The sequence below is a fragment of the Aedes albopictus genome, chromosome 2 (assembly GCF_035046485.1).
Source record: "Aedes albopictus strain Foshan chromosome 2, AalbF5, whole genome shotgun sequence".
Taxonomy (NCBI): domain Eukaryota; kingdom Metazoa; phylum Arthropoda; class Insecta; order Diptera; family Culicidae; genus Aedes; species Aedes albopictus.
Genome location: NC_085137.1, coordinates 146,957,232 through 147,101,410, shown reverse-complemented (window position 1 = coordinate 147,101,410; position 144,179 = coordinate 146,957,232). Strand labels below are relative to the sequence as shown.

Here is a 144,179-nt window from a genome sequence, read left to right as displayed (position 1 = left end):
CCAACCGCGGACATGCAACCCGAAGAGTACGAAAACACTGGCTGGCTGTCGTATTTCAGCCGGCACAAAACGACCTATACGGCTGCTGACATCCATAAAATCAGTAACGAGTTGAATAATGTGCGTAAGAATTTAACGGCGACCCAGTACGCGTACGGTGAACTGAGCAGTGAGTTGAAGGCGTTGAAGAGCTTGCAGGAGCAGCAGCGGCTAAGTGAAGAGTATGAACGTGCCAACAACGGCGGTAAATCCGGCTCCGCCAAATCGGCTGAGAAACGGCTCGCCCAACAGGCGGATGAGATAAAATCCCTGAAAAGTGAATTAGCGGGTTGTAAAAATGATCTATTGAAGCAGATTAATGCGTTGAAAGTGAATGTTAGCGAAACGGTTAAAAAGAAGATCAAAGCCGGTCAGCTTCCGACTGGGGCATCGCTGAGTATCGAAAGTAGAATTATTGCAATCGAGGCCCAGTTGGATCAGCTGGCAGCGGAGAACAGAGATCGCCTCAACGGTCTCGAGTGTCGTCTGAATCAGGTGGAACAGGTGCACGAACGGGACTGTGGTCATGCATTGAAGAAACTAGAGTCGACCACCAGTCGAAAGCTTCAGGAGATGACAAATTTGATAATGGAGCTGCAGCGAAAAATGGATTCGAGCGAAACGAAGCTGGACGAGCAGATCAGGAATCAGAGCATGAGTCAGGATGCGATCTACGAGGAGCTGGATCAGCGGATGGACGTTTTTGCGTCCAAGATGAGGGAGCTGCATGCGAGGATTGCTCATTTGGGACAACGGGATGATATTGGTTCGACGTTTGTTTAGCGTACGCTTATGGAATCTTTGTTGTGCTTACGTGGTAAGTGATTTCTTCATTATGTATATACCATTTACTTTTCCATTCGAAATATATGAAACTAAATAAAGGGTGTCCCGACTCAAATTGCACCACGGAAAATAGTGTATATTTTTTGTTTACATGTATCAAAATGTCTATTTTTTTATTAGCAACAGTTTATTATGTGCAGATGATGCCATACAAATTACATCAAAATCGGTTTAGTATTGACGGAGATATCTCCGACGCGAGAATATTAGATTTTTGGAATCTTGTACACTCATTCTGAAAATGGTTCAGGATATAACTTTACTATTAGTATGTCAAAACGTCTGAAAATTTGTCTATAAGCTTTCAACATAATACATATTAAGTGGTAAAATTTTCATCAACATCAATTGAATACTTATTTTTATAAAATTCAAAACTCAAACCGCTCCAGCGTGAATTTTAGGCACTTCTTCACAATTTTAAAGTCCGTTTGCACTATTTCAACTATAAAACTGTCAATGCGCTGTCAACTGCTGCGATTCTCAATAAAATTTGACAGTGTTAACCTAATATAATAACATGATTTCAATCAAATTTTAAGCTTTTTGGCTTAACAGTTTCAAAGTTAGAAAACTTTGAATGTCACAATACAATAAAACAGTTTTGCATATTACGAATTTGGGCTACTTATACGACCACAGCTTTTTATCCGTTTGACCAAATCGATTGAAATTTTAATACAATATTTCTATATACATACGCCAACTACAGAAAAAATTTCATTGTAATCGGTTCAGTATTTCTGACTTAAGCGTTACATACATATACGTAAAATAATTATTATTTTTATTCTTTGTACAAGATTCACAAAATTTAAATTTCTCGCGTCAGAGATACAGGGGATAGACAAAATGATCGGGACAGGCAAAATTTTCCCATCTCAAAAAATATTCAAATAGCTGTAACTATTCGAAAAGTGCATCAAATATTCTCAAATTTTTACCGTAAGTGGATCAACTAGTTGTGTATCAGTGGACAAAATTTGGAAAAGATCGGGCCATTCTGCACGTAGTTATAAAGATTCTAGAAAAAGGTATATTTATCTGATAGCCAACTTTGAGCTGTTATATCTCCGGATTCAATGAACCGAATGCAATAAAATTTTGACCATTTACGACTTATATAATGAGCTCTGAAAAACGTTTGACTCAACTTGAAATTATTCACAAGAGAAAAAGTTATAGCGATTTAATTTATTTTATGATATTTTAGTAAATTGGTCTATTTTTAATAAGCATCCCATTACTTTTTCAATGAATTGCCGGCTATGTTGTTACTTTCTTTCAAAACATATTTATATTCAAGACAATTAGAGGGAATATAAATGAACTATAGTTAGCATCTTGAATTTTAAAACTATGTTGAAATTTAAGAAAATTTGGTGTTTTATTAGAAAAATAATCTAATCTTTATAATTTTCTTGCGTGTTAAGAATTTTAAGTTAAGTCAAAAGTTTTCCAAACCTCATTATATAAGTCATAAATGGTCAAAATTTCATTGCATTCAGTTCATTGAATCCGGAGATATAACAGCTCAAAGTTGGCTATCGGATAAATATACCTTTTTATAGAATCTTTATAACTTTGTGCAGGATAGTCCGATCCTTTCCAAATTTTGTCCACTGATACACAACTAGTTGATCCACTTACAGTAAAAATTTGAGAATATTTGATGCACTTTTCGAATAGTTACAGCTATTTGAATATTTTTTGAGAAGGGAAAATTTTGCCTGTCCCGATCATTTTGTCTATCCCCTGTATCTCCGTCAATACTAAACCGATTCTGATGAAATTTTGATGGCATCATCTACACATAATAAACTGTTGCTGGTTAAAAAATCAGCCATTTTGATGCATGCAATCAAAAGTTATACACTATTTTCCGTGGTGCAATTTGAGTCGGGACACCCTTTATTCATAGAGGCGAGACTCGATTTTCAGGAGTCGCGTTTCACAACTTCTCATAAAAATATAGGTATACACTCCCCATCAAAACTTTGGGGTCACCCCCTCAAAAACATGTCATTTTTTTAGGCCCATATCTCCGTCAATTTGCGCCCGATTTCAAAACCCTAGGTTTCATTCAAAAGATAATAAGTCAAAGAAACTTTGAACATGATTTAAAAGAAACTTTTTCAAAAAAAAAAAAATGTATGTAAACTAAACTCAAAGTTGCCCCAAATAAAAAAGTGATAATGTGATGATAAGTGATTAACTCTTCATGTCATTGACCAACAGTTTGGGGTCACCCCTCAATATGATGTATCGGCCAAAAGTTTGGGGTCACTATCGTTAAACATGGAAAAGTGATTTGGTGATATCTTCGTCATCTATAGTTCAATTTTAATTCTTTTTGGCTCATTTCAAAGATAATTAACTAAATTTACGTTTGATGTCTTTAACTTAACGTATTTAACGATTTTAGAGTATAAAAATGTTATGTAAAGTTAACACATTTCACCACATTAAAAAAAAAATGAGGCAACTTTACGTCAAGTTTTAGTATGTAAATTTAAACAAATATGTGTGGTTCAATGTCTATGCAGTACCATTCATTATGTTTCAAATAAGCCAAGAAGAATTAAAATTGAATGAAAGATGACAAAGATATCTACAAATCAATTTTCCATGTTTTACGATAGTGACCCCCAAAATTTTGGCCGATACATCTTTTTGAGGGGTGACCCCAAACTTTTGGTCGATGACATCAAGGGTTAATTTACTTAATAACTTTTTTTTTTCTAGATTTTTAAGCTAAGTTCTGTAAAAAGCAGTTGAAAGCTAATAGAAAATTGGTTATATTACCGCTCTCATCTTAAAATTTGGTTGACCCAATTTCCAGCGACACTGCCGTAAGTTTATATTCATTAAAAAAAATGGCAACTTTGGGCTTAGTTTACATACAAAATTTTTTGAAAAAGTTACTTTTAAATTATGTTCAAAGTTTCTTTGGCTTATTACCTTTTGAATGAAACCTAGGGTTTTGAAATCTAACGCAAATTGGCGGAGATTTGGGCTAAAAAAATGACATGTTTTTGAGGGGGTGACCCTAAACTTTTGATCGGGAGTGTATATTTGGCGAATAAGCTTTAGCTGAAATATTGTCAACTTTGATTAGTAATCAGCCAGAATTTCATTTTTGTAAAATGTTTGGGATAGGCAACTTTTTTTTCTTTCACTAAAAAGTTCAAAATGCTGTAACTTTTCATAGAGTGCATCATAAATTCTCAAATTTTGACTGTTTGTCAACCTATTATATGTGCATCATTGATACAAATTTGTTCTCGTAAAACACTATTTTTTAGACAACTAATTTTTGAGCTGTCATATCTCGGAGACCAGTGAACCGATTTAAATGAAATTTTGAACGTTTATCAACAATATATTAATGCTTGATATATCTTTAAAATGTAGGTACCTACTTTTCATACGTTTTAAAAAGGTTATGATGTATTTTAAACACATCTATGTCATTAAATTTTATTTTTTGATTTCCAAAGCTTTTCTACTTTTGTTCTTAAGATATCTACAGTGTAAATATTAAACAATTGTCCGTACAGCAATTATTTGGTCATCATATTGTTTCATTCAAATGTTTATATCTTTTTTATACGTCAATCAAAAAACGCTAAAATTTTGACCAATCATAAACCAAATTTTGAAGCTCCATTTATTGGTAAAATTTTGAGCGAGATCGAATAAGTTTTCTGAAAGTTATATAACTTTTAGTAAAACTTATAAGATTTTTGAACACATTTTTAAAACATTATATCTCAATATGTAATTGATGAAACTTTTTCAATTTTTTTGTGTTACAACTTATACCTAAGGCTTTCATATGCAGATTCATTTGAGGTTTTATATTCACTACAAAAAATATAAAAAATTGTGTATGTTCAGAGTATTTTTTTGGAAATTTATCATATTTTGATCAATAAAAGTGCCACGTGTTTTCAACTTTTTTAAACTCTCTTATTGTAATATGCATATATAGGACCTACTAAACTACATATGAAGAGTAGGTCCTATGCATTTTTCGTTCAGTTAATGCACTTTTTTGGTGGAAAATGTTTGGCAGGTTATATGTGCAAAATATGGTATTTTTTTTAAATATCGTCAACTACATAAGCACATTTTTCATATTTTTGTAGTCAATATAAAACCTCAAACATAGCTGCATATGAAAGCCTTAGGTTTAAGCTGCAACACAAAAAAAAATGAAAAAAAAAAAAACATCAAGTACATATTGAGATATAATGTTTTAATTTTTTTTCATAAATCTTATAAATTTTACTAAAAGTTGTATAACTTTCAGAAAACTTATTCGATCTCGCTCAAAATGCCACCAATGGAGCATTAACATATGATTCATGATTGGTGAAAGTTTATGCGTTTTTGATTGACGTATAAAAAAGTTATAAACATTTGAAAGAAAAATCATTTTGACCAAAAATTTCCTGTGCGGACAATTGTTTGATACACTGTATAATAAAATATATTAGACCCCACTTAGATTGAAGGAAGAACACATTTAGTATTTTTTTGTGCGGTATTGTAAATTTGACTCATTAGAGACTCATATAGAGAAATGGGTGAAAATGTCAAATCGCCATAACTTTTATCAAAGTGTAAAAAGTACTTATGTTTTGAAGAATTTTCAAGCATTAATATATTGTTGATAATCACTCAAAATTTTATTTAATTCGGTTCACTGGTCTCCGAGATATGACAGCTCAAAAATTAGTTTTCTAGAAAATAGTGTTTTACGAGAACGGTTCTAGCTTCGTGAAAGAATAACCAATCAAGCTTAAATTTGTACCAATGATACACATATAATATTTTAACAAACAGTCGAAATTTGAGAATTTTTGATGAACTCTATGAAAAGTTACAGTATGTTGAATTTTTTGAAAGAGAAAAAAAAAGAAAACATTTTGGCAACCCCCTGTATGATCTGAGACAACTATAGGAAACGAAATCGAAGTTGAGATATCATTTTGCTTGACATAGAATGCTGTTTACTTTTTATTATCAACAATAGTAATTCATCGAATCGGGTCTAATTACCCTTATTTTTATGATGTAGTTAGTTTCAAGATTTTTTTTTTTCAAAAATTCATAACGTTGGTCGAATTGACATTTCTTTCTTTTATTTGGAAGATATTGAATTGGAATTTTCAGGATAATTTTATGTACCACACTACCACTCTAATGACGAAATAATAAAAATACGGGTCTTATTATTTTCGATGAATTTTGAGCGCCTTGAAAAAAAAATGCGTAATTGATAATTCTTAAAGTTGCCGGGGCCCGTGGCGTAGTTGGTCACACGTTCGCTTCATATGCGGATGGTCATGGGTTTGATTCCCAGCCCCGGCACTTGCAATTTTTCGTTAGTTGCTTTTCCTCCGAGAGCAACTGACACTGACCCTCTTCTAAGCCCCATGGCTTAAACGGACCCGGATACTTGGACATCGGCGAACTGCTACTCATAATGGACCCCCAATCGGACTGGAAAAGAACAACGGCCATCCATCATCATCCTTGTGCTCATCATTCTACGCTATAAAATAGAAAAGTGAAAGCAGCAGAAAGGCAACCAGTTCGATAAAGTAGAATAGAATCTAGACGCTGTACAAAATATAAGTGCAGCTGTCAATTGAAATTGCTCACGTAGTGCCCCAGTGGACAATAGAGCTGTAAATTAGGTTAAGTGATTAAGAATAAAAAAAAAATCTTAAAGTTGTAAGAACAAAGTTTTTACGAGAAACGAATGAAATACAAGTTCATAATAACACTGAATTTCAATGGTCACCTCAACATAATTCTCTAAAAAGATCATAAGTTGGGAAGCATAAAATATAGAATTATGTTATCTTGAGCAAAGTTGCTCCAAATAATTTTATAAGCGTACATAGAATACCTAACCTTTCAGGACGCGCGCCATCAAACAACCGAAACTGCATCGCGCTCGCGCTGTATACGACAAGCGAGGTTTTTTGGTAGTGTTGTACTTTTTACAACAGTGCGCGTCCTGAAAGGTTGTTTGGCCGGAGATGAACCAGCCTCGGGCTGGAAGTCTCGATAATAAATATAAACTAAAGATGTTTAAAAAGACAGAGGGCCCATATAGCCGAGGCGGTAAACGCACGGGTATTCAGCATGACCATGCTGAGGGTGACGGATTCGATTCCCGGTCGGTCCAGGATCTTTTCGTAAAAGGAAATTTCCTTTACTTCCTTGGGCATAGAGTATCTTCGTGCCTGCCACACGATATACACATGCAAAATGGTCATTGGCAGAGGAAGCTCTTAGTTAAAAACTGTGGAAGTGATCATTGAACACTAAGCTGAGAAGCAGGCTTTGTCCCAGTGAGGACGTTACGCCAAGAAGAGGAGAGGAGGATGTTTAAAAAGACGTAAAAAGACTAAAAAAAATCATATACAGGGGATAGACAAAATGATCGAGATAGGCAAAATTTTCACCTTTCAAAAAATGTTCAACTAGCTGTAACTTTTCGAAAAGTGCATCAAATATTCTCAAATTTTTACTGTAAGTTCATCAACTAGTTGTGTATTAAATTTGGGAAAGATCGGGCCATTCTCTACGAAGTTATAAAGATTCTTGGAAAAGGTAAAATTATCCGATAGCCAACTTTGAGCTATTATATCTCAGGATTCAATGAACCGAATGCAATGAAATTTTGATCATTTATGACTTGTATAATGAGCTATGGAAAATCGTTGACGCAACTTAAAATTCTCAACATGGAAGAAAATTATAACGATTAGATTATTTTTCTAATAAAACACCAAATTATCCAAAACTTCAACATCGTTTCAAAATTCAAGCTACAAATTATAGTTCATTTATTTTTCATCTAATTGACTTATATTTAAATTTTTTTTAAAGGAAAGTAACAACATAGCTGCCAATAAATTGAAAAAGTTATGGAACACATATTAAAAACACATTAATTTGCTACAAAATCGTGAACAAAATAAAATCGCTATAACTTTTTCTCTTGTCAAAAAATTCAAGTTGAGTTAAATGTTTTTCAGAGTTCATTATATAAGTCATGAATGGTCAAAATTTCATTGCAATCGGTTTATTGAATCCGGAGATGTAGCAGCTCAAAGTTGGCTATCGGATAATTTTACCTTTTCCAAGAATCTTTATAACTTTGTGGAGAATGGCCAGATCTTTTCCAAATTTGATACACAACTAGTTGATGAACTTACAGTAAAAATGAGAATATTCGATGCACTTTTCGAAAAGTTACAGCTAGTCGAACATTTTTTGAAAAGTGAAAATTTTGCCTGTCCCGATCATTTTGTCTATCCCCTGTATCTATTGTTTCTGGATCGAATTTCAGTTTTTTAGAAATTTAAACGACCAGTAATGGTTCTAGTTTCTGTGCATAAACTGTCATTGGTCGTACGGTTCTGGATTTTTTTCCCGGGTATCGTAGGGTAGGTTTTTTTCCCGGGTGATAAATTCTGTCGAAAAATGCTCTTTTTAGCATATATCAAACTTCAAGAATTCACGATACCAGTTTGTTTGTGGCCATTTTGGGCATTTTTGGTTACATCCCAGAACCTTTCGGCCACCTGTTTCCCCCTGGGGAAATGACCAGTTTTTTTATCTGCTTTTAAACCTGCCTTGCAACATGTCAGACTTAGTAAATTTTCGAGACAAAATTATTGAAGGCTATTTCGAATATTGTTGACCACATTGATCAAATTTCCTAATCTTCCGGTCAGCTGTTTTCTCCGGAAGAGTAGCCAGCTTTAAATTCTGTTCCACAACTTGTCAATTTTTAAGGATTTACAAAACAGAGAAATGTTACATACATATACATTTAAAGACACGGACACGCTCAATGCTTCCAGTGAGTTTTTCGCTCTTTGAAGGAAGCACGACACTAGACAACGGACTAGCATGTGCACGTGTTGACCCGAGTGGTCAAGGCGAATTTGTCATCCGACTAAAAAGACGACTAAAACCTTCCCTGTTAAAACTACAACTCAACTCTTTATTCAAATTTTAAACCTTATATATAATTACAATTTTTTGGTTATTTTTCTCCCCCCACTTAACTTAACTTAAGCGCCTAGCGTCACATTCTCCGCTCTCGCTCTCTTTACTAAAGTACCAACATTCTAGTACTTCGAAACGCGAAATTAAAGCGCGAGAGAGAAAGCTCGCGTCTCTTACTTAGTATCTAATTGGAAGCGGCTAGAATGCTTCCTCATATGATTCATATGTTTTATTATTTTATACTCCGGTAGTTATGCATTCTTTTTGGCTTACCGTATGCCACCGAGAACAGGTAGAGACCTGTTGAAGCAAACTAGGTCACCCGCTGACCAACTACCGCGTATGATTTGTAAATTCGTTTTTCGCGCATGTCACATATGATGATGCAATAAATTAAATGTATGTATGTAGGTAGTCACCATCCTAACTTGAGTCTTGCTCATGATGATGCAAAATGATCAATTAATGAAAGCTAATGTCTAATGTAGAATAAATGATTAATTATTCCATTAGGCTATGGTTGGTTCACATGCAACGCCCAGTGGCACAGCCGAAAACTTTTCCTGACAGCTGCGGCGGGAATCGAACCCGCGCTCCTCAGCACGATGCGACTAAGAGCTTGGTGACCCTAACCGCACGACCACGGAGCCACAACTTATTTGTTCAACATCATTAAGACAAGACATAATCAACAATAGTACGCCACAATACTCGGTTTGTGGTTGCCGCTCTCCATCCTCGGTCGCGCCCAATGCTCGCCAAGTCACGCTTCACCTGGTCCGCCCATCGTGCTCTCTGCGCTCCACGAATTCTTGTGCCAACCGGATCAGTTGCAAACAGCAGCTTTGCAGGGTTGTTGTCCGGCATTCTTGCAACATGTCGTGCCCACCGTATCCTTCCGGCTTTGGCCACCTTCTGGATGCTGGATTCGCCGTAAAGTGCAGCGAGCTCGTGGTTCATTCTTCTCCGCCACACACCGTTCTCCTGCACACCGCCGAAGATCGTCCTTAGCACGCGTCGCTCGAAAACTCCGAGTGCTTGTAGGTCCTCCTCGAGCATGGTCCATGTCTCGTGCCCGTAGAGGATCACCGATCTTATTAGCGTTTTGTACATGGTGCATTTGGTGCGTGGGTGAATCTTTTTCGACCGTAGTTTCTTCTGGAACCCGTAGTAAAAGTCGGGCCTCCGCTGATGATGCGCCTTCGAATTTCATGACTCACGTTGTTGTCAGCCATCAGTAAGGATTCGAGGTAGATGAATTCCTCCACCACCTCGAAAGTATCCCCGTCTATCGTAACATTACTACCCAGACGGATCCGGTCGTGTTCGGTTCCGCCTACCAGCATGTACTTTGTTTTTGAGGCATTCACCACCAATCCGACCTTTGCTGCTTCGTGTTTTAGGCGGGTGCACAGCTCTGCCACCGTTCCAAATGTTCTAGCGATAATGTCCATGTCGTTCGCAAAGCACACAAATTGACCGGATTTTGTGAAAATCGTTCCCCGGCTGTTGAGCCCGGCTCGTCGCATCACACGTTCTAGAGCGATGTTGAAGAGTAGCCATGAGAGTCCGTCAACTTGTCGCAGTCCCCGGAGGGATTCGAATGAACTGGATAGTTCACCCGAAACCCTTACGCAGTTTTGCACACCGTCCATCGTTGCTTTAATCAGTCTAGTCAGCTTCCCAGGAAAGCTGTTTTCGTCCATGATTCTCCATAGCTCTGCGCGATCGATACTGTCGTATGCCGCTTTGAAGTCGATGAACAGGTGATGCGTTGGGACCTGGTATTCACGGCATTTCTGGAGGATTTGCCGTACGGTAAAGATCTGGTCCGTTATCGATCGGCCGTCGATGAAGCCGGCTTGATAACTTCCCATGAACTCATTTGTTTTAGGTGACAGACGACGGAAGAGGATCTGGGATAGCACTTTGCAGGCAGCATTCAAAATAGTGATCGCCCTGAAGTTCTCACATTCCAAATGGTCGCCTTTCTTGTGAATGGGGCAGATTACCCCTTCCTTCCACTCCTCCGGTAGCTGTTCGGTTTCCCAGATCCTGACTATCAGCCAATGCAGACAGGTGGTCAACTTTTCTAAGCCCATCTTGATGAGTTCAGCTGCGATACCATCCTTACCAGCTGCTTTGTTGGTTTTGAGCTGGTGAATGGCATCCTTAACTTCCCTCAGCGTAGGAGTTGGTTCATTTCCGTCCTCCGCTGCACTGGCGTCGTCGTTTCTTCCGTTGCCGTGGGCTCCCGTCCCTACGTTCTCCACGCCGTTCAGGTGCTGATCGAAGTGCTGCTTCCACCTTTCGATCATCACCTCACGTCCGTCCGTCAAGAGGCCTCCGTCTTTATCCCAGCATATTTCGGCTCGCGGCCCGAAGCCGTTGCGGGATGCGTTGAGCTTCTGATAGATCCGTGTTTCTTGGGAACGGCACAGCAGATCCATTTCTTCACACTCCGCTTCTTCCAGGCGGCGCTTTTTCTCCCGAAAGAGGCGGGTCTGCTGTTTCCGCTTCTGTTTGTAACGTTCCACGTTCTGTCGAGTCCCTTGCTGCAGCATTACCGCCCTCGCTGCGTTCTTCTCCTTCAAAACCGTTCTGCACTCTTCGTCGAACCATTCGTTCCGTCGATTCCGTTCCACGTACCCGATGGTGCTCTCTGCTCCGTCGTTGATGGCTGCTTTCACTGTACTCCAGCAGTCCTCTAGAGGGGCCTCATCGAGCTCGCCCTTGTCTGGCAACGCGGCTTCGAGATTCTGCGCGTATGCTGAGGCGACATCCGGTTGCTTCAGTCGCTCTAGGTTGTACCGTGGCGGTCGCCGGTACCGTACATGTTGATGACGGAGAGTTTTGGGCGCAGTTTGACCATCACCAGATAGTGATCGGAGTCGATATTGACGTCGCGATAGGTCCTGACGTCGATAATGTCGGAGAAGTGCCGTCCGTCAATCAGAACGTGGTCGATTTGAGATTCGGTCTGCTGTAACGATAAGGGAGGCCATACAGAGAAATGTTATTATATATTTTTCTTGTTAGCCATTGTTATTTACAGTCGAACCACCATGAGTCGATGTTCCTTGACTCGATATCGACTCATGGAGGTAATTTTTTCCATACTGAAAAATAATTTTTGGGTTACTATGATGGTCCCCCCAAAAGCTTTCCAAAGGATTTTTGTTCCACTACTCGATATTTCCTTGAGTCGATGGTCCCTTCATTATCGACTCATGGAGGTTTTACTGTATTTTGATTGGAACCTCTCTGGGACATTTGAAACTACATACATGATTTTTTTCCTCCTGAAGCAGTTCTGGAAATCTTTTAGTAGTTCCTTCTGGAATTTCTTTAGATATTTCTTTTAGTTTATGTACAAAAAATTCTTCTCATATTGCACGAAGATGTTCTTATAGGATTCATTAAGGAATTTCTTCACGGATTTCTCCCAGAGATCATGCTAGAATTTCTATACAGTACTGTTCTAGTTTTGCTGATGTTTCCCAACTTTAAAACCATTGTTTTTTTCTTGACTTGAAAAATTGTTATCATTTATAAATTACAAAAAATATATCTGAGATGATTCCACATGTTTCTTTTATTATTCCTACTGGAGTTCCCTCCGAGAATTTTTCAGAAATTTCAGAAAAAAATCTTTAGGATTTTTTCTCATACTTCTCAAAAAGTACTGCGATCCCACAAGAAGTTTCATCCAATAGTTGTACTGGAGTTCTTACTGGAATCCTGGAAGAACATTCTGAAGTGATCGCAGAGGATTTCAGGTGGAATTTCGATTTTTGAAAAAAAAACAGAAAAAATTCCTGTAGGAATACCAGAAGAACGTCGATCTTCATTCGAAAGCATCTTCTGGAGGAATTGCAGAAGAAACTATTCGCAGGATTTTTGAAAGAGTTCCTGAGAAAACCTCTTCAGTGATTTCTTTTGGGAATCCTTCTGAAGCTCCTAGTTATTAGTGGATTTTTTATTTAGGAATTACTTCTGGTTTTCCTAAGAAAATAATCTTGGGATTCTTCAAGAAGGTTGTTCTGAGATTTTCCAAAACTATGCTGTGCTTTTTCTTCTAGATTTTATTCCGGAATATTTTCAGGAATTCCTCCTATGAATCTGGGTTTCTTAAATTTTCTTTGGGATCCTAAACCCAGTCAACCAGTGATCGTATAAGATAATGCATAAGATGTTAAAGTGGAGGCGATATGAGTACATTTTACATGCACCTAAATGGAGGCATGCACGCATATGGCCTCCATTTTACCATCTTATGCAACATCTTATACGATTACTGGTTGTCTGGGAAGATGTTCCTCCTTATATTCTTCAAAGAAATGATTCTCTGAATCCTTATCAAGTTTCTTTCGGAGATTTCTACAGAAGATTCTTTTGATTTTTTCCAGTATTTCCTCCAAGTATCTCTCAAGAGATTACTTTTGGAATCTTAGAAGGATGTACTGGAGAAATAACTAAACTAAGTTAAGTTATTCCGGAAATTCCAAAAGAAGTTCCACTAAAAAGCTCAAAACGATCTCCTTGAAAAATAAATTTCTCCAAAGTGAAGAACTTTGCACACAAAATGCGTGGAGGAACTGTAGACAGTTTAAGAGATTTGATGTATCACTCATTAAGAAATATCAGAAAAAACTTTTGCAGAAATTTTTGGAGAAATATAGGGTAAAAGCACTAGACTTCGCCACTGCTCTAGTCTTCGCCCCCTCCATACAAATCACATTTTTTATGTATGAAGTGGCGAAGATTAGTGCAGAATTTTAGGGGGCGAAGTCTAGTGTTTTTACCCTACTTATGGAGAAATTCCAGATGGATCTCCAAGTGTAGAAGAAATATCTGGAGGTATTTGTGAAGGAATCCCTAAAAATAATCCCAGAAACAGTGTCAGGAAGATACCTGATAGAAGGTCCAGTTGATATCCCAGATAGAGCTTCTTGAGGAGTTTCAGACATATCGTCTGCACTGCCGTTCTACGTCCTATTGCCCCATGTTATATGGAAATCCCATATAATATGGGACAAATATGCGTAGAGCGGCAGTGCAGGACCCCAGCAAGAATTTCGGAAAAGTAATAGAATGAACTTCAGCAAGAACACTAGAAGAAAATCCAGCAGAAATGTAAGAATGAAATCCTTGCAGTAGATATATCTGGACAAACTTTAGAACAAATGTTAATTTAATATTTTGTTCCTAAATATTTCCAACTCAGTTAAATGAATATCGGAGCAAACTTTCAGTTTGTTTCTCTATTTTACCGCTAAGAAATAAATTGTATATACATAGATTGTTCAATTTTTTAATGCTACGTAAATTAACGTAACGTAAAGGTTGGATTTTCAACCTCTAAAATAACAAAATATCAAAATATTGAGAAAAATTATGAGAAATAAGGCTCGACTAAACGAATGTCTATAGTAGAAGTTGCTGGATAAGAGGGTAAGAATTTATTGAAATTCATAGAAATTTCGTTGAATTCTGTCAAATCGTGTAGTAATGGAAAATATTTCTCATTCCAAATTTGTTCTTTGTTTCTTTCTGGATCTGAACTGCTTTCCAAAATGTCTGAACGATATATCAGCTTGCTTCCCATGTGGATCAGCAATTAAACATCAGTGAAAGGATTAAATGGATAAAACCCATTCCACCTACTCACTCAATCACTTGCCAAGCAGATATTGCTAGACGTGGAGTTCTTTCGCTTCTCAAAGATAACCTCTAATGAACATTCGAGTGTTTTCCATTAGTTAATCCAGCTAAATATTATGCAGGCTTCATCATCCCTGTAGAACGAAACTGGTCCCAGACGAAATCCCGCAGACGGCACGCCGGACAGCAAACACAAAACATGCCACTGGTGTACAAATTGCCAGAATCAAAACAACAACTGCTGTGCAACCAGTTGCTTCCTTCTGAGAAAAAAAAATATGACACATATTTATAGAATCCTAGAGAAACAGTCCAACCAAAACTCGACGCTGTCTGCTCTGAATCGAAAATATGCTCACGCTAAATGGACCACCGGATGATGACTGGCAACAAAGGAGAGTAGTGAATGGTGTGGCGAGCCAATATAAATCTGAAATTTCGCACCATCGCACCGCGCTGTGACAAACGGCTATGCTGCCGATGGCCAGCCGCAATAATTCGGTAATATACAGGTTGTTTGGCTTTTGGATTCCTGCAATAGTTTTATGGGTGTAAACGAACGAGCGGTGATTTATGAGCTCATTTCGGTGGGGTGGTTTAGGACGACGTCCACACATATTTTGTTCGGTAATAGATTCTGAACAATGTGAAACATTGCCACGCAGTTGGGGACTAGAATTGAATGAAGTGCATGCAGCGGAACACTGGTCACGAGAGTATTTAAGCATTAATTAGGGTAGATTGAGGAGGCTTAACCCTTTAATACACAAATTTTTGATTTTGATCTAGATATCATTTTTCGTCATCTAAAATCGATTTAAACATGTTTTGGAAGATAATTCTTTTTAATTCTCGATTTTGTGAATTTTGGTTTTTGATTTTTCTAATCTTTATTTTTGAACATCCCTACACTTTTATATTTTACCTGGGAGCCTATTTGGCCTACCGATTTTTCAAGACGAAAACATTTTGAGATTTTATGATTATTGTTATATTATTATTTTTTCAATTTTTTTTCATGAAAAATTTAATTTTCCGTGCAACTTTTAGGAAAATAATTTTAGTGTGTATTCAACTCCAAGTAGAAGAGTTTAATTCTTCTATAATAGAATGATCGAGGAAAAATTTTAAATCCGTAAATTGTTGCGATTAAATACAAAATAAACAATGGCATTCAAAAGGTGACTAAAACATCAATTTTTCAATGATTTAAAAAAAAAATGTTAATACGCTTTAAAAGACACAGAAAAACCATTGTGAAATATACAGAACAGTCCTAAATATCAGATAAAAATATAAAAGTTTTGATTGCCCAGGCAAGAAAAAATACAAAAATGCTCAAACTATACTCCGTTTAAAGGCGAGGTTGGGTATTAGAGGGTTAATCCTTGGAACTTCCAAGTTGGAAGACATGATCCCTCGTGTTTTAGGTATTTGAATTTAATGATTTTCTTCTAGCATATTTTGACATTCCAGAGCAACATTTGAAAATGGCATACAAGCATTGGTAAACAATGACTTCACACGTCGCTCCTGAGCCCCCATCAGCTTATTCACACAAACTAAGATCATTTTCATAAGACAAATGTTGACAAATAAGACAAACATCGATCTTTCGGATAACGGTGTTCATTTGCGTGGGTGGGGTTAGGCTCTACGGAGCGTTTTTGAAAAAAAAAAACCAGGTTAATCCACCTAGTGGTGATAGTGCCTTTCTCGTCGAATATGAACTTTCATGAACTTTCCGTCGACGTTAGCCAAAATGTATCTGAATCCTGTGAACACTTTTTATATAGAAAAGCAACAATTTTAACAAAGCCATCATCGATATGGGAAACTAATTGATAGTACCGTAATCCGGGGTAACATTGATCAGAATTTTTGACCTTTCTTGAATAATTCTGTTGTTAAAGCAAACGTTACATGTTTTATATTTTTAAAATTAGTACTGGCCCTCTGAATATATGTTAAGCTACTCGAAAAAGTATTGTAAAACTTTCAAACATGTTTAAATAGGCTTTTTAATCTAATTTTTGAATTTGTTGATTTGGGGTAACATTGATCATGTCAGTGATCAATGTTCGTTAGTGTTGAAATTACCTTCCCTTACTAAATTCGGGATCGCTGATTTCGAATATGTCGTTCAAATTCTTACAAGTTATGTACTTTTAGAGTTATTTTAGGATTAAAGTCCTCCAAACCGCGAATAACGCCTAAAGGTAGGCAATGGCTTAAGGATTTGATAGCCTACTTTGAAAAAAAATCGTATATTTTACTAATAAAGAGCATTTTCATAAAAGTTTCGTTTATTAAATCCAACTCTAGGATATAATATTGAAGTAATACAGTGATTTCGAACCTCATATTGTATCTAGTATTCACGCCAAGCATGAATGTTAGACAATGTATCTCATAGCGTTTCGAAACAAAGCTATGGAAAAATCGATGTATTGCAATGTTTATGAAATTCAATTTTCATGAATTGCATGTCATTTAATAGCAAAATGATAGCAGGTTACGATATACCAATCGACAGCAGAAACTGATTCATTGTAAAATGCTTGTTTGAACATTTCGTGAGGTCGGTCAAGCCGATCAATGTTACCCCGCTGATCAATGATACCCCGTTTTACGGTACATATTTTGATGTTATGTTCAACAGCAAAACAGAGCTGAAAAATGTCAGACCTCTCAGTTGACTGCTTCACCACCTTAACCCTAGCCGTGGTCATTATGATCCCATTTCATGCACTACGGCAGCGGGGTGAGCGTCAGCTTATGTATGAGGAAGGTTAACTTTATTCACAATTTTAGGTGATTTTCGACCGGAATACTACAAGTATACAGATGTTGGTTTTCTCGGTCTAGGGTCAATCTAAACGGCTAGTTTTGGATTACCCGACGTTTCGGCCGGCTTTATTTGGCCTTTATCAAGGGAAAAATCAGTCAACCGTTTTTTGTCTTATGGTTTAATGCCGCCATAGGGGGTGTGGGTGTGGGTTCCAGAATACAACCGGTTCAGATAAGATCTGAGATTGTTTCATTGCTAACTGTTCATAAGGTTATCGAAAATGCCGCAATTTGATGTGTCACATGCATAGTTTTGAATCCCTTTTATATTTGGCCACTTCCGGCGGGACATCGGGAACCGGTTCCGGAACACAACCGGTTCAGATAAGGTCTGAAATTGTTTCATTGCTGATTGTTCATCAGGTTATCGAAAATGCCGCAGTTTGATGTGTCGCATGAATGTGTTTGCTACATTTTTATGTATGGCCCCTTCCAAGGGTACTGGTCCGGAACACCTAAATGGCCATAACTCCGGAACGGCTGGACCCATCCGAACCATTTTCAATAGGAAACAATGGGACCAGATTCCGCGTCGAATGAACCGTCGGTCATTAAAATCGGTTGAGGTTTACTGCCAAAAAGTGATGTGAGTTTTTTTGTACATACACATACACACACACACACACACACACACACACACACACACACACACACACACACACACACACACACACACACACACATACACACACAGACATCACCTCAATTCGTCGAGCTGAGTCGATTGGTATATGTGACTCGACCCTCCGGGCCTTCTATTAAAAAGTCATTTTTGGAGTGAACATATAGCCTTTCCAGTACACTTAGTGTACGAGAAAGGCAAAAAGACACAAGACCTCTTGGGCCCTTTTCAAATATTGCCCCAGATATTGATTATTTGAGAGATATTTAACTGATGTCGAATTCGTTTATGAACCTGGGTTAGAACTAGATCGATCAAAAATGCGTAAACAAACAAACTTCAAACGAGTTTCGGTGCAAGCTTTTACATGTTTTACTAAAGAGGATTTTTTTTTTAACATATTATGGTACAAATTGGGCCGAAGGGTCTCAGATTTTCCTGAAACTTTTTCCACAGGTAGGGCTCATGGATATATGAACAAAAAAAAATATTGTGGAAAGATCGGGGTCACCTATTTTCCCAGAAAACTGATGTGGATTTTTTGTTTTCCCTTGACACTTCTTACTTTGAAAAATCATAACTCAAGAACGGAGCATCGCAGAAACAATGTTTTTTTTTAGAAAATGAAAGCAAATTTTCTCAGAAATTGAATAAAATATATGAACGGAAAAAGTTTTCTACAAAATTTTCCACAGTTGTGAAAATTCGTGAAGAAAAGCCAGAAAAACTATGCCGTGAAAAATTTCCAGAATTTTTTTTTTTGAGAAGGTTATTTTATAAGCTTTAATCGCTAAAATTTTTGGAATGCACTTTTTTTGTTTTTTTTATGGCCAATTTTGTTGAATAATGCCCAAATGTGCCATATAAGCCTTTTCTTTGAAAAATCAAGAACGAAGCATCGTAGAAACAGAGTTTTTTTTTTTTAGAAAATGAAAGCAAATTTTCTCACAAATAAAAAAAAAAAGAAGTTAAGGAAATCCATAAAGAAAAGTCGGAAAAACTATGTCCGAACTTGCGGAAAATTTTCAAAAAAATAATTTTGAGAAGGTTATTTTTTATCGCTGAAATTTTTGGAATGCATTTGTTTTTCGTTCCTGCACACCAAAAATCGATTGAGGGTTTCAGCAAAATTTTTGCTGAAGCCTTCAGCTCGGCAAAATTCAGTAAAATTTTGCTGATTTGTTCAGTAAACTCTGCTGATCACCAGTAACGTTTTGCTGAAATTCAGCAAACTTTGCTGAAAGTTCAGCAAACAATTTTGCTGGAACTTTCAGCTCGGCAAAATTCAGCAAAATATTGCTGAAAGCGTTTAGTGTGTGAGTTATGGCAAATTTTGTGGAAAATGACCATATAATATATGCGCACAACATGTGGGATCTCCGAGATGAATTAGCCTAGTGCTAAAAGTCTCGATAATACAGATAAAAAAAAATGTTCGACGCAATTTTCAATGACTGCCGTAAGTTAAAGTTTTCATACTAATATTTTCGATAAAGTTTCACCTAAATCATGTTCAAAGTTTCTTTGACTTATTATCTTTTGGATAAGACTTAGGAAAATCAGACTTTAATTGGTAAGAATATGGGTCTAAAAACGACACGTTTTTGAAAGGGGACCCTAAACTTTTGATCGGGAGTGAAGATTCGAATGATACAACTTTTTTTATAAGTGACCATAGGTAGATTAAATCAGGTTTTTTAAATTTTCTATTGAAATAAGTTTAAAATTTTTCGTGAAATATTTCTTACATCAACCTCGTTTTAAGAATAGAGTTGGCAAACCGCTGCTGCTAGAAATCCATTCCATAAATATCGCACTGATTAAATCCCCATCGTCCATTCGCGACTGGCCGGCCAGCCAGTCAGTAGTGGATTAAGCCAAGAAGGTTGCGCCGCCTGCGCCTGCCTGTTCACAGCGCGAAAAATGGAAAATCTCGAGACGCATATTTTCTTTTGACGCGCTCGGGATGTTACTGTTGTTGTTGTTACTTCTTTCTCCGCCTGACCGATTCGGAAATAAATATGGCGTTATTTATAGGTCTGTTTGTTTTTGAAGGCAACGGATTAAGTCCGTTTAATTTTTTGGCACTTTGGAATAGTTAGGCGAAAAAATGGGGCTGAGGAGGCGGTAACGATTTGTTTAGCCAAACCGGCCCTCCAAGTAGATTAGATCCGTTGATCGCATTCGGTTGAGAATGTTCCGGATTGACTCTAATTGATTACTGGCAAAAGCATATGTTCGTAAATATTTGTATCTTGGAAGCGGTGAAAAATATGCCTCAACGGTTGTTTTCTCCGATCATATGTTCAAAAATAGACTCTCACTTTTTCTCTGGTTGAAAAGCGAAAATTTGACCCTTTCTTCATCAGTCATAATTGCCGAAATCCATTATCTTTTGAAAGCTAGCACCACAGTCTTGATGCGAAATGATCAATCACTTACAATACTAACCGAGATAATGCTAGGGTTCCACGTGAGGCGGGTGTGCTGTTTGGTTGTGGTTGCGTATCAGTTGCCAAAAGGAAGCCCCAATAAATTTGCGGCTTTTGTTTGAAGGGAAATAACCAATAATTGAATGATTCGTTAACGCTGTAAAATAACGTGTTTTGTAATGAAAGTGGGTGTAGTTATAGTATTTTTTTTCTAGTCAATTTATTTTGGAAAGATCCATTTACCTACACGCGGTAATTACGAGAAAATTCAGCAAGATCGTGTTAAGGGAGAGGGGCTTGATATCCGATCGGTCCAAGACCTTATCGTAATGAATACATTCTTTACTAAATTGGGGGAGTGCAGTATCATAACGTCTGAGGCCATAATGCCCCATGACTTTATGGCGCATTTTCCCGTGGCATAACGTCCGAACTCCTTCCAAAAAAAAAAAATGCGGCTCAACGTCCGGGACAGTATGGCCTCGGATGTTGTGATCCTGCCTCTAACTTGGGCATAAATAATCGTCTTATCTTCCACACTATATGTTAAATTGGCAAAGAAAGCTATCAGTTAATAACTGTGGAAGAGCTCATAAAACCTAAGGTGAAAGACAGATATTTTTCCAGTTCGGACATTACACTCAGCTGCAGAAGAAGATTATGGAAATTAATAGGAAAAGAAATTAAAGAGAAGAAGAAAAAAAGAAGCAGAAAATAATTGTTCTTTGTGAACTCCTTTGAGTATATATAGGTCAGTTAGGCAAAGTTAGGAGTGAGCATGAAAGATAACAAAAATAATGGAAACAATCGTCTGTTTATGAAACAGAATCACCAATCGGGTTCGATCCCCGTTCCGGTCGGAAACTCTTCTCAACTTCCCTGGGCATAGTGTAGCATTATACTTGCCTTACAATGTACAAATTCATACAATGGCCGGCTAAGAAAACTCTTCCATGAATAACTATGGAACAACTAAAAAGAAGAAGAAGAAGAAGGAGAAGAAGAAGAAGAAGAGGAAGGAGAAGTAGAGAAATAAAAAAAGCAAAAGAATTATAAAAAATCTAATGACGATACAGGATTTGTTATTCAAAACTCGATACATGGAACTGCTGATCACTCAACTTCATCGGGAGCACCCATATACTTGCTAATCTGCTGAAGCATCGAGAGTTCGGTATCGTAGCGCTGTAGAGGTGCAAACATTTAGTTGCAATAATACCATCTACCAGAGCTGCGTCAACAAACGCGAACTGGAAACAACTTTTATAGTGATGGGCGATGCAAAAGCATAGTGATCAGTTGGAGGCCGATCAACGGAAGAATGTTCAAGTTGAGAGTCGAGGGACGGTTCATCAACTTCAGAATAAGCAGCGTGTACAGCCTTCACTCCGGTCCGGAAGCACTGATAATGACAAGGACGCATTCTACGCGCAGCTCGAACGTCAGTACGAACGCGGGCCAAGACACGTCGTCAAGATCATCATAGGAGACCTAAACGCTCAGGTGGGCCAGAAGGAAGATTTCAGACCGACGACAGTCGAACAGTCTTCGGCTCATTGATTTCGCCACTGCCATACGTAGCACCTTTTTCCAACACAGCCTCCCCTATCGTTACCCCTGGAGATCACCACAGCAGACGGAATCCTGAATCGACCACGTTCTGATTGACGGACGGCACTTCTCCGATATTATCGACGTCAGGACCTATCGTGGCGCCAACATCGACTCCGACCACTGTCTGGTGATGGTCAAACTGCGCCCGAAACTCTCCGTCATCAACAATGTACGATACCGGCGACCGCCACGGTACAACCTAGAGCGACTGAAGCAACCGGATGTCGCCTCAGCATACGCGCAGAATCTCGAGGCCGCGTTGCCAGACGAGGGCGAGCTCGATGAGGCCCCTCTAGAGGACTGCTGGAGTACAGTGAAAGCAGCCATCAACGACGCAGCCGAGAGCACCATCGGGTACGTGGAACGGAATCGACGGAACGAATGGTTCGACGAAGAGTGCAGAACGGTTTTGGAGGAGAAGAACGCAGCGAGGGCGGTAATGCTGCAGCAAGGGACTCGACAGAACGTGGAACGTTACAAACAGAAGCGGAAACAGTAGACCCGCCTGTTTCGGGAGAAAAAGCGCCGCCTGGAAGAAGCGGAGTGTGAAGAAATGGAACTGCTGTGCCGTTCCCAAGAAACACGGAAGTTCTATCAGAAGCTCAACGCATCCCGCAACGGCTTCGTGCCGCGAGCCGAAATATGCTGGGATAAAGACGGAGGCCTCTTGACGGACGGACGTGAGGTGATCGAAAGGTGGAAGCAGCACTTCGATCAGCACCTGAACGGCGTGGAGAACGTAGGCACGGGAGCCCACGGCAACGGAAGGAACGACGACGCCAGTGCAGCGGAGGACGGAAATGAACCAACTCCCACGCTGAGGGAAGTTAAGGATGCCATTCACCAGCTCAAAACCAACAAAGCAGCTGGTAAGGATGGTATCGCAGCTGAACTCATCAAGATGGGCCCAGAAAAGTTGGCCACCTGTCTGCATCGGCTGATAGTCAGGATCTGGGAAACCGAACAGCTACCGGAGGAGTGGAAGGAAGGGGTAATCTGCCCCATTCACAAGAAAGGCGACCATTTGGAATGTGAGAACTTCAGGGCGATCACTATTTTGAATGCTGCCTACAAAGTGCTATCCCAGATCATCTTCCGTCGTCTGTCACCTAAAACAAATGAGTTCGTGGGAAGTTATCAGGCCGGCTTCATCGACGGCCGGTCGACAACGGACCAGATCTTTACCGTACGGCAAATCCTCCAGAAATGCCGTGAATACCAGGTCCCAACGCACCACCTGTTCATCGACTTCAAAGCGGCATACGATACCCGACTAGAAAATTAGATCAAGTTTGTATCAAATTGTGTTATGATGTTATAATATTTTTCTCTAACCTATTGTGTTATAAACTAGCTGCAGGATGATGTTAAAATAACTAAAATTGTAACAAAAAGTACACTGGTATAATCAAGATTATATCCTATTTTGTTATAATCATATCAAAATTATAAGAAAATGTGATATGAATTGCAGCCTCTGGATTACTGGTTTCTATCATAATTTGATATAATTTTGTTACATTGTTTCCCAAATGTCGAAGATTCAAAACTAAACTATAATACAATGAGTTATAAAACAACATTTATAACATAATGTGATATAATTGAGTTATAGTAGTTTGAAAACACCAAGGATGTTGAACATGATTATATCACAATGAGTTATAAATATCATGGTTTATTAGGATTATGTTATATTTTTGTTACAATTTTCTAGTCGGGTAGTATCGACCGCGCAGAGCTATGGAGAATCATGGACGAAAACGGCTTTCCTGGGAAGCTGACTAGACTGATTAAAGCAACGATGGACGGTGTGCAAAACTGCGTAAGGGTTTCGGGTGAACTATCCAGTTCATTCGTATCTCGCCGGGGACTGCGACAAGGTGACGGACTCTCATGTCTACTCTTCAACATCGCGCTGGAAGGTGTGATGCGACGAGCCGGGCTCAACAGCCGGGGAACGATTTTCACAAAATCCAGTCAATTTGTGTGCTTTGCGGACGACATGGACATTATCGCTAGAACATTTGGAACGGTGGCAGAACTGTACACCCGCCTGAAACGCGAAGCAGCAGAGGTCGTACTGGTGGTGAATGCCTCAAAAACAAAGTACATGCTGGTAGGCGGAACCGAACACGACCGGATCCGTCTGGGTAGTAATGTTACGATAGACGGGGATACTTTCGAGGTGGTGGAGGAATTCGTCTACCTCGGATCCTTACTGACGGCTGACAACAACGTGTGCCGTGAAATTCGGAGGCGCATCATCAGCGGAAGTCGGGCCTACTACGGGCTCCAGAAGAAACTGCAGTCGAAAAAGATTCACCCACGCACCAAATGCACCATGTACAAAACGCTAACAAGACCGGTGATCCTCTACGGGCACGAGACATGGACCATGCTCGAGGAGGACCTACAAGCACTCGGAGTTTTCGAGCGACGCGTGCTAAGAACGATCTTCGGCGGTGTGTGGCGGTGTGTGGCGGAGAAGGATGAACCACGAGCTCGCTGCACTTTACGGCGAACCCAGCATCCAGAAGGTGGCCAAAGCCGGAAGGATACGGTGGGCAGGGCATGTTGCAAGAATGCCGGACAACAACCCTGCAAAGCTGGTGTTTGCAACGGATCCGGTTGGCACAAGAAGGCGTGGAGCGCAGAGAGCACGATGGGTGGACCAGGTGGAGCGTGACTTGGCGCGCATTGGGCGCGACCGAGGATGGAGAGCGGCAGCCACCAACCGAGTATTGTGGCGTACTATTGTTGATTATGTCTTGTCTTAATGATGTTGAACAAATAAATGTATGTATGTATGTATGTATGTATGTATGTATGTATGTATGTATGTATGTTTATCTTTGATTGCCTTCTCTTTAGCTTGGTGAGACAGCCTAGAGGGGTTAGGTGTGAACTCTCACTCGGAAGATCTGAGTTCGATTCTCGTATGAAGATTTTTTTTAAGTTTCTCTGAAAAATCGGTGCTTAATTAACACTTTTCTCTCAGCAATCAGCAGTGTAATTTTAAGATCACACATGAATTTCTATCGAACACGATGGAGGTCAATTTGTTACATTGAGTTCGTCATAAATTTAAAGATTTTGTTCGTACTGTGTAAGCGTAACTATAGACTTAAGAAATTTTAGCAATGATTAATGAAAAGTTTAAGATTTTTTCACATTCTAGCTAGTGCAGAGGTTCCCAAAGTTTTGGCTACCGCAGCGCCTTTTAAAATTTTCAAAAATGTCGTGGCGCACCAACGACTTTTTACAAGGAACTTGTATCATTTTGACCATATCAAATCAAGTAAGTTGTTTTATCAAATATGTAACAACTATAATTCTTGTGGAATTCCTTCGCTAATCTTTGCCCATCAAAAAACTTGCCTAGTCTACTCTGATTCAACGCTAACGACATGCAGTTCAAAATTTCAAATACAAATAGTTTAAAAAATTCAATCGCAATTCAAAATCGCAGTGTGCTGCGCTGCTAGGAGGCGCACGAAAATCTTGTGGATGCGAGCTAGGCGCACAGGTCCAGAGGAGCTCATCTCATGCGCTGCGTGAGCTTTTGTTTTTTTATGGTGAAAAACAACTTCTTGGTATGGTAACGAAGTACACCAACAACTTTTTTCGTGCACAACCCAATTGCCTGGTTGGTATATATGATGCGACTAGGGACTCTCAATGCAAAGGTTAAGGTTTCAAGTATCGTTCCTTTAGGAAGCTTTTGTCATAAAATTTTCAACTTCAATCAACGCATGAATAATTTGGGTGAGCTACGTACCCGGAGAAAGCAGTGGATCACAGATGATACCTGGAGGAAGATAGAGGAGCGAAGGAACGCCAAAGCCGCAATAGAGCGAGCGAAAACAAGAGGAGCCAAAGCCGTAGCCCGTCAGCGCTATTCGGCTCTCGAGAAGGAAGTGAAACGCTCCCTAACCGACGAAGGTGAGAAAGCCGCAACACCGGCGTCTCCTCTACGATGTTTCTCGTCGCCTTAGTGGGACTAAGATGAATGCTACGATGCCCGTGGAAGACACGTCTGGACAGTTACTGACCAACGCTGGTTCGAGCAATTAGGAAACCTTTTACAAGTGTCGGCCACGCCACCAACACCTCAGCATAATCCACCCATGAGTGTTCGACGCATTACCGTGTAAACACCGAAGCACCATCAGTGCAGAAGATAGAAATAGCAGGGCCCTGGGGATCTATCACATATCCGCTGAGATGTTCAAAGCTGACCCCGCACTACCGCTGCATCAATTATTCTGCAACATATGGGAAGCCGCGACATTTCCGGCCGACTGGATGCAAGGCGTCTTAGTAAAGGTACTCAAAAATGGTGACCTGAATGTATGTGATAATTGGCGTGGCACCATGTTACTGTGTATCGTTCTCAAAGTCCTCTGCAAAGTGATCCTTTAACCGGATACATGAGAAGATTGACGCAACTCTCCGACGGCAGCAAGCAGGATTCCGTGCCGGACAATTCTGTGTGGACCATATTGCCACGCTCCGTATCATTCTGGAGCAAATCAATGAATTCCAAGAGTCCCTCTACCTGGTGTTCATTGATTAAGAAAAAGCTTTCGACCGTCTCAATCACGGAAACATGTGGGAAGCCCTCACGCGCAAGTGTCTCCCTGAGAAAATCATCGGCCTCATTGAAGTACAATACAGAGCATTTTCGTGCAGAGTACTGCACAACGGTGTTTTGTCCGATCCCAAGCAACACACATGTTATATAAAAGTTACGGCAGCGCAAGTTTTGGTTGTATAGAAGTTTATTTTACGTTATTTAAACATAATGTTAAAATTACGTCAAATAAACTTCTATACAACCAAAACTTGCGCTGTCGTAACTCTATTATAACATGTGTGTTGCTTGGGATCCCATCCGGGTCGTTGTTGCAGTGAGGCAACATGTATCTAATCGCCGCAACTGTTCCTCATCGTAATCGATGAGATCCTGGTAGGTGCGATTGACCGTGAACCAATTTGTGGATTGCTTTGGCAGCCCATTACCATGCAGCATCTAAATGACTTCGAGCTGGCTGATGACGTTGCTCTCCTGGCTCAATGGCGTTCTGATATGTAGAGCAAGCTCGATGATCTTGCCAATCGCTCCGCAGCGGCAGGTCTTGCCATCAACGTCAACAAGACCAAATCGTTAGATGTAAACACGGTCAACCCTTTCAGCTTTACGGTAGCTGGGCAGTCAATGGAGAATAATGAAAGCTTCCAATATCTTGGTAGCCAAATGGCGGTCGATGGCGGCACCAAGATCGACATAAGTGCACGGATCAAGTAGGCGAGGGCTGCTTTTGCGAGTTTAAGAAATGTATGGAAAAACAACCAGATCAGTCGACACACCAAAATCCGAACTTTCAACTCGAACATAAAATCTATGCTGCTATACGCCAGTGAAACCTGGTGGGTATCAGAGGAGCACACTCAACGGCTGCAGGTCTTCATCAATAGATGCCTGCGGTATATAATTCGTGCATGGTGGCCTCACAATTGGATCTTCAACGTGGAGCTCCATCGTCGATGTCATCAAAAGCCGATAGCGACAGAAATTCGGGAATGAAAGTGGAGGTGGGTCGGTCCACTCTAAGGAGGGGCGGAAAGACAATCTGCAAACAAGCGTTAAACAACAAACAAGCAAACAAGCGGATCAGTCGATAGGCTCAGGGTTGCTTTAAATGCTTGTGTCCGTTATGTATATAATCTTTCACGGTATGCTCACGTATCACATTTACAAAAAAACTTAATAGGTTGTTCCTTCGTAAATTTTTACAAATACAGATCGTGCGTGACTCTGTTTAGAATAATCAAAACTTCTTCGCCCGCTTATCTCTTGGAAAAGCTCGTGCCACTACGAGGAACACGGACGAAAAGCTTCAGAGTTCCGCAGCATAGTTCTTGTTACTATAGCCAATCGTTTTTTGTTAGGGGTGTTGTAAGCTTGAACAGTTTACCAACATATTTGAAAGAACTTAATTCAACATCTCAATTCAAGAAGGATCTTCTGCAGAATCTGCGGTAATTGGGTATGATTAGCAAAAGAGAACAAATTATAGTTTTAAGAAAATACGTGAATTCCAGATGAAGAACCACATTGTAACATTAAAAAAGATGTTTATCTTAAGTTACATGCATTTGAATACCAAATAAATAAAAATAAATAAAATAAACTGGAACCCAGCAGGACATCGCAGCAGCGGCAGACCCAGAGGCTCATGGCGGCGCAGCTTCAACAACGAAATCAAGCAAGTCGACAGAAATTTGACCTGACCACCGCACAATAATGGTCGGAAAAAGATGAAGTTCGGCCAAAACTCTTTTTATGTGTTTAATCGAAGTTATAGGTTGTCTAGATATGTTATATAGTATTTTTAGTGTTTAAAAAGGGGTATTCAAAAATTACGTAACTTCAATAATTTCAAAAACGGTAAAAATCAGTACACCCCGCATTTCTTGCGTTTTTCATTAGAAAATCAATTTGAATTTAATTAAATGATTATCTTTCGATCAAATCCAATCAAGTTTGTTCAAACCGTGTGAAAAACGTGGGAAGATAAATTTTATTTCAGTCAAAAATGGAAAAATAACGTAAAATATACGAAAAAACATGACTTTTTTAAATAGCTCTAATTTGAAAAACTGCAAATTTCTGCAAAAAGTTTAAACGTTTTTATGCAGCCCTAAGCATGATGTTTAAGATGTACTATTCGAAATTGCGGCGACACGTGACGACACGAACCGTTTTTTAACTTAAAAATTACCAAAATCCCAAAGGTACAATATATGAAAATTTGAAAAGTTTTGTGACATATTAATATTGCACCGTACGTGCATTCAAACAGTCTAATAACAAGCTTTCATATGCTGGATAACATAAAACATAAATTCCATTCTCAAAATATTATTATTTTACTTTTTCCGAATAATTCATTTTTCAATTTTATGACTTAGGCCACTTTGGCAGTGAAAATGTCATTGAAAAACAAAAGCTGGTATGCTTTTAATTAAGAATCATAAAACTTCAATACATTATCTTTGTTATAAGGTGAAACAAAGTTTAAAAATATCAATTCCGTTTTTTGAGAGTTTTGGCCGCCCCTTTGTATGGAGCCCGACCAATGTGCACCGGTCAAGACAATGGCTGGCAATCGTCCAGGATGAAGATCTTTCAGGACTGAGAGTAAGTTGTCTTTGGTTTTAGACTGCCTAAGCCGAAATCCGAAACTGAAAATTACTACAAACAGTCGATACACACAAACCTAAAACTTTTAAATAACCTTCAATAAAATTACACTGTTAGGGCTAATAGCTTCGCAGACAGCTACGTGTATCATCAAGGTCACCGAATCAACGAACTATCCAATTACGTCACATTCCAAGTGGGTTATACCCCGCCAATTTTGGGTCAATCGAGTAATTCATATCCAAAACTACAACTCAATCAATTTCGTACACACGTGAGTTGCCACGCATTATTGAGTTATTGCTCTCTATGCAATCGACACAGTCAGTGTCCCCAAAAACCCTACTTCCCTAGATTACGGAATGATCGACAATGCTATTAGTATGCTTCCACCATAAGGCCAGCAGCATATTGGCAGTCGACGCCGCCGCCGACAACTGACACCGATCCCGGTCACCGATCATTTCCCTTTCAACAACCGAGCCAAAGTTGTTTGATTTTCTTATCGTGTAGGAAATGACACGTACACGCGTCGCCACCGTCTTCGGTTTAACCGTCCGCTAAACCGCCACTTTTTCGCCGCTGATGATGGAGACGCCGGTCGCATTTCTAATCCACCTGATGAGACGCGCACTACAGACACAGTTATTCACGGTGGACTGGACATTGTTCGGGGTTTTGGGCAGTTACGCGTACTTACCTACCGACATGTCTCTCCGATCGCTGGCAAATCTTTTGGTCTAGATAACTGACACATATACTCGCATGGAGCCGCCCGTCGATCATGTTGTTTGACGTATCGGCTAACCAACCGAGGAACAGCACTTGCACCGACCGGCTGTAGAAGGAATGCTCAATGAAGTGTAGTCTCGCAGTTCAGCATAGATAGTGCGCGGGAGGATGATCGCTTTATCAGTGTTGGAGAGTGGAACAATGCGTTACGCGAATTTCTGGCAACTTTATGTGGGCTTGTTTTGATTTTGGTTTGCATTAGAGTTCGTCGTTGCTGAGGCAGGCCGTGCAACTGTCGGAGGAGGTAGAAATGGATGGTCGGCTGTGCGGCGATGGACTTCAGGAGGTGGTCCTTGTATAAAAGTGTTTTCATGGCGGAAAGAGGCTACCAGTTAATGGGAGTTTACCGAAAGTGATTGAGTGCAAACGAGGATTCAATGGTGGCAGACAAGATGAAGCCAAATGTGAGTGATTTTCATTAGTTTGTGAGACAATTCTACTATGATCTGTAAATTGTGATTGGAACTAAGATAACAAACGTTACCGCTATGTCAATGGAAAAAAGATTTAGTTCTGAGTGATGAGTGTTTTTTCGATCAGAAGAATAATGTAGTAATTTTTGCTATTTTTGTAAACCAGTTCCGATGGAAAATTAAACAACAATAGTGAAAATATAAAAAAAAATCAGTGTTGTGAAAAAAAAAAAAAATACATGTGGATAATGAATGCTGAAATGACGTTCATTTAAAAAATTCTTTCTGCCAAAAATATTCCGGTTTATTGAAACAGTTAAATTTTTGCAGAAGAAAGTTGAGACGCGCGAGCTATGCTTGTTATGCTTACGCAGTTTTCCACACGGTCCATAGTAGCTTTGATCCAGATGATCAGCTTCCCAGAAAACCAGTTTTGTCCATGATTTTCAATCGCACTGTGCGATTGATACTGTCGTACGCCGCCTTGAAGCCGATGAACAGGTGGTGCGTTTAGATAGACCTGGTATTCGTGGCGTTTTTGAAGTATTTGCCATACGATTAAGATGTAATCCGTTGACGAGCGGGAAGCTTGGATAACTTTACCACAATTTCATTTAGTTTGGATAAAAGATAAGGGCCCATATAGCCGAGGCGGTAAACGCACGGGTATTCAGCATGACCATGCTGAGGGTGACGGGTTCGATTCCCGGTCGGTCCAGGATCTTTTCGTAAAGGAAATTTCCTTGACTTCCTTGGGCATAGAGTATCTTCGTGCCTGCCACACGGTGTACACATGCAAAATGGTCATTGGCAGAGGAAGCTCTCAGTTAATAACTGTGGAAGTGCTCATAGAACACTAAGCTGAGAAGCAGGCTTTGTCTCAGTGAGGACGTTACGCCAAGAAGAGGAGAGGAGGAAAAGATGATCTGGGATAGCACTTTGTATGTGGCATTCAGAATGGTGATCGTTCTGAAGTTCTCACACACCAATTTGTCACCTTTCTTGCAGATGGGGCAAATGTCCCCTTCCTTCAGGCCCAGATACAGGCCCATCTTGATGAGTGCAGCTCCGATACCATCATTATTGTTCTTTTATTGTTCTTAAGCTGCTGGATAGCCTCCTTGACCTCCCTCAGTGTGGGAAAGAGTTACATTGTGTGTGTTGTCATTTCTTCCGTGTTCCGGGGCAGAACGCTGTTTTGGACAAACAAAACCTCTAATGCTCTGAATATCCATCCTAGAGGTTTGGTGTCTTCAGAGAAGTGTCTTGTAAGAGATTGCACCAAAATCTGGTTACATGAAATTTGATCTAGACAAGTTGCAACTGATCTAGATCAGTTTTAGCTTTTTATAGAAGCGTTATAGGAGTGGACCTGATGTGTTGGTTAGAATACTTGACTAGCACGCTGAGGACCTGGGATCGAATCTCACTCCCGACAAACTCACAAAATGTGAGTTCTTCCTTCGAAAGGGAAGTAATGCGTGGATCCCGAGATGAACTAGTCTAGGGCTAAAAATCTCGTAAATACAGATAAAATGAAAAAGAAAAAGAAAAAAAAGCGTTCTACAAGAAATTTTTTTACTGCAAAATTGATCATTCTGCTATTTTTGACATTTCTTTCGAAGACACTTTTACTGTAAAATGAACACAAAAGGTACAGTGGGCCGCTTTATTAAAAAAGTCGAAAAAATCGATTCTAATCAATATCCAATTCTGAAAAAAATTGGAACATTAGGTTAGCACAAATAAATAAGAAAAAGATTGTTCCATAATTAATATTTAAATAATCACCGAATCGGATGTTTTTCTTATTGAAATAACTAAAGAAGGTGATCTACAATTTATTTGATAACTCATGAAGCAGCAGGTGGAGATAGCTATTTTTTTGGCCAAGACATGACAATACCATTAGCATCGATATCATGGGGAAAGAAAAGTGCGATAACTCGGGGCTTTTGTTATACACTAGTGTGAAATCACCACAAAAATAAATGAACATTTACATCTTGTACCGACTTTTCAAACCCTCTAAGCAGAATACCCTCTTCGAATGAGTGTAATCAGTTTCGTACCTTTTAATTCCGCCCTATGTTGCTTATCCTTTGACAGATACGCGCATTTCGACTACCACTTGTAGTGGTAGTCGAAATACGCGTATCTGTCAAAGGATAAGCAACATAGGGCGGAATTAAAAGATGCGAAACTAAATACACTCATACACTCGTTTATCAGACACTTGTTCTTAGATAGTGGAACACTTCGTCGAACAAAAAAATAGTTTTCACCACCTTCCGCTATTGTATGAGTATTAGTATGGGACAAACATCCAATTGGGTTCTTTAGGGGTATCCGGATTATTTCATAATCGGATTCTCCGCCCAAAAATTATTCTAAATCCAAAATTTCATAATTTTTGGAGTCCGGGAACTATTTTTAAAATGCATTTAATGTTTGTATGGGGATTTTTTTTTTGTTCGGGTCGAACTGTCACTTTATCGATTGAACTGTCATTCTATCCACGAAAATCGAAATTGTTTTGTTAATTTAACCATCAAAACAAAGGTATTGGAATCCAATAAAATCACGTTATGCTCAGAAAAATGAGCTCTTTCGATTAGGCTATAGAAAATAGCAATATTTTATTCACTAAACAACCCAATTCTCGCTCCAGTCGACTTTTATGATTCCATTTAGGTCCCATATGAACTGTTCAAAATTTCAGCGCAATCGGTGAAACTATAATTTAGCGCAAGCGATTCAATGTTTTCATAGGATTTACTATAGGAAAAGTTACACTTTCAGATAAAAAAATCCCAGTGGTCGTCCCTTGTCTCCTTAATTCAAATCGATCAATGCTTCTTGTAGAAAAATCATTTATGAAACTTTCCTTCGAAGACCGCAAAACCATTGGATGCTTGTGGAAAGAGTTATTGATTTATTACCGATTAGTGATCCAACGAAGAGCTTTTTGTTTTGATATATCAGCAGCACTGCTGTTGCCGTTGGCGGATGGTGTGGCGGGAGGCATCACCACCCCCAGAAACAGCAGCAACCAATGCAGCAGCTACAGTGCTGCTGATAAAACAAAACAAAAAGCCGGTCGTTGGATCACTAATCGGTAAAATAAAAAGAATACCAAAAAATAAAGCAATGAGTAAAATCACGAGTAAACTCATGCATGATTTTGAGGGCGATGAGTTTGGCGAGACATGAATCGTGTGTGAAACAGTTCAACCATGAGTTTTGAGAATTTGAGCTTTTTCCAACACTGCTCTTTAGATGTACTAGAAGAAATAATTATTCATGTGATGTACAACGTGCACTATTGCGATTTTATGTAGCGTTTTATATGGCTTTAATATTATTCGCAAAAATATCTATGTCACCTTAGTGTTGAACTAATGACCGTTGGGTTCAAGAGCCACACTTCAAGCATAACACCAAGCACTACTTATAAAACAGGCTGACAATGAAACTTTCTTGGTGTAGCAATGGAAGCGAGTTACCCATAAAAACTGATCGCAATCAGTTAGTACAGGTTCCCGAGTTTATTGAACAGGGAATACGCAAAGTTTGCTAAGGAACATTCAAAAATGAAAAGAGTATCAAATGGAGACTCCTCATCTGACACATGCCAATCAGTCAACTCATGACAAATTCTGCTCATGCAGAGTTGAGTTAGGTGCAATTTTATGTTAAGTTATCCATGAACTGTACTACTTAAGTATTCAATCAGACTGAAGCATCTCAATTTAATGTTTGAGTTACTTTAGATGATACAATCATCGTAGCAATACTGCCAAATATCAGCGAAAAGATGTTAAAATCAAGCGCTTCCTTGAAGGCAATAGGTTAAGACATACTGTTAACTTATGAAATTCAAATAACTCAACGTACATATGTACAGATGGGTAAATTATTGGTTAAATTGGGAAAAAATCCACAGCTCAGGTGCGATTTGGACTCACGACCCTTATTATAATAAGGGTGAGTTATTTGAATTTCATAATTTGACCAAACGGATTGGTATTACCGAAAATTTGCACTTCAAGTGAGTCGATACTGTTAACTTTATTCTAAAATATTTTAAGATGCATAACTGGGCTCAGAAGGTAACCTATACAGACGTTACCCTACGAAAATGAACTTTTTGAAGTAGAGCCACTTGGGCTACACACGCTTTTTACGCTGAAAATTGGTCTGAGGTTTCCTAGCCGTAGCCACTACCCAAACTAGACAGGATTACACTCTTCACTGTGCTGTGATTACAAAAAGAAAACATCTATGACAAACCAAATCGATGTCAATTGAAAAATAAACGCCAATGGCGAAAACCCATCAAGAACCCATATAGGTAGTAATGTAAGCTAGTTTACAACTGATTATCTCGGAGAAATACGAGGTCCACTGCACCATTCCTCCGGTTAGCTCAGTAAGGGCGTGATACTGTGGAGGACGCCCTAATTCTCCACAGTCTCCGTTTGTGGTTAGATTTTTATTAGACCCCCCTAACCATTCATTCCTTGGCACGGTAAGCATGAAGCCGCATTACACCATGAATTAGGGATCACCTGTTTAGTGGACTCTAACCACTGGATCAGGCGGTCCATAGTATTATTCTTAGCCAATTGAGACAACCGCTATAGACACCACACAGCTATCTAGGCTGATCAGGAAAAGAAGTTAACATTGATGGCCAACTTCCAAACGAGCCCGAATAGTCTGGGACATCTTAAGTAGCTTTCAAGCTAAAAGTTTAAGGTCTCGCCAAGTTTCGTCATATCTTCGTAATTCTGTCATATGTATAAGCCTTTTCTCATTTTGAACTTATTGTCATTTTATGTTTCTTCTCTCTATCATTGCAGATGCTTTTACCAATACTAGTATTAGTTATATCAATTTTCGATACCGCCTTGTCGGGAGAAGCGGAAAGGTAAGTAAGGCTATAGGTTTTGTTCACTCGTTTATCATAATTTCGATTAATTTAGAGATATACCATGAGGTCGCCATCCACCGCTCATGCTCCATTCATAACTCGCTTCATATGTTTTGAATATTAATCATATGAAACGAGCGGTAAATGGAGCATGTGCGGTGATTGGCAACCTCACGGTATAACGTTTTTCCACTGTATTGAAATTTAAGTATTTCTCTACAACAAAAATGCTGTATAAGATGACGAGCTTGGTTATTGGTGATCTAGTGGCTACCGCTTCTGATTCATATGCAGAAGGTCCTGGGTTCAATCCCTGGCTCGTCCCTTTCCTCCTACTTTGTATCTTTATATCTACTTTCTCTCTCACTCTCCTACAAATACATCTCATGTATATTCGTATGTTCGTAGCGATCGCTAGAACCAGAAACGGACCAGAAACTGTTCCAGTTTAGCTCAGTTTTGTGTGAATTTTCTGACCGTGTGTGGGCAAGCGATTGCAATCATCACTTCCCTCCCCTTCCTCATCGACCTGCAACCTGACGCAGCAGGCGCCATTGTCGCCTAAAAATACAAGACCACCAACGCTCACACACTGAAGATGCCTGTTAGTCCCAAGCACTGCAGCTATCTCATTGGTTCCTTGTGTGAGTGTAGCTGATCTGGCGATACTGGACTAGCAACTGCGGGCGGTCAATCAATCTCAAGCTCAAGCTCAAAAATGCTGTATAAGACTGTAATACACCCCTTTTAAGGCGAAACATGAAGCATTCCAAATTCAATTTTGCATACAAATTTTAGATCAGTTTTGGATTCAACTGCTATTGAATTTAACTTTAAGGACAAACGTCTTGAAATCCCGCTTCAACAGTGCACCAAAACTTCAGACGCACAAATCTCAAGAAGCAAGCTTCAAACAACAGTGCATTTTATTAATATGTTCTTGCTCACTTGTAATAAGCTTAAAATAAAAAGATCGGGTGCGCAGGTTTTGTTTACGAAGATATTTGTGCACTCAAAATCGTGAGTAGATGCCAAAGTTGGTCATTGTGGCGTTTATTTTGGGATTTGAACAAGTGCGTCCTTTCCAGTCCAGACAAAATTCTAACATGATTCTAATATTCCAATTTAAGCGATTTAAAATTGCCCGATGTTTCGGTCACTTTTGGAACCTTCCTCAGGGACTCAATTATTTTCGATTCTTTGTCCCGTGTTGTTCTGTCGAACAATGATTACCGAACGGATTGATTTTTCCCATGCAGCAGTTAACGATCGGGATTCGGTAACTGTGGGAAAGCCCCTCCGAAATTCTACCGCTCTGGAACTTGATACCTCGCAATTGGTCGATTACCTACCATTGTTTTTCTCAGCACAGATTACATGCTAATGCTCGTCTAATGTTAGTACTGTTCAATAGGGGTTGTCCCTGCCCTGATTGAATACGTGGCAAATTGTCTTTAGGCTGTATTTTATTCCATTTTCTTGTTAGAATCCCATTTCTTCTTATGGCCCTGATTTATGACCAGTCCGCTGCACAATGGGAAAAAATAGGTATAAAACGCGAATAAATTTAATATCTCTGCTCGGAGTGAATGGATTTGAATGAATTTTTGACACAAACTGTACAATTCTCTATAGTTTCAGATAAGGAACGTGTCATTCGCCGCACGATGCTGGAAGTCAATGTATTTAGCTCGTTTTACTCCACTCTCTCTCTCTTTTTTTTTACCTTTTTCGAAAATTTCTGAAGTGCTAAATAAACGTTTTTTTTAAGTCGTGATTGTGTAAAAACTTCGTAGTATCGAATGGAGCTGATTTGGCTCACCGCACGGCTTTAAAAATTGAAATATCTTCAAATAACCCCGACATCCCCTATTTCTTTGAAATTTCACATGTATCTCCACCCGGAGTGGAACGCAATCGATAAGAGCGGGACCAATCCTATGTTAAATTGCCGATACTTTGGAAGTTTTTACACAAATACGAGTTAAATAAATCATTTATTTTGCGCGCCAGTCGGGAATAGATGTGGATTTTCTCAAAAAGATCTATGATTGGGGTAAAACGAGCCAAATTCACTGATTTCCAGCATCGTGCGGTGAATGACGCCCTCCTTATCTGAAACTGTAGAGATTTTTGCAGTTTGTGTCAAAAATTCATTCGAATCCATCCACTCCGAGCAGAGATATTGAATTTATTCGCGTTTTATACCTATTTTTTCCCACTGTGCGCTGGTTGTTAGCGTGTTTCAAAAAATCGTTTTTGCTCCACACCGCTCATTCGATTCGTAACCAGATTCTATGCCTTCTCCCAAAATTTGAGCTCTTTTGGTTGAATATTGAGACTGCAAAAGCCCTTCAAAGTTTGTATAGGAATTACTATGGGAATACGATGTTTTTCATTCAATCGACCGTAGCATTTCTCCAAGCGCCCTAAAGGGTTAGTTGACCATTGGTACTCCTAGGCTACTTTATCAGCCACAACTTTGCCGAAGACCCCATTCAAATCGCACGCATCATTAATTAGTTATCGATTTGTATCCAACTGGAGAAATTTTAACAGTGATCCTCCAGCTTCCCAGCAGGCAACATTCTTCATTACACCAACAAAGCCTGCCATGAAAATGTTTGACAATTCACAGGTCATTTTGACAGACCACACACATGCACGAAAAAGACGGATAACATATTCTACTTTATCGATCTTGTTGCCGTCCTTTTCATCCTCATGTTACATCTGTCAAAATGACCTGAGATTTGTCAGTCATTTTGAGGTTAGGTTCGTTGGTGTAATGAAGAATTGCTGCTCATGGCGGCAAAGATAGCACACTGAAATCATGGCTACTATGCTTCACTGCAAAACGCAGTGATGCCCAGTGATTCGGTGCACCGAATATTTTAACCATCATGAGTAAAGCCCAGTTTCGTATTCGAAAGGAATCGCTCACGAAACTTCTTGAGCGATTCCAGCCGGAAACTTTCTACACAGACTGCCATTTGAATTGTCATTTCTTCGCGACTGTGTACCGCGATCGAAGAAACAGCGGTTTTTGGAGCGATTAAGGCAAGGAATTTCCCATGCATCAAGATAGGCTGAGAAATTCCTTCTGAACTGCAAACAATCCTTAAAGGTTTCGATTCTAATTAATGAGGCATGCGATTTGAATGCAGTCTTCGGCAAAGTTGTAGCTGAGAGAGTAGTCTAGGAGTACCAAGGATCAACTAACCCACTAGGGCACTTGCGAAAATACTACGGTCGATTGAATGAAAATCATCGTATTCCCATACACGCAGAAAAATAACACATATTAGAACCAAATTCAAAAAGACTTCATTTCTAAGTCGCGGAGTTCATTGAATCAAAAAAATATTTCTTTGCTTTCAATATCGGAGAAAGCACATCGCCAATAATGAGCAAGATGATCCAGTTTTACCCTCAGATTTTCAAGAGTAGATCTGGCCGTGAACGATAGCTCGCTGTCAGTGGTGCATATTACAACAGTACCTGGGTTCGATTCTCGCATGCTTTTTTATTTCGTTACCACTTTTAACCCTAAAAGGGATACCTGGGGTCCATTGGAAACAAATACTCATCGACTTAGATTCAAAAACATTTTTTTGTTTAACCCTAAAAGGGACACCTTATGGCCTCAGTTTCGTCACCTCGCTGAGTGTGTTCCATCAAAGACGAGCTCTGAAAGGCGCCGTATCCCTTTTGGGGTTAAAAGTGGTAACGAAATAAAAAAGCATGCGAGAATCGAACCCAGGTACTGTTGTAATATGCACCACTGACAGCGAGCTATCGTTCACGGCCAGATCTACTCTTTTATTTATTTATTGTGATTACCTCCATCTGACAAAATGTCTTAATGAAGCTTAAAAATAAAAAAAAATGCCTCATATCGTACAATTAATTAAAAACATTGGTCATGAACAAAAACAACTAACTCATGGTACGGAAGTATGACGTAAATCGTTGCTGGAGTGTGGAAACAGATACATTAAAGTCGAAAATGTGAGCTACGGTGTTGAAAGTTTCCGACATAAAACGAACAGGGTCGTGCTGTCCATAAGCGGTGAAATCACTCTTGAAAATCTGAGGGTAAAACTGGATCATCTTGCTCATTATTGGCGATGTGCTTTCTCCGATATTGAAATCAAAGAAATATTTTTTTGATTCAATGAACTCCGCGACTTAGAAATGAAGTCTATTTGATTGTTTTTTCTAATATGTCTTATTTTTCTGCGTGTATTTGAAACTAACATCAAAGCCGCGAAGCTTGATTTTAGAAACAATGAAATGAATGCTTTGAAACTAATGCAAAAAGTATTAGATTCAAAGCAAAAATGGTATTAAGCAGTAGTTCAATGATATATTTTCTTTGAGATCAATATTTTTTTTTCTGCGTGTAGTAATTCCCATACAAACTTTGAAGGGCTTGTGCAGTCTCAATTTTCAACCAAATGAGCTCACTATTTGGGAGAAGGCATAGAATCTGGTTACGAATCGAATGAGCGGTGTGGAGCAAAAACGATTTTCGAACCACGCTATTATGTACCTGCATATGAGCATTAGCAAACATCAATTACTCAAAATTTGACCATTACTTTCCTTAGGAATTCCTGCGTCTTTTTTGCAACTGATCTAGATCAGTTTTAGCTTTTTCTGGAAGTGTCATTGAAGAAAACTTTCTTCTGCAAAGTTGTTCATTCTAATATTTTTGACATTTTTTCCGAAGACACTCATACTCTATAATGCACACGAAAGGCACAGTGGGCTACTTTACTGAAAAAGTCGAAAAAATCGATTTTGATCAATATGTTGAAGTAAAAAAAAATAAGAAAAAAACGAGCATTAGGTTAGCAAAATATATACGAAAAAGATTATTCCATAACAAAAATTTACATAATCACGAAAATTGGAGGTTTTTCTTATTAAAATAACAAAAAAAGGTGATTTACAATTTATTTGATAGCTCATGAAGCAGCAGGCAGAGGCAGCTAATTTTTTGGCTAAAACATGTCAATACCACTAGCATCGATACAGTGGGGAAAAAAGGTGGGGTAACTCGGGGCTTTTGCTATATACTTATATATTTTTGCTAACCTAACGTTAACGTTTTTTTTTTCTGATTTTTTCACTTCAAAATATTGATCAAAATCATTTTTTTTTTCGACTTTTTCAGTAAAGTAGCCCACTGTGCCTTTCGTGTGCATTATGGAGTATAAGTGTCTTCGGAAGAAATGCCAGAAATATCAAAATGAACAACTTTGCAGAAGAAAGTTTTCTTCTATGATGCTTATATAAAAAGCTAAAACTGATCTAGATCAGTTGCAACTTATCTAGATCAATTATTGAGTTACCAGATTTTAGTCAACATTCTTGCAAGACACTTCTCTAAAGACACCAAATCTCTAGGATGGATATCCAGAGCACTAGAGGTTTTGTCTGCCCCTAACTGCATTCTGCCCCAGTATGTGTCGTCGTCGTGCACCTCCTACATAGAATCGCCCCGAGTTCTCTACCGCTCGGAACCGCAAATCACGCAAACACACATCTGCCAAAACAACAAACCCCGCGCGACATAAACCGTTCAAAACAGATTCTTCGGATCGATATTTACTGTCTGGCTGCCCGAGCAAGTACAACGTCTACGAAGGGTGCCAGCCAGCCAGAAACCCTGGCCTTCCCAAGGGGCTGATCGAATCGTTCTGGTCAGTGGGCCCCTAGTAGACGTGAATATCAAATGAATTCCACTATAAATCTAACACAAAAAATAAATTCCTTTTTTGTGAGCTTGTTTATTGTTTTGGTATTTACGAATCCCTATGCAAAAGGTTCTCTCTGGGTTTTCTTTGGTAATTTTTCTCTTTGCTTCTTACAACTACACAGCAGAGTACCATCAAGCTATCATATTAGGACTACGAATTGGCAGTTCGGCATCTGTTCTGCATCAATCTTTTCATTTTTCACAGTTTGAGAATCTATACAATCATTGATATCTAAACTATCATTGAACAATCCACAACTGTCGACCACGTGAATGCCCCGACAGACCACCATGCATTAACTCGTTAACATCCAGTGGAATGTACTGTCTCCAGTGGGCGAGCGATTGCATCAGCATTTCTTCCCTATTTTTATCATTGACCCGCATTAGCAGGTATCATTTTTTCTTCAAAATATAAAATCATCAGCACTTATACACCTCTGACTTCTTAAGTAAGTGTAGCTGAACTGAAACTCCAAGCTGTCAATCGAGTTCAAGCTCATGCCAAATACTGTTTACTAGTTTATATGTATATGGTTGACAGGAAAATATGTGAATACTTATAAACATGATACCATTTACTCGTTATTTACAGCAAACTACATACTATTAAATTAGGCTATTATTCATTCCAAACTCGATCATCTTTTGTAGTTTTCTTCCATCCGGGATGCAAACCGCTTTTGATCTGCTTCTGAACAAACAGACGCACGCTAGTCAGCCCGAGGAAATTACCAGTGAAATATTGAAGAAACACATAAACACATCGCTGCTACTGGCTGGCCGGCTTGGCTTTGGCTTGTCCGGCCCGGATCGATTAGCCCACAATGTGATTAGCGTGGGCGGGAAAAATAAACTACCGTCCACACCACCATGTGATGTGAGTGAGGTGATTTTGATCGCTCCTGGCTGTTCGTTCGTGTGAAAATTTGACCGTTCGATCGATCACCGCGTGCGTAGATCGTGAATTGTTTGGATTGTATAACCGAGACGGGACGGGACGACTACGGCTGGCTGGGGGAAATTTTACGACTTTTTTCTCGAGGGGCCTATAATTTGGCTGCCGATAACGACAGCCATTTGTTCGGCCCCGCTTGGGGAGCACTCGTTTTATGAACTCTTTGGATTTCACGGAAACAAAGAGGGAGATGAAAAATGCGGAGATAAGTGAGAGGGTGGTGCGAAATATATGTTCCACAATGAGTGGTGCTGGAAATGGTGTTGCAGGCGGTTTGTTCGATATTGATTTACTGAGATAGGCAGATAAAAAATAGAATTTTAAGTGATTTAGTTATTTACCAAGTGTAATATATAACCAATGTTAAAATTGAAGACATTTCATTAATTCAGTTAAAAAACTGAGCTGGCGCAAATGAGTTGATGGTTTGTATGGGATGTTTAGTGGAAATATATGGAAAATTGGATGTCCTCCAGTCTCTCATTCTGCACGCCGGTTTGGCGAGTTCGATTTGGCTCAGAATTGAAAGAATGGTGGTTGAGACCCTAAGGAACAACTTTGTAGAATACCATACCATGATCAAACTTAATTTAGTTACGTTTTTAGCTAACGAAAGCAGAGTGAGGACATCTTCCCCCGTTTACTCTCGGTTGTTACATGCAGCACGTGTTTGCCGTTCGATACCTGCACACTACATCATAGGTGGCTATGTTGTCCTTCATCATTTCCATTGCTCACGCACGTGGCTGGGTATCGAGACAATGAAGAATAACATAGCTGCCTATGATGTAGCGCGCAAGCTTCGACCGACAAACACGTGCTGTATATAACAACCGAGAGTAAACGGGGGAAGATGTCCTCACTCTGCTTTCGTTAGCTAAAAACGTAACTAAATTAAGTTTTATCATGGTATGGTATTCTACAAAGTTGTTCCTTAGGGTCTCAACTACCATTCTTTCAATTCTAAGCCAAATCGAGCTCGCCAAACCGGCGTGCTGAATGAGAGACTGGAGGACATCCAATTTTCCATATATTTCCACTAAACATCCCATACAAACCATCAACTTTTTTGCGACAGCTCAGTTTTTAACCGATTGAGCTGAATTTTTCACAGATTGTTCTTCTCATCCGAAGGCACGATTCTAGAGGGTGCCCCGTGGAATTTTATTACATTTTTGTATTTGGGCCAGTCTAATGATTATACATTTCAAATATGGTTGTCCATTAGACTGGCCCAAATACAAAAAATGTCATAAAATTCCACGGGGCACCCACTAGAATCGTGCCTATGGAATAATGTTAATCATTTCCAATTCTCTTTTTAAAAACAATGTTAACACTTTCATTTTTATGTTAAAGTCCATTATTAGGTCGTGTTTTGGAATCCATATCTCCATCTGTACAGAAGATCGCACTAAGACCAAGCCCACTCGTGGGCTTCATACTACACACGCAACAGCACGTCGTTAACGATTTTTAATTTCTTTATCCACCCATTTTCGCACCGGTCGTTCGTTTCCATGTGAGTAAAATAATGATTGGTCGCCTTTGCGCACCGGTGGTCTCTATTCTATCCGTACCATCGGTTTTTTGCACTTCTGTAAATCATCGCAATATTTTGTGTATTTCTATGGTGTTATAGCAAATCTTATTCAGTATAATAATCAATGCTCATATTTTGAAAGAAGGGGTTTTGGATAAGACTGAAAACAGTTAGTAAAAATTGAACTCAAATAAATAATTCCCTTGGAGATTTGTACCAGTTTTGATGCGTTTAAAGATATCATTTTCTCAATAATGTATGATTGTATTTAATCCCGGAATTCAAGCAATCTTTTTTTAAATTATATGTTTGTTGCTTACTGTATGACTTGTAGGTTGAATTTTTATCTAAAATAATATCCATATCTTCGTTATCCATGTTGCCTTTCTCGCAAGAAATTTATCTGAATTTGAGATTTTAAGCATCTTTTTTAAAAATTAGTCTCCTTTATAACTTCGCGTAGGTCAAGATTCTTGAATCCTGGTCATAGTAGAAGCTGTCTTCTAACAGTCTGCGATAAGTTTGCGCGACCTTTTTCCATTCACGTGTATTTTAACATCAGCTAATTCTATACTCAGTCACAACCTTTTAGTTACAAAGCATCAATTGGAAATCTTAATATATATTCCGATCCTTTGGATGCTGGTATATGAATATGTTATTGGAAGCAGATTCTATGCGCTTGAAGTAGACTGCGTATTTGTCAAAGTATATAATGAGCCCACTCTCCTTTTTGGCACTTCATACAACAATTGTTGCATTTTAACATCCAACACCTTGCTTTTTCTATAACGAGGAACCTACAATATGGCAGTCCTGCCCACCGCCTATTTTAATTGATGAAACTTGGCAGCTCGACTACATTTTTTTAGATTTTTGCCGGTATGATTCACGTTTGTTTTTACAAAAATAAATAACTGTAGTGTTTCTATGATATCTAAATTGAGTTAGGTACAGTCAAAGCATCTTTGAAAAATCGTAACTACTCTTATCTAATCTTATACATACGCAGCCAGTACGGAATCACCCTGGAAAGCAATCGTGTTACTTTTCTTGTCAATATTGATGCTTGCAGCATATCAGAGATATCCCGACCAGAAGCTCCTAACAAGATTATAACAAAATTATTACAGCCGTTGTTAGAAATAACACAATTTTATATAATTTTGTTGTAAGGATCCGTATATGTGAATATCCATAACAAAATTGTAACAAGGTTCGTTATTATTTTCAAAACAAAACTATAACAAAACTTGTATTATTTATTCAAACAGATATATAACAACATTTGTTACATTATGCTTATTAAAATAATTGCCTATAACAAAATTTCGTAACACATTTTTTTGTAACAAAATAATTTCAAAATGTGTTAGGTTTTTTGTATTGACGCAAAATAGTTTGATCATTTCTGTAATATTGACCACTCGAGTCAAAAACCATAAAACAAAACTTATAGCAGCGCTAAAATCGTCATGTTTTAACAACCCCTCCCCTTCCGTTATGCTTGTGTGTATGAGCGACGCGTAATTTGGGGTAGGCATCATATTTGTTAAAAAAAAAAGGCATTAGAGTTATCATTTAGTTATAATCTGTCAAATTCTTCCCAAACCAGCAGTGCTTTGAAGCTACTATCGATATCATTCCCGCTGGTAGGTGTAGTAAAAAAAACTGTTAGCATATCACCATGGCTTTTGGGATGTGAACATTATTATCAATACAAACTGTAAGCTGGAATATAGCTGGAAATCAAATATTTCACAGCTATTATTTTTCTTTTTTTTAGTATCTTTTATTGCACTCTTATCCAAAACTGAAATAGTTCCCGAATGATGTGCCAATCGAATAAGAATCCTCACCAACAAAACAGCTGCTTTCGTTGCAGTGTTTTGTTGCGTTTTAAAGAACATTCTTTCTGCTGGAATCTGTGGCGAAGAACCTGTTGACGCAACAGTACAGTATTTTCTAGAATCTAGATGATGTTGTTTTGTGACACAATTGTAATGTCTTGTCTGGTGTGAAACAAAACAAGTAAACATTGATAAACTTCCCCTTCGTCAGGCCATTAGCTTTTCTTCCTTCTCTGTTAACCTTAGTTTTGTAATCTTACGCGATAGATAGTCGTGAAAAAAGGTTTGGAACTTTTAATCAGACCGTTTTCAAATTTTAGTAAGATGTCAAAGATACAGTAGACGTTCGATAACTGCAACATGTTAACGTTTCACTTAGCGAACAAAAATCCGATGACTGGAACGCCTGACAATATCAACAAACCATAAACTGACGTGAACTTCATCCGTCTGTTCATTTGGGCAAACATGGCGCGCCATTTTGACATTTGTCGATGCGAAAACTGTAAATTTGTTACACTTACCGTTAAAAAGCATTGCAGTTAAACCACTTGCACTGACCGAACGTCTACTGTAATAACCTTTCCGAAAGTAACCGTTTCCGATATATTCGGAATTTAACTTCATGAGTCTTCGATGCTCGATGCTCCATCAACAACATTATGTTATTTCCAACACATTTGTATATCCCAAAAACAATCACTCACTTGATTGGACGAACAGTTTGAGAGTTATAGGAAGATTGTGAACTTCATTTTGTAGAAACAAATGAAGTTTCTATCGTGAAATGATGAAGATGGGTTGTTTTTATCGATAAACTCTAAGTAAAAACAAAGAAATACAACTTTGGAAAAAGTAAATTCTCAGTTTGTTTATTGTTTTAAACTAGCGTTATATCTGCGTGAGCATCCGTATCAACCAGATTCGGATTTCCTTTATAGTGCTTTATCTGACGATAGCGATCGCCATCGATCCAATACAAATCGATATCGAAAATTTCTCACTGGTTGACCGGGATTTTTCAGGCAATTTGGCCGATAAAACCCTCAAGACGACGAGAACAAACCTGACGATAATACCCAAAAGTATTCTTAAATGACAGATATTGCCTGTGCTGCAATTTGCGACCGGACGAACAATGTTTACATTACATGGAACTACGTTGTCTATGCCTTACAATATTTTTGAGTTGGATTTTACACAAATGGCGTATCTTTACACGCGAAAATATTAGATCGATTACAATAAATACCAACACAGTACTGCTGTTCTATTTTCACCAAAACGTATACCAAGTAGTGAATGTTATTGAACATGAAGAATGCAAAAGTGGAACTAAATAATTATAACGTGGAATTTGTTCTTCTATTTTGTTTCGGCTTTAGGGAGCATCTATTAAGTACGTCACACTAAAATTGGAAATTTTTAACCCTCCCTGCCTCCTTTAAACTTGACGATAAACTTAATGGATGACCCCTTATTTGATAGATTCCATTTCATTGCATAAAATTAAAAAAAAAATGTGGAATATAACTAAATTATATCTACAGCTGTTATCATATCTGCATATGATATAATTGTGATAGATTAAAATAAAATCACTAACGACAAATCAAGTCTTTTATACGTCAACGAGTTCAATGTGACGTCATACTACCCCGCTCGTGTGCGTCTGACAAACAAGGACTTGAATGAGGAAACTGGAAATACGTAGAACCAGTAAAGCTTCTATCACCGCCCTCTTCACGTGTTGTGATGGCCTCATTGGCAGAGGCGTCAGATTGCTACCGATGGTAGGTGTCTTGGTTCAAATCCCGTTTGGATCCGAAAATTTTATAACGTACTGGTAACTTTTTTTCATGTCACCTACTTTTTCTAAAAATAGAATAACACACTTTAAAATATTTACCCAAAAAATGAGTATAAATATTTAGTTTTTACCCTAAAAGGTTGCCAAGGGATTATAACACAATTAGTTATAATTTTGTTAAATTCTACCACATTTCATGGAACAAGTTTTGTAATATTTTTGTTATGATCATAACAAAAGTTATTACATTTTTGTTCTTTTCATATGGCAACTTTGTTAGAATTTCTGTTATTTTAACTACTAACGGTACATGTTTTATAACAACCCTTGTTATAAAAATTTATTGTAACAAAATAACACAGCTTATTATAATTTTGTAATGTCCATCTAGTCGACACATGCATCAAAGTGGCCAGGTCTACTGCGTTGTATTTACGCGCAAAGATGATTCTTTGAAATACTTGGTGTACAGAATATATTCTTTCGGCAAGGTTCTTCTCGAAATTGCAGGGAATGAAGGATGCGTCGACATATTGTACCAAACGATCCAGATTACATGTTGATGAATATGTTTTAAATATATGAAAATGTGGATAATAGAGCTATGAATAAATGTGTAATATTGGAAAGATCTCCCCAATTGGGTTGTTTTTATAGATCTAATGTCGAACCTCCTATTCTGTATGATCGGTGTTATTCACATGGGGTCTTCGCAGATTGTTTTTCTGCTTTGCCCTATTGTTTCTACAAAGGTGAAGTTACCCATTTCGCACACTTTCTTCCTAATGTCTCGTTAATTTAATTTATATTTTAAAATTTATATTTAATAAACCACCCACTGACGAGCACCATTTTCAAAAACAGCAATCAAACCAAGACTCCTTTGCCTTTTTCGAAATATACACGACAAAACGAAAGGCGAGACACAGCTCTTTCAAAGCGGGAGATCTCAGCCCGGAAAGTGAAGAAAGAAAACCTTGTGGTCACTTATTACCGTCTACCGTAATGGTATCTTTTCGGGTTAGAAAACACGCACATCTTCTCACCGGAATCTGCGACGGATCACGATAATTTTGGAAGTTGTCGGAACGAACTTCGCGAGTTATTTATTTGGACATTTTTCTAAATGTGCGAAACCAAACTTTACTTGCTGCGTAGAAAGCCCCGCTCAAAAATGTACGTGTTAAGATAGCAAAACTCACTGAATCACTATACATATCTTCAAATATTAGTTTCGAAACGGTCGGCCGAATCAAAAACTTAAGGTGCGATTATGAACAATCGTAACTATTTTTAAGAGAAATCAATACATTTTCGTTATGGATGATCCTAAAATTGGGGAAGAAGGGAAAACTTTATTCAAAACATATTTAAGCAAAGCTTGTCAATTTAAACCTATTATTTTTCTACGTTTGTATTGTCACTCTATCACAATTGCATGTCAGACAATTTGTTGTGTTATTCGTGTAACGATCTATGATATTATTTGGTTGAAAATTTCAAAGCAAGTAAAAATAAAAATTTGAAATATTTGATGCAAATTAAAATAAATTCCTACCTATACAAAACAAGAAAATCATTCTCTAGAAACTATATACCTGGCAACAAATCCATACTCATGTTATTTCGTCTCCTCTTTACGCTACCCAGAGAGCTAAACGCGAGAGAGCGCACGAGCCTACGGATAGAGACCGTACTTTGCGTGTCTCTATATTCTAAGCCCTGCTACGAACCGTAGGTAAACTTTTCGCTTTCGAGCCCTACTTAGCAGCGACCGGTGCGGTTCGCTTCTTTGTTCGTGACTCTACTTTACGTTAAAACGCTTGATGGAGCCCATGAGTGGGCTTGGTCTAAGCGCACTAAATATAGTAACACCAAAATTCATGTCTTTCCCATTTGTACAAATCAAGAGTAATAATCTACTACTGACACTACTGACTTTCATGATATTACCAACCAGTAATAGTCTGCCGACACCAGAAAAAGGCAAAAATAACTACAGCGCATTAGATCAAATTTGAATTTGAACTTCAAAATCCATCATAGTAGGCACGTAGTACAGTGGCAACATAATTTATCACTTCAATTTTGCAAAACAGAACGCGTTTGTAAGCAATCGTTTCTCTTCAATTGCAACAGTTATAATTTTAAACTCTCTAAGTTCCTAGCAATGATATTTGAAATTCAACATGAATCAATACGACAACCATCCCATGTGAACTCTCCCAGTTCAAGCACTGCCAATAAGCACACATCAGTGGACCCTCCCGGTCCGTTTTTTTATCGAACCTTCAAGCAAGTGGGCACTCGCAACCCAGGCGATGTCTACACGCATCTTTTTTTTTCAACTTCAGTGGACCCTCCCGGTCCGGGTTTTACTGAACTCCTTCAGTAATTACACCGCATTTAAGCGAATTTTCACAGTGGACTCTCCCAGTTCTCCAGGCACATTTTTCATCACAGATTTTTTTTTAAATTTTCACTGCTAACTGATAAGTTTTTGCTTTGCATAGTTTTGTTAAGGTAGCTTACCTATGTTTATCCTCGTCGCCAGGTTGTAGGGTCAAGTTCGAAACGAAAAGGAGGAAACCCAATCGGACGATTTGCAGCATCAACAAACAATTCTTTATAGCTGACTTGTGCTTCCAAACTGGTGACCTTCTTGCACAACGACTGTCGAAATTCTCCCTTCTCAGAAGGTTCTCGACTACTATGATCATTTCTTCACGTTGTTCATAACGACCAGCACATGTATCGGGACACCGAAGTAAATCATCCACTCTTTATTTTATGACTACTTTATCAAATTCCTACAATTTCCACCTCCCAGAAATTCGCCTCTGTCTAAGCACAACTGTATAGCCATTCTGAACATGTCAAAGCTAGCCTCGATGGCCGTCTTGATGGTTACTGTCGGGATACTGTCCGGACCCAGAGTCCGGAAATCGCTATTGCGATGAGATCGTCATTGTCACTGGTTCATTTGTTCAGTGCCAGCTTAGCCGCCCTGTAGGCCTCACTTCGTTCCATTCCCTCATCGGTGCAAGGTCTTTGCATCGCCCTCCTAGCTCTTAGACAGGATGCGCGGAATTCTACGATTCTGGACATCACCATTATACCGGTTTCCGTCCATTTCTGGGTAAGAATCGCCTTGGCATTGCGGCGTCACATGCACGTCTTAGGGTTCCGACCAAGGTTCCGACTAGATCATCGCTGGATAGATCATCGGTGTGACCCTTCATAAGCAATCGCTCTACAAATGCCAATGACGGTCGATGATCTATCCTCCTCTATCCTCCGTGTTGCATCCTTAATCAGATCGCCAGATGGTCAGTTCGAGCTAGGGTTTAGATCAGGGCTCCAGAATGGACGCTGCACCGTCCAATGTAGGTTTTTTTTGTAGTCTACATTCGCGACATCCACGTTCAGTCCAGCCATAGCTTCGAGTAGCCTCTCGCGTTAGTCAAGCGGCTACCGCATTCAATCACCCAGGTGTTGAAGTCTCCACCGATGACTACGGGACTCACTCCTGCTAATGCGCTTGATAGTGAATCCAGCATAGACGAGAACTGGTCTCTTGGCATTTTGGTGTCAAATTGCACTCCCCGGCGGTGAGGACTTCCACTTCGCACTTCCAGCAGAGTTTGCTCCTGCTCCCCCTTTACACACCCTGTCTTTGCTCGAAGCAATTGAAACACGGCACTGGTGGCTTGTATATTCTGAGCAGATACACTGACCAGCCTACCTTGATCTTGCCTACTGCAGTCGCCTTGTTCACCACCACTCAGGGGAGCTTGGCCGTGGTGATCTGCGTGCCTGCCGGGCCCTTACGTATGTGGATCGATGCAGTTGGTGCATCTATCTCGCACTGCTGTTTAAGTGCGGCTGCGAGCTCTTCTGCGTCGGTGATCTCTTCAAGGTATATACACTAGCGAGTCGTCTTCGCCGTTAGGGCGCTTACATGCACTTTTTCACCCAGTACCACTTGCGCTAGTGCTAGAGCTTCTTGATCGCCTCCTTCTTCAACACTAGCATTATCTCTCCAGTCCTGGTGCGCCAGATGCCCTCGCATGGCCCTCAGCACCTCGGCGTACGTGTCTACCTCGCTTTTGAAGACCAGCGTTCCACTCTGTTCGCGCTTGTGCGACTTCACTTTTCTCACAACCCTTTCCGACCGTAATCCAAGGATTCTCTTTCCCTTAGTCCGATTGGTCACCGTTGCTCTTAGGGTTGGCCTCTTGGGGCTTAGTTTCCCTGCCCCTTGCGCGTTTCGCAACCGACTTGGTAGCCTTATTACTCGCGCTAGCCATCCCCTTCTTCCTCTTTGGTTTTCCACCCGTCTCTACCAGACGCTTCTTACATACTTAGTTTTATTTCTTGAGCTCGGCTGTGCAAATCTCGGTTTCTCAATTTTAACCGAAACTTAGCTAACAAATTGGCTGGTTGCTTTGTTACGAACCGTGGCATGCTGAGCCACGGCATTTATTAACTGAGATCTCATACGAACAGTTTGCTGACTTTTCGGCTGAGCAAGTCTCGGCATTATTAAACCGAACGTCGGCATTCCAAATTAAGTGTGTAGGTCGCGTCTCCTCTGTAGGTTTCGACCATGCAGCTCTAGCCGTAGGACAATTTGACCTTTCCGCTACAGCTCCTGTGAGCTGCATGATTTCGTGCTGCATATTCGCGGTGCCAGCAAAGAGGAAGCTGTCCGTTTAGGTGGACGGCTCATATTTGCTAGCATCGACCTCAGCTTTTCGACCAGGAGATCAAACTCCTACTTGTGATTTGCAGAGTTTCAGCAGGCCCTGTTTCAAGTCCTTGCTGGTGGTAGTCCGCCTGCTCGTGTAGCTGATCAGCTCGTTCATCTATTCGGCAACTACCAACATCTAACCGCTCCTGTTGCAGTTCAGCACCCGCGTGAGGTACACTTCTTCGCTGCCGTGATTCTGAAAAGTAACGTAAGCGACATTCTAAATTTCGTCATATATTGCTATACATCTGAAATTATAATCCTGTGGTGTGCCTGGTATATTAGGATGCAGGATCTAGTGGTAATCTAGCATCTATGAAAGAAAACTTGAAGAACGGTCAAGAGTTAGATACACAATGACCAAAAATGTTCCAACATTGTGAATGTCGCTTACGTCACTTTGCAGATTTACGGCAGTTCGGCTGTGCTGCGCCGCCTCGTGCACCTTCTGGTGACCCTTCTGCCATCTGCGCGCTCATGGTTACACCAGCCCCTCGTAGTGGCGATCTCGCCAGTCCTCCTCACGCGAACGGGTTCAACGCCAATCCCTCTGCGTCTGCACTCTCGATCATATGTTTGTTAATGGATTTAGTAGTATCCTTCTCCACTATCCCTCACTACAAATGAAGTAGTCGTTGATCCTGGTGGTTATCTATGAAAGCAGGGAAGCCACCCGAGGGTTGGCCCTTATCGGGACTGAGCTCAGGACCGGATCAGCGTTAATCACTAGTTTTCATCTGAACCTATTTTCACCCAGTTAGTTGCTAATACTGGGCACAGGTCAGGAACGTCCTTAAAGGCCACGCCACGGTTTTATGGGACGGAAGACAGCGTCGACACTAGCCCATCCGCCATTTCAAGTCAGTGTCACCCGACCTTACTAAAAAGTAAGAGTATAGCATTCCGTCGCTACCAGCTCACTTGTGCGTTGTTACTACCTAAGCGTATACCGTCTCACTTACCAATTACAAATCATGACGAGTATACCACATTCAGGAACTTACTGGCGTCGTTCCTGATGTGCCCGAGGCACTCCTAGCTGGGCTGAGAAATTTTAGAATCGGTGTCATGTCGTTTGTACAGAGTTGCTTCCGGATGTATGGAATTTCTGAATAGGCTTAGCAGAGTCCACTTGTAACCGTTCGCCGAATTGCTCGAGAGACTGTAAAACGCGATGGCTTTTGCGCCACTCTCGCGAGCGAGAGACCACCGGTTCATTTTAGGTTTGCCCGACTAATATGACGACTCCGTACTCAAGGGCTTCCTCGAACGGTCGCTGGCAGAAAATTAACCCTAAACGCACTAGAACTTATACACAAACATTCAAACTAAGTCAATAACGGAAATCTACTCAAAAAGATCATAAAACTTAATGAAAAACAAGAACAGATAGCGGTCGCTGAAGTGAATTTATTAAAACAGACTAAGGAAAACTTAAGGAACAACAAACAATAGAATTCGTTTGAAATGTATATTATTTTCACAAAAGCTCGTCAAGTGTGTGTGTGTTGTGTGTGTGTGTATGATCATGGCCATGAACTGAGAAACGTACCTGCGCAGGTTTTTGGTCGTTGACGGTGCTATCTTCGTGGCCAATCGTCGACGACGGTGGGCTCTCCTTGTCATTCGCCGAACTAAAGGTGCGGAGGGGTGTCGGCGGTCCGGTACTCTGCCCGATCATGCGTCAACCGCACGCAGGTAGGCCGGAAGTTTCCCCTTTATTCCGTTTGACTGCCATTGGTTGGCGGGCGAGGAGGAGCACCAGAAGAAATGGCTTGAAGCCCGAAATAAAAAGCGTCTTTGGACGCTGAGGTCCAAAGAGGGAACACAAATTAAAACGTCAAAACGTTACACACTGCTGGCCCCCTGCCACGCCTAGGCTTACTCTGCTTGAGCAATCCGTATGCCCTGGTTCTTGGTCACCTCCCGGTACCAAAAGGTGGTAAGTCCACATTGATGTGTGGATATGGTTGACGACCAGTCAGACTAGGCCTGAGTGTCCTCTGCTGTACATAGGAGTCGTCTCCAGTCTACTCGTTCCATGGCTGCGTGACTCCAGTTCCGCACTCTGCGAAGGGTTCGCAAATCGTCCTCCACTTGGTCGACCCACCTAGCTCGTTGCGCACCACGTCTTCTTGTACCGGTCGGATGACTCTCGATAACCATTTTAGTCGGGTTGCTATCCGACATCCTGATGACGTGACCCGCCCCCCGTAGCCTCCCGATTTTCGCGGTGTGGTGCTAGTGGTTCATTCGCCTCCTCCAAGTCCCGTCTTCCATCTGCATTCCGCCGTAGATAGTACGCAACAACTTCCGTACGAAAACTCCTAGGTTGGTTCTCTGCACGCCATCGTCTCAAATTTACGATCTATAATATCAATATCATCAGCGGAACCAAGCAGCTGAACGGACTTCGTAAAAATCGTTCCACTACTCGTGTTTATCCCCGTTCTCCTTATCACACCTTCCAAGGTGATGTTAAACAGCAGGCACGATAGACCATCACCTTGCCGTAAACCTCTGCAAGATTCCAAGGAACTCGAGAGTGTCCCTGATACTCGAACTACGCACATCACACGATCCATCGTCACAGTATTTTTGGCCGTTTGTTACCTCACTTATTGTATTTCTATTGATTAACGCCGTTTCCTAATTTTCTCCTTCCAGCCACACTACGGACACTGCCCGTCACGACCTGCATGTCCACGACCACCTGCATACTGCCGATCTTCACCACGATCATCTGCATGTAGCACCGGAGTTCCACCACGATCTTCACCACGATGTCCATCACGACCTGCATCATGACGTTCACCATGATCTGCACCACCACGATGTTCACCATTACGACGTGCACCACGCACATGCCACACCGGTAGTCGCAGACCACCTGCACACCGAGGTGCACCATCACGACGTAGTCCAAGGTCATGGAGACCACTTGCACCACTCGCACCACGATGTGGTTGTTGCGACTCCGCATGCTTCCGGCTTTTGGAAGAAGAGCTTCATCTGGAAGCCCCGTTGGGTCAAGTCATGGCACGAGAAGAAAATCTACGTCCCGGTGTGGAAGCACGTGTGGGGTCCGGTGCAGATGAGCGAATGGGTGCCGATTCCGAGGCCACCGCCAAATTGGCAGAAGCATTGAGTAGGTGCTGTGTGTGTGGCGGAGACGAATGGGCTTGCGTAGTGTAACGCTTTCCAGGAATGCGTAGTATTTGTATTTAGATGTATTTTCTTGAAATATAGATAAATGCTTTATAGTGGTAGCTAGTAGATGTGATGAATCTAGCATTATTTATACGTGTCGGATGTACAAAAATGAAATAGAATTTAAGCATGTTAAGCAGTGTGTCATATTTATTCTGGAAAGAAAGGACATTTCTTTAAAGATGCTGAGAGGGTGAGATGAACTGAACTAATTGATGGTTTCATTTTTTTTTTCGAAAATCTAAAAAGAGCTTCTAAGGACCATTAACCATTTTAAAAATCAGCCTGATTAGAGAGGCAAACAAATGTGTTACAGTGCAGTGGAATAAAGCAACCGTTGGTAGCCTTTCAATTATCTCACATTGGTCTATCAATATTATGAAATCTACATTATTAAAATGTCTACTGAAATAAAAGCGTTGTTAAATCGTTAAATGTAAGTAAATGTAGTAAATCTTTAATTATGGGAAAAATTCTTTCTCATGTTTTTATTCCGGTAATAACTCAGTTTTTTCACGCACCAATGGTGATTAAGCATTCGAGCTTACTTTGCATATCAGTGCGCCGTTAAGCTAAGAGAGCCAACGCCATCAGTAAGTTGGAAGTCATTTAGGGCTTCATAATAATGGGCTGCCACAGCAACCCACGTTTGGGTTCAACCTCCGATCAATCACACCTACCAAGATCTCGTGGATGACGATGAGGAATAGTACCTAGCGGTGATAGTATAAATACATCCTTGCCACACTCCAGCAACGATCCGGATGAGATCGAACAAGACACTGTTGCGCAGTTCTCTGCACAAAAATGCCTCGTACTATGCTTCAATGATGCACCTGAGGGCTCCCCAATTTTTGAGTCGACGCTCTCTAAGTTTGGACAATATTCAATTTTTTCCAGCTCCCAATGGAAGGCTACGATGATGTCCCTGGGGATTTCAACCGGACTATTTTTGTTAATGCTACTTGTGGAAAGCTTAGCTTAGCTTAGCTTAGCTTAGACTGACTGCACATATCTATGGTTGCTACACCGTGATTGACTCGAACCAATGACAGTAGCACAATGAATCAACTGAATAATTGACTGGGAATGGTCAACATTCTCACTGTGCACGCTTCAGAGGCTCTCTTTAATAGCACAATAACGGCGCCGGCCACGTCCTTGCAGTCAGGTTGGAAGAGTGAAGGAATGTTAATAGCAATCTTTGTTATGTGAAAGTTGGCGTTTACCGCACGTCTCCACCAAAGGCTGCAGGAAGGAGTGATTGTTAGTAGGAAAGGTATCGTTGGGTCAGGATTCACTTTGATAAGTAATATGATCTTTTGACGTTGAAGCACTGCAGTGATGTTGCTCGCTTCACGCGGAAAGCAAACAACCAACCACCCTCGTCAGGTGGTTGCTCAATATTTACTACAAATGAAGCAACAAAATATGCAGACGGAAGTGCTATTTTTCGCATCACGCGGAAAGCAAACAATCGGCCACCCACGTCAGGTGATCTTTTAATATTTACTACTAAAGACGCGACAACATATAAGCAACAACTTAAGCGCTGTTGCTCACTCCGCGCGGAAAGCACACAATCAGCCACACACGTCAGGTGGACACTCAAGATTTACAACAAAAGACGTGACAAAACATGCAATCTGATGCGCTATTGCTCGCTTCACGCGGAAAGCAAACAATCGACCACCCATGAAAGGTGATCGCTCAATATTTATTCATAAAAATACATACAACAAATATACATGGACAGATACATAGAAAAGCAGTATATCGTTAGGAGATTGCACAAAAAATAAAATTCAATAAAAGGAAGAGATAATTTGTAAGATGCCATCCCGAACAGTGACAAAATGGAACAAAAATCCAAGTCGACACTCATGGTGACGAACTATACAAAATCAATAAAAAATATTTGAAAAGAGGACATTATAAATATATGAATACAAACTATCACCAATGGTATAAAATTAAATTATTATAATAATTGATACAAAATCCATAGAAAGAGAATAACAAGGAACAAACTCACCGGATAATCGCCTGCCATCAATCGAACTAAAAATGCGAAAGGAAAAAATAAATCGGAGCACCGAAGGCAACGCGCGCGCAAAATCGGCCTCCAGCTGCCGAGCCGTCACTACACACACTGACACTTTTGGGGAATCAAATTTAATCTATATACAACTATATTTTTCGACGCGATCAAAAAATTCACAAGCTCGTTTTACTTCCGATGTTGTCCCTTCGAACGATGAACAGCGAATGATTTGTGCCTTTGTTTGTTGGCTAAATTTTGATGCCGTCCCTTTATGCGTTACACGCTTTTGACAACTTGGGGGTGATGAACCCCCAAAGAGTAAAATTTGATCATAAGTAAAATGTTTTTTTTTTTTTTTTGATTGTGAATTTTAACTTATTGCTAATTCTTCACACAGGATAAGTAAAATGTTTTATAATCATAAACATTATGATAACGTCAATTTTATTAGTAATTAAGAGACCCAGATGCAAAGGGGTGTAAATGACAATTTATCGATTTTTAGCTGAGAATATTAAAAAAATATTCAAATTTTCTGCATTCGGGAACATTATTAAGAATATTTTTACGATGATTAGAAAAATTACAATAAATCAGAAAAAATTGGATCAATTTCAACCATGCATTCAAAAGTAGATTTTTGTCACTTACACTTCTTTGTTTCTAAACCCCACTTTTGTAGTAGGAACAGGTAGAAAAAACATACATACATATTTTAAAGCAGCTTTCATTTGAACAAAAGCTTAGCGCACGATGTACAATCCTTTATTTAGCTCCTAAACATCTAATTTTGGTGATTTTATTCAACCTTTAGCTGATTTGATATGCATTGAAAGGCTGAACTAAGGCTTAATATAAGCGCATATTGGAAATCAATTAAATTATCAATTGTGGTTAAAAATTGACAACAAAAACACCTTTTAAGGTAGTTTTCATCATTTGCGGCTTTCTATTACCAGAATAGATGTTAGAGAATGTATAAATAAATCTATGTGAAAACTGGGAACGGGGGTTGAAGTCGGACCTCCTGATTTATAGTCACTCACCTTAGCAACTACATCATACACAATTGTATACATATCCTCGAAAACGAGAGCATTGCATGTTGTGTCTGAATAATCAAGAACATTGGTTGAACTAAGCCTGTATTGAGGCTGAAAATAAATTATTGCATTAAAGGTTGAACAACAGATGAGGATAACGTGCCGCTGGAGCCGGCCTTCTGATACCTGAATATTCAGCTGTCATTGTGTTCAGCCACTGACACCATTAACCAGCTAATGTTCAGCTAATACTCTTACTGTTCAGCATACATTGTTACTTGGGTTGTACAATGATTTTAATTGCACTTTGTTCCAAGTGGTACGACTGTTTTTCTGTGGTAAAACTATGTCTACCAATTCTCACCCTGGCAACACCTAAGGAAAATTAAATCTACTAGGAAATTATGTATTGACTATTATGACTATTTTTACTACAATATATTAAGAAATCTGTATTACTGTGAAGTTTGAAATATTTCGTTAATGTTACATATGGTCAACTTTTCCATTTTTGAGGCCCCTCCAGGCTACACCACAGGTCCATCACGGTTTGGGATTTAACCATATTTTCAGATGTACGCAACAACTTCCGTACGAAAACTCCTAGGTTGGTTCTCTGCACGCCATCGTCTCAAATTTACGATCTATAATATCAATATCATCAGCGGAACCAAGCAGCTGAACGGACTTCGTAAAAATCGTTCCACTACTCGTGTTTATCCCCGTTCTCCTTATCACACCTTCCAAGGTGATGTTAAACAGCAGGCACGATAGACCATCACCTTGCCGTAAACCTCTGCAAGATTCCAAGGAACTCGAGAGTGTCCCTGATACTCGAACTACGCACATCACACGATCCATCGTCACAGTATTTTTGGCCGTTTGTTACCTCACTTATTGTATTTCTATTGATTAACGCCGTTTCCTAATTTTCTCCTTCCAGCCACACTACGGACACTGCCCGTCACGACCTGCATGTCCACGACCACCTGCATACTGCCGATCTTCACCACGATCATCTGCATGTAGCACCGGAGTTCCACCACGATCTTCACCACGATGTCCATCACGACCTGCATCATGACGTTCACCATGATCTGCACCACCACGATGTTCACCATTACGACGTGCACCACGCACATGCCACACCGGTAGTCGCAGACCACCTGCACACCGAGGTGCACCATCACGACGTAGTCCAAGGTCATGGAGACCACTTGCACCACTCGCACCACGATGTGGTTGTTGCGACTCCGCATGCTTCCGGCTTTTGGAAGAAGAGCTTCATCTGGAAGCCCCGTTGGGTCAAGTCATGGCACGAGAAGAAAATCTACGTCCCGGTGTGGAAGCACGTGTGGGGTCCGGTGCAGATGAGCGAATGGGTGCCGATTCCGAGGCCACCGCCAAATTGGCAGAAGCATTGAGTAGGTGCTGTGTGTGTGGCGGAGACGAATGGGCTTGCGTAGTGTAACGCTTTCCAGGAATGCGTAGTATTTGTATTTAGATGTATTTTCTTGAAATATAGATAAATGCTTTATAGTGGTAGCTAGTAGATGTGATGAATCTAGCATTATTTATACGTGTCGGATGTACAAAAATGAAATAGAATTTAAGCATGTTAAGCAGTGTGTCATATTTATTCTGGAAAGAAAGGACATTTCTTTAAAGATGCTGAGAGGGTGAGATGAACTGAACTAATTGATGGTTTCATTTTTTTTTTCGAAAATCTAAAAAGAGCTTCTAAGGACCATTAACCATTTTAAAAATCAGCCTGATTAGAGAGGCAAACAAATGTGTTACAGTGCAGTGGAATAAAGCAACCGTTGGTAGCCTTTCAATTATCTCACATTGGTCTATCAATATTATGAAATCTACATTATTAAAATGTCTACTGAAATAAAAGCGTTGTTAAATCGTTAAATGTAAGTAAATGTAGTAAATCTTTAATTATGGGAAAAATTCTTTCTCATGTTTTTATTCCGGTAATAACTCAGTTTTTTCACGCACCAATGGTGATTAAGCATTCGAGCTTACTTTGCATATCAGTGCGCCGTTAAGCTAAGAGAGCCAACGCCATCAGTAAGTTGGAAGTCATTTAGGGCTTCATAATAATGGGCTGCCACAGCAACCCACGTTTGGGTTCAACCTCCGATCAATCACACCTACCAAGATCTCGTGGATGACGATGAGGAATAGTACCTAGCGGTGATAGTATAAATACATCCTTGCCACACTCCAGCAACGATCCGGATGAGATCGAACAAGACACTGTTGCGCAGTTCTCTGCACAAAAATGCCTCGTACTATGCTTCAATGATGCACCTGAGGGCTCCCCAATTTTTGAGTCGACGCTCTCTAAGTTTGGACAATATTCAATTTTTTCCAGCTCCCAATGGAAGGCATGCATTCAAAAGTAGATTTTTGTCACTTACACTTCTTTGTTTCTAAACCCCACTTTTGTAGTAGGAACAGGTAGAAAAAACATACATACATATTTTAAAGCAGCTTTCATTTGAACAAAAGCTTAGCGCACGATGTACAATCCTTTATTTAGCTCCTAAACATCTAATTTTGGTGATTTTATTCAACCTTTAGCTGATTTGATATGCATTGAAAGGCTGAACTAAGGCTTAATATAAGCGCATATTGGAAATCAATTAAATTATCAATTGTGGTTAAAAATTGACAACAAAAACACCTTTTAAGGTAGTTTTCATCATTTGCGGCTTTCTATTACCAGAATAGATGTTAGAGAATGTATAAATAAATCTATGTGAAAACTGGGAACGGGGGTTGAAGTCGGACCTCCTGATTTATAGTCACTCACCTTAGCAACTACATCATACACAATTGTATACATATCCTCGAAAACGAGAGCATTGCATGTTGTGTCTGAATAATCAAGAACATTGGTTGAACTAAGCCTGTATTGAGGCTGAAAATAAATTATTGCATTAAAGGTTGAACAACAGATGAGGATAACGTGCCGCTGGAGCCGGCCTTCTGATACCTGAATATTCAGCTGTCATTGTGTTCAGCCACTGACACCATTAACCAGCTAATGTTCAGCTAATACTCTTACTGTTCAGCATACATTGTTACTTGGGTTGTACAATGATTTTAATTGCACTTTGTTCCAAGTGGTACGACTGTTTTTCTGTGGTAAAACTATGTCTACCAATTCTCACCCTGGCAACACCTAAGGAAAATTAAATCTACTAGGAAATTATGTATTGACTATTATGACTATTTTTACTACAATATATTAAGAAATCTGTATTACTGTGAAGTTTGAAATATTTCGTTAATGTTACATATGGTCAACTTTTCCATTTTTGAGGCCCCTCCAGGCTACACCACAGGTCCATCACGGTTTGGGATTTAACCATATTTTCAGATGTGATATCTAACTAAACTAATTGGGTTGAAATCCCCGGGTGACACCATCGTAACCTTCCCATGTCAGATGAAAAACGTCGATATTTTCCGAATCTCGTTGATTTTGAGAGGCTTAGCCCCCCTCCCTTATTAAAACACACTACTTTTGAGCTTTTTTTCTCTAGAAAACTAAATTATTTAACTAATTGAATCATTATATGTAGAAAATTTAATAATCTTCGAATAAGGGTCAACAAACTGCGAAAAATTTGACCATTTTCAAGTTATAGGCAGTTTAAGGCAATAATAGTTAAAGACATAGAAAGTTTTATAAATACGTAAGGGTTGAGATTTGACTATATGCGTAAAACAATTTTTTCACCATTTATGGTCCTCTATCACCCCTTAAAAAATTTTCACTCACGAACCTAACACTCTGTATATGTTCAGGTGCAGGAAAATAGGAAAAAGTTTGAAATATTGTAAAAGTGTGCAACCATATTTTTTAAAATGTACGTTTTACGCCATACGTAGTAGAATGTGCAAAATAACCAATAACCAAAGTTGCAACAATTTCCGAAAAATGTGTTCTTATTAAAGTGGTTTACCGTGACTATGCTAACACTCCAAGTGAAAGCACAAACCCAAAACAAAACCTAGAGGACCTTGTGGTGTCTTTGAACGATAAGTATGTTCAAAAATCGTTTTAATTTGCAAACGGGAATGATTTTTTTCAAAAAAAAAACTCTTTTTTCAAATGTCGATCGTTCATGCACACGACACATAAATAGCGAACACTCAAAAAAAAAAAAAAAAAAATAGTTGAGAACTGTTTCCGCAATCGTAGTCACCGCATTGAAGTTTTCGAAAAAAACTTGGTTCCGAGATAATCGTGTTTAAAGTTCAATTATCTGCTTGAATCTGAATGAAAATTTGGCACAACATTTTGAGGAATCCATAGTTTAAGATAAACAAATGAAAAATCGATTTCTTGCCCGACCTCAACATATGTAACCCCTTTAGAAAAATCAATTACGAAACACAGGTTACGAAACACGGTTTGACTAATCTAATCTTATCTAACACGCAGACAGTACGAGAAAGCATCATTTAATTTTACAGATATTGTGCTTGTTTTGAAGGGATATAAATGGCACCGTTGAAAAATAGAACGATGACTTGTTTCTTCACACTGCTACATTCAAATTATAACATAAAATTCAACGGTTTCGACAAAAACAGGGGTATCCATTTCGCCCGGGTGTCCATTATGCCCCTAACCCCCCTAAGACTTCAATATAGAACAATGTAACCGGAACTAACTCACCGGTGTCTACGCAATCCAATAGCAGGAAAACTGTCTAGTGCATGAGGTCCAATTGATGGGTATCATTCTGTAATTGCACTCCTGGCGATGCTAACTGGCTTCAGCAAATGTTGTCAGGAAATTCTTGACAACTTGCCTTGAAAAACTTGTGAAGTCAGCAAACCTTGAGGCGGCTTTCCGAGCGCGTCAGAGATGAGCCAGCCTAGAGCTGCAAATCTCTTAAATAAAGATAATAATAATAATAATTTCCGAGCGTTGCGTTCTGACGTTTTTCAAATAATCCGCTACCACAGCAACTTAAAAAGTGTCTTAAAAACCAACGCCACCACAACCAATTCATTTTTTTTACAAAAAGCTGTTGTTCTGTATATCAGCCATTCAGCACTTTTACAAGGCTTTAGATAAATATTAGATTTTTCGCAGAAAATGACACAGCAACCGCAGATTACGAAACACGTTTTGTGAGCAGAAACAGAATAATTTAAAATCTCTTTTTTGAACATTTTATGCGGATGATATCAATCCGATCAATGTTATCCAGCTGATTAATGGTATCACTTTTACGGTATAAAGTATTACACTACCTTGGAATAAATGCCAAATGATTTTTTTACATGATAAAAGCCACAACATAAAAAAAACTACAGTAGCCAACAGTTGTGTTAATGATGACATGAAATGATGCATATTATTTGTTGTGTAATATTGATTGGGGTATGCCTACATTTAGGCGCATACATCATTGTACGTGGATGATTCAGTATATCATTCCTATAAGGTTGTTGACGCTAACACCCAACTATCTAAAAACACGAAGTACGAAGTGGTTTAAGCGGTTCAAGCTTGGATCCACCAATCGCGCTACTCATATTGCAGTGTATTGATTTGTGTTCTTTATGTGTCACTCCAGAGGCACTAAACCATTTTCATGTATGAGTAATAAGAACAATCCTTAACTTTAACAGCCTAACTTCTTAAGCACGTACATCAAATAAAGACTGCCCCAGAAAGTATGGACGCACCTAGTTTTCAGATGTCTGGGCCTGATTGATGGTTCATGTTATGTTTTGGGATTCGTTTTGTCTGTTTCTGCATACTACATATAGGATCGAAATTTAAACGTTCTTTGCCACGATGAACATTGGAATTCGAAATGGTAACTTTTTTGGTCAGAACCCGCTCTGTGTAAGTTACACGGAACTACAAATCAACCCAAATTTAAGTTCTTTTGACACAATCCCGCACCTCCGTGGAATTACTCAAATTTGCGTCAAACCGTGATAGTGGTCACTAAGTAGTTCTCATTTGATCGCGGCAAAAATTTTCACCCAGCAGAGGCTTTATTTGACGCAAATTTGGGTTTAGTCAAGATAACCCAAATTTGGCTTCTTCCATGGAGCAGCACGCATCATGTGTCGGTGCTTCTCTCTTCGTTTTTGACAACATTCGTGAGGGGCGAGGGGGAAAACAACCCAATGCTGAGTAAAAACTAAAAGCTGTTTAGCCAAATTTGAGTTTTTAAACTTATACCCTGGGTTAAAATATTTTTGAGTGTAGAATATTTTTCTTGTGGCTCAAATGCCTTCATAGACGTATAATCAAAACGAGGGTTAGCAGGACCTCTATTTTTGACCCATTTTTTTTTGCTTAGGCTCAAACGTGTTCTATTTTGCTCATTTCCTAAGTGACATTTTGCGCTCTGCACATCATTTGTGCACAATTTTTTGGCGATGTTTCACTGAAAGTTCAAGTATTTTGAAACAAACTGTTGGAAACGTACAAACCGCTGCACAAATGCTGAGACAATAGGTTGATCAACCTCATGCAGCCTTCAAAAAGTACTAGGCACCAATAATTTTCAAATGTCAGAATTTTCTCTGTGCGTCCATACTTTCTGGGGCGATCTTTAATCCACTAGATTCTTATAAAGATATGAGAGGATGGAAAATTACCTACCCGCTGGTTTGATGACCTCATATGCTCAGTTTACAATAAAAGGGCGCAGACTAGAATGTGCTAATGTCAGAGGGATTGTTCTTTGGTGAATTTGGTGAATAAGACACTGCCGCATATCTTGTTCAACGGTCTAATTGAGGAGTTCTTTGATGGCGAAACACAGGCTGGTTTTCGTGAGGGCCAATCAGCAATGGATCAGATGTCTACCCTTATCAACAAGTCGGCTCCAGAGGCACTTTATCCTTCTTATAGGTACAAGAAAGACAAAACAGACTACTTAAATCAGAGAATACAATTTGCAAACACACTATGTGTTTATTGATTTTAAAGCTGCGTACGATTTGATGGAAAAAATCAGCTTTTGCAGATTATGTCCGAACATGGTTTTCAGGCGAAACTATTCAGACGTGCACTGTTGAATGGGTCAAAATGCCATGTTAAGATCGCAGGTAAAATATCTACCGTATCAGTAGGTCGGCTTTAAAGGCATGTTTTCCTCCATTTGGGAAATTTGTGCCACTTGTCATATCTACCGTGATTACAGGTGAAATTGATCACCGTAAGATCAATTTTTTTTTTGTCAAAAAATAGTGCTTTAAGTTTATGAAAAGGTTGGAAAAATGACTTAATGGCCATTCCGAAACAATGTGCGAAACAAGCGATTGTGAAACACGGCCGAATTTCACCCCGAATGCAGAATTATCATTTTTATTCCTGATTTTATTTACTACATTGAAATAAATAGGGTGACATTGGGTATTATCGGCAGGTTTGTTCTCTTCGTCATGGGGGGTTTTTGTCAGCCAAATTGCCTGAAACTTGGCCATATAAGTCACATTGGTTGGGAAGGATTTGAGGCCAACTCCGAGTTCAATAGGTTTCTAAAAACCCCCCAAGACGAAGAGAACAAAATGGCCGAAAATAGGTAATTTCCCCTAGTTTAAAAAGTTTCGACCTGGTTATCTGATAAAATCCATGGTCGTACTTATTTCAAAGCCTTGAGCTTTATATCAGGCGTCAAAACCAGTGAAAAGTGATTGAATCCATCCGAAATCACGGTTACCTTATTTGTGATCTTGGATGGATTGAAGTAGAGTGATGAACGATGATTTTTTGAAATTTTTGTTCAACATTTCACTCTTGAGGTCTGGCTTTCAGATGAATGACATAATCATAACATAATCGCACATGCTCGTGTGCTTTTCGGACGATATTGATCGCTTCGGCATCGAACCACTGGAGGAAGTGAGGATAGGTTTGACCCATACGAAGAACATGGTTGGGGGTAGAGACAAAGGCAGCATCAGTGGTAGGGTGCTGTAGGGATGATTGATTGGGATAAAATTAATGCATTTTGTAAGTTCGAATAGCACTTGTAAGGATAGCGAAACCAGCTTTGCAAACGAAAATGTAAAACTTGCTGCAGCAAACGTGCTTTCCGATGATCCTTCAGAAGCTAAGTAAATAGCAGGCTCTGTCCAAGTTACGCTAAAGAGATTATGAAAAAAAGGTAGTTCTTTCAATATAAAACACCAGATGACTTCAAAAGGGACAACTATTCAACATTTAATCTCTTACACTTAGTTCCTATCTCACGTGAGCATAACGAAAAGACAACATTCTTACAGGCGAGATAAAGGATGAATGGATGGCGATCATGGAACCGCCGATCATTCTCTCCCGATCGGCGGCAATTCGATTAGCGTGGAATCACAATTATCACTGGGAAACAATGAAAACGAGTATTGTCGCTAAAACCGAAAGCTTAGAATTCACTTAGGTCTAGTTTCCTCCTTTTCTCTCTCTCTCTTTTGCAGTTTATGTACACGTTTTCAGCTAAAATTAAATTTAAATACTGGGGTAACTCTAGTTAACAACTAGATGACTTTGTGTTTGTGTGTACGTAAGGGTACTAGCGCTAGGGTAGCCTTAAGATCTCTAGGGGTTGTTGAGAATCGAGCTCATGGAAACCGGAAGTCCGACTTATTCTCGGTGGTATCGGTTTTCACGACCGCTGGTGTGATGTTTGCCGCCGCTTCTGGGGCTGCCTCGACGGCCTTTGGTTGAGCGGAAGCAGAATCACTTCGCTTGAAAACTACTTTGTTGCTGGCCACATCCTTGCGGTCCCAGCCGTGCTCGATTTCGTGGTGGTGTTCATGGGGATCCGGCGAAGGGAACCACTCGGAAATCCACACCGGTTTCCAGATTTGCTTCCAAGCTGGGACCCAGATTTCCTTCCAGGCCGGAACCCAAATCTGCTTCCAGGCTTCCTTCCATTCCAGTTTCTTGTCCGGGACCCAGATCAGTTTCTTGCTTGGCTTCCAAATCTGGACCCAGGCGGCCTTCCATTCGAGCTTCTTCTCTGGAACCCACACCTGGAAAGAGAAGGTGATTAGGATCTTAAACCTAGTCTAAATACGGACCGAATTCTATCCAAACCTGTTTTTTCTCAGTTCGCCACACTTGCTTCCAGGCTTCCTTCCACGCCAGCTTCTTATCTTCTACCCAGATTTGCTTCTTGCCTGGTTTCCAAATCTGCTTCCAGGCAGCCTTCCATTCCAACTTCTTGTCCGTTCGCCAGATTTGTTTCTGCTCAGTTTTCCAGATCTTCTTCCACGCGGACTTCCAGACCAGCTTTTTCTTCCACAGGTCGTGGCTGGTGTATTCCCAGCCGTCGTGATCCTTACCCAAAAACTTCTCGCCCGGAATGCCTACCTTGACCCACGCCGGGTACCAAACCTGTTTCCACGCGGGTACCTGCACTTCCTTCCAGTCGGGGACCTGAATCTCTTTCCAGACCGGTTTCCAGATTTGCTTCCACGCTGGCACCTGGATGTCCTTCCAGGCGGGCACCTTGATCGGGACCCAGATTGGCTTCCAGATCTTCTTCCAATCCGGCACTTGGATTTCTTTCCACGCGGGAACCTGAATTTCCTTCCAAACTGGTTTCCAGATTTGTTTCCAGGCTGGGACCTGTGGCGATTAGTGAAAGGGGTGTCAATATAGAGGGAATTTGGGGATTTTCTTTACTATCGGACGGGGTTGAGCTAGAGAATCTTCAAATTCAATAGAAATTTAGCAATTAAATCGATTTCCCGCAAATCCCCGGATTGGCCATCCAAAGCCTTATCCACTAGGCTAAATGGAGATCCTATCAGTCATATTATGAGAATAGTTTATCATCACGATTTTCTTCAAGACTTTCCAGAATTCCTTCAAGTGCTTCAAAAGTTTGTAGGTTTTTTAAGCGATTCCTCCGTAATTTTCTCTAGGAATTCTTCTAGCGATGTTATCCATAATTTATTGAGAAATTATTTTGAGAATTTCCGCTTGGAATTTTCTTCAGAATTGCTTCAAGGGTACCTTAAACTGTCCAATAACGAAGTTCGTTATTGTTAGTCAATAATTTTCTTCATGAACTGCCTCTCAAAATTTTACTTGAAAAGGTTTGTTAATCAGTTATTAAATTTTGATAGAAAAATTCAATTTTCAAAAACTGTCCCATCGTTTTCTTTTAAATATTGTCAGAATACTTGCAGAGAACAGTATTTCCAGAGACCTTTTTCAATTAAATCAATGAACAGAATATCAAGTGATCTTTCTAAATATTCCGGAAAGTTGCTGATTCTCAACCAATTTCGGTTGAGTTTTACCATATTTGTTGAAAAAATATCAATAAAAAAAAAATTCAACATAATCAATGAGTTTTGAAAACTTTTACCGCCCGCAAAATCAAAAGAATTGCTAGCTATTTGTTGGAAAATTTTCTTCAGGGAAATGACTACAAAATAATCTTAGGAAATTTCTCCAGAATTTGTTCAGAAATTCCTCCTGAAATTTCTTCAGAAATTCCTCCAGATTTTTTTTCAGAAATTCCTCCAAAAATTTCTTCAAAAATTCCTCTAGAAATTCCTCCTAAAATTGCTTCAGAAATTCCTCCAGGAATTTCTTCAGAAATTCCTCCAGAAATTTCTTCAAAAATTCCTCCAGAAATTTTTTCAGAAAATCCTCCGGAAATTTCTTTAGAAATTCCTTCAAAAATTTCTTCTCATATTCCTCCAGAAATTACATCAGAAATTCCTCCAGAAATTTCTTCAGAAATTCCTCCAGAAATTTCTTCAGAAATTCCTCCAGAAATTTCTTCCGAAATTCCTCCAAAAATTTCTTCCGAAATTCCTTCAGAAATTTCTTCAGAAAATCCTCCAGAAATTTCTTCCGAAATTCCTCCAGAAATTTCTTCAGAAATTCCTCCAGAAATTTCTTTAGAAAATCCTCCAGAAATTTCTTCAGATATTCCTTCAAAAATTTCTTCAGAAATTCCTCCAGAAATTTCTTCAGAAATTCCTCCAGAAATTTCTTCAGAAACTCCTCCAGATATTTCTTCAGAAACTCCTCCAGAAATTTCTCTAGAAATTTCTCCAGAAATTTCTTTAGAAATTCCTCCAGAAATTTCTTCAGAAATTCCTTCAAAAATTTCTCTAGAAATTTCTCCAGAAATTTCTTTAGAAATTCCTCCAAAAATTTCTTCAGAAATTCCTTCAAAAATTTCTTCAGAAATTGCTTCAGAAATTTCTTCCGAAATTCCTCCAGCAATTTCTTCAGAAACTCCTCCAGAAATTTTTCCAGGAATTCCTCCAGAAATTTCTTCAGAAATTCCTCCAGAAATTTCTTCAGAAACTCCTTCAAAAATTTCTTCACAACTTCCTCCTAAAATTGCTTCAGAAATTTCTCCAGAAATTTGTACAGAAATTCCTCCAGAAATTTCTTTAGAAATTCCTCCACAAATTTCTTCCGAAATTCCTCTAGAAATTTCTTCCGAAATTCCTCCAGATATTTCTTCGGAAATTCCTCCAAAAACTTCTTCACAAATTCCTCCAGAATTTACTTCAAAAAATCCTCCAGAAATTTCTTAAGAAATTCCTCCAGAAATTTCTTCAGAAATTCTTCCAGAAATTTCTTCAGAAATTCGTTCAAAAATTTCTTCAGACATTCCTTGAGAAATTTTTTCAGAAACTCCTCTAGAAATTTCTTCAGAAACTCCTCCAGAAATTTCTTAAGAAATTCCTCCAGAAATTTTTTAGAAATTCCTCCAGAATTTTTTTAGAAATTTCTCCAGAAATTTCTTCAGAAATTCCTCCAGAAATTTCATCAGAAACTCCATCAGAAATATCTTCAGAAATTCCTCCAGAAATTTCTTTAGAAATTTCTACAGAAATTTCTAAAATTTCTTCAGAAATTTCTTCAGAAATTTCTCCAGAAATTTTGTTCAGAAATTCCTCCAGAAATTTCTTCAGAAATTCCTCCAGAAATTCCCACAGAAATTTCTTCAAAAAATTCTCCAGAAATTTCTTCAGAAATTCATCCAGAAATTTCTTCAGAAATTCGTCAAGTAATTTCTTCAGAAACTCTTCCAGAACTTTCTTCAGAAATTCCTCCAAAAATTTCTGAATTTACTTTAGATATTCCTCCAGATTTTTTTTTCAGAAATTCCTGTAGAAATCTCTTCAAAAATTCTTCCAGAAATTTCTTCAGAAATTCATCCATAAATTTCGAAAAAAAATCCTTCAGAAATTTCTCCAGAAATTTCTATACAAATTCCTACAGAAATTTCTTCAAAAATTCCTACAGATTTTTTTTTAAATATTCCGGAAATTTCTTCAGAAATTCCTCCATAAATTTCTTTAAAAATACCTCCAGAAATTTCTTCAATTTTTTATTCAGAAATTCCTCGAGAAATTTCTTCAGAAATTCCCCCAGAAATTTCTGGAATTGCTTCAGAAATTTCTTTAGAAATTCCTCCAGATTTTTTCAAAAATTCATTCAGAAATTTCTTTAAAATTCATCCAGAAATTTCTTAAGAAATTCCTCCAGAAATTTCTTCAGAAATTCCTCCAGAAATTTGTTCTGAAATTCCTCCAAAAATTTCTCCACAAATTTGTTCAAAAATATCTCCAGAAATTTCTTCAGAAATTCCTGCAGAAATTTCTGATTTTTTTCAGAAATTTCCTTACAAATTCTTCCGGTTTTTTTTTACAGCAATTGCAACAGAATTTTTTTTCAAAAATTTCTTCCGAAATTCCTCCACAAATTTCTTCACAAATTCCTCCAGAAATTTCTCCAAAAAATCTTCTCTAAATTTCTTCAGAAATTTCTCCCGAAATTTTTTCAGAAATTCCTCCAGAAATTTCTTCAGAAATTGCTCCAGAAATATCTTCAGAAATCTCTCCAGAAATTAGTTCAGTAATTCCTCCATAAATTTCTTTATGAATTCCACGAGAAAGTTCTTCAGAAATTAATCCAGAAATTTCTTCACAAATTCCTCCAGAAATCACTTCAGAAATTCCTCTAGAAATTTCTTCAGAAATTCCTCCAGAAATTTCTTCAGAAATTCCTCCAGAAATATCTTCAGAAATTCCTCCAGGAATTTCTTCAGAAACTCCTCTACAAATATCTTTAGAAATTCCTCCCGAAATTTCTTCAGAAACTCCTCCAGAAATTTATCCAGAAATTCCTTCAGTAATTCCTCCAGAAATTTCTCCAGAAATTGCTCCAAAAAATCTCCAGAAATTCCTCCAGAAATTTCTTCAGAAACTCCTCCAGAAATTTCCTCAGAAATTCCTCCAGAATTTTTTTCTGAAATCTCTCCAGAAATTACTTCTGTAATTCCTCCATAAATTTCTTCAGAAATTCCTCCAGAAATTTCTTCAGAAATTCCTTCAGAAATTTCTTCAGAAATTCCTTCAGAAATTTCTTAGGAAATTCCTCTAGAAATTTCTTCAGAAATTCCTCTAGAAATTTCTTCAGAAATTCCTCTAGAAATTTCTTCAGAAATTCCTCTAGAAATTTCTTCAGAAATTCCTCCCGAAATTACATCAGAAATTCCTCCAGAAATTTCTTCAGAAATTCCTCCAGAAATTTCGTCAGAAATTCCTCCAGAAATTCCTCCAGAATATTCTTCAGAAATTCCTCCAGAAATTTCTTCAGAAATTCCTCCAGAAATTTCTTCAGAAATTCCCCCAGAAGTTTCTTTATAAATTCCTCCAGAAATTTCTTCAGAATTTCCTCCTAAAATTTCTTCAGAAATTACTCCAGAAATTTCTCCAGAAATTTCTTCAGAAATTCCTCCAAAATTTTCTTCAAAAATTCCTCCAGAAATTTGTTTAAAAAATCCTCCAGAAATTTCTTCAGAAATTCCTCCAGAAATTTCTTCAGAAATTCCTCCAGAATTTTTTTCAGAAATTTCTCCAGAAATTTCTTCAAAAATTCCTCCCGAAATTTCTTCAGAAATTCCTCCAGAAATTTCTTCAGAAATTCCTCCAGAATTTTTTTCAGAAATCTCTCCAGAAAACAGTTTAGTAATTCCTACATAAATTTCTTCAGAAATTCCACCAGAAAGTTCTTCAGAAATTAATCCAGAAATTTATCCAGAAATTCCTCCAGAAATTTCTTCAGAAATTGCTCCAGAAATTTCTTCAGAAATTCCTCCTAAAATTTCTTCAGAAATTCCTCCAGAAATTTCTTCAGAAATTCCTCCAGAAATTTCTTCAGGAATTCCTCCAGAAGTTTCTTTGGAAATTCCTCCAGAAATTTCTTCAGAAATTCCTCCAGAAATTTCTTCAGAAATTCCTCCAGAAATTTCTTCAGAAATTCCTCCAGAAGTTTCTTTAGAAATTCCTCCAGTTTTTTTTCAGAAATTTCTCCAGAAATTTCTGAAGAAATTTCTGTAAGAATTTCTTCAGAAATTCCTCCGGAAATTTCTTCAGAAATTCCTCCGGAAATTTCTTCAGAAATTCCTCCAGAAATTTCTTCAGAAATTCTTACGGAAATTTCTTCAGAAATTCCTCCGGAAATTTCTTCTGAAATTCCTCCGGAAATTTCTTCAGAAATTCCTCCGGAAATTTCTTCAGAAATTCCTCCAGAAATTTCGTCAGAAATTCCTCCAGAAATTTCGTCAGAAATTCCTCCAGAAATTTCTTCAGAAATTCCTCCAGAAATTTCTTCGGAAATTCCTCCGGAATATCTCCAGAAATTCCTCCAGAAATTTCTTCAGAAATTCCTCCAGAAATTTCTTCAGAAATTCCTCCGGAAATTTCTTCATAAATTCCGCCGGAAATTTCTTCAGAAATTCCTCCGGAAATTTCTTCTGAAATTCCTCCAGAAATTTCTTCAGAAATTCCTCCAGAAATATTCTCAGAAATTCCTCCAAAATTTCTTCAGAAATTCATCAGAAACTCTTTCAGGAACTTCTCAGAAATTCATCCAGGAATTGCTTCAGAAATTTCCTTAGAAATTCCCATAGAAATTTCTTCAGAAATTCCTGCAAAAATTTCTTCAGTAATTCCTCCAGAAATTTCTTCAGAAATTCCTCCAGAAATTTCTTCAGAAATTCCTCCAGAAATTTCTTTAGAAATTCCTACAGAAACTTCATTGGAAATTCCTCCAGAAATTTCTTCAGAAATTCCTCCGGAAATTTCTTCAGAAACTCCTCCAGAAATTTCTTCAGAAAATCCTCCAGAGATTTCATCAAAAAATTCCCCAGAAATTTCTTCGGCAATTGCTTCAGAATTTTTTTCGGAAATTCATCCAGAAATTTCTTCGAAAATTCCTCCAGAAATTTCTTCGGAAATTCCTCCAGAAATTTCTTCGGAAATACCTTCAGAAATTTCTCCTGAAGATTCTACAGAAATTCCCCCAGAAATTTCTTCAGAAATTCCTCGAGAAATTTCTTCAGAAATTCCTCGAGAAATTTCTTCAGAAATTTCTGAAATATCTTTGCTAAATTTTCCAGAATTTTTTTTCGGAAATTCCTACAGAAATTTCTTCAAAAATTCCTCCAGAAATTTCTTCAGAAATTTCTCCACAATTCCTCTAGGAGTTTTTTTTTAATAACTCAATGATTCATCCAACAGCTTCTCAATAAATTCTTTTAAGAATTCCTTCAGAGGTATCTCAGGAAATTCATTCAGCTCAGAGCAAAGAACCAAACCTTTTTCAAAAACATTTACAAAAAGCTGAACACTTTGAAAGAGAAGAAAAAAAAACATGAAGGTATTTTTGAAGAAATCGCAGGGAACTTCCTGAAGGAATCGCAGAAAAAAACTTTTGAAGAAATACCTGGAGGAATAACAGGGAAAACTTCTTGGGAAACTTTGGTGGGCTCCAAAATAACTTAACGGTACGCTTTAGAAGAATTCCTGGAGAAATGTTTCAATGGCAGTATCAAGAGGATTTCGAATATCCTGGAGGAATTTAAACATTCTCTTAAGAAATTTTATATGAAATTGCCGATGAAATTCCCAAGAAATAGGGGAAAAGCACTGATCTTCGCCACTACTCTTGTCTTCGCCCTCTCCATGCAAATTCCATTTTTTATGTATGAAGAGGCGAAGAATAGAGCAAATTTTAAGGGGGGCGAAGTCTAGTGTTTTAACCCTATTTCTTGGAGAAATTTTTGAATCTTTGAGAAAAACAACGAAGAAAATGCTGGAGGAATTTCTGGAGAAATATAAGGAGCCATTCTACTGTAATTTTTGAAAGAATCTTTGTATTAATTTCTGCCTGAATCTCTCGAGAAATTCCTGCAAGAATGAGTGTAGAATTAGCCTAAGTTAAAATACACGGAAATAGTAAAAAAAATCCTGCTAAAGTCACTGAAGGACCTCTTGCTAGATTTTCTGGATTTATCCCTAAAGTTCTTCCTGGAGACATTCCTGTGGATATTTTCAATAGATTCGCTGAAGAACTTCGCGAGGGAATCTCTGGAGGTGTCATGAAAGAACCTTCGGAATATTTTCTAAAAAAATAGCTTGCTGAAAGAATTTCTTAAACAATCTTTAAAACAGCTTCTGTATGCGGAGGTGAACTCAATAATAAAGAATAACTATTATTATTTTATTTATTTTATTACAAAATATTCTTCATGGCCCTCTTGAGTGTTGAATCGTATCAGTAACGTAATAACAACCCATCAACCACGCTTTTAGACCTTAAGGCCTATATTCGCGATCGTACTTGGATAACCTAGAACATCTTTGGAAATCAAGACTCTACAGAACTGTCTTCCATGGACCTGAAGGATGTTGCACCGCACCAGTAATGTAACGAAAGTCCATTGATCCTCGCGGAAGATCTTGGATCACCTAGAAAATCTTTGAAAATAACTACTCTGTAGAACCGTGCTCCATAAATCTGTATGATGTTACACCGTATCAATAATGTAACAACAATTGAATGTTTACGCTAGAAGATTCAGGCCTTTATTTGCGGAAGTTCTTGGATGCCCTAGAACACGTTTACAGAACCATGCGCCAAGGACATGAAGCATGTTACACTACATCAGTAATGTAACAACATTTCATTATTATATTAATAGAACTTAAGGCCTTTACTTGCGGAAATTCTTGGATGATCCAGAATTTTTTTTGGAAAGTAGTTCTCAACAGAACCATGCTTCATAGACCTATACAATGTTACACGGCATCAGTAATGTAACAATAAACCATTGATTTTGCTTATAGATCTTGGGGCTTTTACTCGCGGAAGTTCTTGCATGAACTAAGCATCTTTGAAATAACTTCTCTGCAGAACTACGTTCAATGGACCTGTAGGATGTTTCACTGTAAACTCTTTACTCGTGGACATTTTTGGATGATCTAAAATATTATTTGAAAATAGTTCTTTATAGAACTATGCTGCATGGACTTGTAAGATGATACAAAGAACCAGTAATGTAACAATAATCCATTGATTATGCTTGTTGAGCTAAAGGCCTCTACTCGCGGAAGTTATTGGATTACCTGGAACATCTTTGAAAATAACATCTCTATAGAACCGTGTTCCATTAATCTATATGATGTTATACCGCATCAGTAACGTAACAACAGTTGATTGATTATGCTGGTAGATCTTCAGGCCTTTAATTGCGGAAATTCTTGGATGACCTAGAACACGTTTACTGAACCGTGCTCCTAGTTTTTTACAGAACCATGCTCTATGGACCTATAGGATGTTACACCGCATCAGTAATGTAGCAATAACCCATTGATTTAACTTATAGATCTTAAGGCTCACGGAAGTTTTAAGGTTACCCAAAACATCTGTGTAAATAACTTTTCAATAGAATCGGGTTCCATAGATTTGTATGATGTTACACCGTATTAGGAATGTAACAACAATTGATTGATTACGCTTGATGATCTTCAGGCATTCACTTGCGGAAGTTCTTGGATGACCTAGAACACGTTTACAGAACAATGCGCCAAGGACCTGCAGGATGTTACACCGCATCAGTAATGTAACAACATTCCATTATTATACGTGGAGACCTTAACGTTTTTACTTGCGGAAGTTCTTGGATGATCTAGAATTTTTTTTTGAAAGTAGTTCTCTACAGAGCCATGTTTCTTGGACCTATAGGATGTTACACGGCATCAGTAGTGTAGCAATAACCCATTGATTTTGCATATCGATCTTAAGGCCTTTACTCGCGGAAGCTCTTGGATGCCCTAAAACATCTTTGAAAATAACTTCAGAACTATGCTCCATGGACCTGTAGGATGTTACACCGTTTCAGTAATGTAACAAAAATCCATTTATTGTGCTTGTAGATCTTAAATTCTTTACTCGCAGAAGTTCTTGGATGACCTAGAACACCCTTGGAAAGTAGTTTTCTTCAGAACCATGCACCACGAGTGCATTTCCATTGAATTTTGATACCTTCTGCTTTTAGCCTGTCCGATAATGAAAAAAATCCCTTATTTGAATACTTAGAAAGAAAAACACGAAACAGTAAGGTCCAGATGAACGATTCGAACGATCGTAGTTGAATAGTGTTTGGTTGTTGAAACTTCAGTAGTGCTTTGTCTTACCGTGCCGTTTACTTTTTTCTGTACCTTTAGCGACAGTTCTATACATGTCACAATACCGTCTTCTTCCTCCTTCTCCTCAGTAGTGTCTCAGTAGTGATGGTCAAATGTGATTATGACGACGGTCCAGTCAAATCAAACCTAAAAAATCTCCCCCACCCTCATCCTACCTGTATGTCCTTCCACACCGGGATCTGCGTTGGCACCCAGATGGGCTTCCAGATCTTCTTCCAGTCCGGTTTCCAGATCAACTTTTTGCCCGGTTTCCAGATTTTCTTCCAACCCTCTTTCCAGATGAGTTTCTTCTTCCAGAATCCCGGATCCGGGTGGTGCTCCTCGTGATGTTCGTGGTGGTGGTGGTCCTCTATGACCTGTTCCACCGGCTGTATGTGTGGGTCGACCAGGGGTTGCACTTGGAGGTTATCTATCAGAGGAACTTCTTCGTGGTGATGCTGGTGCTCATCGAAGGTGATGGGCACGGCCGGCGCCGGGTAGTCGTAACCGATTCGCTTCTGGGCGCCAACCGTTTGGTCTTGCACATTGCTGTTGTGTGTTTCCTCGGCTTTCTGGTCGATGATGGCTTTAGCACTAGCTAAAGTGACGATTTGTAGCAATATGCCGAGGGTGACCTGTAATGAAAGTTGGAAGGAGTGTGATTAGTTGTATTTGCTGATAAGAGTTCTTGAAATACAGCTCGTGTAAAATTATGGTTCTTCCTAGTTAACGGAGTCGAGTTCATGATTCCGAATGTTACCGTTTTTCCGGATTAATAGCCGGGTGTACTGCAGCAACTGCTCAACAGTTACAAGTACCACCACTAATTCGCCTTCGAAAACTGACTTGCGACATTCCAAAATTCATGATTTTGTAAAACAAAATGATTCTATAATCTTGTACCGACTTTTCGAACCCTTTAAACAGAATACCCTCTTCAAATAAGTGTAATCAGTTTAATACATCTTAATTCCGCCCTGTTATGCATATCCTTTGACAGATACGCGTATTTCGACTACAACTTGTAATCTGGATAACTGACACTAAGGAATATTATATGTGGTAGAAATATGAAATCCGGTTTTATGTTAAACTTTTAATGCATAAGTGTAAAGGAACAAGTCACTGTTTTATTTTTCAAAAGTAACATTTATATTTCTCCGAAATAACCAAAATATCATTGAAATTGAAATATGTTTTCGTATGGTGAAATTCTTATAATTTCGAAGCTTGCTGCTGGTATTACGAGTGTTTGAGTTTGTCCACCATAAAAACAAGAGATCTGTTATCTTATCTACATGTTTACGCAGACTTAGCAATGGATGAAGTATTTCTCCAGTTAGCCTAGTGATTAAGGCTACGGTTCGCCAATCCGGGGACGGCGGGTTCTATTCCTGTTCCGGTCGAGAAAATTTTCTCGTCTAAAATGAAGTATTATATCTGTGGTATTGATCTTCGTAGGCAAATTGCTTAACTGGTCGATGTAATCAAAGGATTAGCAAATAGAAATACACTAGAACTGCAATGGCGCTGTAGTCACTTTTCCTATTTAATTACTTTAATAACTTTAATTGTAATAATTGATTTTTTTTTGTGTCCGTCTTGTAGAGGATCTTTTGTTTCGGTAAACAAAATTTATTTGACACTTCTAGTCCCACTACTGACGCTATGAGGGCGTAGCAAACTAGATGTTAGTCACAAGAATAGTCGCGACATTGGACTTCTGTGGCTAGTTATTCTAATGGTTAGCATGATATATGCTAGGGTGTCCATTTCGCCCCGTACCTTTCCTGCCTGCCCTAAAAAACACACGGTTTACAATTCATTGTTTCTTAACAATGAAGACATTCTATCTGATAAGTGTTTCTCTGTTATACAGTCCTAACATTTCCATTTGCTTAGGTTGTCCATTATGCCCCTAATCCCCCTACTGATATTGTAAAGCGGATATTCCCAAAGTGGGCGAAATCGCCCCCCAGGGGGCGAAAATCAGGCCGAAGAGGGCGAAAATTTGAAATACCAAATTTGGGGGGCGAAAATACTAAATAAGGGGGCGATTTTTTAAATATTTGAGAAATATCAAAAATATTGAATTACTAGTTCAGAATGTCAACTGTATCATTAAATCTCCCTGACATTTCAAGATTTTTTGTTTATAGGACTTGGAAATGTTTCGAGACCAACTAAATTTTACAGTATTTTTGATGTTTATGTGAACTTTTTGGCAAAATTCCAAGAAAAAAAGGCTGCTACACGAATTTCCGAAAGAATTCCTAATGATTGAGAAACTCCTAGGCAAAAATTCATGATTGATTTTTTGTCCAAGTTATGAAAGGAAGAACAAAACTTTCTTATTAAGTAAAAATAAGAAAGTTTTGTTCTTAATTTATATGAGTTTTTTTAATTGAAACTTCAATCAAAAACATGACACCTAAGATGCATCTAGAACACTTTTCGGATGAAGGTCGTCACATATTGTTTGAAAATATATCAAAGAAGCTTCCAAGAGAAATTTCAAACATTGCTAGTGAAATGAGCTTTTTGAAAATTTTCCACAAATACAGCGTTGAATTCTCTCAAAAGCGAGTAATAGCTGCATGTCTGTGTGGTGGCATGCGCCACACGGTATTACTGCCGAACCCTCAGGCAGGGTTCTCAGCATACGCTGAGTGCACTGAGCAAGATAGGGTCTGAGCGATGTACAAAATAGGAGAATAAACCAGTTGTTATCTTACTACGAACTTGTTCACACGTATTTTTATTATCACCAATCGAAACCTCCAACTACGGTTTACTGTACTTAGCAGTGTCGACGAGGTGAACATTTTTTTCAACTTTCCGTGCTTTTCACGACCGCGGCGATAGTGCTTTTGGCGTGAATTTTTCGGCCACAATATAAAGGACGGCGTTTACACCCGGTGTTGCAATCAACTGTGGCAATAGGCGGTAAAATCGACGGACCAACACTACCGACTCTCGCGTCGCTTCAGCTGTCAAACCGGTTAAACTGTACATTCTGGTTTGTGTGCGGCGGAGGTTTCAGGCTCGGTTTCGGGATCGAGTGCAGTTGCATTTTAGTGCATTTTGCTGTTGCTGTTGGTGTTGGACGTGGTGGTTGCTGGCTGCTGCTGTTGGTGCTTTTATTGGGCCGGTGCGGTCGGCAAGATTCAACGACCTTTTGCGGATTGATGACCTGCGGTTTTCGTGGAGACGATTTGTTTTCGTCCAAGGAGCTGCTTTGATCGTGCCACTGAGGGGTAAAGTGTTGCTGTTGTTGTTGCGTCGGGTTTTTGACCTTGCCCGTGGTGATTTTGCTGTTGCTGTGCTGCTAGGTGCTACCGACGAGTGCATCGGATTTTGTTGCAGTTTTCCGAACCTGCATTTTGGCTTGCTGTGCTGTGCTTGGCCGTCGGTGTTTTTAGCGGTGAACTTTTGGTTGTTCATTGCGGTGTTAGCAGGTATGTGATTTTGTTTTTATTTATTTTTATCAGTGCTTTAGTGACTTTTAATCGTCGTGACAATTCAGATAAATTTATTGTTTTTTTTTTGTGATTTTCATCCTTTTTGACTGCTAGGATGTCTTTGACTACGACTACTGAGCCTTATGTGCCAGGTACGATCCCTTTTTCCCAGTATTTGGAGCAGCTTGAGTTTTTATTTGAGCACAATAATTACTCTGCTGACAGGTATAAGGTATCCTTTTTAGCCGTTTGCGGCACAGAGGTATACAACCAAGTCAAGCTTTTGTTCCCGGGTCAGAATGTTAGGGACTTGACCTACAAGCAGATAACAGATGAACTTAAGAAGAGATACGACAAGAAAGATAATGACGTGATTCATACATATAAATTTTGGACCCGTAGACAGGGACAGCACGAGAAATCTGAGGATTTTGTGCTGGCTGTGAAGCAATTAGCTGAGCTGTGTGGTTTTGGGGATTTTAAGGATCGTGCCATTCGTGATGCACTTGTGATAGGCACGTATGATCGGCAGTTACAGAAAAGGTTATTTGACGAAGACGATCTGACAGCTGCTAAGGCAGAAAAACTGATCGTTAATCAGGAGCTGTCGACCGACAGAACTCGTTTTGTGAACCGTGATGATGATAAGAGGGTCAGTGTCGTAGCCAGATTGGGCAGGCGTCCAGATCGTGGTCCAGCCAGGCAATCTTTTCGTAGCAGGAGTGGAAGCTTTGATCGAAATCGACCTTATTACGATCGAAGCAGGAGCGGAAGCAGAAGATATGAAGACGATGACCCTGACAAAGTTTTCAGGTGTTCCTTTTGCCACAAGCCGGGACACACTAAGAAATTTTGCTTTAGGTTGAAAAGAAAGAGCCCGAAGAAAAGTCCTAGGAAAACCAAGCCATTTGTAAAGTTTATTAGTTCACCGAAACCTTCAACCTCCCATACTTCGGGACTTTTTAAGCGGTTGAAAAAGGACTTGGCTTCCGATTCCGAAGATGAGGATTCTCCTTGCATGATGATCAACACTAGGAATAAGGTAAATGAACCATGCTACGTAGAAGCATTGGTTCAGAAAACACGTCTCACTATGGAAATCGACTGCGGTTCCGCTGAAAGCGTGATTTCCGAGACTCTATTTTTGAGAAATTTTAGAAAATATCCCATAGAGGACAGTCGTAAAAGATTGTATGTTATTGATGGTAATCGACTTAGTATTTTGGGAAAAGTGAGGGTCACGGTACGCTTGAATGGTATTGCGGAAGATCTTTATCTGGTCGTGCTGCAGGGGGACAAAGACTTTGTGCCGCTCATGGGTCGCAGCTGGCTGGACGTTTTCTACAGTGGATGGAGAGACACCTTTTCGCGGCCAGTGGTACCAAATCGACGCGTGAATGCTTTGACGGATGCTGATGCGAGAGAAGAAGCTGTTGAGCAAGTGAAAAGTAAGTTTCCAGAACTTTTTGACAAGAAACTGTTGAATCCTATCGTTGGTTTTGAGGGTGACCTGATTCTCAAAGATGATTCACCTGTATTTAGGAAGGCGTACGAGGTACCTTTGAGGTTGAGAGATAAGGTTGTCGAGCATCTCGATGCTTTGGAAAAGGATGGTGTTATTACACCAATAGAGGCCAGCGAATGGGCTTCGCCGGTAGTTGTGGTGATCAAGAAAGATCAAGGAATTAGGCTTGTCATAGACTGCAAGGTCTCTATAAATAAATTGATAATTCCTAATAAGTATCCATTGCCATTACCGCAAGACCTATTCGCTGCACTTTCTGGTTCCAAGGTATTTTGCTCTTTGGACCTTGCTGGAGCATACTCCCAGCTTTTGCTCTCGAAGCGTTCCAAAAAGTTCATGGTGATCAACACCATTAAGGGCCTTTACGTGTATAACCGCCTTCCACAGGGCGCATCGTCGAGTGCCGCGATATTCCAAAAAGTGATGGACCAGGTACTTAAAGGGTTGGATAACGTATTCTGTTACTTAGACGACGTTCTAATTGCCGGTAAGGATTTTGAGGACTGCAGAAAGAAGCTTTTTTTGGTCCTAGAAAGGCTGGCTAGGGTCAATATAAAAATAAACTTCAAGAAATGCAAGTTTTTTGTTGATAATTTGCCTTACCTGGGCCATGTTTTGACCGACACAGGTCTTTTACCATGCCCAGATAAAGTACAAACTATTCGCGAAGCTCGCGCTCCACGAAATGTTACGGAACTTAAGGCTTTCTTAGGTTTAATTACCTATTATTCGAAGTTCATACCAAATCTGTCCTCCCGGATCAGAGTCCTCTATGGGCTTTTGAAAAAGAACGTACGTTTTGATTGGAATGCTGATTGTGACTTGGTTTTTAACCAATGTAAACAGTTTTTGCTAAATCCAAATGTTTTAGAGTACTTTGACCCTGACAAGCCTGTGATTGTGGTAACGGACGCATGCAACTACGGCCTTGGAGGAGTAATTGCACACGTGGTAGATGGAGAGGAAAAGCCCATTTCTTTCACTTCGTTTTCTCTCAACGACGCGCAGAAAAAATACCCGATTCTTCACCTAGAGGCGCTAGCTGTCGTTAGTACGGTGAAAAAGTTTCACAAGTTCCTCTATGGGAAGAAATTCACGATCTACACTGACCACAAGCCACTGATTAGTATCTTCGGGAAAGAAGGTAGAAATTCTATTTCAGTAACCAGGCTTCAGCGCTACGTAATTGATCTCTCGATTTATGACTACGACATAGTCTACAGGCCGTCAGCAAAAATGGGGAACGCGGACTTTTGTTCACGATTTCCGGTTTCGCAGGAGGTTCCCAAGGAGTTAGACCGCGAATACATCAAAAGCCTCAACTTTACTGGAGAGTTTCCGCTGGACTACAGGAAAATAGCAGCTGAGACAAGGACGGATGAGTTTCTGATGCGGATCATGAAGTATTTGCGAGAAGGCTGGCCAGATCGCTTGGAGAAAAGGATTTCTAGACGTTTATTCACATTACCAAGACCTGGAGGAGGTTAACGGCTGTATACTCTTTCAGGACAGAGTCGTGGTTCCCGAGCGTATGAGAAGAGACGTTTTGAAGTTATTACATAAGAATCATTCCGGGATGCACAAAATTAAGCAACTGGCCAGGAGAACCGTGTATTGGTTCGGAATGAACAGAGATATTGAGGAGTTTGTCAGATCTTGCCGCATCTGCCAAGAAACTACAGTATTGCCTAGACGTCCACCGTATTCATCTTGGATTCCCACAAAAAAGCCTTTTAGTCGAGTCCATGCCGACTTTTTCTTTTTTGAGAAAAAGGTTTTCTTGGTGGTCGTGGACAGCTATACCAAGTGGGTGGAGGTTGAGCAGATGAAGACAGGTACTGACAGTAAGAAGGTGATAAGGGTTTTTCTCAGCATCTTCTCTAGGTACGGGTTACCAGACGTTCTAGTCACAGACGGAGGACCACCGTTTAATTCTGAGCATTTCATCAACTTTTTCAAGGAACAGGGGATAGTTGTCATGAAAAGTCCGGCTTATCACCCGGAAAGCAACGGTCAGGCTGAACGTATGGTGCGTTTAGTTAAAGATGTCTTAAAAAAGTTTCTTCTGGACCCTGAAACTAGAAAACTGGACATGGACGACCAAATCTCATATTTTCTTATGAATTACAGGAATATTTGCTTAGGTTCCGACAATACCTTTCCCTCCGAGCGCCTTCTTTCATACCGACCAAAAACAACGTTGGATTTGATTAACCCGAAGCACAGTTTTAAGTACAATCTAACAGAACCAGACAAGGGTCACAATGATGCATGTTTGACTAACGAAGACAAAACTCATGACCTATTGACTAATCTGCGTAACGGAGATTTATTATTTTATAAAAATCCAAACAAAACCGATATTAGACAATGGCTACCGGCTAAGTTTATAATGTACATCTCTCCGAACGTTTTACAGATTTCACTGGGCGGCCGGATCGTTTCGGCGCATAGACGTCAGCTGAAGATCCCTGAAGACTCTCGCCGCCTGCCCATTCGCCGTTTTGTTTTGAACGGAGAGAGTTCGACACAGCTTTCAGCAGAGCCAAGCAATAGCAATAACGCACGCAACAGCAATAAACGAAAAAGGGGTGAAGAATCCATGTCTGAAGATTCCGATTCAGACTTTTACGGCTTTGCGGCTGACTCCTTTTTATTTGAGGAGATTTCCCGGTTTGATCGGCAATCGTTTCAGAGTTTCAATTCTACGGATCCTGCAACAACCTCTGAACAGCGGGCTGTCGAAGCTAATCCTGAAGGGAATGTGCAACCTACATCGAGTGCTACAGTAAATAGGCATAGTAAGAGAAGAAACAAAAAGCGAAGATTGCATGATTATGTTTACTACTAAGATTATTTAGTTTTCGATTATTTAAATTTGAATTTTAAATTGTTCTATCGATCATTAGCATGAAATTTTGATTTTGTGAATTAGTAACTAATAGTTTGCTGTCAGAAATTAGCAAAATAGTAAACGGAAACGAAAATGAATTTGATTTTAGTACTGTAGCATGTTTTGACCAAAGGGGAGAGGAGCTGTGGTGGCATGCGCCACACGGTATTACTGCCGAACCCTCAGGCAGGGTTCTCAGCATACGCTGAGTGCACTGAGCAAGATAGGGTCTGAGCGATGTACAAAATAGGAGAATAAACCAGTTGTTATCTTACTACGAACTTGTTCACACGTATTTTTATTATCACCAATCGAAACCTCCAACTACGGTTTACTGTACTTAGCAGTCTGCATATCTACTTATTTGACAACACAAATTTCTACAATGCATGGGAAGCTGAATTGACACACATCCCAGGCTTTTCATAATTTTCAATTACTGAGCAACACTGACTACATTTGGAAAATACATATACAAATAAGGGGCCCAGATGCAAAGGGGTATAAGTGGTCATTTTGTCGATTTTGAACTAAGCTTATTTGAAAATTCTTCAAATTTCAAGCCTTCATGAAATTTTTTAAGATTATTTTTACGTTGATTGGAAAAATTACAATAAATAGAGTAAAAACGTGTCGATTTTGAAATTCCATACATTTATTCGAGTTGTAATTTTTGCATCAACGATATTTTTGTAATTGTTTTTTAATTTCCCACCTGTCCTATTTGAGTACTTATGACTAAACATTACTGGTGTTGAAGAACCCCCTTTTAGAATATTGGTGAAACATCTGGTTGAGTTTAACGAGTGTTCGTAAATGTTCACAGTCCGTTCTATTTTGCTCGATTTTGTTCAAAACTATGTATAGCACGAACATGATTTCAAGATGCCTTGTTTTTACATGCAATAACGCAATTTTTTTTTTTTCAAATGCAGACAATCAACGCATTTGCATTACAACTCAATGAAAATGAGAGCGATACTAATTTAGGTACATTAAATATCAGTGTTACCATAATAGTGCCAAATAGTGGGCTATTAACGGCTCCCGGTTAGCAATTTTTTAGCCTTTTATCATGGAAAAATTCAATCTCACTGACTACTTAGGGGGGCGAAAATGTTTTTCTCAAGCTCCAAGGGGGCGATACCTCCTAAAAGTTTGGGAAACACTGTTGTAAAGAGAGCACATAGAGAAGCAAATTAATGTCAACATCGTTCAATTGATCGTTTTTGATAGTACGGAATTTCTTGATTGTTGAAAATTATTTCGTCACTAGCCTGCGTCTCAGCCTAGTGTGCTGTACTTCTACAGTTGATCACTGAAAGCTTACTCTGCAAATTATCATTCTGCATTTATATACACAGATAAAAATAATGAGGTTTACACGACATGTAAACTTCATTTTAGTCATGTAAACTTAGTGTTACGATGGTTTACATGATATATCATGTAAATTTGTGTTATATGTCATGTAAACTCTCAGAGTCATGCTGAATTACTTGACATATAATGGAAGTTTACATGATATTTCATGAACTTTACATGATATGTCATGTAAACTTCTGCGATATCCCACGCTCCAATTATGTGCATCATATGTCACAGAATTTTACACTCTTTTTTCGATCTGTGTAGTGTATGTAATTGTATATTGTTTGGCAGGCACGAAGGTAATCTATGCCCAAGGAAGTTCTTCAAGTGTTCTGTTCGATTTTTTTTCATTCCAGAGACGTATCCGTATACGTAGGAATTTGTTTCAACGCATTGCCGAATGCTACAGGCAAGCTGAGCTTATCTGGAGAAATTTCGAAGGAAATCTCGTAAGGAATCCCTGAAGGGATTTCGCTTGCTCTTAGTGTGCTTCAGATAACACCCTGGGAATCGCGGAAGGATATTCTGAAACAATCTCTGAAAAATGCTCCTGAAGAGAGAATTCTTTTTTTATCTAGTTCATTTATTTGGGGCTCAATCGCGTTTAACGCTTTACGGAGCCAAAGTTTAATTTTTGTATGATATGTTCAAATGCAATCTTATATACCATAGGTAAAGTGAGGATAAACTTTATTGTTATTTTTCCAATACATGTAAAGGAATAATATCAATGAAATCTCAATACTTTGCCTCACTTTGCCTAGGGTATAACTTTTTCCACAGCCGTCGGATCACTTCGCGGTCTTCGACAAAGTTCTTTGGCATATAGTCACCTACAATAATATAAAAGGGATTATTTATTAAACGCTTACAGCGCCACCTAGCGGCAAAATTCGAAAACTTAAAATTTCTGCATACATTTGGCCAAGTTTTCCCATACAAAATTCAAGCGTTTTGAGCGCCCCTTTAGGCTCAACCGATTTTGCTCAAATTTTGAACGTAGCTTCTGGGAGTCCAAAACAACTAATATAGGAGGTAAGACTTGGCATTTTTCGAAATTTTTGTTTTTCTTATAAGTGTGGGCCACCCTAACGGGCATGTTGGAAATCATCCCCAAAGCGAAGTTGATTGCTGCCAGCTCAGCAACATAAACCGAACAAGGTTCCTGAAGTTTGCGAAAGGCGGTGAAATTTTCATTGAAGACACCGAAACCAGTGGATCCATTTCTGCGAGACCCATCAGTGAGGAATCTCTTACAGGAATTGACATTTTGGTACTTTTCGTTAAAAATGCGAGGAATAGATATACATCGAAGTTGATCTGCACAGATCGTAAAAAGAATGTAAAATTCTGTGGCATATGATGCACATGATTGGAGCGTGGGATATCACAGAAGTTTACATGGCATATCATGTAAAAGTAATAAAATATCATGTAAACTTCCATTATATGTCATGTAATTCAGCATGACTCTGTGTGTTTACATGACATATAACACAAATTTACATGATATATCATGTAAACCATCATAACACTAAGTTAACATGACTAAACTGAAGTTTACATGACGTGTAAATCTCATTATTTTTATCTGTGTGGTATTCCATGAATAGTAGACTGGCCCAAATACCAACATGTACTAAAATTCCACGGGGAACCCTCTAGAATCGTGCCTTTGGATGAGAAGAACAATCTGTGGAAGATTCAGCTCAATCGGTTGAAAACTGAGCTGGCGCAAATGAGTTGAAGGTTTGTATGGAATGTTCTGTCCAAATATATGGGAAATTGGATGACCTCCAGTCTCCCATACAGCTCGCCGGTTTGGCGAGTTTGATTTGGCTCAGAATTGAAAGAATAGTAGTTGATACCCTAATGAACAACTTTGTAAAATACCATATCATGATAAAACCTCATATAGTTGTGGTTTTAGTCAACGAAACCAGGATGAGGACATCTTCCCCCGTTTACTCTCGTTTGTTATATGCATCACGTGTTGGTCGGCCGTAGCTCTCGCGCTACATCATAGGCAGCTATGTAATTCTTCATTGTCTCGATACTCACCCACGTGCGTGAGCAACGACAATGAAGAACAACATAGCCGCCTATGATGTAGTGCCCAAGTTTCGAACGGCAAACACGTTCTGCATGTAACAACCTAGAGTAAACGGGGGAAGATATTCTCATCCTGTTTCCTTGGCTAAAACCGCAACTAATTTAAGTTTGATCATGATATGGTCTAACACAAAGTTGTTCATTAGGGTATCAACTACTATTCTTTCAATTCTGAGCCAAATCGAACTTGCCAAATCGGCGTGTTGTATGAAAGACTGGAGGACATCCAATTTTTCATATATTTGGACTGAACATCCCATACAAACCTTCAACTCATTTGCGCCAGCTCAGTTTTCAACCGATTGAGCTGAATCTTCCACAGATTGTTCTTCTCATCCAAAGGCACGGTTCTAGAGGGTGCCCCGTGAATTTTGAAAACTTTTTTTCGCGTCAAACAAATGTGGGCCGGTCTAATGAATAGCTTGTTTCATGGACAGATCGTATTTAACAGAGGAATTGTCATTAGTGAAGTGTACACGAGGAGGGTTATAACTTGGTAGGCTTATGTCAGATGACATGTAGAACAAATAGATTCTCATGAATTTTGATTGAGTGTTCAGTGAGCATTTCTTCGAAATTTTCAATGACAAGTGTGTTGCTCACTCCACACTTGATAAGTAACCTTAGCAAGAGCTCCCAGAAGCGGTTCTGAAGAGGTTTCACCCCTGCCAGGACCTCTAGGCTCGCATTATGCGTTGAGTGCATGCAGCCAAGGGCAATACGCAAACAACGATATTGAATTCGTTCCAGCTTTATTAGGTGGCAGTTTGCTGCTGAGTGGAAGCAGAAAGAGCCATACTCAATAACAGAGAGAATAGTCGTTTTGTAAAGTTTTATGAGGTCTTCCGGGTGAGCACCCCACTATATTCCGTCAATTGTGCGTAGAAAATTGATACTTTGTTAACATTTTTGCACCAAATACTAGATTTGGGTATCCCAAGTGCCTTTTTAATCGAACCAGACCCCAAGGTATTTCGAAGTCAAAAACTGGTCGTTTTCTATTCCCAAAAAAAATTAATTTCAGTTGGGCTGGGTTCCGCTTTCCAGAAAACACAACCAACTGAGTTTTTTGCGGAGCAAATTCGATCCCCAAATCTCTTGCCCAGATTGACAAATTATTTAGAGAATGGGAGAATTCTTGATGAAGTTCCTGAGAGAATCCTTAAAAAAACTCCTAGAGGAACAACAGAAGAAAAAATGCTGGTGGAATCGTTGGATGAACTTGATGAGGACTCCTGGAGGAATTCCTGAAGGCTGCAAAAATCTCTAAAGCATTACAAGAGAAATCTCTCCAGCAATTTCGAGAGAAATTTTTCTGAAGCTTTTTTCGTAGGAATCTTCAAGGAATCCCCGAAGAATCCATAGACACATCACTGAAGAAGAGGAAACCATAGAGAGGCATATGAAGAAATTGCTGAAGAAATTCCGAGAAAATCACACAGAAATTCCTACAGGAATCGTTGAACAGTTCCTGGAGAAATCTTTCATTTTGCCCTCACTTCATGGCCTGTGACCTCAGCCTGGAAGCCACTGAGCGTTGCAACAAATTTGTTGGTATAAGTGATCCTTGAAATGCAGAATCTGAAAAACACTCACATCTTTTCCAATGATTTTCGGCTCTTGCAAAATAAGCATGGTCCGTGATCCCCGGGAATCACCGAGCTTTGCAGCGCCAAAATACCGTAATAAATACTTCATGAGTCGCAGAATGTGAAAACTCTTGAGAAGCTCTTGAGCTTCTTGAGAGATTTACATGAACCATAACTCCAGAATGGAAACCCCTTAAGTTTACAACACCACTATATTGTAGTAAGTACTCCAATATACGAGTACTGGAGCCTCGTAGCCGTACGGTTAGGGTCACCAAGCTTCTAATCGCACCATGCTATATGGGGCGCGGGTTCGATTCCCACTCCGGACGATGAAACTTTTCGTGAGAACAGTTTCTTCTCCGTATCCACTGGTGCATGCTCCATATGTCCCTTATCTAGTGTTAAGTTTCATTCAGTCTGTACAGCTTCTGGCTGAAGACGGTGTCCGTGTCTTTTTTTTTTTTTCTTAGAGTCGCTGAATCCTAAAAACATTTACGCTTTCTCCTTGGACTTTCGGTGCTTGCGAAATCAGCATGACCCGTGATTCCAGCTTGGGCATCACTTAGCTTTGCAACACTACTACATTGAAAATGGCATGGTAACCCGAGCAAAGACGGATAACAAAATGATAACACGTTCTGTTACCTGGTTATCATTCGTTTGATAATTGAGTATGTTGTCATTTAGATTGAATTAAGAGTTAACATAACAAAAATGATAACTCAAATTTACTCCACGAATACCAAAATGATAAGAAGTTAAGTTATCATTGAGTTCAAGTTGATAACTAATTGTGTTATACAGTATTTTATTCAATATTACATTTAGTTATCAAAATGAAAAATACGGCTGATTGATAACAGGTTTTGTTATCATTTAGTTATCATTCATTGCTATTTTACCGACCAAAATAGTAAAAATCTACTTTACCGACATATTTAGCAGTTGAAAAAAGTTTCTTATAATTATAATAATTATATAATTATAAATATAATAATTATTCATGTTTTCAACTATTGCACCCAGTGGGTGGAGGCTTTATTAATCTGCAAGCGTTGAGTGATTGCTGCACCTTTCTCTCCTTGCTGTGGGTAGATCCCAGAAAATACCAGCAATTTGTTGCATTCGTGCTGACAGAAATCAACGATCTCACACAACTCGATGCATGGGGCTGGTTACACTAGTTTACAGCATTTTTGAACTCGGTAAGCTGATGATCATTTTTGGTGTAGAATCATGCCCTGAGTTCGAAAACGCGAAAAAAATTACAATAAAGCGGATTTTTTTTTCGACTTTCCATACAAGGTTGATGATTTGAAATCGTTTTTTGTTCTATTTTTAAGCAACGCCGCTCACTTCACACCATTCTCCGTAATCAATGCTTCGATTGAGCTGATTTTTTTACTGTAACTCGTCTACATATGATATGTCAAATAAACGCTGAGAAATAATTTTTAAGTTGTATTTTTCTTTTTGAAAAAAAAAAATACATTTCTTCATTTATTTTTGAAAAATTTGCTAAAATTTAAGGAGATCGTCCTCGAAACTCGCCAATATCTTGAATTTCATCAATCTGACGCAAAACCAGCATTCAGATGATCGAATGGTATTATATTCAGCTTTTTATTTATTGAAAAAGATTTAAAATTGGTTGAACAAAAAGGAAGATATTTGAATTTTATTAAATTCCATATTTTAAAAAATTGTAAAACTCGATATTGAGCTAAAACTTAAAAACTGCTCTACTTTAAATTTTTTAAATCACGGTTTCGAAATCAGCGCTAAATTATGCTTCAAAAATTTTGGTCGTTGACAGAAGTTCACGACTTTCGTTTTATTTAGTCAACTAGTGTAATTGGCGGGGCATCATGTTACTTGTGTCAGTCCTTTGCAAAGTGATCCTTAACCGGATACAAGAGAAGATTGACGCAACTCTCCGACGGCAGCAAGCAGGATTCCGTGCCGGACGATCCTGTGTGGACCATGTTGTCACACTCCGTATCATTCTGGGGAACAAATCAATGAATTCCAAGAGTCTCTCTACCTGGTGTTCATTGATTACAAACAAGGTTTCGACCGTCTCGATCACGGAAAATGTGGGAAGCCCTCAGGCTCAATCATCGGTCTCATTGAAGCACAGTATAGGGCATTTTCGTGCAGAGTACTGCACAACGATGTCCGATCCCATCCGGGTCGTTGCTGGAGTGAGGCAAGGATGTATACTATCACCGTTACTGATCCTTATCATAATCGACGAGATTCTGGTAGGTGTGATTGACCGTGAACCAAATCGTGGATTGCTGTGGCAACCCATTACTATGGAGCACCTAAATGACTTCGAACTGGCTGATGACGTTGCTCTATTACCTTGTTGAAAGTGAAAGGTCTTGGTTTTAGGTGTGGCCGAGATGGATCTTGAAACAAGGAAACATGGGTTAGTATTCCTAATCTTTTATTCGATGCACACTGGTTTGAAACAGAAAGGACTAGGGTTCGATATTGCATGGTCAATATCGGTATCATTTCTTGACGTTCTCGTTAAGGGATCCGATTTTGACTGAAAAAGGAGCGTGTTAACAGCGGAAGCTATCAATCAGAATCCTTCCTTGCGATTATGTTGAAAATGACTGTAACAAAACCGAATACTTTATAACTTCTCAATGGTGATAAAGTAATACGACATGCACTATACAAAGGACACGGGGTATACCACAATAGATCAAATATTGGTCGCAGTGGTTATGTCCGGAACAAAGAAAAAAAAAGCACATCGAATGTAAATTTAGCAATTACAAGTACTCTTCGATATAGCGTACAAAAAAAAACTCTTTGTACGTTACACGAGTTTCCACTAAAAGCCATTTCGTTTTTAATGCTTCGATATAACCAAATATAATAAATTAAAAATATGACCCACTCTGGCTCAGAACTGGCGAACGCATTTTACCGAAGGCAGCGACACGGTTGACTCGCGGTCGAACTAATTTACTGCAGCTAACCAACGGGTGACTATGATTGTAAAAGAAAAGGATAAACAATGAAAACTTTGGACAAGCTCCAGACGTCATATTTTTGGTGCTCCGAAGTACCGCATCCAACTGTGTGGTATAGGGCAGTGCATGAAATTATCTCCTTCTCTTTCACTCTTACAGAAATTTTGTAAACAACAAGGCCAAGAAACGTCAAAATCCCATACAAATTCAAAACAGTGCAGTGCCCTATGGTCCACTGCACGAATATATGCTGGCCTGCTTACTCTAGCGCGAAATTTGACGTTTGAGCGGTGCCGACACCGCCCAAACGTCAAATTTCGCGCGAGAGTAAGCAGGCCAGCATATATTCGTGCAGTGGACCATACATGAATGCAATTTTTGTGCAAGTTAGTTATGTTAGGTTACATTTATGATTTACGATAAGAATCGGAGATCGTTTACTTAAAGCCCGGGCATAACTCAGAGTTTTTCGTGGGACATTACTTTCATAGCTACTCTAGCCCATGTTCCACAAGGGTTCTGTCCAAGATTCTGTCTTATGATGATTTCCTCATGGGATATTCCGAGAACATCAAGTTGTGAGTGCGTCCAGATTTAAATGCGTTACTCTCCGATTCGTTTTATGTAAATGCATACATCCAGAAACACAAAGCTTTGGCGTAACCAGAACAATCCGGCATAGCAAAAACCCACATCTCAACCGAGATCCGAAAAGGCCCTACTGATTAGATTTGGTTGGTATAGCCAGCATTAACAATAACACGGTAGGGTTTAATGCTAATATCCTCTTTATAACGCAGATCGAAAATTTATACGGCACGTCTGATTCAGTAAGCGTTCTGATGATCACAGTGGGGAGTTGTCCGGACCTTATTCCGTGCATCAACCCATATGAAGATTTATAAAAAAGAACCTTCATATAATTCCCATATACTCCAGAAATAATCAAGTTTTATGCTCTTTTACATGGAAATTTGACCTTGAATTTTTGCTTTGACCTACGATTCTCTCAAATGACGTCTACTACGCAACAAAAAATCATAGCTAACTCGATTATATTTGTTGAAATGGTTCGATTTCCCGATGCAAGTACGCTGTCGTCAAACGAATCTGTTCGCCTTTCGATAGTATGGAAAATGCAAGAGTGGGTTATCTTGTACTTAAACATCTTTGATATAACGTACACTAATTTTTTTCCCAACTTGCGCTAATTCTAGGTAAAAAGGCTAATGCTGCACCAATACATTGATTTGGGTTATTTCGTTGTTTTTCTGGGAGTTATTACTGGAAAAATAAAATGTTTCAATGTTGTACGTTATATCGAATTCGCTATATCGAGGGTACGTTATATCGAAGATTACCTGTATTAACTCGCTAAAAGCAACATACACAAATATTTTAACATGAGAGTCACACCCCAAAATATTCTCCTCAGTGCTCGTACGAAAGTATGATTGTTAAACCAATTCACCAAACAACACAGCCATCAGGCTTTTAATTGCACCCCTCGATCGTTTAAAAACCGTTTTAAACTCATATCATTTCCATACCAAATGCACCGTATCGTTTCAACACAAAACAAACACGTCGCCGTAGTAGATAATAGCCACCATACTAATGGGATCCCTAATTTGTAGTGCGCTCAAGATTTGCGGCTATTGGAATTATATAATTCCGATCAAGTCGGACCGATAGGGCTGCCTGCACGCGTTGTTACAGTTAGAGGGATCTCACGTGGTGCAACCTGCCTGCGTTTGGAAGAAGTGGTAAGTACTACGTGCAAATGCGTGGGTAACCGGCAAAAAAAAAACATTATTACACATGCAGAAAGTCGTGCTGACGGCACGGTGTCGTGATGCACTATGAAGAATAATCCACCGGCTTAGCCATTTATCGGACCGGCGTTTGTTGTTAGATATTTACATGTAATTACATAAAAATATCACACTATTTGTTTGTATGTTGGCGACGCAAGGAGTTATTATGTGAGATTTTCTTGGAGATGCATTTTGAATAGAGCTAGATCGGCTACAAATAGCTTCGCTACTTTTTCTGTATTTCATACAAAATAGTCAATATTGGAGAACTGACTCTAAACCATTCAAAACCGTTTGAACTCAAATTCAGAATCTTCAAGTTGGATTCAAATCGTAAGTTTGAATTTTATCGAAACGGCGTGAATCTCCTTTTTAAGTTCAAGTTCTACTTGTAGACTAGTAAAGTTTCAAAAGAATCATTGGATTTCAGATTCCTATTGTCATTTATTTTATTTATTTGATGTTATCATCGAAAATGTTGCTTGATTTCAAAGTGTAACATCTGATCCGGGGGATAATCGCGTTAGCCAACTTTGAAAGAAACAAAGGGCTCAATAGTGGGTCCTATCAGGGCACCAACTTTGTTGGTGATTGTTTTACGTTTGTGCAGGTTTTTTTCCCGCACATGACGCATATTATTTTCTTCTAGCTCTACTTATGTTTTGATCCATTTAACAACACAACACTCGATTCTTCACCCTGTCCATCGCGCGTAAATCGTGGTAACAATGGGGCGCATTTTCCAATTGGGAGCATTTCTCGGGCGGTGGAATTGTTACGCGTTGAGCTGTGCGCTACATGCAAGGTGTTTACATTATTGCTTTATAATTATTTCCCTTTTCCTGGTGCGGTATTCAAAGTAACGCAGATTGTCACCAGGGGTTGCTTATGAAGGTATTGTCAAATGAATCAATTAAGGTTAATTAAACCTTAATAATTTTATTGATAGGATATTCTTGAAAACAAAAAAACTAATTCAACGGTTTTTAACAATCATTTGGCAAATTGTTGGCAAATGCTATTCAGAAAGTCATCGAGCTCAATCCTAAAATGAAAGATATACATTAGTATGGGACACGCTTGTATGGAAAAAATAAATTCTCGCTCCAGTCGACTTCTTAGATCCCATTTAGGTCCCATATGAAGTATACAAAATTTCAGCGCAATCGGCGAAACTATAATTTAGCGCAGCAAATCAATCAATGCTTCTGGTAGAAAAATCATTTATGAAACTTTCCTTCGAAGACCGCAAAACAATTGGATGCTTGTGGAAAAAGTTATTGATTTATTACCGATTAGTGATCCAACGAACGGTTTTTTTATGTTTTATCAGCAGCACAGTTACCATTGGCGTATCTAGGATTTTTTCCCAGGGGGTGCCTGGGGGGTGCCAGTTTCAGTGGCTTCCAGGTTGTTTTGCTTTTTTTTGCAAAAAGAAATATCGATCTACCTTCAAGTTCTTAGTACATTGATATACTACGTCACAGGACAAATAAGCCCGAAAATTTAAACGCACTATATTTTAAAGAACAGTTTTTTTTTTATTTTTAAAAATCCGAACCGTTGTACTGACTTAACACTCTCGCCGCCATGTGAGGTTTGAGAACTTGATAACTTGATAACCTATAATAGGGTATTGTACCATTTGGGCAGGTGTACCTATTTTGGGCACTTGCCGCTATAACTAAGTCAATTTCAAACCGATTGATTTAAATTTTTGTACATAGTTAGATACTGTACGTGTCTAACTCTATACAAAATTTCAAATCAATCGATTTCAAATTGACTTAGCTATGGCGGCAAGTGCCCAAAATAGGTACACCTGCCCAAATGGTACAAGACCCTACATGGAATTTGTATTTTCAGTTTGAACTTTACAATCATCACAACCCCGTTGTGAATTGAATATATTGATTGAGAATACATTTTCAGAGCAATTATTAGAAGTGTAAATCACGGAAACTATCAAATATCCACAAATTTGCGTTTAACTTGTATTCATCGTGACATCTTCTTTGTTTTATTGCATGATAACAACCCTTATGAAATAGTAAGAGTTTTTTTCTACCATGTTGTGGAAATTAAGCCACTGCGTCCAATAAGCTGAACTTTTGTAGCATTGAACTTGTAAAATCAGAATACATATTTGTGAGATATAAGTTGTACTGAATAAAGCTGTGATAAAGAGAATGATCACAGCAGGCGATATAGCGCATTTGAATGTGATGCGAACTGTCAAGCAGACAATGTTAGCATCCCTGCTTGCGTAGCAACAACTCCAGGCGTCACCCAACCGCGTTCATTCTTGCGACTTGCGAACCAACGTCAGCCTGGGTAAGTTGTGTGTGCTGCACGTGAGGGGTGATTCCTTCCCAGAGAAATCCCAAACTCCACATTGGCGAATTCCTGCCAGTTTTTCGTTCAATTGCGAAAAAAATCGAACCAATTTATTATTTTGCTGGGAGGAATCACTCTTCAATTTGCATGCGAAAGTGAGAAAATTACGACAACACAAAAAATAGAAAAATGTGGCGTGGTATTCATCGTGGGCTCCGGATGGTGCAAGCTTCCGGATGATTTTTTGTGCTTGGACAATTATCGAGGAAGAAATAAAGCACGAGAAAAATAAACCAGCAGCAGTAACTGGTAAGGAAAAGCTATAGTGATTCTGTTATTTTGTGCTTACAGCGTGTTGTTTGCCGTGGGGGAAAACCTCCGGTAATGACCGCTGCCGAAAAGCAAGGTTAGAAAGATCCTGTTGTTTTGCTTCGCGCAAATGTCGGATCGGAAGCTTACAGCAAGTTGTTTGCCGTGGAGGAAGAATCCTTGGAAGAATCCCGGAAATGTCCGCTGACGAAAAGATAGGGTAGAAAGATCCCGTTGTTTTGCTTCGCGCATATGTCGGATCGGAAGCTTACAGAGTGTTGCTTGCCGTGGAGAGACAGTCCCGGCAATGTCCGCTGACGAAAAGCTTGGTTAGCAAGATGGCGTTGTTCTCTTTCGTGCAAATGTCGGATCTGAAGCTAACATCGTGTTGTTTGTCGTGGCCGATAAATCTTAGCAAAAAAGCCGATAAATTTTACGCAAAAAAAAATATTAGAAAAATCCCGTAGTTTTGATTCGTGCCATTTATCAAAAGGTGTCGTCAATGTCGGCTAGCCAAAAGAAGGATTATGTTGATGCAGTTTGTTTTCTGTGGCTAGTGTTTCAATGAATGACAATGCTTTATTCTCTTCATCTATAGATAGATCTATAGATTATATATAATGTATTTTATCAGATATCTCGAATTTAAACGACGGAGCAATGGGATAAACTCGGGTATAAGATTGAATAAAGACTCAAAGAGCAAGATTTTTTTTTCAGAACCACCCAGTACCAAAGCGGTAATTTTCTTGAATGTTACAAGTATAGAGCCTTGCATTACAAACAAAACTTCAACAAAATCACATAAGGTTTTAAAGCATTGCCCTCAAAACTATTTTGAGAGCAAGGACGGCTGTATCGAGCGACCCCGAACGAGAAGAGAAGAGAGAGAGAGATAATGATGACGTTACTGTGCAAGCTACCATTGCTCGTCGGAAAACATCATTCCTACAATTAAGTACTTAAATGTTCGATCTTTTTGGAAAACAAAGTAGCAGCAGCATAGTCAGAATGGTACCTCACAATGAAAACAGTATTGGGCAGCCATGGCAGCAGCTGCAACGTATGCAGAGTTTAAAATTTTCATTTTCAGTGAGTGAAATTCAACGTGTATTTTGACGATTCTCAACTGAGGGTTCAAAATAAAATTCATTTTGGTGAATGAATTTTTTCACCTATTCATTCATTTTTCTGTCACTGACAATTTTCACTGAGAAATAAAGCTGGACCGTAACTCCCGATGATACTTCCAATTACCTCAAAACTTGTGTATGTTAGTTAATTAGAATATTAATTATGTTCTCTATTTGTCCATTAAGTCGGATTGTGCGTCAGTTAATAGAAATTGGACATTTTACGACGTGCGAAAAAATATTCGTGACAGAGAATTGAATGAAAAAAAGAGAGGCATTCAGCTGACAATGAACATGACCAAACACGAATGAAAAAAATGAGAATGTCAATCTTCACTTTCAATCTTCGATTTTTTTTTACTCTCTGAACGTATGTGACGATGTAATATAACAGTTAATTATCAAATATAATAAATAAAGAATATGGCCCACTCTAGGACTGAGCTGGCGAACGCATTTTAGTGATCGCAGCGACACGGTTGACTCGCGGTCGAACTAATTTATTGCTGCAAAGCCGCAGGTGGCTTTGATTGAAAAGAAAAACGTGACAAACAATGAAAATTTTGAACGAACCACACACGTCAATTTTTGATGCTCCAAGGTTTCACGTCCAAAATTGTGGGATTTTGTGGATGCGATTCAATATGGGAGTTAGGAACACGGTAGGTACTCCAGCAATTATGCGATTTTGGTGTAGACCTTGGTGTAGACACCATCTTATCAGAACAGGCAACTCAAACCCAACGCCATTTTCACCGGTCCCTGTCCCAGCAAGTGTTCTGAAGGGAATTTCTGGGTGAATAAGTTTTCAACTTGGTTTTCAAACAACACCAATGTTGCGTGGAACCCTGACCATTTTATTCTATAAATTGCTATTATGTAACGTAAATTCTTACACCAAACAGAACGAGTTCTGTAGATTTGGAACCTCTGGGAAGCTCACGGTTGTATCGAAACCATCCCACCCAACCGATACTCATCCTAGTCTGTTTTAACTGATTCACGGCCGGCCCAAGGCAAATTTCAACGTGATATACCCCGAATAACGAAAAGAACCCAACGTACACGGTAGTTCTGATTCATTAACCATTCTGATAGCCATTACAGCTCAAAAACTGTCCGAAGCTCATCCATTGACCGGTGAGGAAAAAAACTGAAGTGGTTTCCAAACACACAAAGCGGGAAACGAGTTACTCTCTTTCAATTATGCTTTCAATGAACGATTGCGGTTTTCTAAATTAGTACTTAAAAATCTTTGTAATTATGTTGAATGGTTGTAAGTAAATACTCCAAATTGAGATAGGGAAATTCAATTTTATGTTAAAAATGTGTAAAACTTCTTTAGAGTAGAAGAAGGATGTGAGATATAAGTTGTACTGAATAAAGCTGTGATAAAGAGAATGATCTCAGCAGGCGATATAGCGCATTTGAATGTGATGCGAACTGTCAAGCAGACAATGTTAGCATCCCTGCTTGCGTAGCAACAACTCCAGGCGTCACCCAACCGCGTTCATTCTTGCGACTTTCGAACCAACGTCAGCCTGGGTAAGTTGTGTGTGCTGCACGTGAGGGGTGATTCCTTCCCAGAGTTTGCACATCCTTTGAAAATTTCATCGGGAATTACTTTGGAAATTTCTTTGGCAATTCCACTAGCAGTTTATTTGTTTTTTTTTACTTCATTAGCAAATCCTTTGAAATGTTTTCTCGGAAGTTTCTTCGCCAATGTTTTAGTAGTTTTTCAAGCGATGTTTTGTTAATGTAAACAATTCTATTGATAATTGCTTTTTAAAATTCTCTAATTTCTCTTCAGGCAATTCCTTTGGGATTTCTTTTAGTGATGCCTTTGCTGATTCATTCGACATTGACTCTGGGAACATCCTCACATTTTTTTTTAAATGTATTCGGCAAGTCATTCTACTTTTTTTCGATTTTCGTCGATTTTTTGGACTTCCATTTTCTATGCCATGAGGTATTTCTTCACCAATTCTTTTGAAAACTCTTTCGGAGGTTCTAAATCTAAATCGCCTCTATAATTAAAATAGAAATTCTTTAGACAACTTCTTCTTGATTTCTTCAGTAATTATGTAAGGAATTCCTACAGCAGATGATTTCGGAACACCTTGGGTATTTCCGATGTTACTTGCATTGAACATTTATTTGAGACTTTTATCAACTTCGAGGCCGTGCGGCTAGAGGCGTCAGTCATCTGGACGTTTCGTAAGCCTCGGAGTGTGGGTTCGATTCCCGCTCCAGTCGGGGAAAACTTTTCGTCAAACGGAAATTCTCCACTGGGCCACTGGGTGTTATGTGTGTTGTCCGTTGTCATATGTTAGTGCTTGTTCAGTCTGCACAACCTCTGGTTGAAGACGGTGTAGTGTCTTTTTAAAATAAAAAATCCTTTGGAAATCTTGAAAACTTTTATTATTACTTAAGGAACTTCTGCGGTAATTCCTTTGGAAATTGATTCGGCAATTTTCTTAGAGATTTCCTTCGGGAATTCCTTTGAAAAAAATCTCTGGCGGTTCTTTAAAAATTCTGCTATGCAATCACTTTTGGAATTCTTTCTAAATTTGCATCGTAAGTCTTTGGGAATTTCTTCAAAATTTGTTTGTGGAAATTTTTATACAATATATTTTGGAAATTTATTTTGAGATTGGATTCGGCCAATTTCTTTAAAAAGTCTTACTATTTTCATCAGGAATTCTTCTGGGATTTTTTTTTATTCATTCTTTTGGCATCTACTTTAAAAGCTCTAAGATAATTTTGATGGATTTTTTTCCGGCAACTTCTTTGGGAATTTGTTGGGAATTTTTTCGTGAATTTCATAGGATTTTCTTTAAGTAAGTCCAGTTGAGAATTTCTGAATATCCAGTTCAGCAATTTTTGGAAGCAATACATTTAATTACAATTGCATTATAAAGAATTCCAAAAGTAATCACGATAAAATTGCCTAAGAAATTTGCAAAATAACTGAAAAAGAAATTGCTAAAATAATTACGGAGGAATAGTCATTGAAATATAGAAAAAAAAAACCCAAAGGAATTGTTGATTGCATTCCCAAGAAACGTAACAAGCTGAATATCAGTTTCTTAAACTAAAGTTTGCTCATGAGTGGCTTCTTCCTCTCCTATGAAGCTTAAATGTTTGTTGTGTTCCAATGAAACTACCGTAGAAATTTTCAAAAATAAAAAAAAACACTATGCCGAAGGAACCCTCAAAGAAATGGCCATACTGCGGTTTAGCAAATACGGAGCCGTGTGTTCTCGAGTCCCACCAGAACGCGATTCGTTTTTCACAAATTCATCTCTCATTTTGTCAATTAGCAACATTCTGTGCCTTTTAATTAACTACAAGTTTTTCCCGTACATTCCTATAAAATTTCACTAGAGTTTTCTGTAGTATACCTCCTAGAATTTCTCTGGAAATTCCAACTATTCCCAAAATTCGTTTAGGGATTCCTCTGGAGATTTCTATTGGGATTCCTTAAGCTAGAATTCCTTGAAGAAGGCCAAGATGAGTTCCAGGTGTAAATACCATGATTAATTTCTAGAGTAATCCATGAATTCCTGGATGAGTCTCTAGATTCGCTTATGGACTTCTAAGAAGTCCAACAAAAATTTTTTGGAGAAATCTCAGATTTTTTTAAGATTCCTAGGAGGACACACCGAAGGTACTTCAGCAGATTGTCTTTAATAATCCCAGCAAGTTTTTGAAGGAATCCTTGGAAAAATCTTAGTAGAATCCGTAGAAGAATTCTGGGAGGTATTACAGTAAGAATGACTGGAGGAGTTCTAGGAGGAATTGCTGGAAGAACCAGGAGGAGTTCCTGTAGGAATCCCATGGGAAATTTATGAGAGAATCCGTGGACAAAATATCTTGGATAAACAATCTTGGAGGAATCACCGGAGAGTTTCTGAAGAAATCACAGGAAAAATTTCAGGAGGTATTCTTAGAAGTATTCTGGGATGTATCACTGTAGAAACCTCTGCTGAAATCCTAGAAGAAATTTCTAGAAAAACCCCATCAGGAATGCCGGGATGAATCCAAAGAAAAAATCCTTGGAATACCCAAAGAAGTCCCTGCAAGAACCGGTACAGGTATTCTGGAAGAATCTATAGAGAAGGCCATGAAGGAATCGCAGGAGGATTTTCTGAAAGAATCTCAGGAAGAATTCCAGCCTTAATGCTGGGATAAATTCGTATAGCAATCACTAGGAAGAATTTCTGGAGGAATTGATGGAAGAATCACATGAGGAGTTGTTTTAGGTATTCTTGGAGGAAGGCCAAAAAGAGTTTCTGCAGGAATTCTCTGAGGATTTTCTGAACAAATCTTTGGATAAAATCTCTGCAGGAATTCCTGGATGAGTCCTTGGAGAAATCCCTGGTGGAGAACCCAAAGGAATTTGTGCAAAAATTCCATGAAGATTGCCTGAAAAGGTCTCAGAAAAAAAAATGCAGGAGAAAGCTGTAGAAGAATTCGTAGCATAATTTCGGAAGCACCACAGTTAGAATTTCTGGAGGAAGAACAGCAGGAAGAACCGCATGAATTGCTAGAGCAGTCACAGCTGGAATATCTGGAGGAATTCTTAGAATTCCTGGAGCTATCATAGAAGTAATTTCTTGAGACATCCTAGAATCAGCAATGCCAGAAAAATCTCAGGGAGATCTTCCGGAAGAACTTTCCTAGTAGAACAGAAGGTACCACAGTGAGAATTTAGAGAGGAGGAGTGACATTGCTGGAAGAATCGCAGCAGGAGTAGCTTGAGGAATCCTAGCCACAGATCTCGGAGGAAGGCCAATATAAGCGCCTGAAGGAATTCCATGAGGAATTTCTGGAAAAATCTCTGAATGAAATCTCTGAAAGAATTCGTGGAAGAATCACCGGAGGAACTTCCAAAAGGATCCCAGGAAGATTACTTGAATAATTCCACCAGAAATTCCTGTAGAAAATTCCAATAGAAATTTTTAGATGAATCTCTAGAAGAATTCAGAGAAGAATCATAGTAAGAATTTCCAAAGAATTCCTAGCAGAATTTGCTGGATCAATCTCTGCAGAAATTTCTAGTAAATACAACCCCATCATGCCTGCCTCGAGTATCCTAAGGGAAGTTTATTGAAGCAATATCGAAAGGAATCCAAAAAGGAACAGGGTGACCACTAAATATCAGTTTTGAAATTCCCGTCTTTTTCCCGGTTTTCCCGGTACGATTTCTGAAATTTTCCCGATTTTTAAAATGCACATTTTTAGTAGGTAATGCCCAATTTTTGTATCATATGGATGATAAGTACCATGCAAAAAAGCACTTGCAATCCTGTGAATACTATGCTCTAGATATTTATAGGTTAATATTATTTTTGACGTAATGCATCTATGGAAAAAATGGAAGTAACTACCAATGATGACATAAAAGGCGTATGCTACACAATTACTTACAACATATTTTCATTCAGCTCCAAATAGTGCATAATTCAAGCTTTCCCTCACTCATTATTTTACTTATTTTCTTATCTATATATATAAAAATGAGTTTGAAGTTCCTTTGAGGCAACAAAACTCAAGAACGGGTGGACCGATCAGCATGAGTCTTGCATGGTTCGATTCGTATTCGTGGGGGCTGTGTTTATATGTACAAAAAGTTACAAAAAACCACTAGAAAAGTAAAAAAAAATGATAAAATACTGTTTTTTCATGAGCCGGGAACAAACTCAGCGTGATCAAAATTAAATCAATCTAGAGTGCGTTGCTGCGACCTCAACAATTGTCAAACAACCACAGCTTGGCAAGACAAAGTTTGCCGGGACAGCTAGTACTTAAAAAAAACAAGTGTAGAAGTGGTAGCTAACTATGACAGATCTATAATAGGTAAGATGTGCATATAAAATCAACAAAGGTCGCACTCGATTATCCGGGACATGGAGGATAATCGAACCATTTGTTTTTTAATTTTATTCATTAGCGTAGGTGCCCTAACGCAACTTCATTGGTGTTGTTTCCGGGGATTCCTGCAGGATGTCCAACTGAGTATTCCCCCAAAAACTTACACCTGGAGATTCTTACAAAGTTTTGTCTGAGATTTCATCTTTCGATTACATACTTCAAAAATACTATCTTGGATTTCTTCAGTAACTTCTGTTAACGATTCCACCTTATATCTTTTGTGGATTCCTCTAGATTCCTTAACCGTCCATAACTAGCGCGGTTGGTCAGCACCGCCAGCACCACGCTAATGCTGAACACAAAAAGCGAGATTTTTTCAACATGTTGTACAGTATAAAACACAGCAGCGCAATCGCTCGAGGGTTAATGGATTTATTCTGGAAGAGATTCCTTTAGGACATTTGGGATTTTAGTCGGTCTGTTGGCAATTAGGGAATAGAACTTTTGGTCTGGGATCATGAATTCGATCTGGGGATTTCTCCTGGAACTCCTGAAGGATTCCCAAAAGAATCTCCCACATGTCTAGAAGGTTTTCCAAGGAACTCTTGGAAGAGTTCTCGATTACAAAACTCCCGCAGTAGTTTGATTTTCAGGATTCTGGAGTATTTCCAAAAATAGCTATCGTAAAGTTTTTGTAAGAAATTTTGGGAGATCATGCAGAAGGAACTCCTGGGTGATTTGCAGAGGGAGCTTCTGAAGGATGCCCAAAAGCAACTCCTGGAGCAACTCTAAAAGCAACTTTCATAAGCAACTCCTGGAGGTTTCTTTGAACAAACTCCTGGAGGATGCCCAAGCAGAACTCTTGAAGAAAACGCAGTAAGAAACACTGGAGTAATTCCAAAAGCAAATATAAAATAAAGATAAAATTCAGCAAAATCTCTTGGAAGTTTTTGAAATCAAAGTTTCAGAAGGCACTCCTGCAGAAATCGTGTAAAGAACTCGTGGAGATGGATGAGTAACAGAATGATATCCTGGAGAAATACCAGAAGAAACTCTGTAAAGAAAGAACTCCCGATTGACTTCTAAAAAAAGCTTTCGGAGGAATTCCAGAAGAAAATTCTAGGGAAACCCCAGGGGAAGCTCCAGGAAGAAAAGGAAAAAAATCTGGAGGAATTTCAAAAAAATAATCTGGGAAGAATTCCCGTATGAAATTTTGAAGATTGGAGCAACTCCTGGAAGGAAAATCTTGATGAATCTTAAAAGGAACTCTTGAATAAATTGCAATAGGTTGTTTTTTAAAACCCAGTTTAGTGGTTATAATTTTCTTATCTATTGAACAAAACTAGAATAAATTTAAGAAAGGACACGGGTTAATCCAAAAATAAACTTTTCAAAAAAATCACAGATGTAAGAAACTCTTTCCTCGAAAAAATCTCATCGAATTCCAAGAGATAATAAAGCGGTGCAAAAACCTAGAGGAATTCTAGAAGAAACTTCTTGAAGAATCCCAAGTTCTGTTTTAAAGCAATTCCAAGTTATTGCACAGGCGAATTCCTTGGGATTTCGTAGAAGTATCCCAGGAGTATTTTGGCTTTGATTTTGCAGATTTTCGATGAGGTGTAAACATTCAAATATGCACATCAAGTTATTCTTAACAACAATTTTCCCGGTAATCATTCCAAATTCCCGACTTTTACCTGCTTTTTTTCCCGGTCGTTCCGAATTACCGTCTTTTTCCCGCTTTTCCCGTTTTTCCCGGTTCGGTGGCCACCCTGAGGAAGCCTAGAGAAATAACTGTATGAATAGATAGAGGTATTTCTGGAGGAATCTATGTAGAATCTATTGATTGTTCCTACCAATATTCAAAACGTACAACAGTTATATAAGTAATTACGGGCGTGCTTAAGTTTTGTTCACATGTGTCATTACTAAATATTAGAATTATTGTGTGAAGTTTTAAATTTTAGGTTTTTATAAAACATACTGCTTTTTACTAAAATTTAAAAAATTTAGGAAAAATTCTAGGGGGTGCCGAATATATTCTAGGGGGTGCCAGGCACCCCTGGAACCCCCCCTAGCTACGCCAATGACAGTTACATGGGGTGGCGGGAGGCATCAAAAGTGAAAATAGTTTTCAAATTCTGCATCTCATGAAGTAAGAATTACGGTATTGTGGCGCTGCAAAGCTCGGTGATTCCAAAGCTAGGATCTCGGACTATGCTTTTTTGGCAAGAATCGAAAATCATAGGAGAAGAAGTGAATGCTTTTCAGTTTCTGCGTTTCAAGGATCACTTATAACATCGTATTCTTTGCAACGCTCAAAGGCTCAGTGGTCACAGGCCATGAAGTGAGGGCAAAATGAAAACGTTTTTCAAATTCTGTATCGTAAATAGACCTGTGCGCCGACTATGTTTTGCTCGGCGACGGCGTGAGGGCCATTTTTGGCCGGCGGCGGCGGCGTCATCGGCGTCACGCCGGTGGCAGCTTTCGGCGGCGGCGGCGGCGGCGGCGTGAATCGGCGTGACCAAAATCTGACCATAATTCAATATTGGCAAAGCTCTATAATTTGCAGTCTGAGCTTTTTTATGACCATTGATGACATAAACTATTACATTAGAATGAAGAAATCTATGAAGAAGAAATCTCTGAAGGAATTCCAGGAGATATTCCTGAGAGAATACTAGGAGGAGTTTTCGTAAGAATTCTATGAGAAATCCCATATGATATTCCAACAGGAAACTCCGAAGTAATTCTAGGAAGAATCCCCAGAGGAATTCTAAGAGGAACCCCCGTAGAAATTCCGTGAGAGATCCCCGTAGGAACTATAGGAGGAATCTCCGAAGAAATTTGAAGAGGTTTCAAAGGAATCCCAAGAGGGAATCCCGAAGGAAATCCAGGAGGAATCCCCGACGAAATATCAGGAGAAATCTCCGAAGGAATTTTAGGAAACATGCTCGAAGGAAGAACCCCTCAAGAGAAACTCCCGAAAAGCAATAAGAGGAATCCCCGAAATAACTCTAGCAGAAATCCTCGAAAAAATTCCAAGAGAAATCCCCGATAAAAGTATAGGAGAAATCACCGATGGAATTCCAGGAGGAATCCCTGCAGGAATTCAAGGAGGACTCCCAAAGGAATTCCAGGAGGAATCTCCGGAGAAAATCGAAGAGAAATCACCAATGGAATTTTATGAGGAAATCCCGGTAACCCCCGACAAAATATCAGGAGGAATCTCCGATTGAATTTTGGAAGGAATCTTCGAAGGAAGTCTAGGAAGAATCCTCAAAGAAATTACAGGAGAAATCCCAGAGGGCGCCTCCGAAAGAATTGCGGGAAGAATCTCCAAAGGAATCACAAGCGGATTCCTTAAAGAGGAAACCCCGATGGAATTCTGGGAAGAATCCCCAAAGGAAGTCCAGGAGGAATTTCCAAAGAAATTCAAGATGGAATCCTCGAAGGAATTCTAGGAAGAATCTTCGAATATCAGGAGAAATTTCAGAAAACATTCAAGAAGGAAATTCCGAAGGAATTTCAGGAGGAATCCTGGAGTATTTCCATGAGGTATTTTTGAAGAAATTCAATGAAGAAAATCCGAAATAGATCTAAAAGGAATAACCAAAAGAATCTTAGGAGGAAACCCCGAAGGTATTCCAAGAGGAATCCACGACGGAATATCAAGAGGAATCCTCGAAAAAACCCAGGAGGATTTAATAAAGGGAGTCCAGGAGGAATCCCCAAAGATATTCAAGATTTTTTTTAAAGAAATTCGAGAAGAAATCTTCAAAGTGTTTCTAGAAGGGACCAACGAAAAATATCCAGGAGAAATCCTCGTAGGAATTCCATGAGAAACCCCTGAAATAATTCTAGGAGGATTCCCCGCAGAAATTCCAAGAGCAAAATCCGAAATAATTCCAAGAGGAATTAAGGAGTTCCAGGAGAAATCCCCGAAACACTTACAGGAGAAATACCTGCAGGAATCCCAGAGGAAACCCCTGAAGGAATTCCGGGAGTAATCTCCGAAAGATTTCCAAGCGGAATACTCGAAGACTTTTCAAGAGGAATCCCCATAGGAAGTCAAGGAAAAATCTCCGAAGGAATTTAAGGAGGAATTCCCGAAAGAATTTAGAGAGAAATTCCCAAACGAAATCCAGGAGGAATCCCCGAAGGAATTCTAGGAGAAATCCATGAAGCACTTCCAGAAGGAAACCCCAAAGGAATTTTGGAAGGACTCCTGAAAGAATTCCATGAGGAATCCCTGAAGCAAATTCAACAGGAATCTCCGAAGGATTTCTAAGAAAAATCATCAAAGAAATTCCAGGAGGAAACCCCGACGAAATTTCAAGAGAAATCCACGTTAAAATATCATGAGAAAGCCTTGAAATAATATCAGGAGGAATTCATGAAGGATGTTCAGGAGGAATACCCGAAGGAATTCCAGGAGACATTCCAGAATTAATTCTAGGAGAAATCTCCGAAGAGAGTCCAAGAGGAATCCCTAAATGGAGTGCAGGAGAAATCCCTGGAGGAATTCCATGAGGAATCTAGGTGGAGTTTCTGAAAAATTCTAAGAGGAATTACCAAAGAAATTCGACCGAATATTAGTAGGAATCCCCGAAACAATTTCAGGAGGAAGTCTAACCTCGAAAGAAAATCTAGGAAGAATCTCCGGAGGAATTCCTGAACGAATTCCAGGATGAAGCCAGGAAGAATCCACGAAGGGGGTCCAGGGGAACCTCTGAAAAAAGTCTAGGAAGAATCCCCAAAGAAATTACATGAGAAATCCCTGCAGGGATTTGCTCAATTGATTGATTGATTTGTCTTTATTATAGAGACTTTCAGCCCTTGGCTGATTCGCCTCTTGTGAATGCTTGAAAGATTTCCGGTAGGAAGGATTTGCAGTGAGTATTCCTAAATAATTCCTGAAATAACTCCAGAAGGAAATTCTTGAGGAATTATTGGAGAAACTCCATGAAAGATCCCCCAAGAATATCCTGAAGATATGCCTGATTATAATCCTTAGGGAATACATGAAGAATCTCCTACAAGAAACCCTGAAGCAACTCCTGTAGGACTTCTTGATTGAGCTTCTGGAGAAATCTCTGATGTAACTCCTGGAGGCATCCGTGAATCTTCCTGGAAAAATCTCAATCTTAATCTACAATATGAAAGAACCCCAGGAGAGATCTCTGGAAGAACTTCTGAAAGAATTTCCGAAGGAACTTCTCGAGCAATCTCCTAAAAATATTCTGAAGGAATCTTGGAACGAACTCTTATATGGGAATCCCTCTATAAACTTCTGGGGTAATCCCTGAAATTTCCTGGAGGTGTCCTTGGATCTTCGTTAAAGTTTCTCTGTAGAACTTCTGTAGAGGTTTCTGTAGGAACTTCTGAAGGAATCCCTAAAAAAAATCTGGAGGAATCTCTGAAGAAACATCTGCAAGAATTCCTGAAACTCCTGGAAGAATCTCTGATGGAATTCCTGGAAAGATCTCCTGTAGGAATTGTTAAAGATACTTCTGAAGGAATCTCTGCAGGAACTATGCAGCAACTAATTTCTTAAGACCTCTTGCAGGAATTTCTAAAGAAACTACTCAAGGGATTTTTGATAATTCTTCAGGTAGCATTTATGTATCCTCCTGCAAGAATCTTTAAAGGGACTTCTGGAAGGATACCTGAACAAACTCCCGTTAAAATAGCTTTGGGAACTTCTGAAGATATTCCCAATGAACACGTTTAGGCATTCCTGCAGAATACCCTCTTCGAATGAGTCCAGGAACATTACAAGTGGTAGTCGAAATACGCGTATCTGTTAAAGGATAAGCAACATAGGGGGGAATTAAAAGGTACGAAACTGATTACACTCATTCGATGAAAATGTTTGTCGTAATGATTTTATCAAAAGGCACCACTTTGCATATAGCTGTGTATGCAAAATTCAATGGTTGCCAGTTTACGGTAAAATGCAACATGAATCTTTCAAGAACCGAGTGTTGGAGAAGGAGTAAGTGTTTTCAGATTGAGCATCTTAACTTACTTACTTTCAGTCCTGAGCGCCCATGGGGGGCCGAAAGCGTCTTAAGGATATTAGTATGAATACATATATTTAACTTGTAAAGCATAGTGGTTCTGATCCAGTGTAAGGGGTTATTGCTGTATTGTTATTAGCGTAACTTGTGACGCAAAATCTATAAATCATTTTCACTTTTCTTAAACACTTTTGGTTCTTCAGAAATTCACGTGGCCCGTTACCCCATAAAATGCTGTTTCTTGAGAAGAACAATCCGAAAAAAAGATCCACTACTTTCTACCAGTTTTGGTGTGAGAGAATTTCCCGTGGCCCGTGACCTCATATTGGGAACCACTGCTATACTCCAGTAAGTACTCCCAAAGGCATAGAATCCAAAAAAAAAAAACATTCGTCGTTACACTTACGGTTACTGAGATATTCGCGTGGTCCATGACCATGGAATGGAAACTACCGCTTTTATCAAACATGTGCGGGTTTAACCTTTTTTATTGTCCTTTTCAGCAAGATTGCAGCTATACAGCAGATCTCCTCTGACTTAATGTTTCCGGTCATCCTTTTCAAGAGATCGATATGTTTATTTAGTTGCTCCGTAAAGCAAAATCACACAAGCTCAGTTTACTTATTTTTTCTAGAATGCAGAAGTAAACAAACTTTAATGCTAAAATTGAACTGTAAAAAGCTTCTTACCAGATTTTTAACGCAGTGATGAATCATTAGTGTTCTATTGGTGTAATGTTTAGTTGTGATACTATTAAATTATAAGCCAGAAATAATGAAAAATACAAAAAGCACATTGTGAATGGCGACTTTATAAGGTAGTTGCATGTCTCAAGACCAGGCATTCAATTTTTCACTCACTTGATCTAATTCCCCGGATTTATCCACCTCCGCGATCGTGATTCCTCACTGCATAGGATGAAAACTAAAAGTCTCTCACTCTAGCGCTCAGAGTGCTTGAGTATATTAAAAAACATCGTTGGGAGTGATGTAGCTAAGAAATTAATTGTCACTCCATGGACCTTTTTACTCGGGGATGGAGCACAGGCAATGTGCCTCTTCTGTGTTACGAGCTGGGAAAGAATAGAGGGGAAGGGATGATATCTCTTTTTCGAGAGGCCAGCGACTCACTGATGCCCCCGTAAATAGCAAGGAGTTGGATTTTTGGTAAGGGAATAGTGTAGGGTTCGCTATAAGTACAGTCAGGTTTTTTTTACGCGGGGGATACGTACCGCGTAAAAAAAACTCAGTTCAAAATTCAAAAAGCCGCGTAAAAAAGTCTCACCATTTCTCGACGAATCATGCAAAAATAAGACGATGATTTTTTTTTGTATGGAGTTTTCATTTACACGGCCGCGTAAATGAAAACCGCGTATAAAAAGACCTGACTGTATGTAGTACCAAAACCAGTCGTTTGAAAATGGACGCTTCTTGATTCAACTCCTCCTGTATTCCGTCGGTTTTGTACATCATTTTTCGATGAACTTTCTTCAGCACACATAACACATAGGGTAAACAGGTATAATAAGCAGAAATGGCAATATATCTAAAACTGGTGCCTTATTCCATCTATTGTCCATTGCAAATCATTGTCCCTAAGGTCAGTGAAGTGTTGCATGCGAACTTTGTCTTTGGAAGAGCGGCTATGGAAGCTTTGAAACGTTTTTCGAAAATGTTCCAAAATCTGCCTTTTCAAAACAAACGGGGCAATACGCCCCATCAAAAGAAAAACGTCCAGCCCCGTGATAAAACTGTCCCAGAGAATAATTCCACCACATGCATATCCTAGGAGGGTATTTTACCAAGTGTTTAACTGCATAAAAGTTGCAAAATAATTAAGGACAGACTTGTTAGGATCTCAAAATGGCCGCCACAATGGCGGACTTTGACACCTTCTCACGATTTCGAGCGCACAAATCTCTTCATAAACAAAACCAGCGCACCTGATCTTCTTATTTTAAGCTTATTACAAGTGAGCAAGAACAGAATAATGAAATGTACAGTTATTTGAAACTTGCTTCTTGAGATTTGTGCGTCTGAAGTTTTGATGCACTGTTGAAGCGGGATTTCATGACGTTTGTCCTTAAAGTAAACAGAACTAGCTTCGTTTACAATGAAGTCAGCTTACAAGAGGTAAAATATTACGTCAAAAGCCTCGATTTCAGACTTTTTGATGTGTTTATTGCTTTTCTGTACCAATCAACTAACAGACCAGCTTGATGGCAATTATTCTTCAATATTTATGATTTCTAATCGATCACGCATGTGAAAAACGCTTGAATTGCTAGAAAAAGAAGGAGGGCGTTTTACCCCGGTGGGGCGCATTATACCCTTTTTAAGGCACCCTCCACTACAGTAATTGTAATATTTAGTATTAAAAGAACACGGCTCTGTTTCAACTTGAATTCGATAAGATGGTCAAAATTTTTTTTCCTAAAACCATGTTTGGGAGAGTTCTCGAAAAGAAACCTAGAGGAATTTAAGAAAATAATCAAGATGAATTCTCTGATTAATTCCACTGCTCGACAAAATTTTACAAAATTTGGTGTTATGGGATGAAACAATTGAAATTGAACACCCCAAGTTCTCCATACAAACTTCGGTTTTGAACTGTGAAGGCCCGGTCCAATATTTTTCAAAAATTCTTTCACCATGACACTTCTTGGGTCCCAAACCCCCGTTATTTTTTTTCTCATCCCATAACAAAATGTAGTGTTGAACGATGTTCTCATTATTTGGTCAAATTCTGATGGAATTCCGAGAAGAAACCTAGAGGAATAACTGAAAGAATTGTTCAACAGAGTCCAGGACGAATTTTTGAGCTTATGATCTATTGAGGAGTTCCAGAATGAATTTCTCCGGATGTGACTTAATTTTTGAAAATTGTTAAAATTGTTTTTCTAGATTAAAATTAAGGTTTGAGCACCCTTCTTCAGCCTTTACCCCCATGTTCATCCTATTCCAAAAACAGGCGATTTAAGCACCAATTGTTTGTTATCATACATGCTCACCTCTAACAAACGTACAAAAATAAAAAATAAAAATAAAAAAGAGCCCTTATTAGCTTTGTTTTGGATAGAATGAAAATAGGAGCACTATGCTGAAAATGAGCTCCATTCCCCTACATGGAAATTAAAAAAACAGCGAGTTTAAGCCAATTACATTGAGATTCGAGGTGACTCAAGTGCTTTGAAGACTGATTTTTGATATATGTAAACATGTGACTGCTTAGGGTCTTGTACCATTTGGGCAGGTGTACCTATTTTGAGCACTTACTCTTATAACTAAGTCAATTTCAAACCGATTGATTTAAGATTTTGTATAGATTATAGCCTAACTCTATACAAAAATTCTAATCAATCTGTTTGAAATTGACTTTGTTATAGCGGCAAGTGCCTGAAATAGGTGCACCTGCCCAAACGGTATAAGACCCCAAGATGTTCTTCGGAACATTCTTTAGATTCTAAAGCAGTCCGAAAGTACCGTGTGGATCTCCTGAGGCCATGAAGTTTGCGAAATTTGAATGTGTATTTTGCCAATCTAGTTTCCAAGAAATGCACTCAGTTCCTTTTTACAATACTGTGGATCGTATATTATCCCTTCCAGCCAATCCCTCAGCCCTTGTTGGAGTGCTAGTGCTGCACTTTCAGATAGTAGGGATAATTGTGTGGGAGTCATTGTTGCAAATTGTGGCAAAAAGGAGTCGTAGCAAATACTCCAGTGCTCTAAAATATGTCATCATTTACTCCAATAAGCATACAACCAGTCGTGCACTAACCACGTTCCATCTCTCACCCACGTTCGATTCATAAAAGGAACTTCACCTCATTCCGCGCGTTTAATCACCCCTTAAAAGTCGGACACTGACCGGCTACGACACTCGGTAAATGTACCAAAAACACATTTCCCCACATTCAGCGGCCCATCATCGCACCAGCAGCGACCGGCTTCGGATAAACTCTTCTCCAATAATAAATGTGTTCCACAGGCCGACGAGACGATGGCTAGCAAATCTGGCGTTGTTGTTGCTAAATGTTATGCAACAACATCTAGGTATCCAGTCTTGCGCGCCACTGCTGGCTGGGCTGGCGCTGACTCGGCGTGAGCCGGCTTAGCTCCAAATCGGAGGCGTGCTTGAAAGGGAAAAACCTGTCTTCATCGGCGCGGCCGTCGTGTTACACACACGGGGGACTGATCGAATACCCATATCAGCTCACATACGGTGAGAAGAAGCAAAACAAACTTGTCAATGGGGTAGCATCCACTAGCAAGTTTCACACGATGCAACTCCGGGAGGCAAAACGCAATAGAATCGTGATCATGCAGTTAGCGGGAAGTGAATCCGTGCCTTTCTTCTCGTGTCGATGATCGCATCATACATATTTTATAATCTAGACCAGGGATTCCCAAACTTCTAGCGGTGACCCACTTAGGGAAAAGCATCTTTTGGAGAATTTCAAGGATTTCTCGAAAATCTCAGTCAACGTTTTTTATGGATCCTTAAAACTGTCTCCTAACAGTTCAATGCTATACTGGAGGTTCAGTGTCCAACTGAGGCGGTGTATATTGACAAAAAATCAAATCAAAAATCATGATAGTTTTGAAAAGCTTTGTCCTACGATGTAATGAATCACCTTGCGAGAGTTCAACACTTTAATTATAGCTCATTCCAGATGCAGCTCCGCCAATCTACAGTGCGAGAAATAAGTATAAAGACAGAGCCGTTTTCCATACAATTGATTAATTGATTTGTCTTCATTAAAGAGACTTTCAGCCTTTGGGACTTTTCCATACAAAATAATCATGTTTAGGGATCAAAATCTCTTTTTCTAGCGATTCGAATGCTATGGAATTTTGGCTGCAACCTTAAAATAACTAGAATTTTGGCTAGAAATATAAATCATCATCCATGAGAACGTTTATATCGACTTTTCAGGTTCAAATAAATATAAAGACACTTGTTTCCATATAAAAATGTGTCTTTATGTTTATTTGAATCTGAAAAGTCGATATAAACGTTTTTAATGGATGATGATTTATATTTCTAGCCAAAATTCTAGTTATTTTAAGGTTGCAGCCAAAATTCCATAGCATTCGAATCGCTAGAAAAAGAGATTTTGATCCCTAAACATGATTATTTTGTATGAAAAACGGCTCTGTCTTTATACTTATTTCTCGCACTGTAGCACACAATAAATTGCGGTATGACATGCATTGCCCTCACCTCATATGAAGAAAGTATTAAGTAACCGAAAATGGCATGTGATGATGACGGTGCACCGACAACGACAACAAGATCACTTTTTTCGACCCAACGAACTGGAAAACCGGTTGGGCGGGTTTTGTTACCCGCTTGTCGTCGATCACGTCACTGTCCAGATCCGTTAACTCGAACTTCTCAAGCCCCATTAGCCCTCATATTCAAGGTTCAGGTGTGGGTTGTTGTTGTCAATCAGTCAATTGGATGGTTCGGGGCGTTTCGCATACTTTTTTTTTTAGTTTTGCACTGCTCGAGACAAAAAAGTGCGACCTTGAAGGCCATTTCCATGCTTCGGCACTACTGACCTAGATTTGTTCCTGCTTCGACTCGCATCAGCGAAGGAGTGTGCATGATCGATGCCGGACTTTTTGTTTTTCTACTTGTAATCCGTCCGGCGGTGTGACGCTCGAATGGTTTCGGCGATGGTGATCAGGATGGTGCTTTCATTTGACTGGGCTGTTTGTGAGTCATATTGTGAAGTGTGGTTATGTAACAGTCCAATGACAGTCACTTGATTTGGATGATGAAGTCTGGTGACTGAAGCGACTGAAGCAAATGGAAACTGATATTTGAACCTTATGGCTCTACGTGCCCACTGGGGCTTGGCCTGCCTTGCTTCAACTTAGTGTTCTTTGAGCACTTCCACAGTTATTCATTGAAGGGCTTCCTTTGCCTGCCATTGCATGAATTTGTATATTGTGAGGCAAGTACAATAGGCCTTATGAATAAAACTGAGTAAATACTCTTTCCTCAGACCTCTGTGAAGATTCACAGAGATTTGCTCCACGGCTTCACATATTTTTACTAAAGAGTATTTACTCAACTTTATTCATATGGCCTGATGACACGCTATGCCCAGGGAGTCGAGAAAATTTTCCCAACTAGAACGGGAATCGAACCCACCGTCTCCGGATTGGCGATCCATAGCCTTAACCACTAGGCTAACTGGAGATCCCTGATATTTGAACTTGTTGATCTATAGGGCACTGCATGAAATTCTCTCCTTCTCTTTCACTCTAACAGAAATTTTGTAAACAACAAGGCCAAGAAACGTCAAAATCCCATACAAAATCAAAACAGTACAGTGCCCTATGGTCCACTGCACGATTTTTTGCTGGCCTGCTTACTCTCACAGAAAATTTGACGTTTCAGAGGTGCCGGCGATTGGTAAGTTCAGCGCCCACCAGCAAATGAACGAAAACGACCTGGCCATACGTAGCACCTTTTTCCAACACAGCCTCCCTTATCGTTACACCTGGAGATCACCACATCAGACGGAATCTCAAATCGGCTTCGTTCTGATTGACGGACGGCACTTCTCCGACATTATCGACATCAGGACCTATCGTGGCGACAACATCGACTCCGACCTCTATCTGGTGATGGTCAAACTGCGCCCAAAACTTTCCGTCGTCAACAATGTACGGTACCGGCAACTGCCACGGTACTACCTAGAGCGACTGAAGCAATCGAATGTCGCCTCAGCATACGCGCAGAGTCTCGAGGCCGCGTTGCCAGATGAAGGCGAGCTCGAAGAGGCCCCTCTAGAGGACTCCTGGAGTACAGTGAAAGCAGTCATCAATGACGCAGCCGAGAGCACCATCGGATACGTGGAACGGAATCGATGGAACGAATGGTTCGACGAAGAATGCAGAACGGTTTTGGAGGAGAAGAACGCAGCGAGGGCGGTAATGCTGCAGCAAGGGACTCGACAGAAGCGGAAACAGCAGACCCGCCTCTTTCGGGAGAAAAAGCGCCGTCTGGAAGAAGCGGAGTGTGAGGAAATGGAACTGCTGTGCCGTTCCCAAGAAACACGGAATCAGAAGCTCAACGCATCCCGCAACGGCTTCGTGCCGCGAGCCGAAATATGCAGGGATAAAGACGGAGGCCTCTTGACGGACGAACGTGAGGTGATCGAAAGGTGGAAGCAGCACTTTGATCAGCACCTGAACGGCGTGGGGAACGTAGTCACGGGAGCCCACGGCAACGGAGGAAACGACGACGTCAGTGCAGCGGAGGATGGAAATGAACCAATTCCCACGCTGAGGGAAGTTAAGGATGCCATTCACCAGCTCAAAACCAACAAAGCAGCTGGTAAGGATGGTATCGCAGCTGAACTCATCAAGATGGGCCCAGAAAAGTTGGCCAACTGTCTGCATCGGCTGATAGTCAGGATCTGGGAAACCGAACAGCTACCGGGGGAGTGGAAGGAAGGGGTAATATGCCCCATTCACAAGAAAGGCGATCATTTGGAATGTTAGAACTTCAGGGCGATCACTATTTTGAATGCTGCCTAAAAAGTGCTATCCCAGATCATCTTCCGTCGTCTGTCACCTAAAACAAATGAGTTCGTGGGAAGTTATCAAGCCGGCTTCATCGACGGCCGGTCGACAACGGACCAGATCTTTACCGTACGGCAAATCCTCCAGATATGCCGTGAATAAAGCCTGTATCCGCAATAATCGGGACACAGAAGTACGGCTGTAGCTCTGTAATGAATCGGTAAAATTGGCCAAATCATTGACCGAGAAATCTTTGGTGTATGTTTATTATGTGTGCCAAAATTCATAAAAATCGTTGCATTACTTTTAACTGTGGATGAAAAACAAACAGACGTGGTTTTAAGCATTTTGTACAATCATGACCAATTTTCATTCGCATAATAGATGGTTCTTTTACGTTACAGTTCAAAGTTCTGTGATGATAATAATAAAATTTCGTTAGCAGTTATGATACTTATAGAGACACTTTCTTGCAAAATTTCATCAACTTTGATCAATTGGTTTGAAAGTTACTGGTGTTGATAGGGGTGAGTGTTAGAGAAAAATTTTCGTGTTTTTCATGTGTGATGTTTGTCTATTCATAACTTTTGAATTTCTCTGCCAATTTTCATGAAATTTTCACAGAAAACAGTTGATTACGTATATATTATGCCTGCAAAATTTGATGTTTATTCATATAGTACTTTCAATAATACAATAGAAACAATAAAGGGTGCTGACTGATTGCTGTCTGCGGGGCTAAAATCACGATCAGTCCCAATACATGTTTCGACTGTAAAATTGTTGATAGTGCATCGATTTTTTTGAAATTTTGCCTTTGCAACAAATGTAGATTGAGAGGTTTGTGTTCAAAATTTCAGCCATTTTCTTCGCCAAATTCAAAAGTTACAGCGCAGGCAAGCAAACCTAGGGTCTGTACAAAATTCAATGGCGCACATTCTACTCTTTCATCGCTACAACAAAAAGTACTGCAACGATCCACATGAAATTTTGTAGGTGAAATGAACACATCTCAAGATGTTATGGGGCCAAATTTGAGCAAGTTTAATGTATCTATTGCAGAGTTACAGGTGTATTTCTGTGTCCCGATTATTGCGGATACAGGCTTTACCAGGTCCCAACGCATCACCTGTTCATCGACTACAAGACGGAATACGACAGTATCGACCGCGCAGAGCTATGGAGAATCATGGACGTAAACGGCTTTCCTGAAAAGCTGACTAGACTGATTAAAGCAACGAAGGACGGTGTGCAAAACTGCGTAAGGGTATCGGGTGAACTATCCAGTTCATTCGAATCTTGCCGGGGACTGCGACAAGGTGATGGACTCTCATGCCTACTCTTCAACATCGCTCTGGAAGGTGTGAAGCGACGAGCCGGACTCAACAGCCGGGGCACGATTTTCACAAAATCCGGACAATTTGTGTGCTTCGCGGACGACATGGACATTATTGCCAGAACATTTGGAACGGTGGCAGAGCTGTACACCCGCCTGAAACGCGACGCAGCAAAGGTTGGACTGGTGGTGAATGCTTCAAAAACAAAGTACATGCTGGTTGGCAGAACCGAACACGACCGGATCCGTCTGGGTAGTAATATTACGATAGACGGGGATACTTTCAAGGTGGTGGAGGAATTCGTCTACCTTTGATCCTTACTGACGGCTGACAACAACGTGAGCCGTGAAATTCGGAAGCGTATCATCAGCGGAATTCGGGCCTACTACGGGCTCCAGAAGAAACTGCGGTCGAAAAAGATTCACCCACGCACCAAATGCACCATGTACAAAACGCTAATAAGACCGGTGGCCCTCTACGGGCACGAGACATGGACCATGCTCGAGGAGGACTTGCAAGCACTCAGAGTTTTCGAGCGACGCATGCTAAGGACGATCTTCGGCGGTGTGCAGGAGAACGGTGTGTGGCAGAGAAGGGTGAACCACGAGCTCGCTGCACTTTACGGCGAACCCAGCATCCAGAAGGTGGCCAAAGCCGGAAGGATACGGTGGGCAGGGCATGTTGCAAGAATGCCGGACAACAGCCCTGCAAAGCTGGTGTTTGCAACTGATACGGTTGGCACAAAAAGGCGTGTAGCGCAGAGAGCACGATGGGCGGACCAGGTGGAGCGTGACCTGGCGAGCATTGGGCGCGACCGAGAATGGAGAGCGGCAGCCACAAACCGAGTATTGTGTCGTACCATAATCCGGGGTAAAATTGATCACTTTAAAACAACTTTTGCGGATAACATTAGTGATAATTCAAATATTGCAAAAATAATTTGTGTAAAATCAGTACCCAGTGAATCTCTATGAAACCATGTGGCAAAATTTTGTTCAACTAATTTAATCTTTTAGTCAAATCACTTCAAAATCAAAAAAATGAAGATGCCACTTTGGGGCGATATTGATCAGTGTACAATTAGGCATCGGTTAAAAAGAAAAATTTCCTTATCCATTAAATGTTGCTCTTCTGAACCCGAATAACGCGTCAAAAATCTTACAACTAGTGAATTTGACCCTTAAAATGCAAAATTAAATTTTGAAATTTCCCCCCTTAACGCCTAAAGGTAGGCAATTTTCTATGAAATAAGTGATTTCTGTTACAATAAATAACTTTTTTGGTCAAAAAAAGAACTTTTTTTTAATTATTCATATTCAGAATAGCTTCATAATTTTCTAAACAAGGCTCCACAAAAATGTTAAGACAAAAACTTACGGGAAGTCCTAGTGGCAATCGATTGTTTGCTGTCACTGTTTTCAGCTTAGTGAGAAATACACTGCAAATTCCTTAAAATATAATGCAAAACTATTTTTTTTCTAAGGAGGCGTCCATAAATGACGTAGCTTTTTTAAGCGATTTTTGATACCCCCCTCCCCCCTCGTAGCATTTCGTCACAAACTCAGATACCCCCTCTATAAATGACGTAGCTTGTTAAACACACCCCCCCCCTCTCAACAAAATTTTCATGTACAAAAAAAGCTATGATTTTAATTTTAACTTGTATGTTAATAGAATATTATGTAAAAACAACAATAGCAAGAAAACATTGCCGACTGCCAGGCTCAGATCGCCGACATCAAGACCATAGGTGCAACCAGTGGAGAGCTAATGACTCAATAAACCACCCATTGTTCTGCTTGATGCCGAATAACCGGAAATTGATGCTTCCAATACCATATTAGCCTAGAAGCTCTTCCGAAGATATTAGTTTGCTCACTTAAAAATCTATTAAGAATATCAAATTGATTTCATTTGGATAAAATTCACCACGACATTTGAAGGACCCTGCAGGAGTTTCTTCTAAAATTCTTACAGTAGTTCATTTTGGAATTCCTCAAGAAGTGTTTGGGATTCCCATTTTTGAGAATATCTCCCTTTAAGATCCTCCAGCACTTCCTTCTGGGATTTCTCCATGAATTTTCTTTGGGATTCCATTAGAGAATTCCTCCTTCTTGTTGAGTTTCTTCTTAGATTCCTCCAAAAGCACCTTCTGAGATTTCTCCAGGAGTTTTTTTTTCTATGGTTTTTCTAAAAGTTTATCCATGGTTTGCTTCAGGAGTTCTTTCAAGGTTTTCTTCTTCTCTCTTCCACCAGCAGTTTCTTTGGACATCTGTACATGGATTTTAACTGGAGTTTCTTTTGAGATTCCATCAGAACTTCTTTATGTGTTTCCTAAAGAAGTTCCTTTCGGGATTCCTCCAGGAGTTTCTTCATGGTTTCCTTCAGGAATTCACTCAGATATTCATTCCAAGATCTCGGCAGGTAACCCCTGCCGTTCTTTCAAAACCCTCCCAGGAGTTGCTTCTGGGATTCCTCCAGGTGTTTTTTTTTATTCCTTTCTCAGATACAGTTGTTCCGTCCGATAGCTGCATGTCTTATGAAATGAAGCCGACATTTATTCGCATTATTTGTTATTTACATCAATGTGAATGGAAAAAAAATCATGCAATATTTCTGTTGATTTACTGGATAATGATACATAATGCTAGTAAAACTTTCATTAATTATGTAATTTTTTTTTTCAATAGGCCAAGTAGAAAGCTACGTAGCATATAGGGTGTCCCAGAAAGTATGGGCACAACTTTGCAGCTCTGCCATTTGGGAATGGATGCATAAACAAACTTTATTTTCACACATATCCTGCCTTAATATGTTAACATCAAATGCCAATCATTAAAATTTGCATTTCACACTTTGTTTGGAAGCGGTAGAACATTCCCTAAAAGGCCTTTTAAAGCTTCTGCACAAATTGCTATATTTTTCAATAACATCGCTTAACAAAATGTTTCCTACGCATGAAATTAAGCTCGATAAAAATTTCAAAAAATATTTCCTTGTAATTCCATATGCGTATCTATTATACAACCCTTAGTTTGAATTGAAAACATATACTTTTGATCCTGAAAAATGAATTTAAACACCAAAATCGATATTTTCGAAAACCCGTTTTTCTAATAGATGAAAACAAGCATCTGAATATATATCACAACATGCAAAAAATAACATTTTAATTTCACTATAAGTAAAGTAAATGCTCCAGCTTTATAAAGTGTAGATTGAATTATTTTTATTCTCGTTAAAGCATGTTTAAAAACTCGAATGTCTGTGGGGATGTCTTATCCAGAAATAGAAAAGGCGAATTTTCCAGTTTTCTCAAAATACTGAAGTACCCGTGTGAACGGACAAAACATATTTTTATAAAAAAAAATCAATCAACCATCTGAGGAAACATGTTTTCTAATATATCATGTGAAAAAAATCAAGAAAAATGTTTCGAATTCGGATATTTGGCAAAACCGTAAAAAAGTAGTTTGTGCAGAAGTTTTGAAAGATGTTTTTTTTCATTTTAAACATACTGCATACAAAAACCCTTTTTAATGCATAATCTCTTTACAGGTATCAATTAAAATACCTTGAATAAAAATACAAAAATATTAAAATTGTTGTTTGTTAAGAAAATTACTGTATTTTTGCTATTCAAAGTTGTGCCCATACTTTCTGGGACACCCTATATCATAACCCCTACCCCCCTATCGTCACACTTCGTCACACAATAACACACGGAGTTAACTACTATCTAGCTGTTGTACTGCTCTTGGAATGCTGAGCATCCAATAGGCCTATGCCAGCGGGATTCGAATAACCAAAAAAAACAGCAAGAGGAGAAAGGAAACGTATAAATCGAGATAGAGAAGAATACTATAAAGTAACAATGAAATAAAAGAAAGAAGAAGAAGAAGACGGAGAAGACGGAGAAGAAGTAGAAGGAGAAGAATAAAGAGAAGAAGAAGAAGAAGAAGAAGAAGAAGAAGAAGAAGAAGAAGAAGAAGAAGAAGAAGAAGAAGAAGAAGAAGAAGAAGAAGAAGAAGAAGAAGAAGAAGAAGAAGAAGAAGAAGACCATGAAAGAAAACTTCGAACGTAAATTTCCTTGTAGTTTATGAATGGAGCAAATATGTGAATAAATCGCATTCCAACAATTAACACAGTGCTGATTCGTTCGTTGCAAAATAAAGTACTCGTTTCATCAATTACAATAAATGTAGATATCTGCTAAACCAAACCATGCTATGAATTGACAGGTGTTGCGAAAATACTGCGCACAAGATAAAAGCGAACGTCGATGATATAACGTCGATCTAAAGCAAGCTCTTTTATGATTCGTTTTCAAATCAACCGACCAACGTAACTTTTTTTCCATCTTATATCTTTATAATGTTCCTAATTAAGATCTTTGAAACGTACTGTCAATTCCATCCATCATTACTCTCGTTTGCAAAACAGCAGCAGCGACAGCCCAGTCAGGAGCGCTCACACGTTGCCGTCGCACCACCCATAATAATCATCATCACGTCCAAACAAATAACGATTTAGACGTGCAAAGATCGTAGGTCATCGTCTTCTGGCTCACCTCGAGCGCCAGCAGCCAGCAGCGGTTGGTGGTGGCTTTTGTGCTTTTGTGGTTATGTGGGCACCCCACCACGCGCATACTGCACACGCGATGATGATGATGACGACCACGGGCAATTATATGCAACCGATTGCATTCCACCATGGATGGACCACTTTTTTTTTGCATTCAAAGTGAACTAGCCGCTATTGTTGCGGATGCAAAAACTGAGATGTCGGCAGATGGCTATGGAAGTTTACCGCACCAATTTCGTAAAACCCGTGCCGATGATAGGTGAAATTGGTTTTACGACTTTTTACTCGGATGTGTGTTTTTGCCTGTGGTCGTTTACAGGTGTAATGTCAGAGTGCAGATAACCAGCTTAGATGTGAAACCTCAATAAAACAAAATATTGTATGTGTACTAGATATTAGTATGTTAAATAGATGATTAAACAATGCTGCATTTAGAGAATGGGATAAATTGATCGTTCACAGCAAAGTCAAAGTCAAGTTGAGTTCATGGCGGCGGCAGTACTTCTCGTGCATCACATATTCTCAAATATTCAGATGACAATCACTAGATCAAGGGGTAAAGTTTGAAACCACAAATTTGAGTCGGTTTGGGCGACTCTAATGCTCTACCAGTGGACTATGTGGACACTGACGTGCTTAGGAATAACTTAGGCGAACAAACTGTTGACGTTTGTGTGACGAATAGAGACAAAAGTGGTGACTCAAACAGTGCTATTTTAGCTTAGTTTCAGTAACGAGTTGGAGTTAATGCTGCGCTCATTACGCTGCCTTGCCGGGCCGCAGCTCACGCCTGAAGACCCATAATTGGTAGTAACGCTGGCTAGCTGAACCGTCTGCGTCTGTTGTCCGGGATGATATTTGATGTTTACGTTTTTACGCTATTGTGCAACGATATTTTCCTCACCTTTCTTCTCTTAAAACGCCGATTTTCAGTTTAATAAATTTTCTCGGATCGGAAGTTATTAGTGCCGGGTGCTGAATGAATTTATTAAACGTTCTGTGTAATTGGACGCTTTATGGGCACTGGGTAGTTCGGCGGTGCGTCGGAACGGTCCAACAAATTGAAAGGGCGAAAATGGGCGCGTGAAATGGGCGTTAATTTTGAAAACATACATTTCACCTGGTCAGATTGTGTAACATGCTCACTGTACGAAGGGCTACGAGTATGAACTTCCGATTGTGAAATAATATGTTATCCATCCATCACAGGATGTTTGGTGCTACATGACAATGATTTATAGACCCGCCGGAGCGATTGGATTCAGGAAAGACCACACGCCTAGGTCTTTGTGGAAATTACCTTGACTGTTTGGCATATAGCAACGCCGTCCCCACTATAGGTAGGATATACCCGGGTAGACTGTGAATATCATAATCATATCTCAAAACAATCAAATTTTGATGTCATATCTTAATATGATATTGATGAGATATTCAAAAAGTTGCCAAATATCTGCTCAATATCTCAACGTGATATGATTTTAAAATTAGTACTAAATTTGATCTTTGGAAAGCCTAGTGCAACCCGCTGTAAGAATGTCGAAATTTACCAACATTGCGCATAAAAACTATTTTAAGTTTTCAACTTTCATTATGCGCCGTCCCCAAATAACGTAACGTTTCAGGATATAGGGGCTTAATAAATTACGTAATGCTCCAGGGGAATAGGGAATACAGCCTAGCGTTACACATTATGGAGGCCGCCAGATCCTAATGTACCAACCACCGAGTTCCAAAATGTCGAATTTAGCGTTACATAATAAATAGATGTTCCCTTATGTCCACAACAAATTTTACAAACGAACACTGGGACAAAAAGGAACCATTTTCAATAAGCGGGTTTATTTATGGATGCGGCAATTGAACCAAATAAAAAAAAAACAGAGTAATCGGCACAAAAAATGCATATAATGGTTATTTGCCTTTCTTTAAAAGAGGTACAAAAGAATAGATAGTAGAGTAAACATAGATCCGTGTTGATGAATCCGTTGTATCCAAACGAACTGTCAAAATCTGTATCCAAACGAGCATGACGTCACGATTTGGACAACATCAATGGAGCGCATGACGTCATATTGAACCGTCGCACACTTAAAAATTACTACTTACACGCTTGAAACATTTTAATCAGCGGTGTCCGCGGATCTATGTTTACTCTACTATCTATACACAAAAGTATATGCTGAATTATCTGATAGATTTCTTAACCCCAGTTTATAATTATTGTATTTCACTGTGATTAAACCAGTGGAGGCTTTCCAATTGAGTCCGATGACAACATGAGCTGGACCTCGACGGCGAGCTTGCATTTGTAGTATACGAATCCAATAAATGAATCATCGCACAATTTGGGAACTTTATCGGCCCGCTAAGCAAAATACGTCCATTTCGAAAAATGGATCGTTGATTCTAGATTCAACAAATAATACCGCTGCAGACGACCAGCTTTTTGAGTTTCAACCAACAAATTGCGTAGCGATTCTGCCTTGGGTATACGAACAGACGACAGTCGGTCACGACTACGATCTTCTAAATGTTCCCAAAGTTTTTCTGGGCGACTGTACACAATAGAGCACGTTAAGTGAAGTACTAGCTTAGCTTTTTAGCTGATTGTTTATGGCTAGAAGGTAAATTTTCCGTTTCTGCAATGAAATTATGAAAAAAGCGTGGGTATTATGATTCCCTGCCTTATTGTAATGTAATGTAATGCTGTTACATAAAACAAAACTTTGGAAAACTTTGTTGCAAGAAATGGAGAAAACAATAACACAGTTACCTTCTCACCATACAAAATTCAGCTCATTACTACAATCTAGTACTTCACTGATTGCGTCTTATCAGTGGAAATTCGTCCTGTCCTGTCCAAAATAAACCAAGCATGTTTCTACACATGTCGTTTTTAAAGTTTGGATCACTAGCTTTGTTAACAATTCAGAAAATAGGCATAAAATGTGAAATCATCTAGAGAAAAGTGCTCTCTTAGTTTGGAAAAATATGCAATTCTCAATTCAGCCTAAATTCATTTTTATTTTCCATACTATCGCTTCAGTTTGCAAATTTTGGGTAGAAATTGTATTAATATTCTGCAATAGAAAATATATCATTGGGAAATCTGAAAAATACTGCTTAAGATCAAAATTAGCTCTTCACATTTCCATCTGCAACATCCAGAAATCGAAAGATCTGAAAATTACTGCTCAAGATCAAAATCAGTTCTTTCACACATTCATCTATAACATCCGAAAATAGTAAGATCTGAAAACTACTATTCAAGATCATAATTAGTTCTTTCACACACTCATCTACAACATGGCGGGACCAAACCAACACAACCACCATGACTCGCAAACACCTTGGAAAACGTTGAACTTGATGCTCTTGTTACCTCCTATTTTCAGATATGAATCGTAGTGCAGTGATAATGTCACTGCTCATAAATCACAAAGTCATAAGTTCGATTCTGGTGGCGGCCATTTTTTTTACTTTAATCCGCCTGTCAGATCATTTTATGATATTGGTTTGATGTGCTACAGCCCAGATCTCCCCAGATATTAGTCTCATCTTATAATATCAAAATGAGATATCATTATGTTCTTCCCCATACTAATTTTTGATCTTTTTTTGATGATATTGTTTTGATTTTTACTTCTACTCGGGATGTCACTGCGACCAGTTGTTAGATCTATTATGATATATGCCCCAGTTTGTTTTAGCTAAATATATCTAGCTGACGCATTACTACTGTTGTTAGCAATAATCGAACCTTGACTATGCATTTGATCCCAACAAGGTGACACAGCGGATAAACTGTACATCCGTATTGGAGTTTGTTCTCCAGACATCAAGGGGTTCTATCGACCCCTTGTTGAAGAATCTAATTCTTTCAATAGCAATTGATTGACAACGGCATAACAAATGTTCCGAGTCTTCTATATCTATGTCGCTAAAACGACAAAAGGTACACCGGGACAAGCAGAAAAGGATGGGGTAATATGAAACAGCTGGTTAGCATGATGATTTTTAATGATGATAAAAAATTTGATTGCCATAACACACAGTTTTTGATTCAAACAATCTTTTTGCGAAGGATAAAATCCCAAATATTATTGAAATCTATTTCAAAACTTCGCGTTTCTTCTAGCCCCACCCGTTTCAACTTGCCCGGTGTACCTTACATCATTCCGAAGCTTTCCGATTAGCTTCATATGGTAACGGCTCAGACAATGCCATGATAGCAGACCAGTACTTAGATCTCTTTTTGACAGCTCTAAGATTTTGCGAGTATTTAAAAAAGCTTGGATTTATAAATCGTTTTGACTGCCTTGCAAAATTGGTATTTTCCCAGCTGGATTTTATTTTTTCATGTTCTCATGCTTTAAAGTCCATTCTGAGAGAACAACCAGACACACCACAGAACGGTTCTGGTCCTATGGATTGGTGTGACAGACCAAGTCTTGCTAACATATCAGCTTGCTCGTTTTCCATCAATTCCACAGTGCCCTGGAACCCAAAACAGCCTGATTATGGCATAATCATTGTTGGAGGGATAGGATACACCCCCAAACATGTTTGGGACAGCATGTTGCTGATTTCAAAGCATTTAGAGCTGCTTGAATATCTGTAATTTTTGCGTAAGAAAATATTACTGCATTCTACAATTGCTCGTATTTCAGATTGAAAAACAGTTGGCCATTTGTTCATAGGAATTGATAAACATAGACATACAGGATTATTTTGGAAGAAATTGTGTTGAAAAGTTTTTAGAAATCCCGACGAGTTTTTGAAGAATTCCAGTACGGTTTTTAGATATATATTAACAGTACTTCAAGCGTTTGAGCGTTTGCCAGAATTCTGGCATCTTAATTTGAGAATGTTTTGTACCAACTTCTTGAAGACATCTAGAAAGATATTCTGCCGGGCTCAGTTTTAGAATTTCAAAACAATTCATGAAAATGTTATTGATTGATCCGGGAATTTTATAGAGCATTTCAGCAGACTCACTTTAGTGATTCATGGTGTCTACTACATGGACAACGTAGAGTTATCAGGGTGTTTCTATTACATCAGTAAATTTCACCTGAAAAAATCCTAAAATTCTCAGGGTATTTCGAAGTCAATCTAGGCAATTCCATTGTTCAGAAATTGCATTTTGAAATATGTTTAGGTATATGTAATACATACATTTTTTAAGGTTCAGTAGTTATTAGCAAATTCAAAGATTTATGAACCTTTCGGTAGTCGCACTGTTGAATATTGTTCAACACGTTGATAAAAGTTCGCTTGTTTTACAAAACATCAGCGCAGTGCTGACGGAGTAGTGTACCGCGCGACTTACACACTTTTGAGATTGTTTAAAACTTTCGGTGGATCTTTAGAAATATCTGAAGGAATCTGAGTTTCATGTAGAATTCTGGATATATTTCTCGCGAAGTATCTGAAGAAGCTCATAAAGACATTCTATGGAAAAGCTGAAGGAATCATCACTAACCATTATTTCTGTCAAATTGTCGGCTTTTTCTTACCAAAACAGTTTCCTATGCAACTGTTGATAGAAAATATGGGAGTACAAGAAATGTAACTTCAGAAAATTGTCTCCACTAAAAGAACTGCAAGGGAAAGTACAATCGATTTCCTGAAGGAATTTTGTGTGGAGTTTCATGTGTTCAAGGACTTTAGTGTTCCGTAACATATTGCTGAAAGATTTCCTGAGTACACTTATGGACTGGGGTCTTCAGTTAGCCTAGTGGCTAAGGCGTGGATCACCAATCTGGATCGATTCCCGTTCCGGTCGGGAAAAATTTCTCGGCTCGCTGGGCATAGTGTATCATTGTACTTGCCTCACAATATACAAATTCATGCAATGGCAGGTAAAGAAAGCCCTTCAATTAATAACTGTGGAAGTGCTCAAAGAGCACTAAGTTGAAGTGAGGCAGGCCAAGTTCCAGTGTGGACGTAGAGCAATAAAGAGGAAGAAGAACTTTTAGAATATTTTATAAAACAATTCTCAGTGAAATTTGTCGAAGATTTTTTTGAAGTTAACTACAATAAAACATGTAAACAATGTGTGGAATTAAAGATTTTATGTTTTGCGTTCTAGAGGTTTGGTGTGTTCTACAAAGTTTTTCAGCATGTTAAAAGGTGATTTTTGATAAAATTTTGTTCATGATCAATCCTCTAATAAGTGAGATAAAAAATGGAAGTTTGACGTCTTCAGTAAAGTTATCCCATGATAAAAAAAATATATTTCGTTGAACATGTCTCAGCTCCAACTCTTACGGTTTTTGAGATATGGGGTGTTTTGTGACCTACTACAAACTTGTTCAGGACTTAAAAATACACATCTCTTTCTAAGATGTGAAGTCATTATCTCTCAAAACAAAAATGTTACGGGCAAGTTTATCAAACACTCCCGTTCAAAAGTTTGGGGTCACCCCCTCAAAAACATGTAATTTTTTTAGGCCCATATCTTCGCCAATTTGCGTCCGATTTCAAAACTCTTGGTCTCATTCAAAAAATAATAAAAAAGAGAAACTTTGAACATGATTTAAAAGAAACTTTCAAAAAAAATGTATGTAAACTTAACCCAAAGTTGCCGAATTTTCAAAAAAATGAAAATCAACTTACGGCAGTGTCGCTGGAAATTGGGTCGACCAAATTTTAAGATGAGAGCGGTAATAGAACTTATTTTCTATTAGATTTCAACTGCTTTTTACAGAACCTAGCTAAAAAATCTAGAAAAAAAAGTAATTAAGTAAATTAACTCTTGATGTCATCGACCAAAAGTTTGGGGTCACTCCTCAAAATGATGTATCGGCCAAAAGTTTGGGGTCACTTTCGTAAAACATGGAAAGGTGATTTGGTGATATCTTTGTCATCTTTCATTCAATTTTAATTCTTCTTGGCTTATTTGAAACAAAATGAATCTTACTGCATAGACATTGAACCACACATATTTGTTGAAATTTACATACTAAAACATAACATAAAGTTGCCTCATTTTTTGAAGTGTGGTGAAATGTGTTAACTTTACATCACATTTTTATATACAAAAATCGTTAAATACGTTAAGTTAAAGACATCAAACGTAAATTTAGTTAATTATCTTTGAAATGAGCAAAAAAGAATTAAAATTGAACTATAGATGACGAAGATATCACCAAATCACTTTTCCATGTTTTACGAAAGTGACCCCAAACTTTTGGTCGATGACATGAAGTGCTAATTATAACTTTTTTTTCTAGTTTTTTTAGCTGAGTTCTGAAAAAGCAATTGAAAGCTTATATAATATATAATTATATATATAATGGGTTATATTACCGCTCTTATCTTAAAATTTGGTCGACCCAATTTCCAGCGACACTGCCGTAAGTTTATATTCATTTTTTAGAAAATTTGCCAACTTTGGGTTAAGTTTACATACAAATATTTTTGAAAAACTTTCACCGAAATCATGTTCAAAGTTTCTTTGACTTATTATCTTTTAATGAAACCTAGGGTTTTGAAATCGGACGCAAATTGGGGAAAGATATGGGCCTAAAAAATGAAATGTTTTTAAGGGGGTGACCCCAAACTTTTGAACGGGAGTGTATTTTTAGGTCAACTTCCACCTTAACTAACTATTTCCGGCGCAAAATGACGCAGGTGGCTCAGTTGATAAAGTAGACATTTACTATCACTTAGGGGTGAACGCCCTCGTGAGAAATAGTGGGGAAGCTGGTTCAAATAATGGACAAAAACTTATGTATAATTTTGTCTGTAATACAGGGGAAAAAATAGCACTATTTCTATTGAAAATTTTGAATTCCTATTTTGAGAGTAAGCCAATCTTGGTGTGGTCGTCAGCCAAGTCGATCTTTTCCATGTCGTACGGCAAAAGATTCACACATTCGATGTATTCGTTCAATACATGGCCTTCATATGTACCTAATTTGACAACCTAGCGAATACTATCATATCTATCATGTCATTATCCACTTTGATCTCTACTACCTTACCTAGCCGATAAAGCTAATCAATGATTAAGTTATTGATAAATACGGTCGATAAATTAGAATATATGATGTTAAAGATGTCAAACCTCCAAAAATTATGTTCGATGTATAAATATCACAGCGTAACAAAAATTAACTTTTGGTCTGTCTCAAGAGCAAACTTAAGTTACATAATTATGTGTCTCTGACAGATTTTAGGCCGCTGAATCCGAATCCGGGCTCAGATTTGCTCCAGCACGTCACAATTTTAAACTAAACCCCAGTTTATAGGGCAAAATATGCGATTTTCGGCTTTTTTCACTGCCAGCCATTAAGCATGGAAATATATTTTTTAAGCAATCAAAAGGTAAATTGTATTTGTATTATTTCTAAATTAACGACTCATGTAAAATATTTTGTTTTACCAAATCAAATTAGATAGATTTAAGCATTTTATGTTAGTAAGTTAAATTGCATGCAACTTTTGGAGGATGACTTGTATGGGAAATATCGACCTAACATAAATAGCTTAAAACTATCAAATTTGATTTGGTAAAACTAAATATTTTGCATGAGTCGATAATTTAGATGCTAATTGACCAATTTACCTTGGAATTGCTTAAAAAAATAATTCCATGCTTAATTCTTGGCAGCGAAAAAAGCCCAAAATCGCATGTTTTGCCAGTAGAAAAAATAGCCACAGAATGTCAATATCGCGAGTGTTCGTGTGACCAACATCTAATTTGCCACGGGGCAAGAAATAAAATAATTTAATTTATTGGCTACAGCGCCATTAGCGATCTACTTTCTCATACATCTACTGTTTTGTCCTATAAATTGAGGTATAGCTCAATATTGTGACGTGCTGGAGCAAATCTGAGTCCGGATTCAGATTCAGCGGCCCAAAACCTGTCAGAGACAAATAAGTTTACTTTTGAGACAAAACAAAAATGTTGCGCTGTGTATTTTATCTCATTTCTAGGGGGATTAATCTTCGATTGAATTTAATTATACGTCATGCTTAAATTGTAGAAAACGCTAAACCTCTAAAACTATAAAAATAAGTATTTAGTATTGATCGCATGATCGAATGAATGATTTCGAACACTGTGATGTTTAAGATTTTTAATAAGTAATAGTTATACGTAATTCGTTATTTAAAAAAATAATTATTTATTGAAAGAAATTTCTTCGGGATTTTTTTATGTCCTTCTTCTTCTTCTTCTTTATGGCTCTACGTTCCAACTGGAACTTGAGTTGGATGCAAACCGACAGTAATTGCAATGAACTAGAGAAAATCCACCAAAAATTTCATAAGAAATGATTGGAAAATAAACTGGAGGAACCCTTTGAGAAATTCTGAATAAATCCGTGACGTATTCTTGGAAGTATCCCTGAGTAAATTCAAGAATGGAAAATTGTTTTAAGTAATTCGTGTTGGTGTTTCTGTAGGAGCTATTGGCAAAATTCCTGGATAAATTTTTGAACCTCTAAAGAAACTGCTGGATGAAATCCAGGAGCAATTCCTGTAGATCTTCTGGAGAAATTCTTCGAAAAATTCAAAATAAAAATCATTTTAAAAATTGAAAAAAAAAACACCAAAGAGAAATTCCGGAAGGAATCTCAGAAGGAAGCCCGAAGAGTATTACCGAGGAAATCTCTGCATCTCTGCAGGAATCTTCGGAAAACCCTTAAAAGGCAAATGCTTGGGGGAATTTTTAAAGGAACCCCTTAAGTGCATCTCTGAACAACTCCCTGGAAGAACTCAAAGAGTGCTCTCAAGAGAATTTCCTGAAAAATCTTTTGACAGGTTCCCAAAGATAGCTTGAAAAAAGGGTACTTTTTTCATCAATGTACTTCCAAAGGAGTCGCATGAAGCATTTTTGAAGAAATTTCTTGCAAGAGCCCCTGGGGGCATTCTTAAAACAATAAATGGATGAGAGGTAAGAGGAATCCTTAAGAAGCACTAGGAGAAAATTTTCAAAGAATTTCTGATTTAATTCCTGTATGAATTTTCTAGATTCTAGAGGGACTAATTGAACAAATTTATGAATGCTCTGGCTTGAGTGCATGCAGTTATGTGTTTTAAAAGTATTTTTGTAGATTTTTTTTGCAACGATGCACTCGCAACAATGCAACTGCTTAAAGTTAATTCTTAGAGGCATGTTGGAGTAGGACATTTCTTCATTACTAACAAAACATCCATGAAGAAATATTGTCGGTTTTTCTATCATTTGACATGATATGATTGCAATGGAAAACTACACGTTACGACCCTGCCCCTATGTGCTTGAGGCCACTCAAAAGGCTTATGTCACGTAACATTGACGCTCAAAGAGTGTTACATATTTTCACATGTTGCGCCCTACGAAGTCTGAACTATAGCAAAAACAGTTTTTTATTTGCATCTTTAGCGCAGAAGCGATAATTAATTCGAACACTCTGATCACATCGCCATTCATGGAACCGCATGCCTTATCCTACATTGATCGTGAAATGCAACCACACTTCAATCTTGATGCCGGCTGCATAACTCTTTCGAGGCGTACATTGTGTATACGATTCTACATTCATTTGCACTAAACAAGCCAATCGAACTTCGGGTTTGTTTATGTCATGCCACCCAACCATGTGATCGTAATCTCGATCTCGGTTTCCAAGAAAGTGCGATAACAAGAACTTTTCCCAGCCCACAACAGCGACGAAGCATACACCAAGCCAGATATTATACAACCTGATCACCTTGGTAGTCATCGCTTCATTAGCCTAAGGCAACACACTTATCAGTCGGAAATTTTTACGCCCTCTGCGTCTGGTGCGATGGATACCAAGAGTTAGTCTGGTGACTGGTGGATGTTATATCTTGTAGGGGAATGGAACCCATCTTAAGCATAGTGATCCCATTTTCTTTATCGAAAACCAAGCTAATAAGCGCAATTTTTTTTAAGTGTGAAAGAATGGAAACAATCGGTGCTTAAATCGTCTGTTATTGGAATAGGATGAACATAGGAACATAGGCAGAACAAGGGTACTCATACCCTAGGTAGATACCTACCGACCAATTCCACCACCACATTATCTTGATTATAATCGTCTCAGGCGTAATATTTCCACCAGTTTCCCACAGAAGATAAACAGAGAGCGAAAAAACAGCTCATCAACCTCATCGTCCGATTCGGATGGGATTCGACATCAGCATTAGCGGCACCGGCAAGCGCCAACGACCGACCTGCCAGGGGCAGATGATTCAGCTGGTGCCTAGAGCATTCAGTGACTTAATTTGTCATTGTCGCTGCACGTTTAGCTTCGCAGATTGCCATGTGGTTGAGTCGTTTCCTTTGCCAGTTTACCGCTGCAAATAGTTATCAAAGTTTTTGCAGCGTGCCACCATACTGACAACTGTATCGTTGCGGTTTTTGTTATCTTTGTTGTTGAAAAAAACAGAACCATCATTCTAAGGATGATACCAATCACTCTTCATTTGAAAAAAAAAAATCATAAACACCATACAAAATAGTTCAGGCCAAACATGTCTAAAGGTCCTATCAGCAGAAGAGCCTTGGTTTCCCTCTCTTTCGTTAATATCTCAGCTGTTTATTTGTATTATGATTGTCTCCTTGCATTGAACGATGGTCAAAACAATCGTCTTTTGATTTGTACTGCAAAAATAGTTGAAAAGTGTACCATTACATTGCAATAATTGAAAGAGAAAGTGAACAAAGAGAGCCTCTCAAATGCAGAGAGGACCTATTTAAATGTTTGGCCTGAGTTGTCTTTTGTCTTCTAATTTGGTGTCTTGTTTCCTATTTTGCAGTTACGGCTTCCAGTCTTTTATGCTCAAAAAAAGAATTATGTTTTCTTCCGGCGTTTTAGACAAGTGTAAAAATGGCACCAAATAGACTGCACCTCATTTGTGCGAGCTGGTCTCATTTGAATTGCCAGCCCATCCAGCTACAGCTGGATCCAGAGTGGCTGGCAACGAGACAACGATATATTGTGTATTTCCTTGAATATGCACGTAAGAAACTGAATTCTATTAACTACAAAATTTCAGGTCATCTCTTAAACAATAGACCGGAATACTTGAATACTTTGAAATCGCCTTTCTCGGTCTAGGAACAATGTCTAAAATTAAAGATTAACGGACGTTTCAGACAGCCTTATTTGTTATTTTACTTCAAAGCAAACATCAGTCAGCCAAAAATGCAAAACTGCAGATCTGTTTTTTTCTCTCGATAAAGGACAAATGAAGCCGGTCGAAACAGGGGACTGTTATGGTCTTCTTGTTTTCTTACCCAGCATTAAAACTATGCTGCTGTGTTGAAAGATAGGTTGAGCTGTACGCTTGAGCCGCAGTTATGTTGGCTACGAAAAAATTGCATTGGTAGGATAGGGATCCCGACTAGAAGATTCTTACAAAAATATAACATAATTATAGCAAACCATGATATGTATAACTCATTATGATATAATCATGTTTAACATAATTGGTGTTTAAAAATATTAAAACTCAATTGTATCATATTATGTTATAAATGTTGTTCAATAACTAATTGTGAAATAATTTAGTTCTGATTCTTTGACAATTAGAACATCATTTTACACAATTGTATCAAAATATGATAGAAACTAGTTTTCAAGAAGCTAAAATTTATATCATATTGTGTTATAATTTTGTTCTGACTATAACAAAACTAGGTTATTATTTTGATTAGACTGGTGTACTTTTTGTTACAGTTTTAGTTATTTTAACATCATCCTGCATCTAGTTTATAACAAAATAAGTTATAGAAGAATTTCATATCATCATAACACAATGAGTTATAAACTTGATATATTTTTCTAGTCGGGATGTCACTTCCTTGGGCCGAAACGATAGGTATTTTCAGGGCCGGATCTAAGGGGGGGCCGGGGGGGCCCGGGCCCCGGGCCCCCACATTTTAGGGGCCCCCACAAAAACCTTTTTTTGTTGCTAACATTAGCTTTATTTTTCATATTGCTCAAGTTCTGATCGAAAATAAGGAAAAACATTTTTGGTCATCTCTCCGAAGGGCCTCCACATCCGCTCGGGCCCCGGGCCCCCACAATCCTTAATCCGGGCCTGCGTATTTTCAAACTACTCGTTTCAAGTGTCCCTAGACCGAGTAAGTCAATCCCAATGTAGGGCCTGAGCACCATTAGTCATCCCACGCTCCCAAATTCATCCTATTCGAAAACAGGTTACGGCACCGATTGATTCAACTCTTGTCGTTTTCATGCTTGCTAATTTCTAAAAAAGACAAATATACGAAATAAAGCAATCAGCGCTTCAATTCTTTGTTTTCGGTAAGATAAAAATGGTAGCCACAGGCTTTTTTAATTTTAATTTTTGTTTATTTTTACTAATAACCACATGCTTCATGAGGGAATCAAAACCTTATAGGCATGTATTCGGAATATAAGACATTTGCGAATGATAGTAAAAAATAAAGCTTAATTGAAGTATCAGTTACAGAGATAGAAATTTATGAAATTAGCGACTTTGCATAAAATAAAACAAAAATCGGATTCTGCACTAAAAATCAATCATCAGTTCCGGGCTCTTTCTAAGTTGATGAAGGGATTTATAAATGCTTGCAAGGACTTGATCAGGTGTGTGGATTTGAGTTCTATGTCATTGTGATAGTAGCGAAATCAGCAATGTCAATGGATACATTCAATTTAGTGAACCCCATGCAAGATTTATGCAAGTACAGTCGGGTCTCCTATTAGACGCTGCCATCCACTTTACGCTCATCACGTTTTCCTGGCTGTCTTCATACCAATTTAGTTCATTTTGTGTATGTGATGCGTCTATAATAAACACTAACTGCTCTGAAAAAAAAACAGCTGCATCCAGACAGCTGAAAAATTTGCGGTGGGCGTCAAGTGGTTGGCAGCGTCTAATAGGAGTCTCGTCTGCATTCATGCTGCTATCCAAAAAAAAAAACAATCACCGAGATTAAAAATCTTGTAAACTAGTGTAATGAGCTCCTCAGTCGATGTTAAGGCTCCATCGATTACTTAGATATTATGGTCTACGTAGCTTATTTGTAGGTTAATAAAAAAAAGACCTTACTAGGGATGAGGTGGTTTCGAAAAGTCGTCGAAATTGTTTGATTGGACAGCCTCACAACCACAAGTATTATAGTCATTTGGTGGCAAGAGGAGTCGGAAAAAATTCGGTTCATAATTTGGTGGCACTCTGTTGGTCATTATAGTTTTCATGTTTTTTTTTTTCAAAATTTTGATTGTAAGAACCATACGTGTCGTGTCTTATCTCGCGTCGCGTTTCGTGATTATCGTGTTTGTTCTAACGTTAGCACTAAGTACACAAATTAAATGTGATTTTGAGCGCCCCCATCAATTTTATTTTATTTTTTTTCAAAATGTTTCAAAATGCTTTTGACATGTGTTTCCAGGGATTCTTAAAGAAATTCGTTCAGCGAGGTCTAATGAAATTCTAATAATATTTTTTTTTTCAGAAATTCCTCCAGGGATTGCTTTGAAAATTTATGTAAGAGTTTCTTCAGGTATTCCTTCACATGAACTCTTTCAAAAATTGTACCAAATATCTATTTAACACTAAGGACTAAGGGCAAATATTTATCAAAGAGTTTATTTTAGAACATTTTGAAAGATTACTTCATAAATTCTTCCATTGATTTCTACAGAAAAATTTACAATGATTTTTTTGGAAAGCCTGCCTTGAAATTTTAATTATTTCTGACTTCTAAAATACCAGGATGTTTTTTCATTATTTTTTTTTGAAGTTCGCTTAAGATTTATCCAGAAACTAAAGAACTCTCTGATAAACCCTTCCATGGATTCCTTCCAAAATTGTTCCATGGATTCCTGTAGAAAATCCACTATGAAATGCTACAAAAATTGCTCCAGAGTCCCATGAAATTCCTCAGAAAGCGCTCCTTAGGTTCTTTTAGAAAACAGGTCCTGAGATTCTTGCAAGAATAATTTCACAGATTCCTTAACAAATTCCACCAATTTCTTTCAGAAAATCATAATTATAAAATTCCTTCAGAAATTTCACAAAGAGTTCCTTAAGCACATCGTTTAAAGTTGTTTTTGAAGAATTCTTTCTGAAATTCTTAAAAATAATCCTAAACCGTATTTCTTAAGATAAACTTCTAGGGATTCATGAAAAAATCTACAACTTTTTTTAATTCTTACAGGAATTTCTTCAGAAATGTCTCCTTTTGAAAATCTTCTATGAATCTCTTCCAAAATTACACTATGGATATCTTTCTGAAATTACTCCAGGAATTCGTTCATAAAATCTTCCAAGGATTCAAAAACTCTTCCAGGGTATCTTTAATTCATTTCTCCAGGATTTGCTTCAGATATGCCTTCAAGATTTTTTTCGTTAATTTCTGCAAGAATTCATCTAGGAAGTTTTCAATGGATTTCACTCGATACTTTGTCTGGAATTGCTTCAGAAATTCTTCTAAGGTTTCCTTTAAGAAATTCTTCTGAAGGAATCAGAATTTTTTCATGAACTTTTATACGACTTTATTATTTAGTTAATCTCAGCTCTATGCTAGATCATCTCTGCATTCAGAAATTCTTTTGAAGATTGTTTCATAAATCCTGTTTTTCCTGGAATCGCTTTAGGCATTCTTGTTGAACTGATATTTTGCTAGGAGGATCAATTGATCCCCTTTGTCCCGGCTTGTCTCCGCCAATGTTTACAACTTAGAGTACCTTTGGGTAAAAGTGTTTTGTTCGCTCGGAACAAGGATTTGTGTAGAACTACCAGATGATTGCTGTTATTCTGTGTTCCTAAACACGTCAATTTGGCCCAACCATTATCACTGATCTAAGACTACTTCATCAAGAAGATGTGGAACTCTGTTCTTTTCCCATGCTAACGGTTGTTCAGCACATACAGGGGATGGCCAAAATGTTTGGGATAGGCAACTTTTTTTTCTCTCACAAAAAAAGATCAACATGCTGTAACTTTCTTAGAGTGCATCAAATATTCTCAAATTTTGACTGTTTGTCAACCTATTATATGTGCATCATTGGTACAAATTTGAGCTCGATTGGTTAATCTTTCGCGAAGTTATAACCGTTCTGGTAAAACACTATTTTCTAGACTACTAATTTTTGAGCTGTCATATCTCGGAGACCAGTGAACCGAATTGAATGAAGTTTTGAATTTTTATTCACAATATATTACTTTTTAAACGTTGAAAAAAGTTATGATGGATTGACACTTTTTGGATCTTTTTCGAAAAAATGCATTTTTCACATCAATGTCATACAATTTTGTTTTTGATATCCAAAGATTTTCTACTTCTGTTCATAAGATATCTATAAAAAGATATATTAGAGCCTGTTTGGTTTAAAGGAAGAACACATTTAGTAATTTTTGTGCAGTATAGTAAATTTGACTCACTTTTCTCTAAATAGGTGAAAATGTCAAATCGTCATAACTTTTTTCAACGTTCAAAAAGTCTCTATGTCCTGATGAATTTCCAAGCATTATTATATTGTTGATATTCGCTCAAAATTTTATTCTTTTCGGTTCAGCGGTCTCCAAGATATGACAGTTCAAAAATTAATAGTCCTAAAAATAGTGTTTTACCAGATCAGTTATAACTTCGCGATAGATTAACCAATCGAGCTCAAAATTGTACCACTGATGTACATATAATAGGTTAATAAACAGTCATAATTTGAGAATATTCGATGCACTCTATGGAAAGTTACACCATGTTGAACTTTTTTGTGAGAGAAAAAAAGTTGCCTATTCCAAACATTTTGGTCACCCCCTGTAGGGGAATACACGTGTTTTCGGCAGTTTTGTTCTATGCCTCATGGTTTATTTTAACCTGTTGAACCCACAGTTGGCCTCAAAGCCTTCCCAACAAAACTGAATTCTATGGCCAAGTTTCAGGCAAAGCCCCATGACGAAAAGAACAAACAACAAAAATATCTACAAAAACACGCTAACAGATTTGAAGTTGGTCAAGCAGTTAAAAAGTTTTCGGGGTCTGGAGCTTTATGTTTGAGTAAAACCAAAATAAAAATATCTTCTAACTAATATTTTGCATGGAAATTAATAAAAAAAATCAATTTTAAAGAGATTCATGCAAAGAGATTTAAAATTGGTTGAAAATTGAGAAAGTTATGATACTATAAGTGAAACCATGTTTTAAGTACCCAAAAATTTACCTTTGATGCGTTTGTGCCACCTCTAAATCTCAATATTTTATAGATTGCTTTTTTTATGTGATTTGAATATAAATTTCAACATTTTTTGAATAATAAGACACACCCTAATAACAAGGTTTTCTAGAAGTTGAACATTAGTGCATAGATGGCCGCACAATTCGTAGTTGATACTCAGTGATTGACCGGCGCAATGAAATTGTACAGAGAACCAATGAATGGGCGTTGGGAGAAGCACAGAGTTCTCAATGTACACAGTTTGAGAACTCTCAACTATATTAAGGTCAAAAACGGCGCCAGCCACGCCCTTACGGTAATCGAGAATGTGAAGGAATTTTAGTAAGACAACCGTTGTAGTGACCCAGAATCGCTATATCTCTACGTTTGTTTGGACGTTACGTTTGGAAGGAATTATTGTAATATCAAGGTTTCCTAGAAATTCATGCAAAACTCAGCAAGAATACCATCAGAAATTCTTTCAGAAAAGTAAACATTGCATGAACAACACACTAGGAAACGGACACTGAAAAGTTGTCACATGTTCACTTTTATTATTGATGTGTTTAGGTTTCCGTGAAAAAGACAATGTCCATTATATCGGCACTTAGAGTCAAACATGTAAGGCTGACTCATTTCTGCATACATTCGGTCAATGTTTCCACTATAAGCTTCGAAGTCCTTGCTGTAGCACTTTCAGTACTCCATATAACCTCAGATTTTCTGAGGACCACGTTGACCACTATCATTTCCCATTCAGGAGGTATGTATAGGTTGCAATTCCAGATTTGGTTGATTTGAGCTCATATGCGCTTCTCGTATAAAAACTGAAGCACCATGCACGCCAATGACCGGCGCAAATGAAGCCAAACCGCCACTAAGTTTCACCCATAAAAATCTGCTTCTTTTCTGCGCAGACCTTGACTGCAGCGGTTTGTCTTCCCCGCGGGAATGCATCACAAGAGTTCGTGCTCGGCAGCCGTTACCGCACATCAGGTTAATCACACTTTCGCACTTCTTTCCCAACGTTCCAGTGTGTAGAAATATGTCACCACGAGTCCCCATCAGAGTTCGATTTCCCTAGTCCATACGATAATGTGAAAAGTAAATCACTCGTAACACACTGAGATCCGTGATTGCATAACGGCGCCCAAATCGTGCTCATCACTGTTCCTTTGGCGGCGTGGCGACACATGTGCTGTAATTTTCTTCCAAACGACACATTTTCACACGACACTTCTAATTGCTCGTTGCTTTTCATAATCATAAACATATCATATTTATCAATAAAGAAAATTGCAATTTCCACTAACCACAAGATTCCATCGGGGCTTCATGATTCCCGAAGCTCACTAGGGAGGTTTTCGGTTTCGACAGACACCTGGGACACGGATCCTCTCCGAGGAGATTTTTGACACTGACTGGCAATTGTTTACATCCGCTACTATTTAATATATGGAACGTTGAGCTGGCGGCAGCAGCAGCTTTTACCACCTCTAACTCCAAAGATTAGCGAGCGCGCGCGCGTGAGAAGGTAAAAGCTCACGGCCAGGGCCTGGCCTAGCCCAATAACACAAGCGAAGCGATCGACAACGACGACGGCGAAAGCTTTTCCAACGAAAGTGAGAGTGAGAGTCGAGATGGTATTGTTTGGGGTGGCTTGGCTTCTGGACAGGGGTTTTCAATCATTTTACTCTTTTTGGTTCATATTGGCTTGCTGATTATCCAAGTGATTATTTATCAATGAATCATCAATAATTCTTCAAAAACCTCGAACAGTGGGTTCACCCTCCGTTGAACAACACTGTCATCCAAGTTTTACAAATAGCTGTGTGACGAAGCACGTGCTTGTGGGGGTCGTCGCGAGAAAGCTTTCACTTGCAATCGTGGAGTTGCGCGGAGTGGACGAACTTCTCTCCAACACTCCCGAGAGCGAAAGTGGTGGGCCTCTCTTCCCGGCAGACAGCGTGTTGCAGCTTTCATGAGAGGTACCTACTAGGTAGGTGGTATGTTACGAATGTGGTTCACACGTGAGGTAAACAAATATAAAAAACCGCGAAATACAAACGATACCGTTAACGATGCAACCGGTTGCATCGTATTTGCCCGGCAGCCGATGATGCGGTGGTGTAAGTAGCAGGGCTGAAACCAGTAGATTCAGCTCGAGGTACGAAACTTTTTTTTTCTGGAACGTTCAGCGCAAATGGTATACACTAAACACCCCAATTTACGGAGCGTATGGGCGAGTGTTTTTTCAGTTTTAGAATTAGTTTGTGAAAAACGAAATTATAAAGTTTCTAATCTTTGGAAAGGTTATAAGTTATTTAGTTGCAATCGATAATTTAGCAGTTTTGCTAAGTTCAGTGGTTCCCAACCTGGGCCAAGCGAATTTCTCAAGATCCGAAAATGTGATCCGGATTGTTGGTCCCAAGAAGCAGTATCATTAATACAGATGCATTTCAAAGATCAGTGGTTTGCAATTCATGGTGACGGGCCATGCGGAATTCTCAAAAACTTTAAAATTGATGATGAAATGAAAATGTGTTTTATGGTTATGTTGCAAAACTTAGTGGTTTCCAATCTGGGTTCACGGGCCACACCAATTTCGCAAGAATAAAAAATGCTAAGTGATTCAGGGATACTCGGGAAGTTCCTATGAGTCACACAGGCGTTTCAGGTGGTCTAAGGAACATTTCAGGAGTTCTCAAAAAGTTTCAACAGGGACTCCAGGGGGCTTTAGGACAGAAGATCGAAGGACAAATGGTCGAATAAACAAAAGGTCGAATGAACAAAACCAATAGTAGACCAAGTTACCAGCTGGTGTGTCCCACTTATAAGAATAAATATTTCATGTTGTTGCTCATTGAGAGAATCATAATGTGGTGCTGTTATAGTAATCATGTGTATTTCAGCCACTGATATGTGTATAGGAAATTTTCCATCTTTTTTATAGGTTGTTCTTTCAAGTTGTGTTAATGTAGTATTTAATGCTCTAGCGTGCGCTGCTTTTTCTTTTTTCTCACTCACTCCCGTAAACAAACACGAGAAAGAAACAGATAAGAGAGGGGGCACTTTGAGAAAAAATTTACGTCACATGTGTTACTTGAATATGTGCATCCAGAGTGACGGAAATTTGCATGAT

General features: G+C 38.9%; 4 protein-coding genes across 4 annotated transcripts in view; 3 read left to right on the top strand and 1 right to left on the bottom strand.

Moving 5' to 3' along the window:
• LOC109421048 (uncharacterized) overlaps positions 1–874 on the top strand; it is a 1,943-nt gene extending 1,069 nt beyond the window's left edge. The window contains exon 1 of the mRNA XM_062855085.1: positions 1–874. This exon is cut by the window's left edge and continues 1,069 nt beyond it. Coding sequence (XP_062711069.1) covers positions 13–822 — 810 coding nt within the window. The 5' untranslated portion in view covers positions 1–12 and the 3' untranslated portion in view covers positions 823–874.
• Positions 875–30,159: 29,285 nt separating this feature from the next.
• LOC115258772 (histidine-rich glycoprotein-like) lies at positions 30,160–55,485 on the top strand. Its single transcript, XM_029859174.2, has 3 exons — positions 30,160–30,513; positions 35,388–35,455; positions 54,807–55,485. Exons 1-3 carry the CDS (start codon positions 30,487–30,489, stop codon positions 55,285–55,287), a joined length of 576 nt encoding a protein of 191 aa, XP_029715034.1. The 5' UTR covers positions 30,160–30,486; the 3' UTR covers positions 55,288–55,485.
• Positions 55,486–59,368: 3,883 nt separating this feature from the next.
• Positions 59,369–60,058, top strand: LOC115258499 (histidine-rich glycoprotein-like; the record flags this gene model as incomplete). Its single annotated transcript, XM_029858615.1, has 1 exon — positions 59,369–60,058. A coding segment is annotated over one exon (492 nt), but the record flags the coding sequence as incomplete, so codon positions are not given.
• A 6,580-nt stretch (positions 60,059–66,638) lies between these two features.
• On the bottom strand, positions 66,639–142,499 carry LOC109429077 (uncharacterized). The gene is made up of 4 exons (XM_029859151.2): positions 142,351–142,499; positions 77,132–77,590; positions 67,537–68,070; positions 66,639–67,472 (listed from the first exon to the last, which is right to left on the bottom strand). Exons 1-4 carry the CDS (start codon positions 142,372–142,374, stop codon positions 67,059–67,061), a joined length of 1,431 nt encoding a protein of 476 aa, XP_029715011.1. The 5' UTR covers positions 142,375–142,499; the 3' UTR covers positions 66,639–67,058.
• Between the last annotated feature and the right edge of the window lie 1,680 nt (positions 142,500–144,179).

Bases quoted from the DNA above. Each gene is read 5' to 3' on its own strand.
- LOC115258772 (XM_029859174.2), top strand. From the start codon at position 30,487: ATGGTGGCAGACAAGATGAAGCCAAAT. The intron at 30,514-35,387 runs GTGAGTGATTTT...CTATCATTGCAG, and splicing joins CAGACAAGATGAAGCCAAAT to ATGCTTTTACCAATACTAGT. The intron at 35,456-54,806 runs GTAAGTAAGGCT...TTCTCCTTCCAG, and splicing joins TTGTCGGGAGAAGCGGAAAG to CCACACTACGGACACTGCCC.
- LOC109429077 (XM_029859151.2), bottom strand. From the start codon at position 142,374: ATGAAGCCCCGATGGAATCTTGTG. The intron at 77,591-142,350 runs GTTAGTGGAAAT...CTTTCATTACAG, and splicing joins AGCCCCGATGGAATCTTGTG to GTCACCCTCGGCATATTGCT. The intron at 67,473-67,536 runs GTTTGGATAGAA...TTCTCTTTCCAG, and splicing joins GGCGAACTGAGAAAAAACAG to GTGTGGGTTCCAGAGAAGAA.